The sequence below is a fragment of the Notamacropus eugenii genome, chromosome 2 (assembly GCF_028372415.1).
Source record: "Notamacropus eugenii isolate mMacEug1 chromosome 2, mMacEug1.pri_v2, whole genome shotgun sequence".
Taxonomy (NCBI): Eukaryota; Metazoa; Chordata; class Mammalia; order Diprotodontia; family Macropodidae; genus Notamacropus; species Notamacropus eugenii.
Window position 1 is genome coordinate 234,030,460 of NC_092873.1, and position 141,601 is coordinate 234,172,060.

The 141,601-nt window shown below is 38.3% G+C and overlaps 2 protein-coding genes and 2 long non-coding RNA genes across 4 annotated transcripts; 2 read left to right on the forward strand and 2 right to left on the reverse strand.

Moving 5' to 3' along the window:
- Positions 1–1,534: 1,534 nt before the first annotated feature.
- Positions 1,535–78,912, reverse strand: LOC140526947 (utrophin-like). Its single transcript, XM_072643567.1, has 15 exons — positions 78,777–78,912; positions 69,779–69,973; positions 61,760–61,932; positions 51,768–51,915; positions 50,429–50,607; positions 46,758–46,893; positions 45,757–45,906; positions 44,174–44,249; positions 40,725–40,918; positions 39,292–39,400; positions 37,228–37,427; positions 33,563–33,717; positions 27,816–28,005; positions 17,210–17,376; positions 1,535–3,443 (listed from the first exon to the last, which is right to left on the reverse strand). The coding sequence occupies exons 1-15, from the start codon at positions 78,825–78,827 to the stop codon at positions 3,419–3,421; spliced, it is 2,148 nt and encodes a 715-aa protein (XP_072499668.1). The 5' UTR covers positions 78,828–78,912; the 3' UTR covers positions 1,535–3,418.
- Positions 38,062–39,117, forward strand: LOC140526952 (uncharacterized). Its single transcript, XR_011974618.1, has 2 exons — positions 38,062–38,744; positions 38,829–39,117. It is a non-coding gene; the product is annotated as an uncharacterized lncRNA (long non-coding RNA).
- Positions 64,431–68,471, reverse strand: LOC140526948 (transcription initiation factor TFIID subunit 7-like). The gene has a single exon (XM_072643568.1). It carries the CDS (start codon positions 68,235–68,237, stop codon positions 67,158–67,160), a length of 1,080 nt encoding a protein of 359 aa, XP_072499669.1. The 5' UTR covers positions 68,238–68,471; the 3' UTR covers positions 64,431–67,157.
- A 21-nt stretch (positions 78,913–78,933) lies between the features above and the next one.
- LOC140526951 (uncharacterized) lies at positions 78,934–81,645 on the forward strand. Its single transcript, XR_011974617.1, has 4 exons — positions 78,934–79,239; positions 80,015–80,140; positions 80,616–80,757; positions 81,447–81,645. It is a non-coding gene; the product is annotated as an uncharacterized lncRNA (long non-coding RNA).
- The last annotated feature ends 59,956 nt before the right edge of the window (positions 81,646–141,601 follow it).

A 141,601-nucleotide genomic window follows, 5' to 3' on the forward strand; every position in this document is an offset into this window, starting at 1 on the left:
AGGAAGAGCAATGAAGGAAAATAAAGTTTTACCATGTAGGCAGTGGTCAGGCTAAAGTCACGCAAAATCATAAAGTAGACCTGACTGGGTTCTTCTTGCATCAATCAAAAGAACTTTGACATTATTTTTATCTCAAACATTCTCTTCATTTGCTTTTGGATATTGTAACAGCAAGCATCCTGACACACATCTAGGATGATCTGCTGGCACATGTTCTTAGATCTGCTTTTCTAAGGAAAGCAATTTAAAATTCTACTTTAATGACATTCACCAAAAGAGAAAATACAAGCAGAGAAGCTTCCACCTGTCTGACCATAAGCAATATGTACATCAGAGATCAACAGACAGATCCAAGTGTCTGACCATTAGATACACACATAGTTACTAGAGAGAGAAGTGCCAGCGTCTGGCTTTTCAAAGCTAGGGGGGCTCCTTATCAGTTATCCAGAGTCTCATCTGGCACATGAACATTCTTTCAAATAGTAAGCCCCAAAAGAAAACCTTACCTCAGAGTATGTATACAATTTTCAGAGCCAGAGGGCATCATGACCTTCATGACCCAGTGCCTCATCAGAAATTAACAAAAACTGTGGACCTTCCTACAAAACAAACATCCCCTGATCAAGCTTCCCTGAAAGGGCTCCACATGAAGGCTATTACTGGGCAAGGAAGATCTTTAACTCTCATTAACACATATATAGAACTTTATACCCTTAAATGGACAAAATGCATTTTTCTATTCAGCTATTAAGGTTAAATAGTGTTTGTTCCTAAGAAAAAACAGAGTTCAGATCATCTTGATCAATGATATATCTGAATATATCATTAAGTGCCTTACCTGTCAGCAGTACAGATATATTTCATTATATACTTCTGTGCGTTGTATAGTAACAGGAAAGCTACATTTCACTATTAAATCGTAGCAGTATTTAAACTTTGACAGCAGATGTTAGTAACGATGTATAAAATGTATTGAAAAAAGCAGAATGTGAATTTCCTTGATCTAAAACAAACACTGAGCAAAACACTATTTTACATGTATAAGTATTTATAAGATACTGGAATTATATATGCTTACTTGAAACTTACTTACCTGAAAAACTTCATAGAATTATGTTATGTCATTTTTTCCCTATCTTGACCATTTTGCAAACCATAATTTTTACATATGTTTATAAAATTGTTACTTTTGGAAACATGTATCTAAAACCCCAAATAACAATAATGTGCTTTAGTGACACCATAGAAATTATCCCTGACCAACGCACCCATTTTTCAGTACAGTTCTAGAAATGTTAGCAATAACAGTAAAACAAGAGAAAGAAATTAAATTCATAAAATGAGGCAAAGAAGAGACATGACTATTCTTAGTTGTTAGTGATATGATCATTTATTTATAATATTCCAGGGAATTAGCAAAGAAACTAATTGAAGCACCGAGTACCTTCAATGAATTTCCAGACTTCACTTTAAAACCACAATCAACAGTATTTCTGTACAATTAAAAAAAAAGTCTGAAGGACCAAACAGAAAGTAAATTTCAAAATAACGACAAAATGTATAAAATATTTTGGAGTTATTCTGTCAAAGCACAGCTAATATTTGTACAGCTTGGAATAAAAATGTTTCTTCAAGAAACAAAAGATAATATAATTGGAGCAGTCAGTGCTCATTGTTGGGTCATACTAACATAATAAAGGTGATAATATTACCAGAGTTCATTTGATGATTTGACAATTAAGAATGAGCAATGGCGGACTTTATCAAATCTAATTGAAGTTGTAACAGTTCACTTGGGAGAACAGATGACCAAAGATATCAAGGTAAATAGTGCAAAAAATTGAGTGGGAGAGAATAGCACTTCTTATTATGTTATTCTATTATATATATACATGTATATGTATATATAAAATATATATATTACATTATAAAGCAGCTGTCAGTGAAATCATATTTTACTGTTCAAAAAATAGAAAAAAGGTATCAATGCAGTTGACTTGACAAGGTCTAATCAGAAATACTGGGAGCTCACTTACTTATGTATGGAAAAGGGGAAAGCATAAGGAGAGGAACCTTCATGTGTTATTGGGAAAATTGGAAAGCAGTTTGGTAGAAATTAGGCTTAGACCAATATCTTGTACAATAATGCAGAATAATATCCAAATAGATACATGACCTGAATATGAAAGATAATACCAATGGAATGTTGCAAAATTAGGAGATCTTATATACCTTTCATAGCTACAGTTGGTAGATGAATTCTTAACATAAGGAATAGATGAAACTGACCTGATAAAATGAATAATTTTGATTATGTGAAATAAAAAAGCTTTTGCACAAACAAATTTAATGCATACAGTTTAAGAATTGGAAGCAGTCAACTGGGAACTTTTTTTTCAATCAAATCTCTCTGATAAGGGTAGATATCCAAGACATATCATGAATAGAAATATGTAAGACCAAAAGCCATCTGCTAATAGTGAAAAAAATAATAATTTTTAAGAAAAATTTTAACTATTAATAACTAATATTGTAAACTTTTAAGAACTATATCAAAGAATGTTCCATTATCGAATAATTTAAAAAAATGAAAGTCAAGGTAACTCTGAAATTTCATAGCACACAGTACCTGAAAAAATTGGCCAATGGTAACTCATATTTTTCCTGCCTTTCATTCATAAAAATGACTTCCCAAAGTCATTCTGTTTTCCTTAACAGAGCCAGAATTTGAAGCCAGTTATTTTGTCTCTGTGTTTTGCGATCTTTATTCTTATACTTTGCTGTTATTTAATGTTGTTTATAGAAGAAATCTAATGTTGTGAGGGGTAGTCTTTTATGCTTTGCTAAGAGAAAAGTACAAGTATCTTTTTTTTGTTACAACTCAATAGCATCTTTTCAATGAATGTTCTTGGATGTTAATTACTTCTCTAAATCAAGTCATAGCTCTCTAAGCGGTGATGCTTTGGCATCTCTTTCTTCTTTTTGTGACCTAGAATGTGTGGATGCTCTTGTATTCTGATAGTTATACCTAACTGAGTGTCTGCTGAGTTTCTTAATACTTTTTCTCCTCTATAGGCAGAATTCAGACAAATTTCTTTGGAAAAGCAACTACAGACCATGAGGGAAACTGACCACATGTTGCAGGTCTTGCAGGAAAGCCTAACTGAGCTGGAGAAACAACTCACCACCTACTTGACAGATAGAATAGGTGCCTTCCAGGTTCCACAGGAGGCTCAGGAAATTCCTCAGTTATGTAAAGTTTTCTTAGCTTTCAAATATTGGTACAACGAATGGTTCCTATCAGTTGCTGGAGACAACATGTTTGATGCAGATGCAGCAATTTCATAATGCAGATCTTCTATTTTTATTACACCTTGTCAGGTCCAAGAGGCTTTATACACACCATGTGGGCAGCTCTTTAGAGCTTGCTTGAACTTCTCCTCCTATTAAGAACATATGGGAAATAATAATTGTAATCACTCTTATTTATAGGGCACTTTAAGGTTCACAAAACAAAAATAAGGAACGTGGAGTTTTCAGCTATAAGAGATTTTCCGATCATTTCGTCCATCTTCCTCATTTTAGAGATGAGAATACTGAAGACCAAAGAAAGGTGTAATACTTTCCTTCAGGTAGCATGTGCCAGACTTGAGATTTCAAGTCAAACTGAAATGACTAAAACTATTGAAGGGAGATGAGACTCTCAACTATACAAATTATTGGCTCTCTCCTCCTACACCACCCCTACCACCACAACATCACGCAAATCTTTTCTTAGGATTCTTACAAGACAAAAAACATAAATGAGATTCAGATTCCTATTCTGTGCACAATGTTTGTAGATGTGACCAAGGCCTTTGACACTCACAAATTAGGGAAAATTATGTCAAAATTGGATTGCCCAGAGAAGTTCATCAGTATTGTATGCCAGCGTCACGATGGCAAGTTTGCCCAGGTTGTGGATAGTGGACAATGCTCTTGTGCCTCCCCAGTCACCAATGGAGTGAAACAGGGCTGTGTGCTTGCTCCCATGCTTGTTAGCATGATGTTTTCAGCCATGTTATCAGATACTTTCAGTGAGGATAAACACAGTCTCAAGGTCAACTACCGTACTGATGGTAAGTTCGTCCGTTTGAAAAGGCTACAAAGCTATGACCAAAGTGGAGGGAGTGTTGGTGCACGATTTTCTGTTTGCAGATGATTGTGTACTCAATGCAACCTCTGAAGCTGAAATGTAACAAAGTATGGATCAATTCACTGCTGACTGTGCTAAATGTAGCCTAATAATTAACAGCAAGAAAATACAGGTGCTCCCTCAGCCACCATCCATATGTAGAACTATCGGTTGCAACAAATGGAGAAGTTTTGAACTCTGTGGAAAAGTTCACTTACAATTGGTAGTGTATTTTCCAGGGATGTACACATTGACAATGAGGTCGATGCACGCATTGCCAGAGCTAGCTCAGTGTTTGGGAGGCTCCAAAGAAAAGTTTGGGAGAGAAGAGGTATTAGACGGACTACCAAACTGAAGGTCTACAGATCCATTGTGCTGACCTCATTGTTGTATGCCTGTGAAATATGGACAGTCTACCAGTGCCATGCCAGGAAACTGAATTGCTTCCATTTGAACTGTCTTGGGAGGATTCTGAGGATCACCTGGCAGGATAAGCTACCAGACTCTGAGGTCCTTGCTTGAGCGGAACTGCCAAGCATTCATACTACATTTCAGAGAGCACAATTCCAATGGGCTAAACACATTGTTCAAATGCAAAATGTGTGTGTGTTCATCCTTTGTTGACGAAGAAGACCATGCTATCAGAGAAATAATGACATGACTTGCACTTAACTTAGTTTTGAGGGAGGACTGTGCAGGTCACCAGCCTCACTTCTCCTCCAGAATCATCTGAATCCAGTGAGGAGATATTCATCAGGATGACTGGAGATGACCCAGGATGAGGCAAATGGGGTTAGGTGACTTGTCCAAGGTCACACAGCTGGTGAATGTCAAAAGTTGGAGGTGAGATTTGAACTCAAGTCCTCCTGACTCCTGTTCTGCTGGCTCTATCCACTGCACTGTACGCTTGCCAAAAACTGTTTCATGGAGAAATCACATGGCATAGGCGATCACATGGTGGTCAGAAGCAGCAATGCAAGGAAACTCTCAAGGTCTCTCTCAAGAACTTTGGAATTGGTTGTGTGACATGGGAGACACTGGCACAGGACCGCTCAGCATGGTGTGCCCGCATCAGAAAGGGTGCTATACTCTATGAGCAAAGCAGAATCAAGACAGCACAAAGTAAATGTGGGATGCGCACATTTGGAGTATCCACCCCCAATGTTCATATGACTATCTGTGCTCAATCTGTGGTAGAGCATTCCAAGCTCATATTGGTCTGATCAGCCACAGTCGGACACACAGAAATGTCATTTTATCATGGTAATGTCATTTTGGTCCTCTTCGAGAACGAAGGACAACAACCAGTTTGGTGATAATCAAGTAATTCTTGAAATGTTGGGGACTGGAAACTTAGAAAGAACCCTACAGATGTAAGACAAAGAAACCTTTTGTAGTGTCAATAATTGCCTCCAGATTTGTTTTGGAAACTAGCATCTCTTTAATATGGGAGTTTTATTAGATTGGCTGCTTTCAAGATTATTAACAGGACAGAAAGTAGAAACAAGATAAGGCCTTAAGTATTCAAAAATATTGTTAAAGAATGGCTTTAGGTTTGGTTGAACTTGCCCTGTTTTGGTTTTTTTTCTGTGTCTTCCCCATACATCGTTTGCTTTTGAAGTTGTACCAATTTAACCAAGACGAGCTTACTGTTCCATTTATTCAAGTGGCCACTTCTCTGATCAACTGCTTGAAAAGCTTCAGAGGCAGGGAAGTACACTTTCCTGATTGAACTGGGGGAAGACGTCTCTAATGAAATAGTGAGAAAAGAAAATTAACATATGCCCAATCTATAAGGCCCTGGTCTTTATTGGATTTAGGCAAGTAAAGTAAAAATTCTTCATACACTTGAAGGAATGATTGAGACAACTGAATGAAGGGGAAAAGAGAAAGAGAAAAACACCTCATTTCTCATCCCATCTTCTTAAACAAGATTGGCTTAGATCATAGTGCACTAGCTAATTTTAAGACAACCTTAATCTTCTCTTATTGCATGTGGCACAATCCCAAATTCAATTGGCTCTGCAGAGTGGTACAATACAGTGTAATGTTGTATGGAGAAAGTATATCCATTCTTTGTTGCAGGGTATTTAATCAGGCTGATCTGCGACTATTCAGTAACCCATTTTAAATACAGTTGAGAAGAAAACCGGACTCAAATGATTCATGCTGAGACACTTTATGACATCCTACTATTTTTCTTCTGTGATAAAATCATAGTTCATATTTCCATAGCCCTTTGAAGTTTACAATGTACTTTTATCACCATCAGCCTGCGAGATAAGTCATGTAATTATTACCTATTTCCAGATGAGGAAATTCAAGTCTAAGCCTGAAAGGTCTAAGAGATCTGCATAAAGGAAGGGAAATCCAAGTTTCCTTATTGCACATAAGACATTCTACATTTTGCATGTCTGTAAAGGAGACATTCAACTTTTCTTGGCTTTAATTAATTGCTATTCCTTTATCACCTCTCAAATATGTGCCAGGCACTGGGGATTCAAGGACAAAATTTAAACAGTCTCTGTCCTGGCAGAAATCAGAATTTTTAAGAATGCAAAATATTTCTAAAATATAGACAAGGTAATGGGTTTGGGGAGAAAACATAAATAGCTGGGGCGTGGGATAAGGGCAGAGAATCTAGTAGGACTTCTTGTGGAAAATGGCACTTGAGCTGAGATTTGAAGAAAGCAAGGAATTCTAAGAAGTAGAGATGAGAAAGGAATGCATGCTAAGCATGCTAAGGGATGGAGTCAGGAGATAGAGGGCTAATAAGAGGAAAAGAGAGGAAACTAATTGAGAAAGCTATGTGAGGGCAGACAGGCCCTGGGGCCTGGGGACAGGATTACTGGCCTCAGGCAAGTGGCTTCTGGGCTAGCCCTCAGGTCCTTCTCTCTAGCCAGGCTTGGCAAATCAAGGTGGCCTTGATGATGTTTCCAACACGACTTTTGATGAAAACTTCAAACCTGTGTCTCTGGGAGCCTATCAGGTTTACAGCACCCACTGGTCTGAAGTACCACATGTGAAACCTAGACCAAAGGACTCCTTCCTTTCTCTCTCTCTTCTTCAGACCTCTTGGCTATTTCTGAAAAACGGGCCATTCCAACACTAGAGCACTACTGCCACTTCCGGTGGGGAATGGCAGGAGGAGATAGTCCAATCGGGAAGAAATGATGAAGAAAATTAATGCATAATGAGGTTGGAAAGGAATGTTGGGGGCAGGTTGTGAAGGGTTGGCAAAGTGAAACAAAGGAGATCTGACCCTAGAAAGTCACTGGCCTGTCTGCTAAATAAGGGAGGAAAATTATGAGGGGATAGGATGTGATGAGGAGATACTTGGGGTGGGAAGCTGGTTGAAGAGGCAACAGTCCAGGTAAAAGGAGATGATAGCCAGAAACAGGTCATGTAAGTAAAGAGATGGGGAAAAAATAAAAGATACTGTTAAAACAGATTTGGCAACAAACAATTTATGTGTTGTATGGGGTATAAGAGAAGATAAGGATAGACCGACATTGGGAAGCTGAATTGTCTGGATAAATTATGGTGTTATCAACATGAAAAGGAAAATTCAGAAGATGAGTTGGGGGGTAGGAGGAAAGATAATGAGTTCTGATTAGGAAATGTGGAGATCTGGACAAGGAAGAATTTATGACCAAACAAGAGACAGGGAGCATTATGGGATGCAGAATGGATAATTGTGACTACACTTAATTAAAAAGTTTTTGCACAGACAAATCCAATGCAGTCAAGATTAGAAGGAAAGTAGAAAGCTGAGAAATTTTTTTCTTTTGGAGAAAGTTTCTCTGATAAAGTTCTAATTTCTCAAACATGTAGAGAACTGAGTCAATTTTTTTAAAGGTTACAAGTCATTCCCTAATTGATAAGTGGTCAAAGGATAGGAACAAGCAGTTTTCAGAAAATCAAAGCTATAGCCATACGAAAAAAATGCTCTAAGTCTCTATAGATTAGAGAAATGTGAATTAAAACATCTCTGAGATAATACCTCATATCTACCTATCAGATTGGCTAATATGACAGAAAAGGAAAATGCTAAGTGTTGGAAGGGACATTGAAAGATTAGGACACAACAAATTGTGGTATATGATTGGATGGAATACTAGTATGCTCTAAGAAATGATCAGCAGGATGAATCCAGAAAAATCTGTACAGACTTACATGAACTGATGCAAAGTGAAGTGAGTCTAATATTGGACACGGATCCAACAATACAGTGTGCTGATCAACTGTAAATGACTTAGCTGTTCTCAGCAATGCAATGAGCCAAGACAATTCTGAAGGACTCATGATGAAAAATGCTATGCGTCTTCAGAAAAAGGAACTAAATGCAGATTGAAACATACTATTTTTCACTTATTTTATTGGCACGTGTGTTGCTTTTTGTCTGTATTTTCTTGTACAACATGACAAGTATGGAAATATGCTTTGCATGATTACACATATGTAACATATATCAGACTGCTTACTCTCAGGAAGGGAGAGAAGGAAAGAATTTGGAACTCAAACTTTTGAAAACCGAATGCTAAAGATAAAGAAAATTATCTTTAGATGCAACTGAAGAAAAAATAAAATATTATTAAGACTAGGACTTGAAAAAAAAAGGAAATGAGGGGTTCAAGATGCCTTCAGGACATCTAATTGAAATGTTCAATGGGCAGCTGGCAACACAAGACAGGAAAAAGACATTGTTTCCATCTAGTCTTGTTCCTTAGGTCCTTTCCATGGGAGCCGACCAGGTCATCAAGCTGAGGCAGCATTGAGAGAGAAGGCCCACAATATAGCCAGGGGGTAAAATCACCTTTAGGTACTGCGATATGGAGGATAAACAGCAAAGGGAATTAACTCAGAGGTAGGGGAGGTAGGTAGAAAGTCAGAGAGAAGAAAGTACAAAGAAGGAGAGGTTAGCCAACGGTTTCAAATGTTGAGACAGGTCAAAAAAGTACAAGTTTAAGAAATTTAGCAATAAACAGAGTATTGGTAACTCTGGAGTAAACAGTTCCTGTTGAATTACGAGGCTGAAAGACAAATGGGAAAAAAAGAAAAAGATTAACAAGAGATCCCTGCTTTTGGAGGGGTGGATGTGAGCAGAGATTCCAACGTTTAGGTTCTCTGGTATCTCCTATCCAGGGATGGGGAATCTAACCCTCGAGGCTACATGTGGCCTTCTAGGTCCTTGGTTGCTGCCTTTCTTTTATTAAGGCGATTTGTTCTGTGAAGTTTGGATTCAGTCACAGGGCAACACTTGAGGGCCTAGAGGGCCACATGTGGCCTGGAGACCACAGGTTCCCCACCCTTGGATAGAATACTATTCCAAAACACACTCTGCTAGCTGATATCCAAGGTCCCTCTTGTTCATTGCTTCTACATAGCAATTCAAAACATATGGGCAGAAGGAAACACAATGAAGTTGGTCTCCCCTCTAGATTCCTTAAATCCTATAGTTTATATTCTTCTTTGCTTTGTCTTCCCCCAAAATCCAGTAACACTGATTTCTGTTCTCTTACATTCTAAACAAAGAGGCAAGGCAGGATATACTAGTATGTACACTGGTATGTCATTCTGTACTGAAACACAGGTATATACTATAAGACAGGGTATCTCCACTCAATGTGGTTTTTCCTAGGTTTCTTTGCATCAGAACCACCTAAGAAAAATAAATTGCCTCAGAACACATTACGTTGAAGAAAGATACTATTCATAGCAAAGTATTTTGTTAACTAATTGACCAGAGAAAGACAAAACTCTAAATAAATCAGTAGAATAAGAATAAGGGTATTTTTTATCTTCATTTATTTTTGCCTTTGTATTCTCTAACCTGGTAACTGGTGCACAGTGGGCATTTCATATACATTTATGGAACGAAATGGAAAATTGGCTGCATCTATGAAGCCAAAAGAAAGTAAAACTCAAGTACATGAAAGAAAACTTCTGCAAATATGTAATAATGTTAGAACAAAATAAAATTTAGTTATTTAAAACTGAAATAGTCTCAGAGAAAAATGTGATTCAGAACTGTAGAGAATCTTTGATCAAAGGTGGATAGAAAAGTATAAGCATTTCATTGTTCAAAGAAACTTAGGTCAATCTGAATTCACCCTTACTACTACTTCCTAATATTGAGAAAGAATGGACTTTTCTAATGAGCTAACACTAATATTGCAACACAACACATAATTACCAGAGTTTAGAGCTTCTTTTACCTTTTCAAAAACCTGCATAATAACAGTGTTAGACTTACAGAGGGGATAGGGGAAGGAAACTGAGTATTTTAACTACTGTTAAAATACTGTCCAAAGCAAAATTAAATGTTAAACCATGTATTTGCATGTTCACATAATTATTTCAATTCTTTGATGATCTATGATCTCACTGACTTATATACTTTCTCTAAAAACTGCTAATCACAAGCTGTTCAAAAGCCTTCTTATCCTACATAATTCTTGTCAATGGAGTTCCATATTAACAGGGCCCTGGCCAATAAAGTCCTAATCTCAGAGTATCTATGTTGTCTTCTGCCTGGTGGCAACCCATGTGGAAGACACTTAGGATTCTACTTTGGGAAATCATGATGCTTGAAGTGATTAGAAAAGCCCTGTTCCCTAATGTGGAGCCTGCACATCCTATAACTGGTTTCGATGTGCTAACCAGAGACAGACTACTGATTACCTGATGAGTGAAGAAAGGTACATTGAGAAGATACTAGAGCAGGCCAAAACAAGTCTCTTGCCCTTCCCCTTCTACCATCTGCTGGCTATGTATGGGCACGGAATCATACTGTCTCCCCTCCTGGAGCCAAGAACACCATCCTTTGCTTTTGCCTACTCAGATACCCCAGAAATTCAAACAATTAACATATCATAATTGTCCACAATTATATATTGACAATAGATCATAAGTATGTGGCATCATAATATGTAATATAATGTACATTTTATTATATATTATTGTATTACTTAAAGCAAATCATAATCATCTGCAAAAGTTTTAAAAAAACATCACCTATGTATATTCATTATTCACTTTCCTATTCAAAACATGAAAAGTTACCAGTCAGGGTATACAAGTACCCTCAAGTGAGATCTTTTGTGTTATGATGCATATTGTGTTCAAAGAGAACTGAACTGAAGTTTGAGAATGCCTTGTATCACTTCAAAAATCTTATACCTTAGATGACATCTAGTAAGATTTGGGGTGATGACCACCAAAGAATATCACAAAGGCCAAGGGATGCAACTATGTATAGTTTTGTGGTTGGTTTATAGAGAAAAAAAGATAGTGTTTCTAAACAGGTGTGGTTTGCAAAGTAACATCAGTTCTGCAATCTCAGTAGAGAAAAATATTGACCAGTTTCCAATTTTCCCCAAGTGTTTAAAAATATCTGGGCATGTGTTTGTTTTCATTTGTACTGCTTCATTTGCAGGAGAGTGAAGTGCAATAAAACAAGGCAGGCATGTATAGTTTTTACTGCATAAAAGTGAGCATACACAGATATTTGGGATATTTGGCCCAGTGGAAGTCAAAGCCTCTCCCTTTAGGTAAGAAATCAAACCCCATTGCTCTGAAGTTCCAATAACCACCTAGACAAGTGGGCCCACCATAGAGGATAAGGTTCTTGGTTACTTCTTCCACTAAGACCACTCTGCTCTGAGTTCAGTTGGATACAAAGTGTCAGATGGAGAATCTCTCCATTGGGTGCCTGCAAGTCATAGGGCACCGAAGATATCACAGATGAAGCTCCCACAGTGGAGTGTTCCCTCTCAATTTCAAACCTAAATGCTAGGGTCAAATTGAAGAGATCCCCAGAAGGAGGATTAAAAAGTATACCCAGGGATGCCAAACGAAATGAAGAAAAAGAATAGCTCAATGAAATCAAATACCGCGATCAGGGAAACACTTTGTTAAGGTCACCTTTCTGTGGACACGGGAGGAAGAAAGTAGCATTCAGCTGGGCTGAAGGCTGATCCAGCCCTGCCAAGGCAATGTTTCTGAAAGTGCATACACTTCCGGTTTTTGCAATGCAATCTACAAAGCCAGTATAGACCCACTAATGATACCATTTCTTCTACAACAGGCAACTTTTCATTTCCTCAATAGAATTCCCTTGACTGGAAATGCCCTTCTCCTTAGGTCATCTATCATACCAACGTCATTTATAACAAAGAAAAGGTAATCACAGAAATATTATATCAAGATAATGAAAAGAAGTGCTGGTTTGATGGGGGGGGGGGAGCAAGGGAGGCATTTTCACAGCTTGCTTCTAGACCTCTTTTATAATCACCAATATTTACAATATTTAGGAAATATGTCAGTATGACAATTAGCTTTGATACAGGTTTAGAAAATCATTAACTTGGGAATTACACAACATTCTGAAGGTCACAAAATACATCTGGCTCACTGGGAATACATCAGAAGCATATATACAAATGAGAAGATGTGGTTGTCAATCGAAATTTAGTTATACTAAACTAGAAAAAATTGTGTGGGCCTGGAGTTATCTTTAAACTAAATATAATTGAGAGGACTAAAACAGAGATGAGACAATTACCATTCACTGAACAAAGCTACATATTAAATCTAAGACAAACACAAAATATCATCGGTCATTAGGTCATAATATAATAGTAATTTCAATCCTCTCCACAGGTCTCTGACTCTACCTCCACAAACACTGTTGACCTCATTTAAGGGATGATAGTGAAATGACCTGCCCATTATGAACTGGTATCAAACCAAATTCTATCTAATTTCAAGGTCCACAGTTCCTTTTCCTACTCTGTACTACATTGCCCCAACATCCCCTTTCATTTTCTCTTAGATAATTGACAATTTACCTAAAAATTCCTCGCCTTTAAAAAAAAGCATGAAAGTGAAGAATATGATGAAAATTATATAAAACCTAAAATGAGGCTTGTGACAGTAAAGTTTTTTGGATTCCAAGAACATCAAAAATGGTAGGAGAAATAATAGCCCTTTTTTGCAAGATTTTGATCTATGATTCACTCACAGTCATGCATATCACCTCATAACATTTGTTACCTAAAGAAATGAAAGGCATACATTTAGTCTTTTTCATGAAAATTCTAAAACTTTGTACAAAGAGAGGTGATGGCCATTATCCAGAAACACCAGTCAGGCGAGGGAGCTATAGAGGGAAATTTATAGAAATAACAGGCATTCCTCAACTGTTATATGGTCAAAGGATATTAGCATGCAGTTTTCAGGAAAAGTAATCAGTTCTCTATAGTCATATAAAAAAATGCTCCAAAGCACTAGTGATGAGAGAAATGAAAATTAAAATAACTCTGACCTACTACCTCACACCTGTCAGATTGGCTAATGTGACAGAAAAGGAAAATGACAAATGTCGGAGGGGATGTGAGAAAAGTCAAACTAGTAATGTACAATCAGTGAAGTTGTATATTGATTCAACCATTCTGGAAAATAATTTAGAACTATCCCCAAAGGGCTATAAAACCATGCATACCCTTTGACCAAGCAAAATGCCACTACTAGGTCTATATCCCGAAAAGATTTTTTAAAAAAGGAAAAAGACCTATGCATACAAAAATATAGCAGTTCTTTTAGTGGTGGCAAAAAATTGGAAATTGAAGAGATGGCCATCGATTAGGGAATGACTGAACAAGTTGTTATTGATGAACAGGATGCTCTCAGAAAAGCATGGAAAGATTTACACGAACTGATGCAAAGTGAAAAGAGCAAGACCAGGAGAACATTTTACACAGTAACAGCAATATTTTATGGTGAACTACTATGAATAACTTTAGCTTTCTCAGCAATACAATGATCCAAGACAATTCTGTAAGGCTTATGATGAAAGATGTTGGTCCATCTCCAAAGAACTAGTACAGCCTGAATGCAGATCAAAGATACAACAGATGTATGTTTGACATAGAGTAAAACATACATAGCTTTTTAAATGGTCGCCCAAAAAGGTATCATCGTACCTATCCGTCCATGTGGACATCTGAGGTTAATGATTGAGGGTAAGTGGGGGCTAGGTGGAGAAAAAAGAGTTAAAAACCTTCCCCATCCATTAATAGGCCTCTGACAACACCTTTTTTTAATTTCTAATGAGATACTGGGTCATGACAGTCATGCCCTCAAGCTCTGAAAAGTATATATATACTCTGAGGTGAGGTTTTACTTTGGACTAATTTTTTGGAAGAAGGTTTCTATATGCCAGATGAGACTCTGGGCAGCCATTTTAAGAAGCCCCCCTGCTTTGAAAACCCAGATGTGTTGGGGCTTCTCTCTCTGGTAATGATATATGTCTTCTCTATGTTCAGACAGTTGGAAGCCCTGTCTGTTGGTCTTTCTGGTTGTAATTTGTTTTTATTTTCTCTGAAGTTCAGGGTGCTGACTTTTTCCCCTGAACTAAGTGAATGACATATGTGCTTGATTAAAGTAGATTGCTGACCCCTCAAAAGTTGCTTTTCTTTTAGAAAAGTCGATCAAAGAAGCTGTCTATGCCAGGGTCCTTACTGATACCGAACATGACAAAGCACTCTAGGATTCAAGGGCAATCTAAATGTTACCATCACATAAGATGAGAAACAAAAAGGCATTTGATCACCTAAAGTACTTGGTGTTATAGGAAACACCCTATGTACCTTGTTTGGAAAGAGAAGAATTCATTATCAATGGTGAGATTTTTAAATGATCTTATTGATCAATAGTGAACTAATTGTGTGATACTCTAAAATCCTAATTTCCTTGGTGAAAACAATAGTACCTTGGAAAAAGATTGCTCAACCTATTTGTATTGGAAAAATAAAATAGATGGGGGAAAATAAAACATATTTCCTAAAATATGGCTTACATTTGATCTGGCAGTCCTTTGCCCAGCTATTAATAGACAGACTTATCTTGGATAAGTGATACAGACAGACAAGGACTTATTGAGGAGATGATCATTATGATCCCAAATATTTTACTCTTCTCTAACACATATTTTTCCAACAGACTAGATCATAGCATGGGCAAGTGAAGTAGCTAGCACAAGAAATGACAAGGATAGCTCAAGTAATATCCTGGGGTCTCCTGCTAGATAGTAATGACGACCACAAACATCCTTGAGCACGCTGGGCTAACACCCAACATATGGAAGAATATATGGAGAAAAGTGGATCAGTATTACCATGTACGAAGAACCACAGAAAGGGGATGACCAGAAACAATATAGAAAATTAATGAAATCGTAGATCCACCAAAGTGGCTGCACCAAAGAAATCATGGTTAGGAAACCAGAAGCAAAGGTAACTACAGTATATCACACTGAGCTTGTGTCTACACACAAACTAATTTCACCATGGGGGAGTTTTTCCTTTGTTTTTCCCTTTTGGTAGAGAAAAAGGTAGCTAAATTGGTTGATCATTTTTCAAAGTCACACCAGACTGGGTTTTCTTTCCTCTTGCAGGCTTTCTGAGCAACACATTCTGGGATGAATTTAAAAAAGAGAGGCCTAAATTCCTAACAATTAAACAGAGAGTGACTTGATCACAGAGTTGCCATTCAAGCTGGAAGAGTGGAGATATAGACATTGATTCATTTATACAGGTATGAAAAAGGGAGAAAGGTATTGAAATTGGTGAACAAACATATTAGGACCAATAAAATTCAAATGGAGGATTTTACAGCACAACTTGAAAATGCCAACTTGAAAATGATTTACATAAACTGGCACACATCTATGACATTTTCCATTCTGTAATCACAGCCATCACAACGTATTATGTTCAACCATATTGAAGGAGTCTTTTCGTTACTCCTTACTCCAATAATACTTCTACCTGATCCTGATTATATCTTGTATGTTATCTTTCCCTATTAGAGTATGAATGCCTTGATGCTAGAGTTTGTTTTTGCATTTCTTTTTATCTCCAGTGCTTACCACAGTGCCTGCCACGTAGTACACATTAATAAATGATAGTTGAGTGATGGACTGACTTCAATCACCCATCTGAAATGCATCTGATATCAATCTCTCTACCCCCAGATACTACTGACCATGATGATAATATTCTGCCACAGTCCTGGATGATGTGCTTGTGAACCTGAGGTCTTAAAAGTTGTCAATTAAGAACAAGCTCTGGAAAGTCCAGCCAAAGGAAAAAAAAAAAGATGTGGAACATAGGCTAGAGAATAGACTCTGTCTTATGCCTGACAACCAACTGACTTCAAGTTCAAGGGCTTGTTACCAGAAGGTTAGCCATAAAATGATCAATTTGTCTTGGCCACCATAGTACCTTCTGAAATTCCTTTACCAAACCTAGCAAGACTTCAATCTATGCTGGTAAACAGACTACCAATTTAGATAAAATTACAGATCTTATTAGGGGAGAAAGGCAAGAGGAGAAATGTTAGTAAGAGAAATACTAATAATATTCTCTACACCACCAGATCTCTATAATTTCCCCACTTTAGGAAACTCCTTGGCTTGTAACACCGCCCCCCCGCCTTGATGCACATGTGGATCTATTATCTTCTCAGGTTACGAAGCTCCTTGGTATATGAACTTCCTTCATTAATACAGGTCAACATGACATCTGTAATTTAAAAGTCTTAAGAGAATTGTCCGTGGCAAGAAAAGTGAAGGGACATATACAGAACGACTCAGCACAATAATATGTTTTAGAGGAATCGGATGAATCCAGGCTATCCTGACTCCAAGGCCAGGCTACCTAGCCTACTAATGAGACTACTATCCAGTTCAAAAGATTCCACTGAGATTTGGATGTCAGTACTGGCCTTTGCTTTAAAACTAATATTCACTATTATTAAGCAGTTTCCAACCTTACTTACAATGCAAATTTTAAGAACAGACTAGATTTTGGTAAATCTATTTGCAACTCTAAATTGTGATCCAAGTACACTTGGATTTAAAATGTTAAAATCTTGCTGAGCCATTTTCAGTGCTGCACCTCTTTTCTCACAATACCACATTAACAAAGAAATTTTTCTCAAAATTCCTATTTTCATATATCTTATGCTGACCTGATGCAAGCCAATTTGGCTTTTAAATGACTCCATCTTTCATTCATAACATTGATTTTATGTTGGAGGGTGGCTGCTGCATTGGAATTTCCAAGGGCCTTGATCATATTTTCCTGTTGTTTTTCAACGATATTTTTCCAAATATCGCTGTGTGGGTTGATTTCTGCCTGTATGTCCCATTAAAATAAGAAGAGAAAAATGCAAATGTTAAGTAATAGTAATTTATTATTCTGCTAGATAAAGACAATAGTTTTTACGATCATCAATTACCATGATGTTTGGACTTAACCAGCGACTTTGATCTTCCTCATAACAAAGCCAATCTTCTTCAAACAGTCGAATGTTTTCAAACATAAACAAGGGATTTCTTCAAAGCCTACAACTTCTGAATTCCAGTCCAGTCCAACGCAACAAACGTTTATTAAGTACTCATGATATGCAAGGTACTGAGAGAAACTGTTTGAATCAATCCCAAGAAGTTGGCAATCTACTTTGGGGCTATAACCACACATCTAACAAACCGAGGACGGCACCAGTAACTAGGGTAGTGGGAGGGTACGAGAGAAGCAATGACTGGCCACTGGAATTCAATTCAGTTCAGGTTAACCTAGCATTTAATTTCTCTCTGAAATTGTTTTCATTTGCATAAAAGAAAAATGTCTGAGGGTTCCATCTCTGCTGAAGTATATATATTCTAAATGTATACATAAAAATTGCTGATTTCCCTTCAAATGAAAATATGAGCTACTGCTTCCTTTGGGAACTTAAAAGTGATGTGTACACTAAGAAAGATGTGTGAGCTCAGGTCAGTCACAGCTTTTTTGTCCTTAGTTTGTTCATCCGTAAAATGACCAAGTTGTACTAATGTTCTAATATTCTTGGTGTCCATAAGAACATGAATTCATGATATTTATCCATTTGATACATGAAGACTGATAACAAATGGAATTCAATTAAACTCTATTATAGATGACAAAATACAAAAAAATATTCCTATGCTGTAGAATTGTTTTCTGTCACCACTATCAAACATCTTTCAGAGGAGTAGCGATCACTAAGCAACTATTCAGGCAAGCAACTCTCAGCCATCTAATTGTACCCCACTGACATCATACAGATTTCAGGGTTGTCAATGTCGAAAATAAATTTGCTCAGTTCAACAAAATGAATGTTATGCATCCATCTCCCACTAGGTCGTTTTAATTTACAATATTCATGCCAGTTTCCTTTTTAGTTTCTTGGTTCCTTAAACCAGAGCTTTGATAGCATTGCCTTATGTTGACACCTGCTGGAAAATATTGGGACTGTAAATTTCTTATTCTGTTAGCTGCATCAGCAGTAATTGAGCAGTGGTACAAAAAGTACACGGCAGGATCAATTCCTGCACAAAGTGACATAAATACCATTTTCAGACTGAGATAGCACATGTTGTAAATACAGGAAACTCTCAAGAAATCTGCCCAAAGAGTAACCCTCCCCTAAATGGCTGTTCTGTTCTAACGAAATCCCAGTGACAGGTCAAGGTAAACAAAATTCTATCGTAATTTGGGGTATCCTTTATTTGGGATGTTATTAGCCAAACTGATTAAAGCATTCCTCTTCCTTTACTGATATTGCAGCTGACCATGTTTGGCTGTGCTAACTTTCGTGGCTGTACCTAGTGGAGTCATTTGGCTGTCTGAGAAGGGAGACAAATGATCGACTGTACAGTCTGTACAAATGTATCAGTGAAGTGACCCAGCTCCAAACAAAAAAAGGATGCTTTATGTATTCATGCTTGTAATTTCTTTCACAAAAAAAGCATGAGTGAATGAGCTTTTCTTCTCTATTAACAACACTGTCTTATTTGCGTGAAAAAATGCTTTGAGCAGATCAGATTTATTCTCTGACATGCACTGAAACACACCACACTGAATCAAACATTGGAAATGAAAGATACAGATTATCTCAGCTGACATTGTTATTAAATCCTATCTATGAAGCCTCGCTTAGCTAATCAAGTGAGTAAGAAATATTTCTGAAGGTTCTTGCAAAGAATGCCTCAGTACTTCAGTCAATCATAACCTGCTATACATCTCCCAAGGAAAACTTTCTATATGGAAAAACTGCTTTAGCCAAAGTCCAAAGAAAATAAAGGAATCGAAAGACAATACTTTGGTTGTCCACCTCGCTCTCCAGCACCATACAAACTTGCCATGCAAATAAAGTTCAATATTTTTTATATTCTATATTAGCCACATTAGGAGAAAATGAAAAGCCCCAAGTTTCATTCTGCTCACAGGTGTGTCTGACAAGGGATTGAATCCAAGTTTTTGAGAATATCATGTTTGAAAGGAACTTTTGGAAAACGGGTTTGACACTAATATTAAAATGGAATTCTGCAGCAAGTCATTGGAAAAAGTTATAGGAATAAGACTTATCTCTAAATTATAAATAATAGCTTCTCCACAAATAACACTGACAGTGCTAACTTCAAAAGAGAGGCTGATGTACAAACTCATGGACGATTTAGGGAGTGACAAACTGAAATTCGAAACTTTTAAATCACTTCCCTTTTCCTGCTCAGTTTTTCTTACAAGATAACACTTGTTTTACTCTAAGTTCTTCCCACTCTATGGAAGTGCCCAAACTTGCAGAGAGGACCACCCGTGAAAGCAGAGAGAAAAAGAGAGAGATCGGGGCCAGAGATGGAACTGGAAAACCCTTGAGATCCTCTTCTAACACTTCAATATTATGATATCTAATATAATTACTGACAAAGGAGTCTTCCTAAATAAAAAAAAAAGGAACCATTCTAAAATGGAGGCAACAAGCTCTAAAGAGACCAATTTTCCATGGTTCTCGAAATGCGCTTCTGATTTTAGAAACAGAAAAAATTAATGAGATGACAGAATGAAAGATGTGTTGGGAGGGGGACTGGTTTTATAGAAATAGGGTAAAATAATATTTTATACGATCTACTTTTAATTTTTCTGACACTTACATCAGTAAAATGCTTACACTAGTAAGATGATGCTTTTCAGAAGAATGAAAAAGTATTTTTTAAAATACCGACTAATTACATTCTCTGCAAACACTTCAGTAGAATATCATAAACAAGACAACCTTTCGTCTATTAGAAAAGACAGCATTCATTGAAGCTGTAATACTATTTACAATTCTTAGCCCAAATGTAACTACACAAACAATTCAGCCAAATAAATTGTGTAACGTGGCATTCTGCAAAGTACCTCAACGCCATCACTCTCAGGACAGTTTTTAAAGCTTGAAAAAGAGGTCAGATAATCAATCTCCTGAGACGTTCATTTTCAGGGTACAATTACCTTACAGAGCTTCTGGTACCGAGGAGAAGAAACTGCCATCCTCTGTAAACGATGCAACAAAACCACAACTTTCTGAAGAGATGTTCTCACCACAGCCATCATTGTAAGTTTGCCACACTTCTGAAGACACCTCAGAATTTGCATGATAAATTAAGAGCAATGCTCATTTCCTCCTGGTCACTGGACAAGGATTTGCCAATCTTCTGAGCATGCTCGTTTCCAGGAATACATTGGAGAGGTACAAGCTGTAGCTTCCCAAGGAGAAGGATTATACACCTTCACGTTCTTCTCAATCTAAAAAGCACACGTAGACGCCCAACAGAAAGCCCCTGACAGATGCTCCCCCCCAAGCCAGTGTTTGCTCGGCTCAGCACAGGTGTTGAGCCAAGTGCTGTCTGTTGCCGTAGAGGAGCGCAGTTGGTAGCCAAGAAGGACATTAAGTGAAACATGAATGCTGCTGAGACAAAGCAGAAGCCCCTTGGGAAGACAGCTCCAACAGATAATAATAGTTCATCCCTCGGAGCTGGTTTATATTAGGAGATAGAAAGGCATTCACTCCCTCACTCCGGAGAAGGATGTGTTCACTCCCAGACTAAATGCAGCTCTGGCAGAGCACTGTTGAGTGAGTGAATAATAGGCTCTGTTATAAATCTTCAGAGAAGAACAGAGGGATACCTGGCTCTAATGGTATCAAGCCATACGTTAAGGGCTAATCAATCACACGAGGACAGGACTCAAAACTAGATTATCTAAGAAAAAAAAAAACCTAACCAAATGAACGAAAGAATAACTGCAGAGGTGCAAATGTTTTTGCTTAACACTGAAGCAGATCTGCCCAAAGAGCTATCCCAAACACACATTTCCATACCTGGAAGTAAAGCCATTACTAAACAGAATATGTCAGGGCTTACCTAATTAAGAAGTAACATTAATAAAAGACTATTTTATGGGTCATTCCAGAATATTAGGATTCCCTTTTCAAAAGGTTGCTTTATGTTCTCAAGTTTACTTTAAAAAAGAATAAGATGCGTGGGCACAAAAAGAAGGCAGACTATATGATTAGACCTTGTGGGACCTTCTAAACCATCTTAGGGTCACTGTCACAAGTGAAAACTGAAGCAAGTAAGTTGAGATTTAATTCCCATTTTGAAGAGGAGGAAAATAACAGAGTGATTAAATGCTTTGGTCAAAGATCACAGCCAGAAATAGAAGCCAGATGTTTCTCATTATCACTATCTTGCTCAAACTAATAACCTATGTAATATTACAGTTTCATCATACGGTGCAATTGTCATATTATTCCTTTATAAAGTAAATCAGAAAAGGTATCCTGCAAGAAGGCTTAGTCTTCCTGTGCAGTAAAGGGCACACAAACAACCTCATCTTCATAAATCTTAAAACATTTTTACCTATTTCCTCAGGTCTTTTCTGTATTTACTTCAATATCGCTTCAAATACCTAACAGTGTTTCTCTAATACAGTGTTTTTTTCTGCTCAGTTACCAGCCAGTGGTGTACCCTTCATTTCTTTTCTGCATTCCTCTACTAGAACACATCCTGAGCCTATGGCGCCTCCCTCTGTTTGGAATGAATATGCCAAGGTATTGATTATAGAACTGCCAGGATGGAATGTCAATTACGCAGCTAAATACCAAATGATGGGAGAGTGCACACTGGAGAATCATTAGGTGAAGATACTTTAACAAAGTTACCTACTCTCCTCAAAGTACAGGGCACACAGTAGACACTCAAGAAATGCTTGCTAATGAGTTTAGTAAAATCAAAGCCTCTCCCCCTTAGATTTCAGTCACCAAAAAAAGAAAATCAATTGAACACCAAAACTAAAAATATGCCATCAAGAACCGAGCAGGATTTTATTGGTGGTAATGAAGGATAAAAAATGTCAAAGATAACTTTATCAACAAGATAGTTTGGATATTAATATTAAAAATTAAATAGCAGAAAACTGGTGATTGACATATTTAATGATGGATATTATTATATCAATACATTGCTACGTGTATACAGTATCTATAAAAATTATAATACAGAAAAACTGCAGTTGTTTACCTTGCCTGTGGGGCAGGCTAGATGACATGGTGGAAAGAGCCCTAGGCCTGGAGTCAGGAAAACCTAAGTGCAAATGCAGCCTCAGACACTTGCCAGCTGTGTGACCCTATGCAAGTCATGTTCATCCTGTTTACCTTAGTTTCCTCATCTGTAAAATAAGCTGTGGAAGGAAATGGAAAACCAGCAACAAAATGCCAAATGGGGTCACAAAAAGTCAGACACTAAACAACTGAACAAGGAAAACATCTTGTCTGTGGCATGACCTTACCAATCAGGCAATCAATGTCATGTTTTGGTTCTACAAGCCAAGGTAACATTGACATTCACTGAACAAAACAATTAGTGTCAAAGAAGGACTGAAATAGGCAGAACTTCATGAAACATGCTTTACAAGTGGAATTATCCATGAAATCACAACCAGCATGTTTGCACTATTTCTCACTTTGTTTTTCAGTCAATTTTAGTCGTGTCTGACTTTTTGTGACCTTATGTAGCATTTCCATGGCAAAGAAAATGGAGTGATTTGCTATTTCCTTCTCCAGATCATTGGACAGATGAGGAAACTGAGGCAAACAGGGTTGAGTGACTTGGCCAGATTTGAACTCAGGAAGATGAGTCTTCCAAATGCGAGGCCCAGTGCTCTATCCACTGCACCACCCAACTGCCTTCCTCTTCCCATTTGAACAGCTTGCTTTCTTCACCTACTCAAATCGTATACTATCCTTGAGTCCTACCTCTCATCCCAGCTCCCACAAGAAGCCACAAGTTAGGGAACTAACCACATCAGTCCATGTTCTCTACCTATTTGGCCTTTGGCTGAACTGTGGTCACATGGACTCTTATCGATCGTGTAGATTCTCATTATGGTAAGGTTACATTATTTAACTTTCAGGAATATTTTCTTGTCCAGTATTTTTCAGTTTCTGGTGGGGGAGAAGAAAAAAAGCACTGACCCAGGAATCAGGAGAGTTAGGTTCTAGTCCAGCTCTCCTACTCATTTGCTTTGAATATTGGGCAGAAATGGCTCTCTGGGCTTCAACTTCTTATAACATAATAAATGAAGAGATTGGACTAGATATCTCACTGAGGTTCTCAGATTGAATGACTAATATTTTCTAAACTATTCATACAACTCTGCATCCTTCAATATTTAACATTCTACAAAGAAAGGAAGCAGAAATTGAAGAATTTACCACAGTAATATAAAGGAATAGAATTCAGAAAGACCACAACTCTGACCAAAGCAGGGTACAATCATGGTTTTGGAAGACATGTAGGAAAATGGATGAACATTTTGCACCTCTTTGAAAGAGGCAATGGACCACAGGTGCAGAATGAGACATTCATTTGGGGACATGATTTAGAATCACAATCACAATTCATTTGTATTACTTAACTGTATTTAGTTTTCATAAAGAAGTCTTCTATGAACAAAACGTGAGAGAAACTAGAAAGTTAGAACATTTTAAAATATCTGTCAATAAAATATTTAAAAAGCAAAACATATTATGAGCACAAGGGCTCAACAAATATTCTGTATTAACTGATTAGTTTGAGAAATACTAAGAATTTTTTTAGTGAGGAACATGGCAATGTTTTAAAATATTAGGGGAAATAGCCTACTAAAAAGTTGGTTTCGAATTTGTGTACACTTTATTCAGTTCCTATTTCTTTACCCACCTATTCCTAACTCCTAAATATTAAAGTCAAACATATATTCATTTGAAGAGCACATGCTTCTGCTACCATTCTACCACTAAGAGAATTGATTACTTGAGTTAGAAGCAACTTGACACAGCCCTGGAGTGGGTCAATGAAATAAATGCTGCTCAAGATAATACTTTTCCATTAAAAACATGGGATACAGAAAAATGTAGCATCCTTCCAGAACTCAAACTAACAATAGCACACCTTACCTCCATTTCCTCCAAGATTCATCTGAACACAGGGAAAATGTCTACTTGCTCTTCTCACGGTTCTATCATGGCTACGTATCAGGCCATCCCTAAGACCTGACACATTCTAAGCTGTGTACAAGGAATGTCGTCAGCTTTGGCTCGTTCCCCTTTCACAAAATAACCTGGGTTCCCTTACACCTTCATTTAAACTGTGTACATAGAATCAAACTCCAACAATTGCTTTTATGTTAAGTTTGCTTTCAATTTACTTCCCTTTAAAGCTAAGGTTTTAGTTTGGGGGAGAAGTTTGGTTAATCTAATTTTTCTTTTAAATTAACAAATACTTGAAATTGAGGGTTTGAGAGGCTTCCCTTAAAGGGAAATAAATGGATTATTTGGCTTTTGTAGGTTATTAACACATATGGAAACAAAATATTTCTCAAATTTTATGTGTAATGAGAATTGCTTTGTTTTGCTTGCAGTCTAAAATGTATATTGTAGCTCATTTTCTGAAAAAATCCTCACATTAGCGTGTTAGTCCTCCATTTTTTCTCACTTCTCTTCTCATTTCTCCCTACATAATAAAGACTCTTCTTTAAATATTTTGAATGACTATGTGTCATCGTAAGAAAATGTTCCCTAATGTAATAACATAAGGAGGAATGGTTAAACTCTTTAGATAGGAAACATTAACAGTTCCTTACATTCTTCTTAAAGACTTGTTTGGTTTTATCCATAAATTATTACTATTTCTAATATATTCTTCCAAATCTCTCTTTAGACATGAATACAAGAATATATTTTAAGTACTAATCAATATTATACAGGCTAATCTGCTACAAATTTTAAAGTCTTTCAAATTACATAAATACAAGGATATACTCAGTACAGTAAAAATAATAAGGGCATGCTGCCTGAACATCGATGATAAAGTATAAATTGTGCATCTAAATATTAAAATGACAAACTGTATAAGAGATACTTTGAAACAGTATCAAACAGTCAAATCTCCTCTCCTTTACATTGCACATACATGCAAAAATTAACAACGACATGGTGTGAAACTAATGATCTTCTGGGGAAAAGGGGATAAAGTGGTGGTGTTAACACACACACACACACATAAATGCCTTGAGCAGTCTATACTGGACCTACATGGCCACACATATAACCATTGGTTTATAAATATACCACCAAATTGATTTTAAAAAGAAATGGGGAAAAATTATTTTCATATAAAAGCAATCTGGACAACTACTTGGGGCTGTGTCAAGTTAACTGGACTGTCTTTACACTGTCACAAAGAGCCAACAATGTAACATATCATGGCCTCCGACACGAAGATGGCCTATCTGATAAATAAAAATAGTTAAGAGTCCTTTGAAGATGCTCTAGGAGAGCCACTTCCCAAGAGAGAAGTAGTCAAAGGATACAAAGAGTTTGAAAAGGAAGAAATGAAAACCAAACTATCAACAAATATCAAAAATGTTTTAATTCACTAAGAGAGAGAAATTGTAAAATTAAACAACTTTGAAGTTTCATCTCATATATTTTTTTAAAAAACTGTCGAAGATGATAAAAGATGAAAATACTGAATGCTGGAGAAACTGTGGGAACACAAGTGCATGAATAACACTGTTTACTGTGCTGAATATTGATCCAACTGCCCAAAAAAGCAATAGGAAATTAGCTTACAAAACTAAATTGCCCCTAAGCTTTACACAGGAATATCACATAAATCCCAAGAATGTCACAGACAAAGGGGGAAGTCTTCTATAAGCCAAAATATTCCAATTAGTAATTTGAGGGTAAGCAAATGACCAGAAACAAAAGAGATTTCCATTTATTGGGAAATAGCTGAACAAAAAATGAAATACAAATGGAATGGAATGTTATTGTACCATAAGAAAAAGAGATGAAGGTAAAGGTTTTCAAACCATGATTAAAAAAAAAGGGCCTAGACATCATCTTTCAAGAAATTATCAAGGAAATCTGCCCTGATATTCTAGAACCAGAGAGTAAAACAGAAATGGAAAGAATCCATCAATCACCTCCTGAAAGAGATCCCCAAAAGACAACTCCTAGGAATATTGTAACCAAATTCCAGAGTTCCCACTTCAAAGAGAAAACATTACAAGCAGCCAGAAAGAAATCATTCAAGTATCATGGAAACACAATCAGGATAGCACAGGATTTAGCAGCTTCTAAACTAAGGGATTGAAGGGTTTGGAATATGATATTCTAGAGGTCAAAGAAGCTAGGATTAAAACCAAGAATCACCTACCCAGCAAAACTGAATAGAATATTTCAGTGGAAATAAATGAAACTTCCAAGCATTCTTGTTGAAAAGACCAGAGTTGAATACAAAATCTGACTTTGAAATACAAGAATCAAGAGAAACATGAAAAGGTAAACAGGAAAGAGAAGCCATTAATTCAACTCATTAAAGTTGAACTGTTTACATTCCTACATGGAAAAATGACATTTGTAACTCATGAGATCTTTCTAAGTATTAGGGTAGTTGGAGGAAATACACACACACCCAAATACATTTGTATACACACACATATATGCATGTGTGTAAGTATATGTGTATGTTCTCTGAAGACATTCTGAAGTCTAAATAAATTAAACAGTAGAAGAAAAAACTTTAGGTCAAATGAGGATAACCACAAAAGGGATGCATGTAGCAGTTATGAAACTAGAAAAATACATCCATCTGGAATAAGCATCTTGATTACCACATTAACAAAATCAGGCCTCAATTTTAAGTGCCCCTAGGCTCATAACAAGGACAAGATTCACCCCTTTCCCTACTGGTCCTTCTACCTCCTAACAAGAACAATAACATTGACAAGAACCAGGAGAACACTGTACACAGTCATAGCAACACAGTGCAAAGATCAGCTTTGATAGACTTAGCTCTTCTCAGCAATGCAATGATCCTTAGATCTCCACATGACTCATGATGCAAAATGATATCCACTCCCAGGGAAAGAACTATGAAGTCTGAACACAGATCAAAGCATACCATATTTTTTTTTTCCTTTCTCATGGTTTTCACCTTTTGTACTAATTCTTCTTTCACAACATGACTAACATGGAAATATGTTTAATATGATTGTGCATACAGCCTATCAGATTGCTTGCCAGCTTGGGGAGGGGCAAAGGGAGAGAGGGAAAGGAGGAGAGAAAAATTGGAACTCAAAATCTTCTCAAAGTGAATGTTCAAAACTATCTTTACAAGTAATTGGAAAAAGAAAACACAATGTAAAGTGCAGCTATGAATCAATGTGCTGGCTTCAGAATCACTCACCTCAAACTGCTTGTTCAGCTTCTTGTATGAAACACACTCTTCCAAAGCATCCTCCTGCTCAATCGCATTGGCAAGTACATTAATTGAAGTTTCTGCCTCCGTCAACCAATTCCATAATTTGTCTATAATCTTGAAGGAGGCCTGCACTGACCTGAGGTCCACCTCTAAGCAAATTTGTCTTCCTCGAGCGCTGGAAGCAACAACAGACAAGCAAACCTTAAATAACGTCCAATGTTATGTACATGATGAACATGAAGTTAATAGATAATGTAAAAAGGAATGTTCCTTTTTACCAATTACCAAAAGTACCTGAGAAACCCATCCCTTCATATGTTTGGTGCACTTCAGGATCAAACAAGATACTTCCATACCACTTAGTACAGTGCCTGGCACAAAGTAGGCCCTCTATAAACTTCCTTTCTCCTCCTTCAAACAAGAATAGTAAGAATTTTCTATTTGCATATATGAATATTAATTTGTGAAGGCACAAAAAAATTCAAATTACAAAATCACTCCTGTGAAAAACTGAGTTATTATTCTTATTTGGGGATAACATTTAATGTTTGTGCATACCCCAAAAGGGCACTTATTGTATGGGAAATTGGAAAGAGGGCATTCAATTCAGTCATTTCATAAGCGTTATTTTCTCTCCCCATATTCCCAGCTAAACAAAATGACTTAAAGAGAAACTCAATTGAAACAATTTTGAAAATGAAGAACCATCCTCAAAAACGAGACTTCATTCAATAAGGGATTTCCTATGTAGTTATCCCTTTGACATCATGATTTTCCCATTGCAGTTTTTGATATATTACAGTTGTACATAAGATATTAAGTGAGAATGTTTTGGGAGTTCTGTGGAAATCATAGACAACATGTGAAGACCAGCAAACGATGCAGAAAATGTGAGTTTAGAGACTGAGAAATGCATAAAATATATGAACAGTATTGTACAAGATCAACATATTTTCTCTTTTGATACCATAATATTTCAAACTTCATCTCTGGTAGGGCCAAAGAATTTTATGCGGATTTTTCAGATCACCGGGGCACTGTGCCCCTAAACCCCATGATGTGGAAGGGATCATTGTAGCTCTCTTACTTCTCATGACATATGTATTTATGACTTGGAAATGAGATGAAGTCACTTTAATAAACCAAAAGATCTTTGACAATGAGTGTAGGTATTAGCTGTGCCAAGACAGATGACAAACCTCTGGAACTTGATAAAGACTTTCATTACTCAGTGAGTGAGCCATCTCCATTCAGATTGGCTGGTTCTTGGAAAATCTAAACAGTCTGCTGCCAGAAGTTTCACAACTACAGGGTTGGACGGACAAATCTCAGCTGACATAGACTTTGAGGATTCACTCACTTATATATAGGCCTGGATGAATCATCAGAATGGGGATTTATGGTAAAGATGTGTGTATGGCCCTGAAAACCTGATCTGACATCATTTCTTCTGATTTGAAGAACTAGACAAAGGTTAGCAACAATTCAATGGCATGCAACTGCTTATTAGCTACTGAAGGCAGCTGGGGGCACAGTGGATAAGAGTGCTGGGGCTGAAAATGGGGAAAACCCAAGTTGAAATCCAGCCTTAGACTAGCTACATGTCATTGGAGTCACTTAACCCTCTTTGCCTCAGTTTCCTCTTTACCAAGAAAATCCAAAATTTGAAATCCAAATTTGAACCCAATTTGAATCCAAAGATTCAAATATGACTGAAACCAGTGAACAGCAACTTAGTGACTTCCTTATATACTTCTTGTAACAACTAATATGGCAGAAAACAAATGTGAGCACATGCATTGTGCAACAAATCAACTAAATTGATGACTAACGACCTAAATTCACCATATTCTGGGAATTTTATGATAGTATACAGGTAAAATATTACCGTTGTTGAATCAGTTTTCAATTACGTCCAACTCCTTATGATCCCATTAGGGGTTTTCTTGTCAAAGACACTTGAAGGGGTCTGACATTTCCTTCTCCAACTCATTTTACAGATGAGAAAACTAAGGCAAATGGGGTTAAGTGACTTACCCAGGGTCACATAGATAATTAAGAGTCAGAGACCAGATTTCAAATGAGGTCTTCCTGCCTAGAGGCCTGGCATTCTAGCCACTGCTGTGTGACTTAGTTGTCGATGACTAAACCTACATAGCTCTAAAAAGTTATTTTATCATTTAATTTAGACATTAAGTAGTCAGAATAACTTTACTTTATCCTGAACCTTCTACATCACTCTGTAAAGTTGAAGAAAATAGGAAAGACATAAAGAAAATATTCCAAGTTGCTAAAATGAAAAATTCTGTGAAATGCAACTTCAGTGACACTCTGTCAAAGGTACAAAATACGTGGAAGATATACAAGTAATCGATAGAAGATTTAATTGAGAATTCTTAATCACTTTCATATATCAGGGACCACTATACAATGCTTATGGCTGTTGGTTTCCATGTAACATTTCATCTAATTAGAACCCTATCAACTACATAGAAACTCTACCTATCACCCAGGAGGCCAGGGAAAGGAGGGAGGGTTGAGGAAAGAAGATCTGTTTATACAGTTGGTGGGGTATAACTATCCTGAAGCCAACATTCTGACACTCTTTTACTTAAGGTCATTTCCACTTCTAAGAATCTAAAGATTTCTAATAAATGATGGAAAAGAGTACCCCCCCAGGGAAAAAAGAAGACCCAGGGAGAAACGTAACTACAAAGACACTTTACAAATAAAACTGTGGATCATTCTAATTATCAAATAAATAAACTGTTTAAGAAGACAGGAGGATAATCCAATAAATTTAAGAAAAAAATCCGTGCCAAAGAGTTTTAAATGTTTTAGCAGTTAAATGGGTAAATACTCAACTATCTAGAAATCTCATAAGCAGAAATGATTTCCCAAGCAGCTGGGATAGTTGAGGATTTTATATTACTTTATGTACATTTTTTTTTCAAACTTAGGAAGGGAGGTGAGGGGGGCAAGGAAGAGGTGGGGGAAGGAGAAAGGAGGAAGAAAGGAAAGGAAGGAAGGAAGGAATGGGAGGGATGGGATCGGGAGGGAGGGAAGGAGGGAAGGATGGGAGGAGGAAGGAAGGAACTGGGGAAAGAGGGAGGAAGAGGTGGGGGAAGAAGAAAGGAGGAAGAAAGGAAAGGAAGGAATGGGAGGGATGGGATCGGGAGGGAGGTAGGGAAGGAAGGATGGGAGGAGGAAGGAAGGAATTGGTGAAAGAGGGAAGGAAGGTCATGTCCATTTGAAAGACTTCAACCAACGTGACTATATATATGTCTCCAATAAGCATGATGCTCCAATAAACTACCATATATCCATTTAAAAATAAGTTCAAGTTTTGAAAATCCTGTTGATGAAAGAGTAGTTGTCTTTCGCATTATCACAACTGAATGAAAATGTGAGTGTTGTGTTCCCCTGCTATGAGAGAGGAAGTATTATCTTTGAGTATAATCCATTTTTAATTGCCTACTCTATCTAACCCAGCTATTGCTGTATGCAGTCTTAAAATATTTACAAAGCAAAGGAAAAAAGATTTAGAGGTCCTAAATAAAGCAGGTCTATATTCCTAAGTGGTCGATTTTTCTAGAAAGTTTTATCCTCTGCAAAAGTCTTCACTGGTTAGATTACTCCTCAAATGGTGCTGTTATGTAGGAAACCTATATTTAAGGAGCATCTTTCTTTGCTAACGAGGGCATCCTGCGGTTCTTTTCCTCTCAGACATGGGTTATAGCTCATGCATCCAAACCCACTGTCATATCCAACAGATGTAATATCAAAACAGAACCTTCCTCCAGTGAGCCACAGAGAACTTAATATTACATACTTTTTCTCCTAAAAATCTCTTACAAAACATAGCATTTGCACTAGATTTCTTTCTTCCAAAGTCTAATCTCTTTCAACCATATTTATACCTTTTAATTTGCCTTACAGCACTGTTATAGGAGGTAGCTAGATGGCCCAACAGATAAAGAGCTGGGTCAGGAGTCAGGAAGACCCGAGTTCGAATGTGACATCAGACACTAACTAGTTGTGTGAATCTGGCCAAGGCACTTAACCTCTCTCTGCCACAATCCACTGCAGAAAGAATTGGCAAACCATTCCAATATCTTTGCTAAGAAAACTCCATGGACTTTATGGTCCAAGGGTTCTGTCAGAGACGACTGAACAACAATTCTATCTGCAGAATCGCTACAGAAATTTGTTTTCTAGATTGTTGCAAAAATAAAAGGAAAAACAACTTACTATCATTTCTAAATTGCTGGCTATGCTTTATGAATTGAATATGAATTGCAAAGGAGTCCAACATTATCCACTTTAGTCAAATGCAGAATGCTGAAATCAAAATACCACAAAGTAAATCACATCATGTATCCAAAGGTCTGAGAAGAGGAGAGACTAATTGCACTTAGACCTTTTGAGTCATTCTCAGAATCAAGAAACAAGGAAATATTTTGGAGCACTGACAAGCATAAGAAAGAAATTTTAAGCAGAAGTTAAAGACTGTGGTTCTTGAAACCCAAGTATTCACTGAGGCTGAAGACAACGATTTCCCACACAGATAAGATGCTCTCCAAATTGACCTACCAGGACTGAAAGACAAGAATGACTTAGCTTTATTGAAAAGTGCATTACAGTGTTCGTTTTCATTTTCTTGACATAGGAGTAAATTTAGACTTAGTAAAAAATGATATGCCCACAAACGTACAGAGAGTAACAGAATAGTGACTCAAATCTTCTATCTAGCTTTCTATACTAAGATGTGATTATTGATTTTGGGGGGGCGGGGGGAAGGGTGAGAGGTAGAGACATCGAACTTCATTGTTAAAGGGAACTGCTGGAAAGGAAACTTTCCCAATAAAGATCAGCTATACGCATTTACTCATATATAGCATTCCACAGCATCAAAGCAGTGGGGCAATGTTTGGAACAAAGTATGCAGAGAGAAATAGGAAAACAAAGCAAACAAAAATGGAATGAATAACAAACTCTGATAATTGTTTAGGGAGAAATTCCAAGGCAGATGCTTGTTTGAGAAAGATAAGGCAAGAGTCACTCTAAAAATACGATATAGACCACATAATATTAGTCCAGTTTGCTATCAAAAGGAATCGAAAAAAAAAAAAAAGGCAAACTTAAGGAGGACAGGTATAAAACCTGCTTTTTTAATCTTGCCCAGTAGCTAGAACAATAATGATTGTTATTAATAATGACAAGCACTTGATAGGATGAGCATTCCAAGAGAACAGTAGCTGCTTCCTTTCTGCATTTTTATCACCAGTACTGCCAGCACAGCATTTGGGACATAGTAGGTCTTCAATAGATGCTTACTGATTTGCTTGTTAATGACAAAGACTTAAGAAGTCATAAATAAATGGTGGCATGGAGACAAGCTAGATGGCTTGGTGGGTGCTGGGCTTAGAATAAGGAAAACCTGAGTTCAAATCCAGTCTCACACACTGATCCTGTCAAGTTACTCAACCTCTTGTTCGCCTTAATCTGCTGAAGAAGGAATGGCAAACCACTGCAGTATCTTTGCCAAGAAAACCCAAAATGGGGTCACAGAGAGTCAGACATGATTGAATGACTGAACAACAATAAAATGGTTGTATATACCTCTGAAAACCATAGCTTAAGTCTTTGGATAATGCATTTACTTACGAAATACGACGAAATTCTATTCCACATTGACTGTGTAATATTAACCAATAAAGTCTTTAAATTACCGTTGGTTGAGATTAGCCCAAGCTGCATTGAAGTCATCACCATTTTTCCTTAATGCCCTAGTATCATCAGTTCTATACGTCTTCGCCAATTTCTTCCACAGATTCTCATAAATTTTTATCGTAGATTTGTTTTTATTTAAATCCTGGATTAATGCCTAAAGCATAATTTTGGGGGAAAAAATAACATGAGTGGGGTCACAGATGGAAGGTACATCATAACAAAAGACCATCCAAATTATCTTAACACTAATTTTCTCATACCCTGAATGCACTGTGAGTTCTATCAGTGATTAGCATAGTTTGTATAATACCACGAATATTAGCAAAATAAAAATAATCTAAATAGTTATCTATTAATTTAGTTTCCATAAGCATGCACTTTCTGAATAGATCTAAAATATCTTCTAATATTAAATTGCAGTTTTTTAGCTGAAGAGGCAAATGCATACATCACACATGGATACAGTACATATACACAGAATACTATAAGAAGTAGTACCATAGAGTACTAAAAGGTTTACCAATAATAAAAGAAAGACAGCAATCTTCTTGCTTTCTATCAGAAAAATATTAAAAATAACCATTAATTCAGTATATCTATTCTCAAGTTTTATACAATATGAAACTACTGGGAAAAAGAAAAAACAAAGAAGTAGTAGTAGATATATACCACCTAGATATACATACTCAGAAGCTGGTGTTTAATTTTATGCAATTGAAAAGCATATTACATTCTTTCTGTCATTTGGTCCACCCCACAGTCCTTCAAAGTAGGAAAGGCAGGTCCTACACAGATATAGAAACTGGGACCAAGAAAGAAGAATCTACTTGCTCAAGATCTCATGATGAGTGGCCAATTCAAGACCAGGCATTTTCAGTCTATTTCTCTTTATACTACACCCGTAGTTTGAGGGCTCCTTTACAGCCATCACACACATAGAGCTTTTTTGTTTAAGGGGTTATTGACATACATCAATGTTAACATATTTGAAATTGAAATTTCTTACTATTATGAAAATTGCCTTGACTTCACTGATCCCATCAAAGGGTTTTGTACATCCTTGGTGGAGCCAGACTACACTCTGAAAACTGCCATATTATGTAATAGTACAAGAAAATTTAGACTATGCTAAAGCAGGTGTGCTAGAGGCAGCCTGAACTCATACCAGGGAGGCACAATTGTTAAATTTTCAGTATGAGGATTTATACATTAGAAATCAGCAAATGCTAGAAATCAGGGCATGGTTGACAGTTCTGATACTTGTTTAGAATGAGGAAAGTTAAAGACAAAAATTTAATGCTACAGTATATGGGGCAAACATTCTTTTTCCAAGGAGCCAGTTGTTAAATGTTTACCAGCATATCACTGCTTTAAATATTCAACCAGATTTCTCAACGTTCTTCAATTGCTTCTATAGAAAATTCCCTTTCAAATAAAGCACACAAAAAGTCCATATACAAAGTAGTAACGACAGCAATTTAAAAATTCCCTAAAATATCGTAAAAGTTTGATAATTCAGTTCTATTTTTCTCCAACAGATCATCAAAGAATGGTGGTAGCCAATAGTTCATGCTGGTACAATAAAGTTCAGTTTACATGAGAAAATTAAAGACATAGCAGTTTACCTGCAGTGTCCAGAAAATAATTTTTTAAAACTGTTTTCTTACAAGAGGTACCTGAGATAACATCAGGATTACAAACCCTGGAAAAAATCAACTCTACAAAAAGAAAAATGCTGCTCAAGCAAAAACAATAGGAAAAACATTACAAGGCTATACTCTTTATGCCTTAACAATCACATGAAAGCACAGCAGCGCCAGTTAAAGATGTTTTGTTGGTTTCAATATTTTATCTTGTCCACCTATGACTCCTTTCAGTTCCCAAGTTACAGGTATAAGAAAATAAATATTTTAAGGTACTTTAGCTTACAATGGCCTATGCCTTCTTCAGGGAAAATGGGAATTTTACTATTATTATTATTATTTATCCCAGGTTTTCTGTTCCAAAATCTAAAAAAGAGAAAAAAAATAAACACTTGGGACAATGTACAATTCAACACGAAATCTATTCGGAGCCCACTATAGATTTCCTTCTACCACTAGAGTTAGCAAACAGGTGGCCATCAAATAGGCTTTGAGATTTGGTAAAACACTAATGATAAACTACAGACACTGACTATAAGTGGACTTTTGTTTCCCTACTTTAAAATCAATTAACCAACCAACACTCATGAAGTACCCACTAGGGGTTAGGCAATGGACGAAAGCACTGGGGATACAAAAAGAAGCAAAATCTTTTACCTGTTGCGGGTGGAAGCTCAATTCCATGTGGACAGTCTCGGGCGGGTAAAGGTGGGAACTTCTAAATCTTAGAGTTCTCATGAGGCCCCCCAGAAAACAGCAGGGAATCGAGGAGTGAGACCAAGCTATCTCGTGTATTTCCGCCTCTTCCCGTGAGAAACGTGATGGGAGGAGCATCCCCGCCCTCGAGACTGACCCGGATATGGGCACACCTATTGTTATCTAACAGGCAAGGTATTCAGGTGCAAACTACATGGCCGGAGAGCTTAAGTAGGGTCAGGAAAGCCTGAAAGCTCTTAGCGCTGAGGGGCCCTTACAGGACAGAAGGCCCCTCTTCCTTCTTTCCTCTCTTCGCTCTTCCCTCTCCCCTCTCTCCCCACTTCCACTTCTGCTTTCATTCTCTTGCTGTAAGATCTTTGCCTCCTTGGGAGATTTCTCTCTCTCTCCTAAGGAAGAGTTCCCCCTGCACATGTAACCAAGACCCTGAATAAAGCCTAACCCTTGTTCGACTCTGGAAAGTCTCTTCTCTCATACGTTTATCCGGTTTGGCCAGCCGAAGACCTGCAATAGGGAAGGTAAGACTCGGGTAGCCCTCAGGCCTCTAGGCCTGGCATTTACCAATCACAGATTTCACTCCTTTCAATTTTAATGCATGTATCCAATTGAAGCAATGGAAACAAAACAACTCTACTGATGATTAGACTGCAGTACCCTAAATTGCATTCATTATACTTATTATCTAATGCCTTAATATTTTAATCACATTTCACAAATGAATTATCCAGGGATTGCATTCTTTTGGAGACTTTTCAAGAGAACGGGGAAAGAGAAGGATCACAAAAGTAAAATAATTCAGTATGGAGTCAACATAAGCTAAATGCAAAAAATGTGTATGGAAATCCAACTCTGTCTCTTTTGCCATGAGAGGCAAAAATAAATTAAAAGTCAAAATATGATCAATGTAAAAGATCCCATTACGCTCAAATTTTTTTACACACAAGGTCCATAATTATAGAAAAAACTCATTCAGTGTGAGCAACAGGTATAGAACACAGGTCTCTCTGGTTTTCAAGTCCAGCCCTCTTTTCCACAATGACAAATTGCATGAAATGATGGATTTTTTTATTTAAGCGTTAAACATTTTTTGGCATTAACTCACCAAAGAAGCCCTAAAAAAAGGATTCTCTTTGGATGTGTGTACACAATAAATCTTCACATGTATCTGATGTATAATGAAAATGCAGTACACAATTTAAATATGTATATATCTCACAGAACCCTAAATACAGAAAGACTTCATAGGAAACAAACAAAATGAAACTTCACTGAAGAAAAAGAAATGCAAACAATCTGGTAAATCCTACTTTGTTCTGAGAAATTTGCTTCACAAGCGGTTCCTCTTCTGAGATACTAAGTAGTTTGGCTTTGTATTCGGTTACAAGTTCTTGGACTTGTCTATTTAAATCTCTCCAACGTTGGGAGTCCGTAAGCATGTTTTGCAGCCGCTCTTGCCTTGAGTTCACACCAAATTCAGTGCTGGCCCACTGAATTTTGACTTCATTAACTATGGGAAGCAATGCAAAAAGTTAGACCTCAAAGTTCATATGAACTGAGCATCAGTGATAAACTGATTGATGTTTGAAATCTGGCAAATAAAACAAAAAGATTTCTAGTTCGATCCAAGAGAGGAATCCAACATGCCTATATAGGTAAATTGTAAGAAATGTCCCTAAAGGGAGAGAAGGACAGAACAGCACCATCTTAACTGTTGACATTACAAATTGTTGAAAATACAAATCCAAAATTAGAGGGTAACAGTACACAGCAAGGTAATCACTGAAAAAGCAATAATCAACTCCAAGCTAAACTAAACCAGTCAAGGAATATTAAGAAGTCGATAGATCCCTGTTAAAAAAAAAAATACCCCTACTTGGCTTTACACTTAATGTGGGAAGGCAGGGTCTAGGAATTTTATAAATGAAGTACTGAAATGAAAATAGAAAAGGAGGTCATTCTTGGTCCTTGAAACAAGTGATGACAATGGATGGGATGACACCACTGAGGAGGAGGTTTTAGAGGGATTCACAAGATAGACAAAAGTACAAAGCAGAACAGTAGAGATAGGTCACAAAAAGGCACATCCAAGCAGGGTAAAGAAGGGGGTGGGAGTGGGGGGTGGCCGCAATATTAACGAACAGTCAAAAGTTACGTTGGTCCAGCATTCTATAGCTCAAAGGAATACAAAACAAAAAGAAAATGGGCGGAATCTACCACGTAAGTGATAAAACTAAGTCGAGAGATACAAAGATTCTTTAAGGCTACAAGGATTTATTTGGTAAATTAACTTTGCCAATTAAATGATTGCTACCTTAACCCACAATCTTAACAGACCCTTTAAAACAATTGACTTCAGTCCCATCAGTGACATGAGGCTCGAGTGATACTTAAGTTATAGCAGCACTTTCCTGTGGCCCTGTCTTTATTTTCTTGGTTGCTTAAAAATAAATGGGAATAAAATAAACCTAAAGTGTAAATAATTATAATCTCTCACGATCCAAGGTACTCTTCATGAAGTGAAAATCAACGCCTGCTTTAAATCAGTACATTTTGATATTCAAAGATTGATACTGACACCACTATCGTTTCTGCACTGATCCAGCTCACAACCACTCAATGCAGAGGAGACAAGAGAGTTGCTATAGAAGAAGAATGCATCCTGTTGCAGACAATGTGGTGATGAGTCTCTTCCAATGTAGCTGGGCTATATAAGGCACATGTATTCTATCCACAGGGCCATGCTCCAAGTGCCTCCAGTCAACTACTACCTCCTAACACTGATGATGCAACACGAGCAAAAGAAATCCTTCTGAACATTAAATTTGTAAGTTTGGAAAATAAGGGTTCTTCTGCTTCTGTGTGTCAAAAGAATTCTGGAGACTTTTAAAATTTTTTTCTTTGTTGTCAGGAGATTCCTTTGCTAAACATAGAAAGTTCAACAGAAAAGGACACTGGTTCACCTCCATGACCTGAAGAAGCATCCAAGTGAGCCCTGGGGAGACATACCAGTATACAACTCAAAAGAAAGACATTCAGAATTCACATAAGCAAAAGTGATTTGGTACTTGACACTGAGGGAAATAAATACTCCTAAAAAGACTATTATACAGTCTCAATTTTAAGGACAAAACTAAAATATAAAGAAATGTACTATACATCAAAATGTGTCAACCCAAATAAAAATGTGTTTGTATATATGTATCATGTGTAATGTGTGTATATCTAGAGACAGATGTGTATACACACACACACAAAGATGTACATTATCCATATATGTTACATACACACATATTAGTAGGATTTACTAAGTGAGGAAATTCACAGTTTACAAAGTGAGGACAGACGACGACAGATAGCTGGAAGAGACTTACGTTTTTCGATGATGGCTGTTTTTATATCTGTTTTACTCTTCAAATTTCGGGCTAATGTAAAAATACGATCCAATTGGGAGTGGCGCTGCTCTAAGTCAGCCTTTGTAATCTAATGAAAAAGAAATTATATTACATTTTGTACTGAGAGTCACTAGGGAACAATGGAGAGAGGGCTGACCCCAAAAGTCAGCAAGGCAGAAGTTCCAGCTGCCTCTGACTCCTCCTGGGCTATTGGATCCCAGGGCAGTCAAGCAGTGCTCTGGGCAAGTCTCTAGGGCTACCTGAGAAGGTGCCAATATCCCAGACCGGTGGTTTCCTTGGTACAGCAAACTCCTAGGTCATGAAACTCACTCTAAAACAGTCCCTACGTATTATAATATAGCACAAATGTTAGTTTAATAAAAACAATGCTAAGGAATCTCATGACTTTTTTCCAGAAAGACAGTCTTCAACTTATCTAGATCCACGTATGTGATTAAGATGACTCTCCCAGTACTGCTAAAGAAAGAACAAAAAACAAGATTGACCAAGCATTATTAAGGTGATTAAAGAGTGCAAGTGTATCAATGAGCTTCTGAACTGTAGATTAATTACACATCAATGATGAACTGCTGCTTCAGAAGCTTTTGTACCATTTAACACTGATTAAGTGTCCTGATTTTGTTCTCTATAAAACTGATAAATCCTGAAAGAAAAGAGGATGAAATCAGAGAACAATTCATGTTTCAAGAATAATGATCATAAACACAAAATACGGACTACAGTGTAAGGTTTTTACCAATGGCTGGTAAAAGAACTGAGCTAATGCTGGAGCAGGAAGACGGTACTACAACACAGAATACTAATACACTATTAACTATTTTCCAAAGAAAAAATTTCCATTTTTCAAATATCAGCCTACCCACAAAAGTCTTATGCTTAAGGAAAACAGTCTCTCTGAATGAGGATGTAAAAAGTAATTTAATCTTGAAAATTCAAAGTTTCATGAAATTCTAGAAATACAATGACCTTGAATGTAGTATTCAACACACAGTTACGTTCTATTGTGTACCGCAGGTAGGAAAACACTCCAGACTCAACTAGTGTGTAGTTTGCTAGAAAGTAAACACTAGGTTTTAATACTGAGGGTAGGGAATACGTTCATATCTTCAAGATAGGCAGCACCTTGCAAATAAGTATCTAAGAGATGAATGCTGATTTGAGCCATTCATATATCAGCAGATGAATCCATGGGTGCATCGAAAACCTAATTGGGTTAACACGGATTTTATGAAACTCAATTGCTTTAAGTGGGAAGATTTCTTCTTCCTTGTTGTAAAAGCTTCCTAAATTCTACGTTCCCACAGTTAGCACCACAAACGAAATGGAGACTTTTTAGGTCAGTCTTATCTGCTTTTATAATTCTGGCATTCAACTTTACACCACATACTTACTTTCATACGTTCAATTGTCTCTTTGATCTCTTCCGTATTTCCAACTTTGACAACGCTGGACCTCAGCATTCGTTCGATGCACATAAGCCATTCAGCTAGTTCTGTCGCAGTTTTTTCTAGATCGGGAAGCGAGGAAAGTTCTGGTTCTAGAGATGACTGTGTCTCACCAGTAATTTCGGAGGTGGCAGGATGATCTAAAGAAATACAAATAGATCCAGAAGAGATTTTGCTACTGATTTCTTTTAATCTTTCAAATAAAATGCTGAGCAGTTTAATAAAGAAAATCTCCATTTTACATACTAGTCATCTATTAATTCATATTCACTTTGTAATATGCATTAGAACTGGAGAGATAAGGCTTTTATAGATCTGTGTTCAAGTCCCAACTCTGGTACCTATTACTACTGTGACTTGGGGCAAATCATATTTACTCATCTATAAAATAAGGATATTTGAAGTATGTGGGATGTAGGGTTTTTTTGGAAGGAAAGAATTTAGCAAAAAATATAAATTCTAATAGAAATGTTATACCACTTTTGAGGAACAATGTGATTTTCTGGAATTATCGCTGGTGAGAAATTCAGAAGACCTGAAATTCGGAAATTCAGATTTTCTCAGGTCCAACATTTTTTATTCTACTAATTCATTTTGTTTTAATGTTATAAACATTTTCAAATTGTCCCCACTCTAAAAAAGTTCTCTTACAAAAAAAAATGAAGTAAAACCAATATGATGAAATCATTTGAAAGAGAATGCCAATGCCATTCCACATCTGTAAAAGCACCTCCACCCCAGTTCTCTATTTTTAATTTGTTTACTAGAGGTGTATTTTTTCCCTTCCCACCTTCCATGTCATTAAGAAAAAAAGGAAAGAAAAAAAATTCTTGTAAAATAGGCATAATCAAGCATTGGATATATACAAAAGTATTTATGACTTATTCTTTACCCTAAACCCATTACCTCTCTATCAGAGGATAGTACATCATTGGTAAACTGGAATCATGAATTATATCAACTCTATTGATCATAGCTCCACAGTTTTGCAAATATATATGCCTTTACAGTGTTGCTTTTATTATATCACTTCTCTTGGTTTTCTACTAATTTGAATCTTCCTCAATTTACATTCTTCCGACTCTTCCAGCTCATATAATTGTGGGTTAATAAATATAGATAATGTTTGGGAGCATTAAGTTGTTTCTTCTGCAAAATAGGTTTCATAATAGAAATGCTACATAGCTAGCAGGTAATTTTAAAGAAAGTGTTTTATTACTGTCAAAACACTATGTAAATTTAAGTTAGTTTTCCAATACAATTTTTTTATAACGTACCTCATATATCAATTATTTTAAGGCAGGGCACAGTGTATAAAATGTAACTGGATAGAACCATTGAGCGTGAAAGACCAGAAGAATGTCATTAGAAGTCTGTGTTTTACTATATAAGGGCAAATGTCACTTAATTATTGCCTTTACAAAGATTTCTTTCAACTGCATACCATCTGTGAACCTGGGGAAAAAATTTTTCTCCCTATATTCCATTCACTGGAATATAACAGATTGGGTTATGAAGTAAATGACCTCCTGGGTCCTAGGTTCATGCTGATACAGGTCATTCAGAGATGTGTTCAAATAAAGTCATAGGTATTTCCAAAAAAACTCTAAAGTATAACTGGGTAGACATGAATCCTCCTATATAATCAAGAACCTATATACAATGAGGGCCAATCACCCCTAATTTATCCATGTAAACTCCATATTTGTACATATTAAGGTAATGCTTCAAATGGGATACACATATAATAATGTAGTATTTTCTCATATACAAAAAGCCAACCACACGTACATACAACTACATATATGTGGGCATGCATACATATATCTATAGATATATAGATATCTATAAATGTATAGATATAATTAGTTTATTCTCATGCCAGAATGATAAAGTATTTTGACACTAGGTGAATAACCATAGCATTTGGTGGCTGAGTGGATAGAGCACTGGGCAGGGTACTGGAAATATCTGAGTTCAAATCTAGTCTCATGCACTTAATACTTGTGTGACCTTGAACAAGTCACCAATTCTCTATCTGCCTCAGTTGCCTTAACTATAGAAAACACTGAGGATAATAGACCTACTTCCCAGGGCTGCTGTGACAATCAAATGAGATCAAACTAAAATATCTATGAAGCAATGATCCCAGTGTCTAGCACATAGTAAGTGCTTAATTAAAGTGTAAAATCCCTTTCCCATTGATGAAAAATGTTGTCGGTTAAACCCTTTACCAGATTCTACCTCTGATTTTTTGAAATTAAAATGGAGGTAAAAAAGAACACATTAGCTCTCTAACACTGCATAGTGGATTAAGGGGCCAGGCTTGGATTTAGAACGACCCTGAGTCCAAGTGTTGCCACTGACACTCACTAGTGAAAATGGACAAACTGTTGAACCTCTCAGTGACCAAGACAGCAAAGAGTTTTACCTACAGAGGAGTGGACCATTTGACTCATAGGATCATAGATCTACTTAGAAATAATCTCCCCATTTCACTAATGATGAAAGGAAGATCAAGGATTGTTGAGTGACAGAAAGGTCATCTAGGATAGTCAAGGGTCAGAGAAGGGAACTGAATCCAAGTGTTCTCACTTCAGAGTAAGTCTTCCTTCCACTGTACCATGCTGACTCAAAAATGGTGGAGGAAAACTCTCAAAGTGACAGAATCATAGCAGCAAATCCTAAATATAAGCTACCCTTTGACAACAAGAATATATACATTTTGTGATATAAAAAAAAATAGAAAAGGTATGTCTACTGAAAATATTAATAACTGAAGGAATCTACAAGGCATAATTGACAATTTATATGAAAACTGCCTAATTTCAAGTGATTCATGCTGGAATTGTGTGTCTTCCCCCCCCCCCCCCCGCAAAAAATGTATAAGCTCTTTGGGTGGAATAAATATATCTTTTAATTCTTTTCCACCTCAAAATCATCCTACTAATGAGAAAACAATGTAGTCTGGTGGGGTGGTATGTTGTGGTGCTAAAGTAAAATACTTTTTACCTAGGTTAAATACTGATATATTAACTATGTAATCTTTAGCAAATGACTGAGCTTCCCTGGGAGCCAGTTTACGACATGAAAAGGCAAATATGTAACATGAGAAACTATCATCCCAGTCTCATTTAAATATTCATAAAGCTAGTATTAACTATTCTACTCTAATGCTCTTTATTCACTCAAGCAGTAGGATTTTTTAAAAAAGATATTTATCTGTTAAACCCCAAAAGAAAAGAACACATTTAAATTGTACTTTTTAAAAAATGAAGAGGAAACATTACTTTTAAAACTCTCTTAGAAGAATAGCTTTACAGAGAAATAATAGAAAGATGAAAGTTCCACATAAAATTAAACAAAATTAAGATATCAAGTTTTCCCTTATTTACCAGAGGCTGTTGAAGGATGGGGCTCGGAAACATCCAAGGGTCTCTCCTCCAGGGCGCGAGGGATATCCCTCTCCACCTATAATTTCATACACAGAGAGGGAAAGAAAGGTAAGAGAAAATATCACTTCCCACAGAATGAAGATAATTTTATAGTCCAAATTACATTCAAAATGAATATGTTTCTATTATTCTAACTAGAATATCAAAAAATTATGTTTGCTATTAATAGACAGAACTTAAACCCATCAGTAGACATGGATCTATGGCTTTATTGAAGTGGGCCTTCTTTAATATAAAAAGAACTGATTCATACTTCACTATGTATGACTCTTTTTCATTCTCCATTATGCATTTTAATTCACTTAATTAGCTAAATCAGAGAGGGAAGATCATGCTTTTTAAAAACACCTTACAAATTAAAATAATTCAAAATAACAATAACTCCTATTTCCAAAAAATACATAATTTTCATTTAGTTTTATTATCAAAAACTAAGAAATGTCTGTGCATAACCAAAAGATAAATTATTACACAGGAATGGGAGTGATCAAATATAGTATTCTTCTATACCTAGTCATAGAAAGGAATGAAAGATGGTAAGGGGAAAGGGAAGGCGAGGGATGAAGGGAAGGAATGGGGAAGAGGGGAGGGGAAAAGGAGAAAATGGAAGGGAAAATGAGGGCGAAGAGGGAAGAGAAGGGAAGAAACAAGCATTTATTAAGTGCTTAATATGAGCCACACACTTTGGTAAATTTTTTACAAATAATCTCTCACTTGAGCTTCACAACACCCCTAGTGGTAGGTGTTAGTATGACCTCCATTTGATAGTTGAGAAAAATGATGCAGACAGAGCTGAAGGGACTTGCCCATGGTCAGTTACTAAGTGTCTGAGGCTAGATTTTCACACAGGTCTCACAGACTCACAGACTAGAACTCTGTTACACCAACTAGCTGCCTCTTAATGACCACATGACAGTTATCTTAAGCAGAATTATCACACTTCTGTGTGATAGATTAGATTTGTTTTGCCCTTATTAAGAAGTCAGAACTAGGGTCAATGGTTAGAAGTGCAGAAGGAAAGAGTGACTCAAAAGGAGGAAAATCCTCATCATAATTGCAGTGGCCAAAATCGGAAGGGACTGCCCTGAAGGATGGTGGCACTGGAGTTCTCCTACTAGTAGATGCTAAAAAGACACTTGGGAAACACTTGGTAGAGTTTCTCTTTCTTATGTGATACTCAAGTTTGATGTAGGAAGCTATACTTTTCTGGGTCCAAAATAACAGTTTCAAGCTAGTTCTGTCTGGTTTGTCTCAAGTAACATTAATATTCATTATTTCATCGACTTCACAACATCCAAATCTATTAAGCAAAATGCCCCGAAAACATTGATCCCTATTTTTAAGATAAGCAAATCAATATTTCACTACATTCCATGAACATAAGAGGCACTCACAAAGAAAAATGGGGGAGGGCATCTTTAAAGGTAAAATAGAATATTACAAGGATATCATTCTTATAATAATCAAATCACATCCACAAATATTGATTGGGACATGCAATGTGCAAAGCATTTCAGGCATACCTTATCCCACTTGATATTCAGAGTTCTTAAACTGGCAGAAATGAATTTTCCTTCATTCATACTGAAGTCTTCCAATGCAAGTAGCGAAGGGATATTTGCGTTCAACCACCGAAGATTTTCCCTTTGTACATCCATGTGCTGGGTTAAGTCCTAAAGGGGGCAGAAGAGAGCTTTGGTTAAAAGGGCAACACACAGCCACACCAGCATTAGTAGAATGACATGAAAAACCCTTGTCTTTAAATCATGGATTTGGCATTTAAAATGTTCATGCGTAAACATACTACAATCTAACCGGAAATAATAGGAACAATCCCTGAAAATAATTTCATGTGGAATGAAGTTCTTTACGTGGCAAATAATCTCTAAGAAAACAGCAATACACACTTCAATTTATCTAAAAATACGCTTAACAAAGAGAATACAGAACAAATAATGCCTCTAGTTTTTTCTATACATGTCATGGGACTAATTTGGAACAATGCAAATGAAAATATTTTAAGGAACAGAATTACAAAGCAGTAATTAAGAATCAAAGTGTAATAAAGCCAAGTGTAATGATGCAACACGGCCATGATTTTTAAGGCTAAAAACTGCCAGGAAGTGCTACTCCTACAACACATTTAATAAGCTACGTGAACAATTGAATGAATACGTTGCACTAGGCAGCAGGATCTTAACACAGAAGGACCAAGCCTTTCTATGATATGAAACCATTATATGATGCCAAAATATCAGGATTCTGCTTGAACTATTGAAATGACAGTGTCAAGTAATAATTCTTATGCTAACAGAATCTTCTGAAAGTATGACTTCAAGTATTACTTATTGCCCCTTCTCAGAGCTAACCTTATAAATGCGATGTAATATCCCTTTCAAAACCTATTTTAATGTTTTTTTACCTTCAAAGAGGAGATTTTTTTACTTCCAATTCTCCTGCAACATTATTCCCATTTTTGCATTTAAACCCCAAGGTACAAAAACAAGGATATTCTATAACTTGCCTTTAGTTCTTGGACACTATTTTCCATTTCGGATGAGGACGTCAGTTCCAAGGCATTTTCAATCTCTGATACCCAGCGAAAAGTATCAGTCATCGTTTTTCTGTATTTCACTATCGCCTCATTTTTTGTTTCAAGACTAGAAAAATCATTATTGAAAAATATTGAGCAAACAAACTAGTTTGATATAATAGTGTATGCAGATCAGGTAAAAAATGTCAATCATTCTTATTAACAACAGATAGAACATCTGTTTAAATGGGTTCAAAATTAGTGAATTCGTATTTTAAAATACTGTATCATGCATGATACAATCTTGCCCTTCCCTCATTTTCACCTTCTCTCTCAAAGCTATAGTTATATGAGCCATGCAAAAGAAAATTTCGCTTTTTTGGTACATAGAGGGAAACCAAAGGTATAACTTAGTATTTAATAATTTGATAATATCCTCCAAAATGCATAAATTAATATTAAAGAACAAAGTAATGATATAAATAATAATAAGGAACGGAACTTTTTAAAAATTTTAATTAAAAAGGAAAAAATACTCAAGGCACAAAGAGGAAGAGAGTTGCTTATGACAGATATAGAGTCGGTATATTGCTAGAGGGAGAACTTGAACCAAGGTCTGATTCTAAGAATGGTTTTCTAACCACTGTGTATACATTTGTTTTGTGTGTGCATGTGTATACACACATAGATAGACATAATATACACAACGTGTATGTATATAGAAGTAGATATATTATAGATATCTACATATAGATGTCTATATGTGAAATTTCATCAACAAATAATCCCTTTAGTAGCAAGGAAATAATGAATGTTTATAAAGTTTATATACATAAGTATACACAAAATAGACCTATAAATTCCCAAAGAACATCAAAGAAACACAATATATTTCCTACTGTGAAAGACAGATTTGGCAGGAACTTTTTTTCAGCCATTTTATCCATAATTTTTTAGTGTATTTACATTGCTATGAGACTTCAAATTGCCCTCCTTGAAATTCTTGTTAACAAACTGGAGTTAATATTTCCTGGGTAATGACATTATAAGATAGCCATAAACAGTCATTGGATATCTATTCATAAACAATGCATGCTATCTAATTTTACCTAGATAGCATACAGACTTTGCTTAGATATAGAAATCTAGATGATTGAGAATCCTGTACAAGAAACAAAGTGGTGTTTAACTGTGTAAGCATTTAACTTTCAGTCCTCCATAATAGTTAATTGTTGAATCAAAAAGTTGTTATGGATCAGAAAAGTTCATAGATAACAAACAGTGATAAACAACCTAAGATGGGTTAACATCTTGACATCATGACATAAAAGTAAAAACAAATTGAGTAAATCAAATATTTCATTTGTAAAAATAGAAAAAGGTATATAATTCATTCTCATTTTGACATGCAAAAGAATGAGTAGTGTTACTTCAGTGATATCCACTCTACAAAATTTATCAATTGGAATTCCTAGGAAATTCCTGGACCATCTTCAGTTGTCCTGATTTATTTCTGGACACTGAACTCAGATGACTCCTGGATGTGAAACGGATTGGTGACTTTGCACAATCCACCCTCACTCAAATCCAATTCACTTGCATGTCATGGCATCATCTCCCTGACGTCATGGTCCTCTTAAAGAACAAAGGACACACAGCAAGCAATTTGAAATAAAATTTAGAGTGCATTTCTGCAAATAACGGTTAATGATCCTGCCAACAGGAAAACATTTATTTGTATTGCTGATAGAGTGGTGGAAGGAGGAAGCTGAATATTTCAATGTACTATTCAAGTTGGAAAGACTTCTAGGATGGACTCCACCTGTCTTTTCCAAGACATAACTAGCTAATTCAAAGAAGTTCATTAGAAGCAGGCTAGCCATCAGATGATCTTGATGGGGCAGGAGGAATTAAAATTCATTAAGTCATTTTCTAAAGTACTAAAGGCTTGGGATCTACAACAGTGAAGGAAATAGTCACACTGGATAAATTATGGATTCTTTAAATTCCTTGGATAATTCATGCACCAGGTATGGTCTTTTGTTCATCTTTCTGTTACGATGGGAGAACAGGGTCTAGGATACTTGGGCCCAAAGAGTTTTCAATTACTCATTAAAGAATTATCAAAGAAAAAAGATCCAATCTGGACAGAATGTTAATAGTCAATAAAGTATTGTTCAAGTGCCACCTCCTCCATGAGGCCTTTCCCGTTTATCCTAGCTGTTACTACTTCTCCGACCCCTCCCAAATTTCCTGGTATTTTCTTTGTGTATAACTTGAATTGACTTACGTTTTCATAGGATGTTTTCCCCTGATATTTATCTTTCTAATTCCAGCTTCTGGCAGACTATATGATATATAGTAAATAGGGAACTTAAAAAAATACTTATTTGACTGAAATGGACAACTACTCATTAATTAGTTGATCCTGATGAACTTATTATGAAATATCTCAACACATGAAAGTCAGTTTCATTAATTGATATTTCATCTACACAGTTAAAATGGATAAGCATGCACATCTCTCAGATTTTCAAATTGGGACTCTTGTTTTAAAGCTTCCACTGTCTGAAAGATCGATATTATTATGCTACATGTCTTGGACAAGGAAGAATTTGAACAAAAAAGTCTTTTGCCAGTTAAAATTCTACAGCTTAATTAAAAATTAAACCTTAAAAGAGAATACGTATAAGGATAATTTCCAGTGGACTTGCTCCTATGTACTGTAGGCCAATGAGGAGGGTTTTTCAGCTGGAAAGTTGGCATTGGTTTTCAAGACAACTGCTAGAAATTTAGGCACAGCCCCCTCACCACCATCTATGTCTCCAAAGAATTTGTGATTCCCCCCCATTTTTCTGACTCCAGCAAGATTTGAAAGAGAAAATCTTTCTTAAGAACTTTTGCCATAGAATGAAAGCTGAATTAAGTTATTTTATAAAAGTAAGAGATGTCTGGAGACGACCTAACTCTCCTTATGACACACCTTGCTGCTTGCAAACAATTCTAGACCCTCTAAAGAAAATAACATGCATGTATGCACAAGTGTGTGTGTGTGAGAGAGAGAGAGAGAGAGAGAGAGAGAGAGAGAGAGAGAGACGGGGGGGAGGGAGGGAGGGAGGGAGACAGAGAAAGGGAAAGGGAACCTTGGATTTGAGGAATCTCAGTCTTAGTTTTATCATCTACAAAATGAAGACTCTGAACTAGATGATCTCTTAAGGGTCTGCCCAGTCTGAAGAGATGTTCCTGTAATTCCTAACAAACTTCACAAGAAATTGAACATGGATCTCATGTCTCAATCAATTACCGAATATCACATTTGTAAAATTAGTATTTTCAACTTCACATATTTTGGGGGAAGTGTCACATTTATGGCACTTGCATAATAAAAATTAGACACTGGGAATGGCTAGACTTCCTTAAACAATCTACCTTTAGCAAGTACAGATGAAAGGGAGGATTGATGTTCATTAAGGTAAAAAAAAATTCAAAAGCAAAAATGAACTTATCATGACACTGAGGGAAAATGCAGATACACAGAAAGTAAGTGTCAGAAAATTTTCTACCAGTGGAGGATAAGAAAATCAAACTCCTTCATCTTGTTTTCTAAAGGATTTTCCATAGAATGCAATTTTGAAGAGCCTGCACAGTTATGGCTGAGATACCTAAGTTTTCTATCATACACTTGGCTTGAAACTGCATCCCAGCGATCACAGAGCTCTGCCATCTTTTCATCCAGGAGGCATGCTTCGGTTGGGTTGGAGAGTTTGGGGATGATGTTGCTCCCAGTTTGAATCAGTGGTGAAAACATACACTTGTGGATGTTAACTTCCTCTTCCAGTTTCTGCCACAGATGAAAAAGCCAAGATAAATTCTAATGTTAGATCAAACGGTTTTGAAACTCTCAACACACATAGGTATTATGGCATTAATATTACATGCAGAAACCAATAAATGGGAAGATAAACACAGAAAACATATCCTCATGAGTTAGCTCTTTTAGAGCAAGTCAAGGGAATTTCAAATGAAAGAATAAATATACTTTTAGAGATAATTCAGATTGTTTTCATTTTATTAACTAAAAAGAAAATAAGATTCAAGGAAAACTTTCCATTACAAAAGGAAGCATTTAAAAATGATCACATGGGAGACTCAATCACATTCAGCTTAAAAATAAAAGGCTTCCTTCTATTTCTCCAACCATGTCTGTTTTCCCTGAGACTTTTTTATGAATTGCTTTCTGATCAAACTGATAACATAGTATCAATGAACTATAAATATCACAATGCAAAGACAAAGGAAAGTGCTGGGGGGGTTTTTCATTTAATTCCAGGTTCAAATTTCTTATTCAAACAAAAATTCTTAAGGGAAGAGAGAGAAGTAGGCAGGATGAGGAGGGAACATAAATGTTTATAACTAAACAAAAATGCAGGTGAAGTAATCACTGCCTTTCGAATTAAAAGCATGTGCACAACTTTTAAGAAATTAAGTTTTACTTTTACCAAGAGTCTGAATTACAATTTAATTTGTTACCATTATTATGAAAAATTGCCTCAAGAATGATTTTGCTGGTATTCCTTTTTAAATTAGAGGGCTATAAATCAAGAATACCTTCTTTTATAATATTGAGTGAAAATGTTAATGAATTTACAACTGATGCCCTTAAATGTTTCCATCTATCAAAGAATTTCACAGGGAAAAATTTACCGAAAATTAATTTGGTAAACACAAATATATTAAATAAAAATGACTCTTGTAGCTACCATAAAAGCTCCCACATTTCAGTCTGCGGAGAAAACCTTTATACAAATGCTATTCGTTCCCCCATCACACCTCTCTATAAAAAAGCTTAAACACATTCCAAGTTTAAATTGTCACTGACAAAAAGACAAGAACAACTTCCATGCTTTTAAAACCTCAATCTTAAGGTATTTCATAAAAAGCCACTAAACGCAAGGGAAGTTATCTGAACAGCAAATCCTGTTCTGACAAAACAATCCCTACCTGCTGATATTGCTTCGCTTTCTCTAGATCGAGACCATCTTCAGTATTGGCATGAGTCAGTAACTTTTCAGCTTCCGTCAGCCATTGGTTGAATTCACTGAGGTTACTTTGGAAGTATCTCCAATCTTTCACACTTTTATCAAAAAAACTTTTAGGGAATAAATTTTAAAAACTGGTAAGTGATTTTGGAAATGGGATCGCTTTTTATGAGAACCAATGATTTTATTAACCCTTAAAACTGTGTAATATTAGATTCATTTTGAAAAATCAAATAACTTAGTTACAAAAGTAAACAAGAACAAAGCTTAATCTATGTTAGCAAGCAAAACATCACAGGGAAATACCTCCCATGGACCCTAACACCATGTTCTCTCCCTCATTTTATTTCTTCATTTATTTTTGCAAAAAATTCTACCAGGAGCTAAAATGGTGGGGAAACTGGTTCACGAAACAAAGTGCAAGCATAGGTAATGGCTACCCTGTGGAAACATTTGCCAATATATATGAAAATGTTAATTGGCCCATCTGAAAGCAATAGTAGACATACAGTGATTTCTCTTTCTGAGCCCTTTCCTGGTGAAACCAACATTTATTCACCCTGAAGTTATTAACTGAGTCTTTTAAAACATTTTTCTTACAATTGAACAGTTTTGTTTGGTATCTGGCATGATTACAATTCTCAAATACCCCAATTCTACACTCTATACAAATGTCAATTGTTCCCATACCTAAAACGTTCTAATTATGATCATGAATCTGTTAAGGTTTGTAACATAGCAAGAATAGGAATGTTATTTAGGTCATTACACAGAGAAAGGCATATTTAGCTTTAATTGCCGTGTAATATAAAAGAGAAATGAATAAAAATGCTAGTCCTTTGCATATTCAAAGAGCCCTAGATATAGACACACAATGGCAAAAAGCTTTAATGGACTAGGATTATAAAGTTTTATTGAGGTAGTTAACTAGCACATTATTAACCTATCCTATGACAACATCCCATCACCAACGCCAAAAGATGTGGAAATGATCCTCCTCAATAAAAGGTTTCTAACATATGCAAAATGTCACCAGGTAGCCCAGAGGAGATAAGACTATAATAGCCACTATTAAATGACTACAATATACAGAATTAGTTAAGAACCAATTGGAATTGAGGGCACCTGTACCATCACAGTCATCAAGGAAAACATGTCTAAATTACTGAACTCTGGACAACTGGACTACTGTGAAGAAGTAAGGCACAAGGGGAAGAAAACAATCCTATCTCTGGAATCCCAAGATGTGGGCTGTAATCAAGTAACTGACATTCCTATGTGTGTGACCTTAAACAAGTTACGTTAACTTCATAAGACTCATTTTCCTCAACAATCAAATGGGGGGGTTAAGGAGGGGCTGAGCCTGCAGGACACCTGGATCAGATGGTCTGGAAGATTCCCTCCTAGGTCTACATCTGTGAATCTGGAATCCAGTGTCCATAATTGTGCAAACAAGTTTGCAAATAAAAATATGAAGCTGGGAAACCTACAAATAATTAATAAAGCATTAACAGTCTACTAAAATTCAAATTAAATGGCAAGGAAAAATCGTTAATTGGTGGGATGCATGAAAAAAAGAATACCTAAGACCGTTTTCTGTGATCAATTTTAAAAAGTTTTCCTAGATGAAAGAAGAATTCAGGAATCTTAATTTTAGAAGGGTTTTCTGAAGCAATCTTGTCCAATGTATACCTGAATAATCTCAAATATGTCAAGGCAACCTCTGTCTGAACGATCCCGTTAATAAAATCAAATTTTAGTTTTGGATAGTTCAGTTCTGAGAAAGTATTTCCTTAATGTGTCTCCCTATAACTTCTGCCCACTGGTTCTACTTCTATGTAAAGATACAAAAGCAGAAAAAGAAAATGCATTTCATTTGTTAACTCTGAATTTTCGAATCCAAACATGTACTCCCTAAATTTCTCCTTACTATAGGCTAAACATCATGTGCTTCAACCAATTTCTCATAGGGACTGCTTTCCTCTTTATTCAGTATCCTCTAGAAATGCTACACAGCTGGAGTGAACAGCCAGAAATGAACATAATATAAAGAATGTGGCCTGACCAAGGTAAAAGGAGCAAAGCTTCCCTTCATATGCAATGCTCTGCTTCCAAAAATGTGGTCAAAAATCACCTAAGATTTTTTTTTTTTGCCTGTCTAACCATAATGCTAACTAGAAAGAAGCTCAAAGTCCACTAAAATCCCTATTTTCTGGATTCACATGTACCAGTACTCCCTATCCTGTATACTGAGTTGCTTAATTCATCCTATTAAATTCAACTCCTTATAAAATTTGTAAAATCTGTGAACTGCAAAATCTTTCAATTACTTCGTAAACAAGAAGAAAGTACAAATGAGATTACAGACTGGAGACAAAGATGGCACATTGGAGGTCATTTAGTACAACCCTCAACACATAGGATGACAATGAGACTCAGAGAGTTGATGTCAGTTGTTCAATGATCTCAACGATCACACAGCTGGTAAGTGGCAAAGTCTCTAACGAAGGTGATGATATGATGATTCTATAAGTTTCTTCTATTTTTAAGTAAAAAATTATATTTTTATTGAAAAATTGTATTATTAGTTGGAGGGTGGGGAGAGTGGATTTGTCTGTTTAATTGTTTGGCATAAACTTCTGGTTTCCTTGGTGTAAAGTATTCTCAGTAAAGAAATTCTAACCACAAAGATGACTGTTTTGCAAGATTAGAAAGTGATCTGAAACATTGAGGTGTTCTGTAATTGAAATATTCCATAAGGCTATAACTTGTTTCACAATTGGTATTATGCAGACATGAAGCCCAAGCCTTGTTGCAACCACATTCAAGACAAGGCCTCTATTCCCCACGCAACAGTCTGAAAAGATGATTATACCAAGCAATATAAAATACGAACACCTCCCTCTAAAAAAGATTCTGAGAAAAACCCTTTTTCCCTCTCCCTGAGAGGAGCCAATCTCAAATTTCTGCAGTACTGTGAAACTACTGACCAGGAACTCAAGGTAGCACTTTTAGAGGAAGCAACTGACAATATCTTTGTGTTCTTGCTGTCATGGGAAAGGATTTGGGTTTTCTTCCTTTTCCATCGGAAAGAAAAGAAAATTGCAAACTGCAGTTCCTTCTAATTTAAGTCTCAACAAGCCATGGAGAGGTAAATTTGGGCAAAGACCTTTTGCCTAATTATTTCAGTAAATTAGTACACCTGAATTATGTGCCTACTATGTGCCAGATGCTACATTAAGTGTTTTGGATACAAAAAAGACAAAACACAGTCCTAGAAATCAAGAAATCCTACTGTAACACATGGGAGAAAACATGCAAACAACTCTGTACAAAAAAAAAGACAGGCAAGTTAGTTAAATTGAAGATAATCAAGAGAGTGGAGTCATTAGAATGAAGAGGAATCAGGAAAGGAACCCTGGGGAGGAGAGGGTTTTACCGGGGACCTAACAGAAAGCAGAAGTCAGGAGGCTGAAAGGAAAAAGGAGCAAATTTCAAGCATGGGGAAGAGCCTGTGAAAAGCTCCTAGTTGAACACCAATTTCTTGTTCAAGAGCATCAAAGAGGTCAGTGTCACAGGATCACAGGTACATGGTGGAAGGGGAATATAAAACATAAGAAGACTGGAAAAGTGAGACAGATTATGAAAGGTTTGAATGACTAACAGAGGTTTTTATATTTGACCTCAGAAGTAATAAAGAGCCATTGAATTTGATGAGAAGGGAGGTGGTGACCTGATCAGACCTGTCATTAAGGAAGACTGATTCTATCAAATGAGTGCATGATAGACTGGAGGAGAGGAATATTTGTGGCTGGGAGAACAACTGGAAGGGTATTGCAATGAGGTAAGGGTTTGCAACAGAGCAAGGGAAATGTTAGGAGAGAAGGGGGCATTTACCATAGATATCACATAGGTCAAATCAATAGGCCTTGGCAAGAGACAAATTATGACAGGAGGAGGGAAGGAGAAAGTGAGGGGTTAAGGAGAGATCCTACACTTCAAGCATCAGGGAATGAGTAGATGGTGGTGAGAAAGGTGGGGGAGAAGATAAGGAGTTGAGTTTTACACATGTTGATTATAAGATCTCTATGAAACATTTAGTTCCAGATATTCAATAAGCAGCTGAAGATGAGAGTGGAGAAAAATACGTATAGATATGATCACTGAATATACGGGAGCTGATGAGATCATCAAGTGAAGCAATGCAGAAAGATAATAGAAGGAGGTCCAGGGCAGAGACCTGTGGGACACCTACCACAGCTAAGGGTATCAGCTAAATGAAGATCTCACAAATGAGACTGAATGAGAGTGATAAAAAAGGGAGGAAAACTAGAAAACAACAGCATACAGAGAAGTGGGTATCAAGGACAAGACAGTGAGAGGATCAAAGCCCCAGTGAGGGGGTCAAAAAGGATACAGACTGAGGAAAGGTAATCCAATTTGGCGATAAGAAATAGGAACTCTGGAGGGAGCTAAATGACAAGGTCAGGATTCAGACTGCAAAGAGTTAAGAAGAGAGAGAGAAGAAAGTGGGGGCAGCTAACATGGACAATATATCAAGAAGGATCGACATAAAAGGGAAGAAAGAAATGGGACAATAGCTAAAAGGGATAGATGGATAAAGTAAGGATCTTCAGAGGATGAGGGAAATACATGAATGTTGGTAAGCAGCCAGTACAAGCAAAGGGAGGGCCTTGAAGGAAAAGCAGAGAGTAAAGATGAGAAGGGAGTCAGTGTTGGAGAAGATGGGACACAATGGAATTACTTACGCATTCAGGACAATTTGCCTTGAGAAAGGAACAATCACCTCTTCTTGTTCAATAGAAGGAAGGTAGAAACAGTAGTAGAAGGCTTTGGGGATAAATAAGTTGAAAAGGAAAGCAGAAGAGGAAGCTTTAAGGTAAGAGATATATAGTACACATTTGTAAGTTATCAGTAAGAGCACAGAGGGGCCAAGAAGCTTGAGTCTACACTTCAAGCTTCAAACTGTGGGAAGGTAACTTAAGGGGGAGACAGAATGGAGCTCAAATTTAACATGTAAAGGACTCATCCTGTTCAACTATAGGGCAAAGTATTTTAACCTTTTTTGTATGCTAAAAAGTAAACTATGATATTACCATATTAAAGTTTTTTTTCCCTCAATAATTAGATTTGCCCAGAAAGACGCACAAAGCTCATGTTAAAAATTAAAATTATGTTAAAATGTAATGTTAACATTATGAAAATCAGAATGTCTCTTTTATGGTATTCTTCTTTTCCCCCCTATTTATCTATATAAGATGTATCTTTACTGAGAATAGGAATTAACAAATACACATAGATGATGTCCTTTCATGGAGAATTTTAAAGGCAAGCCAGGAATCTATTTTTCAATGTATCAAAAAGAAGTGAAGATTTCAAAGGAGTGGAAACAATTACCAATAGTACTATTGACAAGAGAGGAAATGACCCAGAAAAATGAGAACAAGTACCAATTCACAGACTGATTTTATCTTCTATAAAAAATTTTTGGACATATCAAGGAAATACTTCATAAAAAGAGGGACAGGCAAGGATCACGTAGATCAGAGGTGCTGCAGGCAACCAACAATACCGCAGAATGCAAACCAAACCAGATTAAAACATAACTTGGAACTATTTTTTCAAATTAATAAAAATCAAACAAGAAACATTACTATAACTTGGAAGGTCAAAATGTGGTCCATAAGTGCCCTTATGTCCACTTTAGTGGTCCCCATTTCTATTTGGGTTTGCCATCAATAATGTAGGCAATTTCTATGACAGCTGAAATCTTCTGTAAGAACTGACTGAAAAATAGAGAAAATACAAGATCCTGACATGCTTTTTTAAAAAAAATTCTAAAACAGCAATTGCCTTGACCATGGAAGAATCTTGACTCCCATGGAAATGTAAAGATGATTCAAAAATCCATGGACAGATTCAACTATAAAGATAATTTGGTTGAAGAATACTTTGAGTATCATATATCAAAAACAAGACATAAAACAGAGACATGCATCAGTGTGAAGCTATTTTCCAACTGTCATGGAAGGGGTACAATGCAAAATCTGAAAAGTTTAAAAAAAACAAAACAAAACCGTTAGGTTCGACCAATACTCTTGCATATTGATGACATGATACAGATAGCACATGGTCCCTGGGATACTACAGAAACCTCCCAAATGGGATCCATTAGCAATCAGAAGAAATCAACATTATCAGTTGACAAAGGGTGAAAAGTACAAGAGGAAGAAAAAGGAAGCCAATTTCCTGGATTTTAACATGCAACTGTATGGGCAAACATCTTGCATAAATTCTTCAGACAGAAATTGTTATTTTGCATGACTTTATGCAATTGTGAGAATTTTTATTTTTTTCTCTTATTTTTCAATTTGCTGGAGAAAAAAATGAATGCTTGTTAATTGAAAAAAAAAAAGGTAATGAGCTTCAAAAACTCAAGAGGCCTGAGACTTTTCAAGCCTTCTCAAAGTCCTTATCAGTGGTATCTGACATTCTAAAGAGATTTCCTATAGACTGAACTTAGGTATAAACAGATGGTTTTGAACTAGCACACAGCTCATACAAAATAATGTGACTATGTTCACAGGAAATTCTAACAAGATCCCTAAATAAGATTTTTGGGGAAATAAGATGCTATTTTTGTTCTTGCTCAGTCCTTTCAATCATGTCTGACTCTTTGTGTCACCAGTTGAGTTTTCTTGAAAAAGGTACTAGAGTGGTTTGCCTTTTTCTTCGACAGCATACTTTATAGATGGGGAAAATGAGGCAAACGGGGTTAAGTCACTTGCTCAGGGTCACAAACTCCTAAGTGTCTGAGACTATGTCTGAATTCAGGTCTTCTATCCACTATGACTCAAAATCTTTAGGAATAATCCTCCCAGTTCAGACTTTACTTCACCTTCTCATAGGCTGTAATCTCACCCAATTTTTTTCATAGATAGGAAAACAGAAACCCAGAGATATAAATGATTTACCCATGGTTACACAGGTAAGTGTTAAGAAGCAGGGTTAAAATCTAGGTCTTCTTACTCTAGAATCTTCCTCTCCTCCTACATAGATATGGATTATTAGTTTTGAAATAGGAAGTGCTTAAGTAATGATTTGTACAATTAAGGCTGACTATAATAATATTATACAATCATCCCATTAGATGATCTAAATCACTGAAAGGGGAAAGATTATAAAAGTCGATACGAGAAACAGGTGATCCCCAAATCTATGTAGCTAATCCTAGCCTCTCTCCAAAGCTACCATCAATCAACAAGCATTCATTAAGTGCCTCCTAGGTGCTAGGCATGACATTAAATTCTGGGGACACAAAAAGAGGCAAAATATAGTCCCTGCCCTCAAGGAGTTTATAAACTAAAGGTGGAAGACAACATGCAAACAACTATACGCAAAGCAAGATATATACAGGATAAGTAGAAAATAATTAACAGAGAGAAGGCATTGGAATTACAAGGGCTTTTTTAGGGAAGACTTCCCATAGAAGTGGGAACTCAGGGAGGTCAGTAATCACAGCGGAAGAAGAAGAGAGTTTGAGGGATGGGAGACAGCCACAGAATGCTAGAGCTGAGAACTGGATTGTCTTGTTTGTGCAACAGCCAGATGGCCAGTGGCACAGTATCAAAGAGTATGTGTCAGGGAGTAAGGTAACCTAAGACTGGAAAGGTAGACATGTGGGTTAGGACATGAAAGACTTTGAATGCCAAACAAAGCATTTTGTATAGGAAGTCGTCAGAATTCATTGAGCAGGGAGATGGATGTAATCAGATCTGAGCTTTAGGAAAATCACTTTAAGTGGCTTAATGGAGGATGGAAAGGACTTGGGGGAGACCTGCACCAAGCCAAAACCTACCAGCAGGCTATTGCAATAATCTAGCATACACCTTTCTTGTAGTTCCTGGAATATGATACTCCATCTCTCACATCCATATCTCTGCAGTGGCTCCCCTTCATGACTGAAATGCTCTGCCACTGTTCCTTCACACCTGAGTTTCCCTGGCTTCCTTCAAGAATTAAATCAAATCCTACATTCTACAGGAAGCCTTTCACAATCCCCTTAGCAGCTAATATCTTACCCTCTTAGAACTGTCACTGCTGCTGAGTCATTTCCGTCATGTCCAACTCTCCATGACCACCCCCGTTAGGGTTTTTCTTGCCAAAGATATTGGAGCAGTTCATCATTTCCTTCTCCAGTTCATTTTACAGACAAGGAAACTGAGGAAAATTGGGGTATGCGACTTGCCCAGTGTCCCACATCTAGTAAGGGTCTGAGATTGGATTTGAAATCAGGTCCTCCTAATTCCAGGCCCACCACTCTATCCACTGTGCCATCTAGCTGCCTACTCTCTTAGATTACCTTCCATTCATTCTGTATTTATCTTATATTCCTTTCCATGCTGCTAACCCCATTAGACTAGGAGCTACTTAAGGGCAAGGACAGCTTTTTTGCCATTTTTTGCTTGTCCAGCCCTTAGCACAGTGGCTGGAACACAGTAAGCACATTAAAAATGCTTCAATGAATGACTGACCAAAAACTAATTATTACTCAGAAAAAAAGACTTTTGTAATCTCATGATGTCTTATGTATAGAAGTGTTGTTTCCAAAGTTGTATTTCTTTCTCCTGTCATGTGTTGATTAGCAAGTATCTGAAATTGTTTGACATATAAATTATTTTGCCTCTTGCTTTCCTTTTCCTGCCATCTGCTGCACATCACTGTACTCTCTCACAATGTAATCATTCCCATTAGAATATGTGATAGTAAAGAAAAATCAAAGCAGCTATCTTTCACACCAGCTTCAGTTTGGTACAGAGAAAGTTAAAAGCATTGGCTTCAAAAAAGTTTTCCAATTACAAAAGAAGTTTGCTGTTCATGGTATGTCATCCTTTTTTTGGGGGGGGGCCAAAGATCAGATTAAAAAAAACACATTAAGAAATATAGCGTTAGGCTGTGATTTTTTTACATTTTTACTCCATTCACAGATAGGGTGTGTGTGTGTGTGTGTGTGTGTGTGTGTGTGTGTAACATCTAATATTCACATAGCTCTTCAAGGTTTGCAAAATGACTTACCAATAGTAATGTATCTCCACAACAAGCCTAGAAGGTTGAGACCATTATTATCCTCACTTTACAAGTGAAGAAACTGAGGTAGACAAAGGTTAAGAGACTTGCCTAGCATTACATACCTACCAAATGTTTGAGAGTAGATTTGAACTCAGGTCTTCCTGACTCAAGGTCCACCATGCTATCCACAGTACCATCTATAAAAACCTCTAGGCATATTATTACTATGAAGTTACTATGAAATGCGATGAGCACCAAGCTGTAATACAGACATCAATGATAGGCAGCCATAGTATAGTGGATATAGAAGAATTTAAAGTCAGAAAGACCCAGGTCCAAGATTCTCTCCTACGTATCAGCAATGTATCCACAGAAAAGTCACTTCAACTCATAGTACCCCAGAAACTTCTCTAAGATTATAAATTATAAAACAGATGCAAAACTCTACTGGAACAGAGAATCTCCATACAAAGGAGTTTCTTACACAGTCAATCCCATTTCCTTCAAAAACATACACAGAAATTTTTAAAACTTAGAAAATAAAATTTAGAAAAAACTATCACTCATCCATTAATTTGATATGAAATATTAATTTGTATTATCCTTAATTTGTTACTATATTGGTTTTATGATGATCTTTCCAAAACTATTGGTCATAAAAATTGAATACATACACAAACACAATGATAATAGCAGTTGTAGATACTCAGATTTTCTATAAGGCAGATTTAGGAATAAGGCAAGAAATTTAATCATTTGACTAATGTGGGAAGGGGTATGTGTTTTTACTCCTTTTCAAGACTGCTGAGCCTCATATTTTTTTTTAAAATCCTTAATAGTAAATATAAGCTAAAACAAACTTACCTTTTATGATCATAGTAGGTTGTTTTCAGACTGTTCCACTTTTCATTCAAGTGGTTCAGTCTTTTCTCAATCAGAATGGCTCCTAGATGGGAAACATCCAGTATAATTCTGGGCTCCTTCCTACGAAGAGCTGTAATCTGCTCCTCGACTTTGTCCAGGAGAGAATTGATTTGCTATAAAAAAAAAATGTCAACAGAGACTTGGGTTTGGATACTATCTCTAACAATGATTATATTAGCTGTATGTCCTTGGGAGAGTCATTTCACCTCTCAAACCTCAGTCTCCTCAACGATGAGACTGGAATCATAGCTGCAGTAGCTACTTCACAGGACTGCTGGAATATCAAAATGCTGTGCATAAAGTGCACAGCAGGTTTGAAAGTACGGTAGCAGCGCTGGCTATTATAGAATATTACAATAGCTCTCCCTTTACACGTAGACATCATATAGACTTTTTATCATGGAGACTTATTAAACTTTAAGTTACAAGGCTGGTATTAATTTGCACTGTGGAGTCAGTTTCCTCACTCAGAGTTATAAAGTCATAATTCTTCCCTTCCCTCCTCCCACTCCCATAAAAATAGTACAGATACTAAAAGAAATAGTAGCAGCTGTGGTCATTAACCTTAGGGCCCCCATTGAAAGTCATTCTGAAAGAAGGTCATAATACATACAAAGCATAAAAAGAATGGACAAAAAGGGGGAGGGGGGCATGAGGAAGGAACCAAATGAGTTACTCAGCATATAGAATTATGCTTTTATATATTCAGCCATATGAAATCATCAATGTTGGTCTTTAAAGCATAGATGACATTACCATTCATGGGAGTAGGAGAGAAGCGTAGCACATACCAATTTAAAACTGAATAAAATAAAAAACATAACAAAATCACAAGGAAAGGAAATAGAGTAAATGGTCAATTCTTGGTAAATAATCAAAGGAATTAAGATATATGTTCATATACGCTAGATATATGCTATATGTACACACATATAAAATTGACTGAGGCAAAAGTTAATATGCTATCTTGCTTCATCAGTGGCATGGTTCATATATGCAATCTCTACTCAGCAACTTGATACAATGAATTTAGAAAATTAGATTAAGGAATTTTTGTAATAGAAAGAAGACTTATAATTGGTGTAAATAGTAATGTAATCATCTCTAGTATGCCACATTTCAGGAAAGACTAGATTCGAAAATGGGAGACATGGATTCCAGATCTGGCTCTGCCTCTGCCTAGTTAAATACACTCTCAAGTTTCCTTCCAAGCCTGTAACTCCATGACTAAAACACCCTGTGATGATCTTGCTTTGAAATTATAGTTCTCCATATGATGTGCTACTGAATGCTAACGCTATAAAATCTAATACGTTTCACTCTAGTTTCTACTTTTATCATAAATACATTCCCCAGTTATTTCTTCACCATGCAGTTTGTACTATGACCACTATTATCGGTAATCCCTCCAAAAGAAACTTGGATTACATCCCCTGAAAAGCCAGCTCTGATGGGCAAAGGTTTGGCTTGAATCTCCCCAGTGCACGGACGCCATACCATTTTGAAGACATCTCAGTTTCGAGACATGTCCCTCACCCAACATACATATAATTTTTTCTCTTACCCTTTCTATGTTGTCTTCTCTTATTAATTATTCTTTAAGCTGCTTGAGGGCATTAACTGCCCCATTTATTTTTATGTCTCCCCAGCCCTTAATGCAGTGCCCAATACATAACAAGTGTTTAATAAATAAATACCTTGCTGTCATTATAGCTATGAATACTCCAGAGTAGCTATCTGACCTTCATCTCTTATAGCTTCCGTTTCCTCAAGTATAAAATGAGGATAGGATACCTCACAATGCTATTGCAGTGACCCAATTAGATGATACATGTAAAATGTTTTACAGATCTTAAGGTGTCCTAAATGCATTTATCAGAGAAATAGTTTTGATGGACTCTAGCCTCTGCTCCCAGCATCAATATCCCAACTTCTTCATATGCCTCACTACCTCACTAGAACAGCAGGTGTGTCCCTTACCTCAACTACATAGCACATCCACCTAATATTAAATAGGACCACAATAGGCAGCCATCAAGAAAGTAGCACCAAGAGGATGCTGAGCAGAATCTTTTAGCACTAAATCATAACCTAAGTGGATACATGCACAGTAACAGCAAAGAACTGGCCTCAGGTGAACTTAGGATGTAGAGAGGGTTATTATAATATCATTAGTGTACATTAATATCCCCTTTACCCCTTTTCTGTATGCATTCTGGATAAACATATTTCCACCAAGGCTAGGAACCCTACCGATATCAATTCAGCCCTCTGATAATTTACTCTTCGTATATTCTGTAAAGATGAGTTGCACCTTTTGCTCCATAAAAATCTCTATCTTGCTTTGTTAACCTGCTGGTTCCTCTATGGAGCCTAGCCTGTTTGTTGAGAGCATAATCCTCAATAAGCCTTTGCTTGGGCTGGAGATGGTCTGAGTCTGTGAAGTCTTTCAAAACAAACTTACAACATGCCTTGTAACACCACAATGTTTTTGACACCCAGCATGGAGAGGAGAGTCTGATTCTGATACTTTTCAATCAAAGGTAAGTCTTTTCCTTTCCTCTCTCTTGGCTGGGGTCCCTCAAATACCTAGGAAGTCTTGACAAGACACTTGGGGCCCCAGTGTCCATGGGCAATTTCCCTGTAGACACAGGAAGCTCTTTGAGGAACTTTACAGTCAGCTCTGAGCTGGCTTTTATCCCTCTCTGAGGGACACCACATGATCAAGTGAATGGTGGCTACAAAAAGGATTTCTTTGCATTCAGTGCCTTCCCCCTACCCAACCCAAACCCATAGGACTCCCCACTAGGCAAGTATCCTGCAAAGTTGGAACAAATTTGGCTTACAGGACATGAAAACAATTCACATGAGTGTAAAGAGGGTAACACAATGCGTGGGAGAGGGAGACACTATAAGTACTAACTAGGATTATGAGCTTCTTCATTGGATGGCACCGCTATACAATGCCAATGGTGATGAGATGCCCAATTTTCCGTGTTAGGTATTTTGGAATTGTATTCAGTAAGCCTGAAGTCACCTAATCAGTAATGGGTTTGTTTCAAGTTTCAAATACATAATATTGTTTCAAATTGGTAAACTATTGTATTAGTTCCAGAAAGTATTGGATTTTCCTCAGTCTAGAGGAAGAATTACCATAGGGTGAACAGGCAGACCCTTCTCTGTGGTTCTTGTCAATTCCTCTTATTCTGTAAATTTTCCTGTGTGGACAAGTTCATCAGCCCAGGAAAAGAGCTTGTTTGGGTTACAGAGTTCCTAAACAATGAGCTTGGTTTGCTGAGAATGTGCAAATTTATGTATTATATACAAATATATTTATCTGTATATTACATGCATGTATACTATTATATAGAAATGATTTCTAATGATTGGTCTTTACACCAGGATAAATGTAAATTCAAGAAGGAAAGAAAAACAGGTGAAAGATGTTCAGGGAAACTTCTTATGCATGAAAGTTATGGTAACATTTTTATTGCTCCATTAAGAGTAAAAATAATTCCATCTAGCCCTAAGCTGAGTTTGATGAAGCTTGCCATTTAAGATAAAAGCTCTTGGGCCTATAACTGATTTTTTTTTTTTTTAGTTTGAATTTAGGTATAGTTGTATGCATTAAATCAGTATTCCACCATCTGAGAAAAATGCCACAGGCTACTCAGAGGCGATGTGATATACTCAACTGCAAACGACAACAGGGGGAGGTTTGCTTCTGGGACGACCTTGGCACAGCCTAGCCTGGGATCCTCCTGGCTCAGTTTCCCCACTGTGTTCCTTTGAAAAGGAATGTTTCCCAACGTGATGATTTCCGAGTCTGGCTATACAGTGGAATTGTTACTGCACGGTTGATAAACTGTGACTCCTACCAAAAGTCAAACAGAGCTAAGGATATTTTATCTTGTGATATGTGCTATGATCAGGTCCCTACTTCTTCCTTTTATAGCAAATTTCTATAAACTAAGCGAGTAGTCAGTAAAGTATATGAGCAAATGTAAGTATGTGAGATCTTGCTATTTTGATCTAAATTTACAGTCATTCCGTGGCCTAAGCAAGAATTGTGAGCTTAAAGTCAGGAACCTCTTTTGTTTCTGTTTCAGGAATGAGATTTCAGTACAGTTCAAAGACAACATAAGGTTGTAAAATGTTTCAAAATGATGTGAGAATAACTGGGTACTGGTCCAGTTGATTGAGGAACCTAGCTGTCATTCTATTAATTACTAAAACTAAATCAGAAACATCTTTAGTTTGGTTTGGAAAAGAGAATTTCAGTGTCACCCATTTTCTTAAAGTGAGGTAACCTATGGAATATTTTGCAATATTTTGTTTTGCATTAATGGAAAACTCAACTTTATGATGAACATGTTTCCTTGTGAAAAAGTTACTGATATGTACTATTTTGTAATCCTCCAAAGTTTTTTTTTTAATTATAATTGAAGTAAAAGTTAGCCTCTTATGAGTATATTCATTTCTTTTCTTTTCTTTTTTTTTTTTAGGGAGTCAAATCACTCTTTAATGTAGTTGGAAAAACTTCACAGCATGAAGAATTAACTTGGAACTCTTATAGTAAGTCCAAGGTGAGTCAGAGTTAAACAAAAATGTAACATGTAACACTAGAAAACAGAATACCATCTTTATCAGCTGTGAAGGGTAGATGCAAAATACAGCCTTAAAAGTTGCCAAACATGGTCTATCACTTTCTTATATCTTATAAGATTCTACAACATATCACAGAAATAACTGTTCATTAATCCACTGAATATCAACATTAATGAAGTAAAAAAAAAAAAATGGAGACATACGCTTGGTAGGAAACAACTTTTGTTACAGACACGAATGGCTGTCACTTGTATTTGCTGTGACAGTTATCTACCACTATATAACATGCTCCTCTACATAAGAGATTTAGAACAGTTGAGAAACTAAAATGTACACAAAACAAGCTTTACAGCATCTGTCCTCTAATCTTTTTATAGTTGAATTGGTTCTTACCACAAAGTAACAGTTAAGTTCTGATTTTGAGAAGGAAAACCTTGAAATAAATGTGGGAATTAGAGGATGAACTATTTGGTCTATTAATCCCAAAACTCTTCTACAACCAGTCTTCTCTCACCTATCGCCTTCTACTTATTAGTGTGTAAGTTTCTAGCAAAATAAACAGTGTTACAGAGAGAGAAATGGGATGAAGTCAAAATAGGAAACAGAAAAACGGTGAAATGAAAATAGTCAAATTTCCACATTAACAATGTATATTGTCCTCAACCCAAAGGATGGAATGTGAGCCATTTACCAATGTGAGGACAACAGTGAATTTGCAGGCAGGGACCTCTTATTTCTCCAGGAGTGATTCTAGCTGTTCCTGCAAGGAACTGAGCTGTTGTTTCTCTCTTTCTTCCTGCTGTTTGAGCTCAACCAGCACAGCCTGTGGATGGGTCTTGAGTGCCAGATTTTCTACTTTGATGATAAGATCTTCCTGTCTTTTTGCTCTTCCTTGAGTTTCTTGGAGTTTACCTTTCATCATATCAGTCTGCTTCTGAATTCCCAGGACCATCTGATTTGTTTCCTCATTTTCTTGGCGCTGTTCATCAGATTCATCAAGCTTGTCTTGTAGTTGCCTCTCTAGGTCTTCCTCAGTGTCAATGATGCTTATATCTTCATCATCATGAGGATCTCTTTCATCTTCCTCTTCACTACTGCTGCTAATATCATTAAATATCTCCCGAAGCTCATCATGTTCTGAGGAGCCATGGCCCTGCTTATGACTCATTCCTGGAGATGAAATTTCTAGGCCTGCTAGGGAAACTGGGTTGTCCACTTCCTTTGTTTCATCTTCTGCAATCACCTCCCATCGGGTACTGACAGCTTCTGCATCTGTACTGAGAAGCCTCTTTACTTCTTTTTCCACATCTGGTGATTCAATGTACTTCTTCTTGGCTGTCTTACGGAACCTCCTCTTTCTGACATTCTTCAGAGGCAGAGTGATACCATGGTTCCAGATGAATTTCCTCTCCCGGTCCTTATCTTTTTTCTTGCTTGCTTTTGGATCAGTGGTGGCAACTGGTTCTTCTGGAGGCGGGTAAAGATCCCCATCCACACTGCACACAAGCATCTGGCAGATATCTGCTGTCTTATAAAAGGTTTTTTTATCTATAGTTTTCAAGGATTCAGTAATGCAGGGCAGGTCAACTACCTTAGCAGCTAATGGGGCATCGTCCACATGGACAATTCCATGATGTCCATCTGCATGTAGTTCAATGGTCAATTTATCTTTCAGGTTGACACTTCCAGACTGTATTGCCCTTCTCACAGTGGAAGCATAATCTGGAGGCAGACGTAATATGAATTGGCTTTCCAACTCATGGGGAGCATCTTCTTTGTTCTTGCTCATTTTCTGTTTTGTAACAGTCATTTCCTTTCGTCTTACTCCACAATAAATGACTATCACTCAAAATCCTATGCTCTGGGTTTAGGTCCCAAAACACTCCTCTGGCATTTTCTTGGGAGACAATGGAGGCTGTTTTGTGGTAGACCCAGGCAAGTCACAACCTGGCTAGGCCTCCCTTAAGTGTCTTCACCTCAAACGAGCAGGAATCACGAAGAACGCAAACACCGCGCTCCCGCCCCTGCACCTGAAGCATATCCATTTCTACAATTACTTAACTCAGGGGTGGAAAGCTTCTACCTGCAAGTGTTGTAACTTGCATTTTTATGTAAAGGGTTGGATAATCAGTAGCATCTGATCCTCTTAAAGAAAACTGGAATCAAAGTGGACATTTTTGAGAAACTAATAAAATCAGATAATCCTGTATATCAAATGCAAATGATTCTAATGGGGGTCTTGGTTTCTCCTTATAATTGGGCCCTACATACTGAAGAGCCAGATTTGTGTTTTCCAGACAACAGGCCATTGCTCACCTACACTTAGGTGAACAGTAGATTCCAGCCCATACCCACCCATGATCCCCAAAATGTGGCCTATGCTCGGTTCTGGGAGAGCTCTGGGAGAGCTTTGAGGCAGGGACAGCTTCTATTCCTCTTTGCATCCAGAAGAAGCTACAGAAAACTGAGACTTTCATCCCTTTTCCCAAATGAATTTGGGATCCAGCTCTTTGAGGAGAGAATGATGGAATGTAGCCACTGTACCCACACCCAATCTCCCAGCTTCCCCATGTGCTTAATTCTCTCACTAGCGCAGCAAGTGTGTCCATTACCTCAGCCACTTAACACATCCATCTAGTCTCAGACAGGCTCCCAATAGTCAGTCATTAAGAAAGCACCACCAAGAAGGTGCTGAGCAGTGGAGGGCTGCGCAGGAATAGCAAAGAGCTGTTCTTAGATGAACTTACGATGTAGAGAGGCTTGTTATAATATCAATATTATCCATTAATACTGTCCAGTGTCCTTTTCTGTATATATTCTGGGTAACCGCATGACTAGTTCCACCAGTTCTAGGAACCCTGTCCATATCAATAACCTCATTCAATATTTTAATATTCATATATTCTGTAATGACAATTGCATCTTTTGCTCTATAAAAAGCCCTGTCTTGCTTTGCGAAGCTGCTGGTTCCTCTAAGGAGCCTAGTCTACTTGTTGAGAGTATAATCCTTAATAAATGCTTTGGCATGGGTTGGAGATTGTCTGAGTCTGTGAATTCTTTTGAGACTGCCGCACAACACACCTTGAAACATTGTAACAGTTTCATAACATGTCCCTAACTTTGCAAAGCTTTGCAAAGTTTTTGTACATAATCAATTTTACCTACAAAACTTTAAGAAGCATAATTATATTTACCCAGAAGAGATAGGAAAGAGACAGGATTGTTATATCACCAATTTTGGGTGCCATTTCACTTGGCTGCAGGTCAAAAAATACATGGTTTACTTTAAACAAATTGCTATCTCAAAATGTCATTTGACTGCTCCTCTTCAAATATAACGTTGACAATTACCTTTACTGACTCTTCCTGCGCAGAGAACTGTTCCGAGAAACCACTGCTGAGATTGGTAAAACTGAGTAACACTTCTAGGTGCGCCATGGAGAGTAAGACTTTGTTAATTTCGAGATAATCTCTAGGGAGGCGAGTTGATCTATTTCCACACAGATGTGGATGATCAACTGTAACACTCTGCTCAATGGGGGTCACCTGTAGAAAAAAAGGAATATGGTTAATACATACTCATCTAAAGGGAACACACTGCAAATTATAGTAAGCTGAAATCAAACGAAAAAAGCACTTCTAAGTTACTACTCTATGGTAGACATTGTGGAAATGTACAGAATTTAAAATAAAATAAAACAAACCATGTTCTCAAGAAGCTTACATTATATCAAACCAAAGTGCTACCGTTCCCAAAGACATTAAGAATTTTTAAAACAATATATTTACCAAACGCAAAATGTTAGAGAAATAGTTCTATTGGTAAAGCAAACCTGCACATATAAATACTCTAATACAGTATTTAAAAATCTGCACTCCTGCAAACTTCTAGCAATCTCATTTCAGTATTGACTTGAAATACACTATAAAACAGAATCTAAACATTATTATAATGACCAATCAACAAAGTACATTTGGAGAGGAAATTTTCTTCCTTATTTCTCATTTATATCACAAGCTATAACATTTTTCAAATCCTCCACTAATACTACACAAAATTATAAAGGGCTTTTGTATGTTTTAACCTGAATTCTTAAATATACTTCCTTAGGAACTACTATAAGAGGGAAATAGAGAATGGTAAAAATTATATTTTGAAGTTTTCTAGTTACAGTTCTACCGTCAAACAACCTCTCCTCCTTTGATGTCAGCATCACACAAATATAATCAGGATGAAGAAACTATTCGGTTGGTGTTTCTTCTAAAAAATATGCTTTTCAGTTAATGGAAAGTTCACCTGTGCAGGAACAGAGCTCAAATTTCACATAAAAGCAGCAAGGCACCAAAAAAAAAAAAAAAAAGCAAAACAGAAAAGGACTTAAGTATAGAAAGTTACTACAGTGACAGGGAAGATCAAAGCACAAACTAGGAGGAAGACAATAGTGTAAAAATGACTCCTTGTAAAACTCAAAGAAGAATGTAATTTGGTCTTAGGTCCAAAAAGAACTCTTAGAAGAGTTAAAAAGGGATTTTAAAAAACAAATTAGAGAAACAGAAAAAAAATTTTATTCTCCTTTCTCTTTCCTTTTTTCCTTTTCCTTTCCCTTTCCCCTTTATTCTTTTCTTTTCCTTTCCCTTTCCTTTTTTTCTCTCCTCCATCCTTTGATCCTCATTTCTGTCTCTTTTCTGTTTGTTCTTTGTTCTTTGCTTTCCTTGCCTTCCCCTCCCTTCCTTCTTCTTCCCTTCCTTTCCTCTCCCTCTGTCCTTAGAGAGTATTATACCGTTACCTTGCAGTAAGATACTCAGAACAAAAGAAAGGAAGCTGGTTTCACAGAAACCTGGAAGTGTTTAACAGATTAGATTTTTTACACTCACAACATTCCATTCTTGATGATGTAACACTGAGCCCCACCCAAGCCCCCACCCCCAGCTAGTCCTCACTTTTGTCCAGAGGACCACTCAGAATGAATGTTAAAAAAAACAACTCTCTGTTTTGGCTAGAAACCCTGAGGTTCCGCCCCCTCCTATTTGATTTTTTGACAATATAACAAGAGACCTTTCTTTACTTCAGAATAGAGGGGTAAAGTGTAAGAAGACATGAACACTAGGAAGGCAGGGTGTGAAGGGCTTTGAATACCAAACAGTATTTGATATTTTATACACTCTACCACACTTGACATTGATCACTTCTATTATGACCTACTGTTTGGATTTTTATCACCCTGTTAGCCGAAATTCCTGTCCTGAGCTACACAAAAGGAAAGATACTATTTCTTTCCCCATTTTTCAGATCTCTTTGGAATAGAGACCTAGTAAGGTATACTGCTGGATCAAAGGGTATGCACATTTTTGTGGCCCTTTGAACATAGTCCTAAACTGTTCTCCAGAATGGTTGGATCAGCTCACAGCTCCACCAACAATGAATTAGTGTGCCCACTGTCCCACATCATCTCCTAGGATAAGTTCATTAAATCACAACTCACCCCCATGTTCCTAATACCTCTAATTAGAGGGTTCAAAGGTGAAGTACCAAAACTCCTACCCATACTCCCAGGGCTCCTGCTCCACCATCCCTCTTTCTGGCCTCCATTTTGTATATTGTCCTGATGTGACAGTCCTCTTCCAGAAAGAAGGACAAACAACAACCTCTCAGTAGTACAAACTGCCCCACTCCTCCTTTCCCTTTTCCTTTCCTTCCCCTCTTCTTCCCATTTATCCTTGCCTTTTCCTTTGCTTCCCCTTGCCCTTTCTTCTCCTCCTTTCCTTCTCCTTTCCCTTTTTCTTTTTTCCTTTTCTTTCCCTTCCCCTCCCTTTTTCTTGCCTTCCTTTCCTCTCCCTCTGGCTATACAGGGTATTATACCCTTACCTTCCAGTAAGATACCAAAACAAGGGCAATGAGGAGAAGGGAAGCTGGTATCCCAGTAACCTGGAAAGTGTTGAACAGATTAGATTTTCTCCACTTATATCACTCTATCCTTGATGATGTAACAATTGGGCCCCACCCAAGCCTCCACCAAGTCCTCCCTTGGATTCAAAAGACCACTTGGAATGAATGCAAAAAACGGCATTTGTTTTGACCAGAAACCCTGAAGTTCTGTCCCTCCTAGACTGTTTTTTTTGACAGTATAAAAAGAGACCTTTCTTTACTTCAAAACAGAGGAATAAAGTGTAAGCAGACATGAAAACTAGGAAGGCAGGCTCTGAAGGGCTTTGAATACCAAACAATATTTGATATTTTATAGACTCTACTACACTGTACATTGATCACTTCTATTGTCACCTACTGTATAAATCTTTATCACCCTCTTAGCCAAGTTCTTGTCCTGAGGTATGTAAAAGGAAAGATACTATTTCTTTCCCCTTTTTGAAGATCTCTTTGGGATAGAGACCTAGTGGGTATATTTCTGGGTCAAAGGGTATGCACGTTTCTGTGGCCCTTTGAACATAGTACCAAATTGTTCCCCAGAATGGTTGGATCAGCTCACAGCTCCACCAACAATGAATTAGTGTGCCCACTGTCCCACATCATCTCCTAGGATAAGTCCATCAAATCACAACTCACCCCCATGTTCCTAATTCCTCTAATTAGAGGGTTCAAAGGTGAAGTACCAAAACTCCTACCCATACTCCCAGGGCTCCTGCTCCACCATCCCTCTTTCTGGCCTCCATTTTGTATATTGTCCTGATGTGACAGTCCTCTTCCAGAAAGAAGGACAAACAACAACCTCTCAGTAGTACAAACTGCCCCCCTCCTCCTTTCCCTTTTCCTTTCCTTCCCCTCTTCTTCCCATTTATCCTTGCCTTTTCCTTTGCTTCCCCTTGCCCTTTCTTCTCCTCCTTTCCTTCTCCTTTCCCTTTTTCTTTTTTCCTTTTCTTTCCTTTCCCCTCCCTTTTTCTTGCCTTCCTTTCCTCTCCCTCTGTCTATACCGGGTATTTTACCCTTACCTTCCAGTAAGATACCAAAACAAGGGCAATGAGGAGAAGGGAAGCTGGTATCCCAGTAACCTGGAAAGTGTTGAACAGATTAGATTTTCTACACTTATATCACTCTATCCTTGATGATGTAACAATTGGGCCCCACCCAAGCCTCCACCAAGTCCTCCCTTGGATTCAAAAGACCACTTGGAATGAATGTAAAAAACGGCATGTGTTTTGACCAGAAACCCTGAAGTTCTGTCCCTCCTAGATTGTTTTTTTGACAGTATGAAAAGAGACCTTTCTTTACTTCAAAACAGAGGAGTAAAGTGTAAGCAGACATGAAAACTAGGAAGGCAGGCTCTGAAGGGCTTTGAATACCAAACAATATTTGATATTTTATACACTCTACTACACTGTACATTGATCACCTCTATTGTCACCTACTGTATAGATCTTTATCACCCTCTTGGCCAAATTCCTGACCTGAGGTAAGTAAAAGGAAAGATACTATTTCTGTCCCCATTTTGAAGATCTCTTTGGGATAGAGACCTAGTGGGTATATTTCTGGGTCAAAGGGTATGCACTTTTCTGTGGCCCTTTGAACATAGTACCAAATTCTTCTCCAGAATGGTTGGATCAGCTCACAGCTCCACCAACAATGAATTAGTGTGTCAACTCTGCCATATCCTCTCCTAGGATAAATCCATCAAATCAAATCTCACCCCCATGTTCCTAATTCCTCTAATTAGAGGGTCCAAAGGTGGAGTACCAAAAACTCCTACGCATACTCCCAGGGCTCCTTGCTTCATCATCCCTCTTTCTTGCCTCCATTTTATATATTGTCCTGATGTGACAGTCCTCTTCCAGAAAAAAGGACAAGCAACAACCTGCCATTAGTACAAACTGCCCCACCTCCTCCTTTCCCTTTTCCTTTCCCTCTCCTTCCCATTTTTCCATGCCTTTTCCTTTCCTTCCCCTTCCCCTTTCTTCTCTTCCATTCCTTCTCCTTTCTCTTTTTCTTTTTTCCTTTTCCTTCCCTTCCACCTCCCTTTTTCTTGCCTTCCTTTCCTCTCCCTTTTTCTACAGAGGGTATTATACCCTTACCTTCCAGTAAGATACCAAAACAAGGGCAATGAGGAGAAGGGAAGCTGGCATCCCAGTAACCTGGAAAGTGTTTAACAGATTACATTTTCTACACTTATATCACTCTGTCCTTGATGATGCAACAATTGGGCCCCACACCCACAAAGTCCTCCCTTGGGTCCCAAATACCACTCAGAATGAATGGAAAAAAATGCATCTGTTTTGGTCAGAAACCCTGAGGTTCCTCCCCCTCCTAGATTGATTTTTTTGACAATATGAAAAGAGACCTTTCTTTACTTCAAAAGAGAGGAGTAAAGCGTAGGAAAACATGAAAACTGGGAAGGCAGGCTGCAAAGGGCTTTGAATACCTAACAATATTTGATATTTTATACACTCTACTACACTGTACATTGATCACCTCTATTGTCACCTACTGTATAGATCTTTATCACCCTCTTAGCCAAGTTCTTGTCCTGAGGTATGTAAAAGGAAAGATACTATTTCTTTCCCCTTTTTGAAGATCTCTTTGGGATAGAGACCTAGTGGGTATATTTCTGGGTCAAACGGTGTGCACATTTTGTGGCCCTTTGAACATAGTACCAAATTGTTGCCCAGAATGGTTGGATCAGCTCACAGCTCCACCAACAATGAATTAGTGTGCCCACTGTCCCACATCATCTCCTAGGATAAGTCCATCAAATCACAACTCACCCCCATGTTCCTAATTCCTCTAATTAGAGGGTTCAAAGATGAAGTACCAAAACTCCTACCCATACTCCCAGGGCTCCTGCTCCACCATCCCTCTTTCTGGCCTCCATTTTGTATATTGTCCTGATGTGACAGTCCTCTTCCAGAAAGAAGGACAAACAACAACCTCTCAGTAGTACAAACTGCCCCCCTCCTCCTTTCCCTTTTCCTTTCCTTCCCCTCTTCTTCCCATTTATCCTTGCCTTTTCCTTTGCTTCCCCTTGCCCTTTCTTCTCCTCCTTTCCTTCTCCTTTCCCTTTTTCTTTTTTCCTTTTCTTTCCTTTCCCCTCCCTTTTTCTTGCCTTCCTTTCCTCTCCCTCTGTCTATACCGGGTATTATACCCTTACCTTCCAGTAAGATACCAAAACAAGGGCAATGAGAAGAAGGGAAGCTGGTATCCCTGTAACCTGGAAAGTGTTGAACAGATTAGATTTTCTACACTTATATCACTCTATCCTTGATGATGTAACAATTGGGCCCCACCCAAGCCTCCACCAAGTCCTCCCTTGGATTCAAAAGACCACTTGGAATGAATGCAAAAAACGGCATTTGTTTTGACCAGAACCCTGAAGTTCTGTCCCTCCTAGATTGTTTTTTTGACAGTATAAAAAGAGACACATCTTTACTTCAAAACACAGGAGTACAGTGTAAGCAGACATGAAAACTAGGAAGGCAGGCTCTGAAGGGCTTTGAATACCAAACAATATTTGATATTTTATAGACTCTACTACACTGTACATTGATCACTTCTATTGTCACCTATTGTATAGATCTTTATCACCCTCTTAGCCAAGTTCCTGACCTGAGGTATGTAAAAGGAACGATACTATTTCTTTCCCCATTTTGAAGATCTCTTTGGGATAGAGACCTAGTGGGTATATTTCTGGGTCAAAGGGTATGAACTTTTCTGTGGCCCGTTGAACATAGTACCAAATTGTTCTCCAGAATGGTTGGATCAGCTCACAGCTCCACCAATAATTAATTAGTGTGTCAACTCTGCCATATCCTCTCCTAGGATAAATCCATCAAATCAAAACTCACCACCATGTTCCTAATTCCTCTAATTAGAGGGTTCAAAGGTGGAGCACCAAAACTCCTACCCATACTCCCAGGGCTCCTGCTCCACCATCCCTCTTCTTGCCTCCATTTTATATATTGTCCTGATGTGACAGTCCTCTTCCAGAAAAAAGGACAAACAACAACCTGTCAGTAGTACAAACTGCCCTCCTCCTCCTTTCCCTTTTCCTTTCCTTCCCTTCTCATTCCCATTTTTCCTTGCCTTTTCCTTTGCTTCCCCCTCCCCTTTCTTCTCTTCCATTCCTTCTCCTTTCTCTTTTTCTTTTTTCCTTTTCCTTCCCTTCCCCTCCCTTGTTCTTGCCTTCCTTTCCTCTCCCTCTTTCTACAGAGGGTATTATACCCTTACCTTCCAGTAAGATACCAAAACAAGGGCAATGAGGAGAAGGGAAGCTGGCATCCCAGTAACCTGGAAAGTGTTTAACAGATTAGATTTTCTACACTTATATCACTCTGTCCTTGATGATGCAAGAATTGTTCCCCACACCCACAAAGTCTTCCCTGGGGTCGGAAAGACCACTCAAAATGAATGTAAAAAAGTGCATCTGTTTTGGCCAGAAACCCTGAGGTTCCTCCCCCTCCCAGATTGATTTTTCTGACAATATATAAAGAGACCTTTCTTTACTTCAAAAGAGAGGAGCAAAGTGTAAGAAGACATGAAAACTTGGAAGGCTGGTTGTAAAGATCTTTAAATACCAAACAGTATGTTATACACTCCACTACACTGTACATTCATCACTTCTCCTACTGCAACCTTTTGTATAGGTCTTTATCACTCTGTTACCCCAAGCTCCTCTCCAGAGCTATGTAAAAGATATAAAAGAGAGTAAAAGATAGTAAAAAGATGTAAAAGATTCCTTTTCCCTTTTTTAAGATCTCTTTGGGATACAGACCCAGCAGGGGTATTGCTGGGTCAAACAAAGGATATGCATATTTTATGGCCCTTTAAACACAATATCAAATTGTTCTCCAGAGTGGTTGGATCAGCTCACAGGTCCACCAACAATGAATTAGTGTTCCCACTGTCCCACATCATCTCTTAGGACAAGTCCTTCAAATCACAACTCACCACCCTCTTCCTAATTCCTCTAATTAGAGGGTTCAAAGGTGGAGCACCAAAACTCCTACCCATACTCCCAGGGCTCCTTGCTCCATCATCCCTCTTCTTGCCTCCATTTTGTATATTGTCCTGATGTGGCAGTCCTCCTCCAGAAAGAAGGACAAACAACAACCTGTAAGTAGTAGAAAGTGCCCCACCTCCTCCTTTCCCTTTTCCTTTCCTTCCCCTCTCCTTCCCATTTGTCCTTGCCTTTTCCTTTCCTCCCCCTTCCCCTTTCTTCTCTTCCTTTCCTTCTCCTTTCTCATTTTCTTTTTTCCTTTTCCTTCCTTTCCCCTCCCTTTTTCTTGCCTTCCTTTCCTCTCCCTCTGTCTATACAGGGTATTATACCCTTATCTTCCAGTAAGATACCAAAACAAGTGCAATGAGGAGAAAGGAAGCTGGCATCCCAGCAACCTCGAAAGTGTTTAAGAGATTAGATTTCCTATACTTATATCACTCTGTCCTTGATGATGCAAGAATTGGGCCCTACACCCACGAAGTCCTCCCTTGGGTCCAAAAGACCACTCAGAATGAATGTAAAAAACTGCATCTGTTTTGGCCAGAAACCCTGAGGCTACTCCCCCTCCTAGATTGATTTTTTGACAATATGAACAGAGACCTTTCTTTACGTCAAAAGAGAGGAGTAAAGTATAGGAAAACATGAAAACTGGGAAGGCAGGCTGCAAAGGGCTTTGAATACCAAACAATATTTGATATTTTATACACTCTACTCCACTGTACATTGATTACCTCTATTGTCACCTACTGTATAGATCTTTATCACCCTCTTAGCCAAGTTCAAGTCCTGAGGTATGTAAAAGGAAAGACACTATTTCTTTCCCCATTTTGAAGATCTCTTTGGGATAGAGACCTAGTGGGTATATTTCTGGGTCAAAGGGTATGCACATTTCTGTGGCCCTTTGAACATAATACCAAATTGTTCTCCAGAATGGTTGGATCAGCTCACAGCTCCACCAACAATGAATTAATGTGTCAACTCTGCCATATCCTCTCCTAGGATAAATCCATCAAATCAAAAGTCACCACCATGTTCTTAATTCCTCTAATTAGAGGGTTCAAAGGTGGAGTACCAAAACTCCTACCCATACTCCCAGGGCTCCTTGCTCCATCATCCCTCTTCTTGCCTCCATTTTATATATTGTCCTGATGTGACAGTCCTCTTCCAGAAAGAAGGACAAACAACAACCTGTCATTAGTACACACTGCCTCACCTCCTCCTTTCCCTTTTCCTTTCCTTCCCCTGTCCTTCCCATTTGTCCTTGACTTTTCCTTTCCTTCCCCTTCCCCTTTCTTCTCTTCCTTTCCTTCTCCTTTCCCTTTTTCTTTTTTCCTTTTTCTTCCTTTCCCCTCCCTTTTTCTTGCCTTCCTTTCCTCTCCCTCTTTCTACGGAGGGTTTTATATCCTTACCTTCCAGTTAGATACCAAAACAAGGACAATGAGGAGAAGGGAAACTGGCATCCCAGTAACCTGGAAAGTGTTGAACAGATTAGATTTTCTCCACTTATATCACTCTGTCCTTGATGATGCAATAATTGGGCCCCACCCAAGCCTCCATCACCACCAACTTGTGTCCAGAGGACCACTCAGAATGAATGTAAGAAACAACTGTATCTGTTTTGGCCAGAAACCCTGAAGTTCTGTCCCTCCTAGATTGTTTTTTTGATAGTATAAAAAGAGACCTTTCTTTACTTCAAAACAGAGGAGTAAAGTGTAAGAAGACATGAAAACTAGGAAGGCAGGCTCTGAAGGGCTTTGAATACCAAACAATATTTGATATTTTATACACTCTACTACACTGTACATTGATCACTTCTCTTGTCACCTGTTGTATAGATCTTTATCACCCTCTTCGCCAAGTTCCTGACCTGAGGTATGTAAAAGGAAAGATACTATTTCTATCCCCAATTTGAAGATGTCTTTGGGATAGAGACCTAGTGGGTATATTTCTGCGTCGAAGGGTATGCACTTTTCTGTGGCCCTTTGAACATAGTACCAAATTGTTCTCCAGAATGGTTGGATCAGCTCACAGCTCCACCAACAATGAATTAGTGTGCCAGCTCTCCCATATCATCTTTAACATTTATCATTTTGCTCTTTTACCACATTAGCCAATCTGATAAGTGTGATGTGGTACCTCAGAGCTCTTTTAATCTACATCTCTAAGAAATAGTGATTTAGAGCATTTTTTCATATGACTATAGGTAGCTCTAATTTCTTCCTCTGAAAACTGCTGGTTTATATTCTTTGACCATTTATTAATTGAGGAAACAACCCCCTCATTTTCCTAAAACAAACATAATGGAACCTCTGTGCTAAATGACTGACTATACCATTCCTTCACCTTTCATAATTCTATCAATAAATAACCTTGAATACTATGTTGCATTACTGAATGACCTAGGAAGAGATAGTAAAAGCCAACAATAAAACAGAGATACAGATGTTAATAATAGCATATGGTGCTTTCAAGTTGACAAAGCACTGAATAGATATTATTTCATTTGATCCCCGTAATTCTATCATGTAGATGTTACCATTACACTCCTTCTACAAATGATGTAACTGAGACTGAATCCAACTGTATAGCCTCAGTCATTCCTGCAAAGGACTTTGCTCCCATAATCTTGAACCTCTGTCCCTTCCAGCTGCACCTTGAATCTGATGCCTTGTCTGCTTCAAACTCTAAAGAACAAGATGGAGTGCCCAGGAGAAGTCCATCACATCTAAACTCACCACCATGTTCCTAATTCCTCTAATTGGCGAGTTCAAAGGTGGAGCAACAAAGCTTCAAAATTCCTTCCTTTAGAGAGGGCAGAAATTGGTCTTTCCTATCACTCCACCTTACATCTGATGCCCTGCCTGGTTCCAGTTCCAAGGAATGCCCTCTACCTATACTCCCTGATGTCCTGCTCCACCCCCCTTTCCTGCCTCCTTTTGTGTATTGTACCCCTCTTTAAATGGGGGCCACCTCCACTCATTCCAATCTCTATCTTGTCCAGAAATTCTGGCCTCTTCCCCTCTCAGATTGTTGGGGTTGTTATGCGTTAATTAGATAAAAGGGGACACTCCTTGGCTCATTTCTCAATTCATCTTAGTCACTCAATGGGCCTTGCCTCAGTCAAGCTGAGACCTAGTAAAGACCTTAGTTTCAAAAAGCTAAGGTCTCCCACTGCATCCAAAGCCATCTCTAGTCATCCTGACTGTCTATCTCTTATCTATGTAGTCATACTAAATGTCTTGACACAGGGCCCAGATGGCTCCTAAGGAGAAAGTAAGGCTGATGACTTTTCACAGCCCTCCCTCACTGAAATCCAATTCACTGGCAACTCATAGCATCATCTTCCTGATGTGACAGTCCTCTTCCAGAAGGAAGGACAAACAACATTCTGTGAGTAATACAAACTGCCCCAGTGGAGACACAACTGGCCACTTCCAATCTGGGGGTGCAGCTTCTTCCTTCTTCTTTCCTTGTCATCTGTCCCCTTTCCGTTCCCCTTTTTCTCTTTCATTTCCATTCCAAAATTCCTTTCCTCTTTTCACTTTTTACTTTCATTCATCCCCTTCCTTTCCTTTCCTCTCATTTTCCTTTCCCCTTTCCTTCTCCTCCTTCCTGTTCCCTTTCTCTCCCTCTGTCCCTTACCTTTGGCTACAATGCACAAAGCAAAGGAAATTGGGAGAACGGAAACTGGTATCCTTGACAGCTGAAAGGTCTTCACAGGCTAGATCTGTTTTTGAAGACCAGGCTTTATACCCACTGTCATTTCCTAGCGCTTCTCTTTCCTGGGGATTGGTTGAACCTTGACAACAACTTAGGGTGAATGTGAATAGCAAATCAAGTACTATCCCCCATGAAGCAATTTCTGGTAATGAAAATACTCTCTGCTTCCTCAAGTTGTCTGAGATCACATCAGAGGTTTCCTTTTTCTGCATCCAAGCGCTGTAAGTAGGAGACACGTGTTCCAGTGATTATGCCTTGACATTGTTATGTCTCGTCCTTAGAAGTACTAACTATAAGCGTATCTCTTCTCTCCTGTTTTCCTCCATCGGGTGCTGTAACATCTCTTCTCCTCTCTGCAGAGCTTCCTCAATCTGGGCCTTCTCCTCATCCAACTGAGAATGGAAAGAGAAAAACAAGTCAATATTTCACTTGGATATCTCTCGAGCAATGTATATTTCTTTACTAGAAAGAACATATCCATCATGATGAATTTCTGTAAACGAATATCCCATTAAAAATTTAAAATAAGTACATTAAAATTATAGCATTTACATTTAATAGATTTGGACATGTATAGTCTGTCAGATTGCTTGCTGTCTTCGGGAGGAGGGAAAAATTGGAATTAAAAATCATAAAAAAATGAATGTTGCAAACTGCCTTTACATATAATTGGAAAAAATAAAATACTATTAGGTGGAAAAAAATTCTAACAATTATATTGTTTCCAAAAATGTTTTGAATCCTCTTGGATCTTTTAAAAAAGCTCCTGCAATTTCAACAGGGACTCTCCAACGAGTAAACTACCTCTACCAATGTAGGTTATCACCTACTTTCCAAAAGCTATGTGAAACAAGGAAAGTAACTTGCCTAGGATAAAAGATCTAAGTATATGTTAGAGGCAGGACTAGAACCTAGGTCTTCCTAGTTTAGCTGCATCAGCAGTATATCACACTGTCTCTCTAAATTATATGTTAAAATAGCTTACAATTTAAGCCATGCTGATCCTTAGTTAATTCTCCTTGAAATTTTAACTCTCTTAGAAGCATTATATAAATCATTTGGCAATTGCTACATTGAAACCCAACGTCAAAAGCTCTCACCTTAAAATTCTCCACCACAAATGACATGGTATGGGGGGAAGGGGAGAACACGCACAAGGTTATTGGGGTTAAGTGATTTGCTCAGGGTCACAAAGCTAGCAAGTGTCAAGTGTGTGAGGACAGATTTGAACTCAGATACTCCTGACTCCAGGGCCAGTGCTCTATTCACGTGCTCCACAGCATGATATTTAAGGCATTTATTCACAGAAAAATGAAGTGGATTATACCTTTTCATCTTCATCACTGGGCTTTTCTACAGCCTTCACCAAAGTTTTTAAATCATGCTCTAGTTTGTCTAGGTCCACTGAATGCATACCAGCCTCAACAGGTTTTGATTTCACAGAAATTGTCTTTGAGAAAAGCTCTTGGTCGATCAACATCTACAGAAGAGAGCAAAAAAGAAAGCATAGCTAAGGACAGGTGAACCAAAAACAGAACATGACTTCAAGTAAGTCCAATGACTACAGTAGAGGAAAGAAGCAAATGAGGTAAAACCAGATTTCAATAAGCAAGACAACTGTAAAATAGGCAGAAATGAAAAGGAAAAAAAATTAATTTGCCAATCAGGTCAAGCAGAGATTCCTCATCATTTCTTTGTACTTTCGCATATTGGGAGATCTTTTCAAAGCTATAGTGACTTCAACTCCATTCAGGTTTCATGAGATTACACATCAAGAGGTGACACAAAGCCATATATTGGGTGACAAGACAGCAAAGACAATAACTCCTTGGCATGAAGTCGTGTCAGATACTAAAAACGAAATCTCTCTAACACTGTGTTTTAATGCTTGGTACAAGATCTTTAATAGTTACAAAAATTCCTTTTAGCCTTCTTAAAAATAGAACTGACTGGAATTATTTCCCCAAAACACTAGCTTGAGACTTTCCTGATTATGTAAATGAAGCTATAGGATTTTTGAAAGAGAAGACTTTGCCTGAAAATGCCATTTACCTAAAATCTCTCTGAAGGTTTTGCTTCACTTGAAGTTTTTGTGTGTCAGAATATTGTTAAAATTATATATATATATATATACATATATAAAGATAGATATATGTCTAATTGATGGCTGAAGTATCGTATAAGAAGTGAGCACTGAGTATTTCTTCAGAGAAGAATTATATGAGAGGTAACATACTTTTTCAATATATTTCTCTAAATGAAACCTTTTCTTCTACTAGTAAGGAAAGAATAAATGAAATAATGTATCTGTGGGCATATCTCACATTTTTTCCCTACTCCCTTCTAGCAGTCTCTTTGCCTTTTGGGTCCTGTTCCTTTACCTAGTAAAAGGATTCCACTGACTCTATTGTTAAACAGAAAATAAAAACAAAAGGTAAATTTCTGTGTTAGGCCTGCCTACACTATTTATATAAATTAAATCAAGTTCTTTATTTCAGTAAGGTAAATTCAATAAAGTTCTTCACTTCAGCAGAAGCAGGAAGAGTGAATGTGTCCCTATACACACAGAGTTTTTGAAGTCACCATCACAAGATTAGTTCTTTCCTTGTGGCTTCCTCATGGGAACCAGTATCTTACAGTGTTTCAAGAACTGGAAGAAGGTATTCCCAGAATAGTTAAAAGCATAAACAAACACAATGAGGAAGAAAGAGCAGGGGTTCCTAACAATTTTTATGCAACGGACCCCTTTTCTAATTCAGGTCTTCATCATAAAATAAAATACAGATAAATCCATTTTATTGGCTAAGTTATCAAGATACTAACAAAACAAGTTTGTGAACCCCAGGCTAAGAACTCTAGATTTAAAGGAAAAATACCAAGCATTTTAGCCTGGACTGGGTATGAAGTAATGGAAAGCAAACAGAATGAAATATAAAGTTAGACAGGTAAATTTTAATCCAGTGGTGAAGAGCCTTAAACAACAGGCTTTGAATTTATTCAGGAGGCAAAAAGGAATCAGTTAGTATTTTTGAAGCTATGGAGTTACATGATCAGATGGGTGCACTAGTAAGGTTCATCTAATATAGACGTTTTAGTTAACCAAGAGAGAATAGATACTAGGAAGAACAGACTGAATCAGAGGATAATGCAAGAATCAATTGAGGCTAAAAGGTGACAGTGGTAAAAACTCAGGTGGTGAAGGCAGCAGAAATGGTAAATAAAGAACTGAGTGAAAAGATACTATATTTGGAGAATGCAATATGATGTGACTTGTTACATAAGACAATTGATATGACTTGATGGTTTATGAACTATAAGGAGATATGGGATAGAGTTTCAACAAATATGAATAAATAATCATGAGGGAGGTTATTTGTAAGAATAGGGATGGCATAGCCAGAAATGAGGAAATCAAGAAGGGGAGCTGGTCAAAATGAAAGATAATACATTCAGTTCTAGAAACAATGATCTTGAGGTATCTGTGATACATTCAGTTAGAGCTTATCCAAGTACAGGGCTAAAAAAGTGAGTAATAGCAGAAGAGCACGAAAAGAATTCTTAAGTGCTACCCAATTTGAAAGCTATCCATATAGACATCATACTTGAAGTTACAAAAACTGATGAGATCAAAAAGAGCTGAAACAGATAAAGAAAATATGGCCAAACACACCTAGGGACATGGACAGCTCTAATTAAGAAGCATGGCAAGAAGAGGAAAACAAAGAGAAAAGAAGGGTTAAGGAGGTAGTATATCTCTGTTTTACATGAAGTACTCACGTTAGCACTTTTGATGTGTTGTGACACTTTTTCAAAGTTCCTATTTAATTCAGCTAACTTAGGCTCCACCAGCGCACTGCTTGCCAAGCCCCGGGCCCTCATTAGTATGATGGCTTGCTCAGAACATTTTCGACTTGTAGGTTAACATCATCCAGTTCAGATGTTAATCGCTAAACACATAAAAACACAAAATTATCATTAAGTACAAGAAACAATGAAGCATAACCCAATTAAAATATGGATTTGACGCTATTCAAAAGGGAAGATATCACAAATATGTTAAATGTCTATCTAAATAAAACACTGGCAGTATATTTAATTGAATTAACGAATCTAAATAGAGGTAGTAGAGGTAGAAGGGGAGGAGAAAATTGGGTTATGGGGTTGGGGCTTTTCAAATCCTTCCCAGATGACTTGTATCACCTCTGCATCTCTCACTAAAATTAAAATTCAAAAACAAAAAATAGAATAATACAGTGTTTATATGAAAAGCAAGATTCTGAGCCCTAAGAAATACAGTATATATTACAAATGCCATCTTAGGCATACTTACTTTCACAGTTTCTTCACTTTTATTTACAGGCTTCTTTTCAATCTCATCCAACAGAGCTTCAGCTTGGTAAAGCCAAGTACTTACATGAGCAACATTTCCATCAAATATCTCCAGCTGGTTCTGATGGTTCTGAAAATATATACGTATGTACATACTTTTTAAACAATCACATTAAGTATTCTATGAGATTGACATTTAGAAAGATTTGAATGATCATGACTAGACAGAATTGGACCCTGTGAGTATTAGTTAGGAGAATTGAAGGCTCTAGGTAAGAAGAATGTCTCTAAAACTTAGAATTATTTCAAAGAGTAGTATTTTTCCCTCTTCTAGATGCTGATAAAGGAATTCCTCTATAATCATTTCTGGGGAATGCTATAGAAAAGAAGTATCTACATATGTGTATGTGTGTATGTGTGTGTTGAAATAAATGACCTCTAAAGTTCACTCAAGCTCTAATACCAAATTATCAGAGAAAGGAGTTTTTAAAGAAAAAAAGCAAAGTAATAGAATTGAAAAAAAAATTATGTTGACATGATGTAAAATAAAGATGATAATAACAAAACCTGCTTGTGCACAAACACGGACAGATGTATGTAGACATAATCAAAGTTGATGAGAATAGGTCCAGTCCCTCATTGTAATATTCATTCTCCCATTACCTGTTCAACAATCAGAGTTGAACTCTGGAACACCCCCTTTTCCAGGGCTATATAAACCTTGAGCCCAATGAGCCCTTGAAGGTCTTCGGCATTTGAGAGTGCCACTGACCTCTTCTATTAAAATACTAGCATTGTTAGTAATATGATTAATTACTCAGAAATTATATTTCTCAAACTTTTTAAACTCTGCACTAGTGATAAGAAGTGAAAGAATTCCAGTTATGGGGGAAAGTCAATAAAAATGCCCTGAGAGCTCGGGACATAGAGTCTTGTGCAAGGTTAAGAGGTGCCAGTATCACTGGATCTGAGTATGAGAGCTGATGACAGTGTATTTGTTATTAATAACCTTTCAGAGTGCATACATGTTCAGACCATAACCTAGACACTATACTTTTAAATTTAGAGAGATAAATTGATAAGAAAATGTACCCAAACGCTTTCAAAGTGAGAACTAGTGCCACGTTTTTGCTTAAGGGCTCAGGCTTACACTTGCTGCTGCTGTCCTCATCTGGCATTACATGATACCTCTTGTTAGAGGACCTTCAGGCTACTGGGGGCTGCTGCTAGCCTTGCTGAATATTAAGGTGTATATCTGGCATAGGGCATGCATGCTCGTGCATACACACACTCACGCACACACACACACTATAGGGTTCTTGGTTTCCACCAAATTCAAAGCACCCTCTACTCACATATAACAATCAGGGTTTAAGTATACAACTTCCTGAACTTTGGAAAGAATTTCCATTTGTTTGTAATATAACAACATGGGGACTAAAACATAGGATCGTAGATTTAGAACTAGAAGGGGCTTTAAATTTCATCTCTTTCAATCTCCTCATTTTACAGATAAAGAAACTGAGGTCCAAAGATGTTAAAGGACTTGACCAAAGTCCTACAAGCAATAAGTGACTCAAAGGTGATACTGGAAAATAGTCCAGAAATCTCTCAGAAGTGCTGGTGGCACCAGTATAGCACCACCAAATACCTCATGCCCCCATAACTAAAACTAGCACTCTCTTTCCAACCCTGGCAGAAAAATTCACAGTAAACATACTTGCAAGGAAGATAAGTATTAATTTTAAATGATTTTTTTTGAAAAACTGAGTTGGCTGGATGCTGGAGGCTACCATAAGGTGGCAGCCTAACCTCTTTAAGGATTGTGGTCACTCTTGGACAAAATGTTTAGAAATAAAAGATGACATACAGCATGAAATAAGACATTGCTTAGGTCAATAGGACTTTTAGTTTGTATAATTTTCCCTTCTGCTGAAGTCAATGAACTGCAGGAAGTGCCAGGTACTAATTGCTTGACCCAGGATACTGTAGATTTTCCTGAAGACAGTCATCAGGGAGAAAGAGGAAGAGTTCACAATTCATCTGAGGAACTTTGGCTCATCTTTCTTGGCTAATTCCTCTTTGCTCCATTAGTGTAGATGAATGCTGATGAGATGAAACTTGGGCCATCCCTAAGCAGTTAGCCCTTCATATCTTTCTAGGGACCTAGAAACAATTTGCTGTGGTTAAGGGGTGAGATTGAGGTAAATTCTCTAGCCATATTTGGGTCTTTCAAAGAAGGCATCTGGTCTAATACATATCTTAAATCAGATCAAGAAAAAAAGTTGGCATTTCCAAGTATTTAAGAATTAGTTACCTAGAAGAAACAAACTGAGCTGTCAAGTTCAGTGTTGTTTTAGTTTGTGTAATTGTGAGTATTGTATAATTTATTTTGTATAATTATGAGTGTTGCTCATACAAGAATTTTTACCTCTCCTCTATTGCCTTGATGGCATTCTGATATACCACCACTGGTAAAAGACTGAATGTAAAAGGTACAAATCATGTAAATTAAAGCATTGCATTTTTGATATATTGGATAGAGAGCCAATAAGATCTGGGTTCACATCCTACCTCTGACTCTTACTATGTGGTTCTAGAAAAATCATTTAAACTCTCAGTTTTCCCAATTTTTTAAACCTAAGTCTTTTATTAGACTGTAAGTTGCCCATAAAATGCCAACTTGCATTGATAATTATCAGCATGTATGCCAGAAGACCACACCAAGAATTTCTTATATCCATTATATTATACACACGCACATGCACACAGACACACACACACACACACACCCTAAATCTCCAAAAATCACTTGCAGCATGGTATAATGGATAAAATATTGGGCTTGAAATTAGGAAGGTCTGAATTCACATCCTTCTTCTGGCACTACAAGTTCTGTAATCCTGGGCAAATCGCTTCGTTTTTATGTACCTCAGGAAATTCTCTTGCAATCTGTCTTAATGGAGGGAATTCCCATGCTAGGAACTTCTCACAATGGCTAGATTTGTCCCTCATTTGTTCCCCTGACATCTTCATAAACTATTTTCCTTTAAGCAATTGACACAGAAGAGAAACAAATGAGGCTGTCAATGAACCCCAAATGGAATCTCAGTTATTAACATTTTCTACAACTGGATGCACAGTGATGTGATTTCCCAATTCATTTTGAAAGCTAGTAGAGCCACAAAGGCCTACACTAATAAAGATAGATAAAAACATTGATTAAGCACTTCTTATGTACCACATACTAGACTAAATACTGGTATACAAATAGACACAAACAAGACAGGCCTCTACTCAAGGAACTTACATTCTAATTCAGGAAGAAAAGCTGTAAAGGGAAGTTGAATGGCAAGTTGGTGGAGCCATCTAAGGAGTGGTATGGTGGTCTGACGCCCTGTAAGATTAAATAAAAGTGCCCCTATCAGAACCCAGTATTCCAGGGTGGAATCTAAAGGTGGACAGGGGAGAGACAGTGATGACAACCACAGTTCAGGTAGCAGGCTATGAAGATGGCTGAGAAGTAACAAGAAAGAACACATTATACTATTAAGACGAATGACTCTTTAAGGAACTAGTGAATGGAGCCCAGTATTTTTCATACCTCACATTTCACACCAAATGCCCCATTTTCTTGGAATTGCTTCCAAATGCAGAAAGTGGATATGCTAATCAATCAACAAACCATTATTAAATGCCTATTATGAACAAACTGCTGGCAATGCAAAGACAGCAAAAAACACTAACTACTTTTAAGGAGTTTACATCCTATCTATAATGTTGGGAATTATTTATAGATGCAACAAGATGCACAATAAAGAGAGCTGGCTTTGTAATTAGAGGACCTAGCTATATTCAAATCCCAGCTCTACCACTTGCTTCCCTTGTGGGACCGTAGCAAACCACTTGATTTGCTGTAATTCATTTTCTTCATTTGTAAAAAAGAGGTTGACGATGACTTCCAACCCTAAATTTATGATCCTATGTTCAAAATTTTATTTTCACTTCATAGTAGTATAAAGGTAAGCTTGAAGACTTTTGGGCCTTTGCTGCTATATATCCATAGAAAAGTCTACGTAGAACAGGTAAAGGAAAAGAGGACTTTACCCTGCACCCTCCATTGCCAACATTATCTCTGTCCATCCATTCCTCTCCCCACCCCCAGTCTTTTTCAGCTCATCTACATGGAAGAGCAGAAGATGATTTTGAGATGGGAAACAAGAGAACCTTGGAATCTCAGAGACTCTAAGAATTATTGGGGAGCATCTCCAAGTGAATGACTAGGTACAATCTAACCTTCAAAAAATAAAATCAAAAGGCATACGGAATGCTTTTTGTAAAGTAAACTAGACAGTCCAACATAGAGATCCATGTCCCTGGACAAAGAACTGAGTTGAAGAGAGAGATTTGAGTCTATCTGGCTAAGAGTTCTTTTGTTTTTGCTCTAGGGAGCTTGGCGCCTTGAGCAAAAAAAAAATTCTTAGTGGAAATGACAAAAGCAAGAGTCAAGAACAGGAAGAGAAGAAGACATGAAAAAGCAGGAAAGTTTCTTCTAGAGAAGACTTTTACTAGTCATGTGGCTGAGTCAAGGTCTTCTGCTTTTTTTCCTTAAAAAGCACTATTATTAACATGTTATTCTGTATAATCTTTATTTCCAAATATATTCCTCACACTGGACTGCCTAGGAAGCTCGTTGTAGCTATAAAGAATGAAAAAGAAAAACAAATTCTGACAAGCCACCAACCAACATCAGTTGTGTCTGACAATCTCCACCTGCATAGTACCAGTGCCTACACCTCAGCAAAGAGAGGTAGGTCCATTTTCCCAACCGCATTTAGTTTCCTGTGATTGTTCTTCAGATTTACGTTGTTTTCATCATTGTAAATGCTGGCACTTTGGAAGTAGGGTTTTGTTCATTTAGTGCATTTATAGCCTACCACCTAGTACAGAACCTAGAACATACCAGGCTCTTAATTCATGATTCTTGATTCCTTAATTATATTGGTTCCTTATTTCTGCACCATTTCATGATGCAGTTTATTATGGGAATTTTGGATTGTCTTTTATTATTCAGGACTTGGGGCCCTTCCTCCTGCCAATTTTGATTCACTTACAAGAGTGTTAATGTTAACCTCACCTAACCAAAATCTGACTCATGGAACAATAACATGAAGGGAAGGCCAAGGACATTTCACCTAACTGAGAGGTTGCTAAGTTGACCAAAACCTGTCCCATGGGATGCAAAAATTTACTTAAAGACTTGGACATTCCAATGTACAACACTCAACTGTCGCTGACTCCTTGACGACATGTAAATCTTCCCCTTCAATCAGTCTGTTTGTATATCCTCTAAATGTAGTTTAATCTGTAATCTGACTTAGTTTACCTACTGAGTTTGTTTGATGAGGCTTATTCAGAGGATGTATGAGATTATGACTTTACTCGACTACATTTGTTCAACTTTTATGACACTGAAGTAAATATGGGTTTATAGATTTATCTCCTCTTTAACTTTAATGGCTTAAGAGGCATGTACAAAACTGTAATACATAAAAGAATTATTTCTTTGCCAGTCTGACAAAATTTGTCTAGAAGAGGGCTTGGGAAAGTATTAAAAGGAGCTCAGATTTTCTGTGGGGTCTGAACTTATGCTTAATAATAAAACCTAGGCATCCCTCAACACCAAAAGAATTCGAGCAACCCATGTGCACTTTTATCTAGCTTCCTTATTCAAAGGCAGCCTGGATTCTGCATACCCTACATTGGTATATTGCTCTCTTTGCCCATTTGACTATAAAACATGGTAAGTAATCGAGTGCAGAGCTGTTTTCTTCTCCTTAAGAACCTGAGTTGAACTAGTTTAGACTGTTTGCATCCAACTTAAAGTCAGGCAAACTGGGCTTACTGACCTGCCATATGACCTTGGACAGCACTTTGTACCTCTTTAAAGCTCATTTTCCTTACTTGTCAAATGAAAATTATAATACTTTCACGGATCATCCACAAAACTTATACAACTCCCAAAGTTACATCTGAACCCTCTCCTTTCTTTTCTCTCTCTCTTCTCCTCTTTCTATATTGCCTTCATGATATGAACCCCAAATCTATACATCTAACACTAATGTCCTCCTTACACTCCACTCTCACATCATCAACTACCTACTATGTATCTCCTTGTGGAGAATGTTCTATAGATATCTCAAATTCTTCATGTCCAAAATGGAACTGATATTTTCATTGTAGCTTATGTCTACTCCAGATTTCCCTATTTCTGTCACCATCCTTCTAGTCACTCCAAAGATTACAACCTCACAGTCATCTTTAATTCCACCTTCTTCCTCACCTCCATACCTGAGTAGTTGCCAAATTTCATCAATTTTGCCTCTACAGAATCTATCAGACTCATCCCCTTTTCCCTACTCACATAGCTACCGCCCAAGGTCAAAACACCAAAAACTCTTGCCTAAACTACTATGATAGATTAGTATTTGCTCTCTCTATTTCAAGTCTCTCCCATCTCCATTCCAATTTCCATAAGAATACCAAAAATCTATCCCTGAATTACAGGATGCACCATGTTTCTTTCTTATTATATAAACTCCACAAAGTCCTTCGTCATATAAAGCCTTGTATAGTTTAATCTACTTTTTCCACCTTATTATGCATTACTCTCCTCTATAGGGTCTAAACTTGCTACTGTTCCCATATCCAGGCCTTTGCAAAGATTGTCTCTCAGTGCACTCGCTCCTCACATTTGTTTCTTAGAACCCCTAGTTTCCTTTGAAGCTCAACTCAGATATCCATGCAGTTTTTCCTGATCCCCTCAGCTACTACTACTTCTGTCTAAAATTTACCTTGTATTTGTTACACACACACTTACATGTGTGTTTGCTGCCTCCCACTATAGAAGAGAATCTCCTTAAGGTTAAGGACCATTTCATTTTTGTCTTTGTATTCTCAGCACCCACAAGAGTACTTGGCACATAGTAGGTACAATAAATGCTTGTTGATTTATTGAGTGAACATCTCTTGCATTCACTTCCTTCTTTCTATCTACAAGGCTACCATCTAGTTCTCATTACCTTTCTCCCAGATTACTTTCAGTACTCTATTCATTCCTTCTAATTCTCATATAAAATTCATCCTACACACACACATATCTGTCCATCACACCGTAATTCAAGACTCTTCAGTGCTTCCCTATAGCTTTCAGGATGCTAGAAGTTCCACTGTTTCACTCCTAAAACCCTTCACCATCTGATGAAATCTTTCCTGGCTTAGTTCACATTATTTCTCCTCCAATATTCCATGATACACTTAAACTGGACTACTTGCTGCTCTTTGCACATGATATCCTCCTCTCTTACCCTGTTGTCTTTGCTCAGACTGTCTCCTGTTTTCTTTCTTCACTTCCATCCCTTGCGATCCCTCTTCAGGACTTAGCTCAAACAATGCCTCCTGCATAAAGCCTTTCCTGATGCCCCCAATATTAGTCTTTCCTAATCACAATTTTTAAATATATTTTATATTGACTTATCCATATATATATTGTATGGTTTTTATCTTTGCAATTATACTTTAGCCAAAGTCTGCATCAGTTTTTGTGAGGGATAATCCCATGACATCCATATTCTGATAGGACTCCTGATTGCTTATGAGAATGATGCCTAGATATGTGATTTCGTTAGGTAATTAGAGGACGTGAAGAGAGATGGTCACGGAGGTTAGATATGAACTTTTTAATGGCTGTTTTTAAGAGCTATACAAACTTCATGGAAAGCAGGTCCCCTAATATATACGTTTATTTCCAGTGCTTTTAAACCTGGAAATAGCTGAGAACTAGCTGCCCTTCAGGGACTCCACTGTCTTTTTGGATTTAACTGAGATTTCTCCTCAGTCAAAGAGTCCATTACTCTTGTTTATTATTGGGCCTATTGTAATTTAGATAAGACCCCCAATTTCTGTTTACTGGTTGCTTGATTTTATGGGTTTACTTGCTGTTCGCAACACATTAGGGTCTTTTCATTAAGCCACTTTTGGTGAAAGGAAGCTGAATCTGGTCATAGTCAGCCAAATATTATGACCCTGTCAGAGAGCAACCAGGGAAACTGGTGTTGATCCTAGCCCTGTCAAAATGGTGTACCACTAGATTGCCCAAATTTGAAATGTGATAGATAGAATTAATTCTAGCCTATACCTGTCTGGGGAGATAGGTGAGAGAAGGCTCAGCTAGAGCCCTCCTTCTCCTCCCCACTAAGATGGAAATTATAGTCTCTTTTGAAGAACAGTGCATCAGATTCCAGGTCAGATAGTCATTCATGCTGCATATGCGCCAGGTGTTCATGTATTATACCAAGGAGAGAGAGAGAGAGAGAGAGAGAGAGAGAGAGAGAGAGAGAGAGAGAGAGAGAGAGAGAGAAGTTGAGGGAGGGAGGGAGGAACAGACAGAAAGTTTTCATCTTTGTAAGTCCCTAAGAGCCATATTACATAGGTACCTAATCAATGCTTTTTGACTTAATGAAGGTATGAATACTTGGAATACCTGAGTTACATTGAGATTGTTGTTGTTGAAGAGGATTCTGGGAAGATGGTGAAGTAGATCAGAAAATTTCAAGCTCTCAAGATTTTCCTCTACAAAAGAGGTAAAATTGCACCTCTGAGTGAACATAGAGCCTTGAAAACAAATGAGAGTAGGGGCAGAAATGATTATCCTGGGCGAATCCAAGATCTGAAGAAAAATACTGGAGAAGAATAAATGCCTCTGGGCTAGGGTCAGTTTTAACCAGCCTCAAGCTGCTTAAACAATAAACCCCAAGCCCTGGGGTCAACTGAGTTGGGAGGCTGTTTCACCCAGCTACAGGAACTTTTAACTCTGGAAGAGTAAGGGGAGTTGGGCATCTGACCTGGGGAAGATCTAGGAAACTTCTGCTGATAAGGAATGCCAGCCCCAGCTGTCCTTCAGGGTGCAGAAGGGTCTAGAAGGAAGCAGCACACACTGGGTGAGGGCGGAAGCAGTGAGGCAGGGACTCTGTTGGCTGTGGGCACTTACAGAGGCTAGAGGTCTTAGTCTGAGTTCAAGGTGAGAGTGATAAGGTTCAGACTCTGGGAGCGTCCTTGAACTCCCCTTGAATCTTCCCACTTAATCTGGCCTTTCTTCCTCAAATCTAATCTTCCCATTTGTTCTGGCAGTCTCAGGAAGCCCATGGGTTTTTCATTATCATTTCAGGTCTCTGTTGAACTCCCCTCCCTTGATCCCATCAAAACCCCATTCCCATACTGCCCCTATCAAGATCTCTGGATTGCCCCACCTGCTTCCCACCCAAACCCTCCACTGTCTGATATCTCCTGATAGCCTCCAGCTGTTTCCAGAGGGTCAAAGGTCAAAGGTCTTCTCATGACCCTTCCTAAACCCCTCCCCCCATCACCCTTTACTACCAGACCACCCCCCCCCAGATCCCTCCTATACTCTTTTCCGTATTTAAGTCCCACCTCGACTCCATGAAGGGGCTCAGATTCAATCCAGCTCAGATTCTGTCTAGCTGAGATTCTATCTGGCCCGCTTGTGAATACAAGCGTTACAAAAGCTTGGGCTCCTCAAGAGGCAACCCAATTTGGCGAATCCTTAACAAACTTTATTTTCTTTGGCTTTAAGAAGGCTTGAGTCGAATTCATTCAAGCATGACCCGGACCGTCACTATTTTGGGGTCCCCCATCACCCCTCAACCTCTTCATTTATGGTTCCCTGATCCGGATAAGCTGCTAATCTCAAATTCTTCTGCTCAAACTGGAAGGTACGTAAGGCTCCCCCTCTCTCTATCCCCTACTTGCTCTCCAAGCACCTTGGAAGTGGATTTTCGGACCTGGCTTCAGGTCCCAGTATCAGCAAAGTCTCTGAACTTTCTGGGCGCTAGAGAGTTAGAGACTCAAGTTGTCGGTCCATTGGTTAGGCAGCGGACCTGGGAATTCTCTGGATTTCCTGGGCACAAGGAAATCGGGGAAAGCCCGGTTATTTTTTGTCCTCTTGTTTTTTTCCCAAGGCTTACTTCCATGCCCCCCTTTAAGGGGACTTCCAGTTACAGAAAAAAAAAATGGGTCAAAATCCATCAGTTCCAAGGAATTCGCCTTTGGACTGTCTTGTACAAAACTGGAACAAATTTAACTGCTCTAAAGACCTTAAAAAGAAAAAGTTGGTATTCTTTTGCAACAGACTTTGGCCTCAGTATCACCTGAAGGACAATGAAGTGTGGCCCATGTTTGGGACCTTGCAATGTAATATCCTTTTAAAATTACAATTATATTGCCTCCAAAAGGGAAAATGGATAGAAATACCTTACGTAAGGGCCTTTGTCGAAATCTCTCAGGACCCCATTCTTAGCACAGATTGTAAGATGCTTGTAGCTAGAGCCGCCCCACAAAAGGGAAATGGGGGTGAATTGGACATTTTGGATGACCCCCTGTTTATGGCTCCTAGGGTCTCGGCCTCACTTCCTCCCCTAGCTCCGTTCCCAACCCCAGCTCAGTTCCCAGCCAGGGGGCTTGCTGAGGTGCCTCCCTCTGCAGCCCCTCTGGCTGGGGCAATATTCACTCAGGCCTCAGGCCCGGCTCCCGAGGCATTCTCTGGGGCATCTCCCCCTTTGATCCCTACTCTTCCTCAGGCATCAGCAGATCTTTCCCCTTGCCAGCCAGATCCCCTGGCTCTGCAGCCTAATCCAGTTCAGCAGGCATTCCCCAGCCCCTCCCTCACAAGAAGTGGGACTTCCTATCTTCCTCCACAAGCCCCTGTCCCCACTGCGCCGTCAGGGCTGTTTCCCTTGAGAGAAGAACCTCCCCCACCCAGTGGGACAACCAGGATGCGTGTTCCGTTCTCTCTTTCGGATCTCCCCCAGATTAAAGAGAAACTGGGGAGATACTCGGAAGACCCCCCCTAGGTTCACTGAGGGTTTTAGGGACATGTCCCTACAGTTTGAACTTTCTTGGGAGGATCTGCATATTCTTTTCTCTGTCTGTTGTACCGTTGAGGAGAAGTGGAGAATTTGGGAACATGCCCAAAAGTTTGGGGATCATATGGCTAGCAATAATCCCATAAAATACCCCCCAGGAACAGCTGCTGTTCCCGCGAGTGAGCCCAGATGGGACTACCAAAAGAGTGAGGACAGGGAAAAGAGAGACTTTATGGTAATTTGCCTGTTAGAAGGCCTAAAAACTGCATTTCAAAAACAAGAAAAATTTTCAAAAAATTAGGGGAATTACTCAGGGATAAAAGGAAAACCCTGCCCTTTTTGAAAACCGGCTAGTAGAAGCTATTAAAAAGCATACAAATTTGGATCCTGACTCAATAAAAGGGGCAGCAATCCTTAGCATGTATTTTATTAATCAGTCTGCCCTAGATATTCGGAGGAAACTACAGAAATTGGCAATGGGACCCCAAACACCTCAGGCCCAGTTACTGGAGATGGCCTTTGGAGTCTTTAACAACAGAGACCTCATTGCAGCACAGGAAAGAGAACGAAGGAGAAGAGCCAGGGCCAGGGAGAAGGCTCAATTCTTGGCTGCTGCCTTGGCCAGGAAAAGACCCAGGGAGCACCCCTGCAGGGCACCCCCTTGGAGGAAGGCTGGCTGCTTGGGCAGTGGGGAAACCTGCTTTCATTGCCACAAGGAGGGTCACTGGTCCAAGAAGTGCCCCTCCAGGGCGCCCCCCCAGAGGTAGCCCCAGGAACCAATGCCTGTGGAACCGTGCACATGTGACCAGAAGGGACATTGGAGGAAGGATTGTCCCCAAGGTTGGAAAAGTGGTGGAGCTACCCCCCCAGTACCCTGTCCTCCAGTCTTCTCAAGACTTGGAACGACAGGAAAACCTGGGTGCTGGTAGTGCTCCCACTTTCTCTACCTCTCTCATCAAGCCCTGGGCAAAAACGAAGGCTGAAAGTAAGGTTACCCACTTTGCCATGGCTAAATTCTCTGCTTTAACCAGTCATTCTGGCTCTACCCGTCCCTTGACCCCTCGGGTCATAGGCATTGAAAGGGAAACTAAGGAATGTCTCCAGACATACCCCCCTCCCCAGCCTGCTTGAGGATCTGTTGTTTAAACACTCCTTCCCTATGCCCTCCTCTGACCCTGCCCCCTTGATGGGAAGGGACCTGATGGTGAAATTGGGGAGCCAATTTTCTCTAGTTAAACCTCCCATCTCCCTTTTGCCGCTGTTCACTATATCTTCCTGGGTTTGCTTGAGAGTGTGGGAGACAGTTAGGCCAAATATTTGGGACCCTGGAATTCCAGAGAGAGCTACTTCTGCCACCCCAGCCACTGTTAGTCTTTAGTAAACGCTAAAGTGCTCCCCCATCTCAGCCAGTAAGTATCTGATTAAGCCTGAGACCTGGGAAGGACCACAACCTTTAATTGAAAAATTCCTTAAGTATAGAATCTTTCTCCCTTGCCCATCTCCATGCAGCACTGCAACCCTTCCCACAAAAAGGCCTAGTGGAGAATACTCACAATTTATTTTTGCTTTTGAATGTACTTGTCCTGGGGAATCAAGTCCATATCAACTAATGTGGACAGTCTTGCCCCAAGAGATTCGAGATAACCCTCATTTATTTGGCCAGGCTTTGGGAAGGGATTGAAGGCACCTGACATTAGCAGGCAGTAGCTTAATTCAGTATGTGCATGATATTCTTATTTGTAGCCCCAACCAGGAGGCTTCTTTGGCTGCTGCCACAGAAGCCCTTAATTTCTTAGGCATTCGAGGCTATAGGGTCTCTTGGAACAAAGTCCAGATAGCATGCCAGTCCATAAGGTATCTGGGCAATGAACTCACACCCACCTCTCTCTCCTTAACCTCTGAGAGAAAAAGGACAATCCTGTCTATCCCTGTTCCAGCTACTAAGAAACAAGTTCCAGTGTTTTAGATTTTGTAGACTCTGGATTCCTAATTTTGATTTTATTGCTAAACCCCTTTATGACCCTACTCAGGGCATTGACTCAGAGCAGGCTAAAGTTTTTGAGACTCTGAAAACTAATTTGACCACCACCCCATCACTAGACCTACCCAGTCTGGGAAAACCTTTCACTCTGTACATTGATGAAAGGAGAGGACAGGCTTTGGGAGTCTTAACCCATTCCTTAGGACCTGACCCCAGGCCAGTGGATGTTTTTATTTACTCAAAATATGCTTTCCTTGTTCTACATACCTATGGAGCAGTCTGGAAAAGGGGATCTCTGACAGCAAAAAAACTCCCCTCTCAAACATGCCCTTCTATGTTTTGGCCTTGCCACAGTCATCTTTAATTCTCTCCAGAGAAATTATCTTTTATGCCAGGGAAATTGTCTTTTCTTTATACTCCTTTTGTACCTGTTTGGTGTGTGTGTGCCTAACCTCTTGGCCAGGTTTGTCTTTTCCAGGGTGCAAGCCATCAACTTCTAGATGACAGCCCAGGCTATATACCAACCTCTGTCTGAATCCTAGGTCTCCAGCCCACTGGACCTGGCACCACCCAGGTTCTGAAGTCGGACCCCTTGAACAGGACCCATCGAGGCAGGGACAGCTCTATGCCCCTTGCCAGCAGGAAGAAGTTTCTTTCTTTCTTTCTTTTTTTAAAATTTATTTATTTATTTAACTTTTAGCATTCATTTTAACAAAATTTTGGGTTCCAAATTTTATCCCCTTTTGTCCCCTCCCCCCCCCAAATACCAAGCATTCTAATTGCCCCATCACCAATCTGCTCTCTCTTCTATCATCTGTCTATGCTCTTGTCTCCATCTTCTCTTTTATCCTGTAGGGCCAGATAACTTTCTATACCCCTTTACCTGTATTTCTTATTTCCTAGTGGCAAGAACATCACTCGACAGTTGTTCCTAACACTTTGAGTTCCAACTTCCTTACCTCCCTCCCTCCCCACCCCTTCCCTTTGGAAGGCAAGCAATTCAATATAGGCCAAATCTGTGTAGTTTTGCAAATGACTTCCATAATAGTTGTGTTGTATAAGACTAATTATATTTCCCTCCATCCTATCCTGTCCCCCATTACTTCTATTCTCTTTTGATCCTGTCCCTCCCCATGAGTGTCGACCTCAAATTGCTCCCTCCTCCCCATGCCCTCCCTTCCATCATCCCCCCAACCCTGCTTATCCCCTTATCCCCCACTTTGCTGTATTGTAAGATAGGTTTTCATACCAAAATGCGTGTGCATTTGATTCCTTCCTTTAGTGGAATGTGATGAGAGTAAACTTCATGTTTTTCTCTCACCTCCCCTCTTTATCCCTCCACTAATAAGTCTTTTGCTTGCCTCTTTTACGAGAGTTAATTTGCCCCATTCCATTTTTCCCTTTCTCCTCCCAATATATTTCTCTCTCACTGCTTGATTTCATTTTTTTAAGATATGATCCCATCCTCTTCAGTTCACTCTGTGCACTCTGTCTGTATCTGTGTGTGTGTGTGTGTGCATGTGTGCATGTGTGCGTGTGTAATCCCACCCAGTACCCAGGTACTGAAAAGTTTCAAGAGTTACAAATATTGTCTTTCCATGTAGGAATGTAAACAGTTCAACTTTAGTAAGTCTCTTATGACTTGTCTTTGCTGTTCACCTTTTCATGCTTCTCTTGATTCTTGTGTTTGAAAGTCAAATTTTCTTTTCAGCTCTGGTCTTTTCATCAAGAATGCTTGAAAGTTCTCTATTTCATTGAAAGACCAATTTTTCCCCTGAAGTATTATACTCAGTTTTTCTGGGTAGGTAATTCTTGGTTTTAGTCCTAGTTCCTTTGAGTTCTGGAATATCCTATTCCACGCCCTTCGATCCCTTAATGTGGAAGCTGCTAGATCTTGTGTTATCCTGATTGTATTTCGACAATACTTGAATTGTTTCTTTCTAGCTGCTTGCAATATTTTCTCCTTGACCTGGGAACTGTGGAATTTGGCCACAATGTTCCTAGGAGTTTCTTTTTTTGGATTTCTTTCAGGTGGTGTTCTGTGGATTCCTTGAAGACTGATTTTGCCCTCTAGTTCTAGAATCTCAGGGCAGTTTTCCTTGATAGTTTCATGAAAAATGGTGTCTCGGCTCTTTTTTTGATCATGGCTTTCAAGTAGGCCCATAATTTTAAAATTGTCTCTCCTGGATCTATTTTTCAGGTCAGTTGTTTTTCCAATGAGATATTTCACATTATCTTCCATTTTTTCATTCTTTTAGTTTTGTTTTGTGATTTCTTGGTTTCTCATAAAGTCATTAGCCTGCATCTGTTCCATTCTAATTTTGAAAGAACTATTTTCTTCAGTGAGCTTTTGAAGCTCCTTTTCCATTTGGCTAAATTCTGCTTTTGAAAGCATTCTCCTCATTGTCTTTTTGAACCTCTTTTGCCAATTGAGTTGGCTGATTTTTCAAGGTGTTATTTTCTTCAGCATTTTTTTGGGTCTGCTTTAGCAGGGTGCTGACCTGCTGTTCATGCTTTGATTGCATGTCTCTCATTGCTCTTTCCAGCTTTTCCTCCACCTCTCTAACTTGATTTTCAAAATTCTTTTTGAGCTCTTCCATGGCCTGAGCCCCTTGAGTGAGCTGGAATACAGAAGCCTTGACTTCTGTGTCTTTCCCTGATGGTAAGCATTGTTCTTCCTCATCAGAAAAGAAGGGAGGAAATGCCTGTTCACCAAGAAAGTAACCTTCTATAGTCTTATTTCTTTTCCCTTTTCTGGGCATTTTCCCAGCCAGTGACTTGACTTCTGAATATTCTCTTCACACCCACTTGGCCTCCAGATCCTCTCAGCCAGCCCTTGGGTTCTGAGATTGAAATGCTGCTTCACAGCCTCAGGGCTTTGGGGAGGGCAGGGCTGCTATTCAGTGTGAGATTAAGTTCAGGTGCTCAGGTGGGGGCAGAGCTGCCTCACTGGCTCAGTTCCCTGGGTGGGGAGGTTATGCAGAGACCTTCAACAATGGATCCAGGCTCCTGCCTGCTTGGGAGCCCTGGTCTGCTCCCGCCTCCGCTGCTGCCTCCCAAGGGGGCCTGAGTTATGGGGGCACCCCACTCTCCTCTCGACCCACCAAAGAGACCCTCTCACCAATCCCTGTCACCTGTGGGTGGAGGGACCCGGGTGGCCACTGGAGCCCGCTCGGATCTGTTCCTCTCGGTGCCACGGCAGGGATGTGCTCAGCTCCCAGTACGTGGTGCCCAGTCTGTGGCATGAAGGACCTTTTGCGAGAGATTTGCAGGTCCCTCTAGAACAGAAATCTCCTTCACTCCACTGTTCTGTGGCCTCTGCTGCTCCAGAATTCACCGTGAGTTCCTTTTTACAGATGTTTTATGGGTTGTGGGTTTGGAGCTATTTGTATGTGTGTCTTTCTGCTCTGCCCCCCAGGAAGAAGTTTCAGAAACTGAGACCTTCGTCCTTTTCCCCAAAAGAATTTGGGTCCAATCTGTTTGAGGGGGGAATGATGGGGTTCAGACTCTGGGAACTTCCTTGAACTCCCCTGGAATTTCCTCACTTTACCTGGATTTTCATACTCAAATTGAGCTCTCTTGGCTTCCCCTCACAGAACCTGACTTTTCATACTCAAATTGAGCTCTCTGTTTCTCCTCCCAGAATCTGACATTTCATACTCAAATTGATCTCTTCCTGTATCTCCTTATAGAATCTGGCCTTTCATACACAAATCTGTGATCATTGTCTGTTATCCCTTGATTGCCCTACCTGCTTCCCACCTAGGTGCCCCCCAGTCTGATGTTTGTTGACTCCCCTCAAGACCCTTCCTAAACCCCTCCTCCCATCACCCTGGACTACCAGACCCCCCCACACCCCCCCCCCAGATCCCTCCTATAATCTTTTCTGTATTTAGGTCCCACCTTGCCTCCATAGAGGTGCTCAGATTGAATCCAGCTCAGATTCTGTCTAGCTGAGATTCTCTCTGGCCTATTTGTGATCACAAGCGTTACCAATGCTTAGGCTCCTTAAGAGGCAACCCAATTAGGTGAATCCTTAATAAACTTTGTTTTCTTTGTCTTTAAGAAGGCTTGAGACGAATTCATTCGAGCATGACCCGGACCGTCGTTATTTTGGGGTCCCCCATCACCCCTCAACTTCGTCATTAGCATGAATTTCTATGACCAGTATAGAATACTGGCCAATAATGTAGCAAGAGAAGAGCAAAAAAAAGGGGATAATGGGTGGGGACCACTCAAGTGTTGACTACCAGCATTCATGAAATACTAAAAGATCTAGAGGAAGATGTGCAGTACTTTGGTGTACTGCAGTACAAATTAGGAATTCAAAGAAGATTGACACAACCTTCAAATTCAGGGGTTCTTAACCAGAGGTTGACAAATTGATTTTTCAGTTATATTTTGATAACTATTTTAATATAACTCATTTCCATTGTAGTCACAGACAATTTATTTCGAACGTTTTAAAACACGATTTTCAGAATAGATGCTGAGATTTCATTGACTAGACTGCCAAAGGTTTCCACATCACCAAAAAAAAGTTAAAAAAATCCCTAACTAGAGTTTTTATTAGTAGTAAGTAATATTCAATTGGAGAATGTATTCACAAGCTAAAAAGGATGTTGCTGATAAGAAGCACTTTAAAAAGCCATGTACTTTACTGCCTTACTTAACATTTAGTCTTGTTCCAGACCTACAAAGCAAAAAGCGGTACATTTAGCCACAGTGCAGGAAAACCAGTATTGTCCAGAGCTGCAGATTGATTAGACTCTAGTTAGGGCCAGCACTCTTTTATAGGCAGGAGCACAGAATAACTTACATGGTTTTCAAATGTACTAACTTAGAGGACACAGGCCCCAGGGACTTTTCAATGCAGCAATCATGAGTAGGCTAGATAAAGCTACATACAGGACTTGGTAGGATTTCTTTGGGAGCAGCGGCTGAACTCATGAACTCTCTACATGTCAGTCTTCTTCAGGGAGGAAAGGGCCTACTCTAACCCAACTGCATGAATTGAGTAGATAGTCTATAGAAGATTTACAGAATCTTGGACTAAAGTAGCCCAAAGTGAGAAGGCGTGGATGGTTTTTGATCTGCATGGTTGAAAGAGTATTCACACAGATGGGATCAAGGTTTCCTAGAGATATTAAAGCAGAGATACAAGGTAATATAGGGTGTCCCAAAAGTCTTGTTTAGTCTTTTGTGTTCCAGTCATGTCTGACTCTGTGACTCCATTTGAAGCATGGCAGAGATATTGGAATAATTTGCCATAGCCTGCTCCAGCTCATTTTACAGATGAGGAAACTGAGGCCAACAGGTTTAATGACTTGCCCAAGGTCACACAGGGAGTCTCTGAGACCACATTGGAACTGTGGAAGATGAATCTTCCTGATTCCAAGTCCAGTTCTCTATCCACTGAGAGAACTGCCAAAAGTTTTAGTATGGTCTTAAACTGTAGTAGTTTACAAATTTTTTCCAAATATATATACACCCTGTATCTGGTGTATCAAATGGCATAGGAGTTCATAAGAGAGAAGTCATTCTAACCTAGGATAGTCAAGGGAAGATAGGGAAGGTATCATGGAGGAGGAGCTAGAACTTAAACTAGGTCTTCAAGAACTGATACAACTTTCTCCAGAATTTATAGGTTTGAGTTTGCCAGGCTAACACACTGAGCCACCATTGGGTGGCAGAGTGAAGAGAATGATATGCTTGGAGTCAGGAAGCCCTGAGTTCGAATCCTACCCTAGACCCTTATTAGCTATGTTACCATGGACAATGTAAGAAGGTAGCATTTGAGCTGAGTCCTGAAGGAAGCCAGTAGGTCCAAATGCAAAAGTTGCAGGGAGGTGGAGAATATTAATTTAGCATGTGGATTATAAATTGAGAAGAGTTTGCAGAGCTCATCATTTTACAAATGAGGAAACTGAGAGGTCAAACACAAGGCTGAGTCAATCTGAACCCAGATCTTGTGATTCTATTGCCAGCACTTGCTGTACTCCACTGACTAGTTAGAAGAGAGAAACTTTAGTTTCTTTAGATTCATAATTCATACATCTAGAACTATAAGTTATTTACAGAGTAAGACAGCTCCATTTTAACAGGAGAAGTTTTCTGATCCCTTCCTTTAGGGAATCTATATTTTCTGATGATGCCATTAAATTAAGATAAAAGATGCTTATCCCATTTGCAGAAGAGGGAGAAGGGGTGGAATGAGGAAAGACCTAGAGATAACTGATTCTCCCCTAGATCAGTGCTTCTTAAACTTTTTCCACTTGTACCCCCTTTTCACACAAGAAATTTTCATGTGACTCCAAGTATATAAAATAGACAATCAAACATTTACCAATAATAAATCATAAATTTATTTTAAAACAAGTCTTTGGTGTACATATATATGCACATGTGTGTATATATATAGTTTTTACCATTTATTAAAGATGAAAGCAAATTTGCATACTAGTGAGATGAATGTGTGTTTTTTTTTTTTTACGTGAAGACTTAAATCTTGGTGGCATATTTGATACTGCAGGACGTAGAGCATCTTCATCATTTTTTCAGAATTGAGCGTTATTTTGATTTTATAATCGTCAGTGGTGACTGAGAACACCACTTCACATAAATGCATAGTACAAAACAGCAGAGATATGTTTAGGGCCTTTTCAGAAACTGTTAGAAATTCTGTCCTAATCCCAAGCCACAATTCATTTAATGATTTTTGTTAGGAAACTCAAGTTTTAAAACTTATTATTTTTTTATCTCTTGATAACTGCAAATGCTTCTTGAATTTTAGTAGTAGATGACTGACCCTTTTGATTTCATTTGACTGTGGTTCATGAATCTAATTTATAAGAAATGAGACAAAAGAATGGCCTCTTTTACCTATTAAAAAAAATCAGTCTGGGAGGGGGAAAACCTGCAGGGTTTCTGGTCAAAACAGAAACAATTGCTATTTTACCCTGAGTCAATAAGGACCCAAAGGATGACCACATTAACTGGCCAGTGGTAGGTCCTTGAGAGTAGGAATGTCTCAGTTTGGTATTAGTGTCCAGGTTCTGAATATAGAGTCTGAAGCCTAGTAGTGCTTAACAAATGCTCTTTTTTTTTTTTAATGCTTTTTCATTCATTCAGCTTTATTAGTGAAAGGGAAAAGAGAGAAAGGTTAATAATGGATTATAAATTCCTCATTGCATTGTAAATTGCCTGAGGCAGAGACTGTCTTTCACTTTTGTATCCCCAGGGTATAGCAGAGTGCCTAGTACAGAAGGTGCTTAGTTATTGTTTATTAATTAATAGGGCTGAGGAAAGTTGTTTTTTTTTTTTTTTCCAGGAAAGATTTTATTTTAGGGTTAGGGAGACTGTGTAGACACGAGCTAGAAGAAGTCATTAGGAAAATGTAACAACCATTTTAAAAATACCTACTATGGACCAAGTACTTTGCTAGGAACTGGACATACCAAAGACAGAAAGGAAACCTTTCCTGCCCATAAGTACCTTAAATTCTATTGAGGGAAGGGGAAAAGATAAAGAAAAATTGAGGAGGCAAGAAAAAGGTATAATCAGCATTACGGATATGGGAAGGAGTGAGACCATGAGACCCTGCACACCTGCAGAAGAGCAAGCTTTGACCTTAAGGAGAGCCACCTTTGTAATTCCAGTCAGGGAGCAGAGGAAAGATTTTAAGGTACAGAGGAAGAGAGGCAAGGGAACTTTCCAGTAAAGGCAGTATGCTGCAAGTGGATCCTACCTATTCTTGACTGCCACCTCAAACACTTTGCCCTCTTGGCCTCACTTCCCTCATCTGCAAAATGGGGAGTAATAGTAGCCCCCACCTCACAGAGCTGTTGCTGAAAGGATCAAAATGATGCATGCACGGAGCTTTGAAAAGACATAAAGCCTATAGAAATGCTAAACCTGTGATTTAAGAAGGTATAGTCTTGTAATGATCCCCGTGGAGGGGGAGGGTTTAGTTCAGAGCTTAAGGAGAAGGTTTGGAGTAGACCATCATATGTGATATATAATCATATGTGATGTAGAAAAGGAATTCTGAGGAGAAGCAAGGACCCAGTAGCATAAATCTGAAATAAATGAATTTTGTGTGGTCCTAGGGACTGTCTCCAGACTTTTTTGTTCATATGTTTAGCTTATAATAATACTAAATAGTAGATAGTTAAATCAGAAGGAGAGAATTTGGAAAACAATATAGCACTTCCAGTCAATAGTAAGAGGGTGTGATGGTCATTTAATTGGAAAAATCTTTCCTATTCATTAGTAGACCCATTAAGTCACATGGAGCCTGTATTGGGAGGAGTTTGCTGAAAGGGTGGAGGAGAACTGGGAGGAAGGAAGTGTGTGAGTCCTGTTGGGTCAGAGGGAAGAGGATGCAGGCAGACCCCCTCATGGCAGGGCTCAAGCTCGTGAGGGTTTGCTTATGAGAAGGCCCTGGCTGAGGAAGGGGAGGCTTGGAATGGCTTTGCTCCCTGGGTGATCATGTTTGTTAATTTCTTGGTCACCATGACAGATTTTACTTTCTGGTTCTGGGATCTGGCTTTCTGGTGTCTAAATAAATGTTTTTCTTCTGCCTTCTATATAGAAAGTCTTTTATATTTTGTGATTGAGAACTACACTGGCATATTCATAGTCACCACCAGTGCTGTGAATATTGCCTTGGTGATAAAGAAGGGTAGATTACAGTGGATGAAGAATGCCTGCTGACATAGTAAGGGCTTAATAAATGCTTGCTTGATTGGAGGGGAGATAGGACCATGTCTGAGACAGACCCAGAAATTGGATATTGCAGGAAGGATTAATGTGATCTATCCTCCAATTGACTGGACCCATGCCCCTGTGGATCATCTTGAATACCACCTAGGGTACTGAGAGCCTTCCAGAGAGTTGTGTCTAAGAAAGACAAACAAAATTAGGCTGTATGTGCATATCATATGAATGAATGGGAGCTCAATTAAAATGAGCTGAAAGAAAGATTAGTTGAAAGAGATCATATATCCACAGAATAAGGAAGGGTTCCCTCTTCCCCGCAGACTCAGGATGCCTTTGTCAGACAAAATTATAGTTTCCATAGAACAAGAAAGTGCCCCCAGGATGTTTGGTTTCTCTTAGCCATAACAAGTAAATGGCATAAAACAATAAGATAACAAGAGAAATGTGTCTGTTCAAGACTCCTGGTCTTTATCAGTCATAAACAGGGAATGCTCCAGTCAGATTCATCCAGTCTTGCTTGGAGTAGCTGGACACAGCAGGAGAACCTGGTATCCACAGGGGTTATGGGGAATGTTAACTCAGAGCCAAAAAGTCTTTTTCTGATTGGCCGGTCCAGTTTTTGTCCTCCTTTGAGTGATGGAACACTCAAGTGAGTCTGGGCACACCCATCCCACTTAGATCAGTGATGAAGTCGAGTTAGAGAACAGGAATAGAAAATGAAGTGGACAAGCTGGTTGCCTAGAGCTGAGAATTCAATACTTCAAGGTTTCATTGGTACAGGTACTATCTCTCACCACCTTTCCTCATCTAAGTAAATGGTCTTTGTAAATTGTGGTAGAAAAGCTCATCACTCTGACCAACTTGATGAAGGGCTAGGGATTAAAAGGGTAGAGGAAGTAAGTTCAGTGTAAACTCATACCTAGGACAGGGTTCCTGGGGCTGTGTCCCAGAGCACTGAAATTTCGAGGGTGGTGATAGCATTTGTACTCTCAGCAGATACATGCAACTGAGTTTAGTATTCCCTGTTAGCAAGAGTAGTTAAAATAGGAAGAGTTCCCAAGACATTATGGTTCTTCTCTCCACTACAGCACCACAGGTGATGGCCTCTTCAACCGAGCCACCCTGCCACCCTGATGGTCTCTCCCCACCAGTAGGATAGTACCCCAAGTTTGTTCCCTACATAGGGCCTTGTGTCTTAAATTCGTTCTTACTTCTTCATACTCATAATTAAATTGATTACAAAAATTTGATCTGAGAGCAGCTTTTGTTATGTTTGTCCAGAGCACCAGAGTTGCTAATTAAATATGACTCGAGTCAAAGGAGTAGTACACTATAGAGCTGTGGGGAGCATAATCATTGAAATATTTGTCTGTGTGGCCATACTAGGGAGAGAGGAAGGAGAAGCCAGAGGAGACTAATCAAGAGCTGGCTACTTCATTTTGGGGTTCCTGCTAGCCTTAGGATCAAAGCTACCCCCTGAATGATTCATTCTGCCTGTGAACACAGCAAGCGAAGGGTCAGTCACTTTTTTTTTTTAGTTAGCTGCCTGCACTTTCAGGTATGTAAAGGGCTACAACGGTAGATGGACCATTTGTGTCAGTAGAGCTAATATGTTGTTTTCCCAGAAGTGCCAATCTTCCTTCCTTTACTAGCTGGTGATTTTTTTCCCTGGGAATTAAACTCCTATTCTTTCTTTAGCAATGGGGCATGAACAGTGATAGGCATCACCTTGGGCTTTGAAGAAATGGAATCCAGAAGGGTAGGGTGGGTAGAGAGGCAAGATTGTGATTGCTGTTGACGAGGCCAACTTCTCACTGTTTGTTTGTTGTTTCTCCTGGGAGGGGAACTAGAGGTTCTAAAGTCTAGCCCTAGTTCTCTGGTATCTTCAACGATGGTATGTTGATATGTGAGGCTCATCAACTTTGAATGGATAGAATGAGAGAAAACTCAGCAAGAAGTATCTCGGTCCAAGTGTTTATCCCTTGACATGAATCCCTGTACCCTTCTCTATAATTGAATGCATGGTTCTGTTCTACTTCCTTTCAATAGGCTATAATTATAGTTCCAATCAGTTTTCCATAAAATAGACAGATGTGAGGGAGAAAAAGGAGAGAGGAAACTTCACCGAGGAAGACAGGAGGTTGAATAAAAATGTCACTTCCTCCTCTTGTTTCCCATTCTCCTAACTATAATGAACACAATTCCCTCAGAGGCAAAGAGCCCAAGCCTAGTTGTGAGAGAAATGGATATCAAGCAATACAAGTGCATTTCCCTATGAAGTATGATGATTCAGTTTTAGTGGACAAGAGGCATCCAGGGAGCTCTCTGGTTTTGCTGTCAATTCTCACCTCCACACTTCACTAAATTCACTTGATTGAAAATTAGAATTTGCGTATTGGGTATGAGGAGGGCCTTTCCCCTCCTCCTCTGGAGAGAATTCCATCATTCCTTTAGTGACTGAGGCAGTTTTGGATAACATTCCTGTTTGCTGTACCTTTCAGCTTTCTGTGAGGAAGTATAAATAGGGAAGCACTTTAACCATTCTGCCTGGAATCCTCCAAATGGTGGAGGAAGTACTTTCACTTCCAGTAAATCCCTGGTGGTATTTCTACCCTGATATAGCAACCATTCAGCACATCTATCTCTCCATCTCTCATCTCTCTCTTTCTTTCTCCCTCTCCCTGTCTCTCTCTCTCCCTCTCACTCTCTTCCTCTCTCTCTCTCTCTCTCTCTGTCTCTGTCTCTCTCTCTCCCTTCCTCCCTCCCTCCCTCTGTGCCTTCTGTGTCTATCTAGGCCACCATAGATGGATAAATAGATATATTTCATATCTGTATATCACTATGTACCTCCCCCTATATTTAGGGATGTTTTGTTTTGGGAATCATAGGGTGGTTGGTTTACAAAGGGTAGTACTGATTTGATTAGTGTCCCTGGAGCTCTAGATACAAAAGGTTTTGGGGGGAGAAGGGGAAAACGGGTACCTGTATGGTGCCATAATAGGAAGATAGTCAAGAAGCAGCATGGTGGGTGTGTTTGGAGTTACAAATGGTGAATTCATGAATCTGGAAGAAATGTGGGGTGTTTACGGGATATAAAGACAAAGATTTAAATGGCAGAGGGATGTCCTGACAACATACCACTTATCACTTGGATAAATGTGTAGGGAAATAGCACTGAAGAGTCCTTAACATCAAAGTGTGGATGACACTCAAGGGGAATGAGCATCCAACAAAAGCGCTCTACTGGTGCTGCTCACTTGGAAGGTTTTGCCTGGCACTGATTGTGTTGGTGACCCAGGTGGATACTTTGCAAGGAAAAAAGTCAGCATGGCTTTCACTGGTTGGGGACTGAGGGGAGGAGAAGATGTTTGCAAATGTGCTAAATCATTTAAGCCTGTCTCTAAAATTAGTAGGTGCATGTGTCACTCTGCTTTAAGAACATGAGTTTGCAATAACCAAAGTGGACTGGGCACCGAGGCATCCTAAGCTGCCACCTGACAGAAGAAGGGTGCATCATGTCTAATGAAGCATATTGGAATCATAACATCCTGCAAAGGGCTTCTGTTTAAAGGTTTGCATAGTGAATGTCAACTGGACATGCTCCAAAGCACCACAAAAGAAATACAGATGGAATGTCAGAAGCAACCCAAGAGACAGAATTGTGAATGGCTGGAGAGTATGGGGAAAGAAAAAAAAAAGGACAGGGCCTTTTAAGCATGGAAAGTTAGAGCTCTCCCTGATAGAAGGGAGCTGAGGGGAGCCCTAGGCCTGTGTGTGGACTGCTGTAGAGGGATGTGGAGAGGTGTCTTGCTGACTTCCTTGGGAAGCATACCATCTACAGAGAGGAGTTCCCTAACTACAGCGGATGAGGATTCTGGGTACTGGACTGGAGCCAAAGAGGGCTGGCTCTCTTTTCTTCCTCATTCCCCTGAAACCACACTTTTAGGTTGGCCCTGGAACCAAGATCTTGTAGGCCCACCTCAGAAGTCAGGGGATGGAACTAGGAATTTCCTGAACTGGGATAATGGGTAAGATCTAACTATAGGCCGACATTTGTAACATCGGGCCACAAAAGGTTTATCTATGGAATCATCGGAAAGAGGCTGTGCGCGCACACACACACACACACACACACACACACACACACACACACACACACACACACACACAGCCAGTCACCAGCAGATGTCTTTCCCCTAGAAGTAGATCCCTGGCATCTCCTACCTGTGTGCCACCATCTTAGGTGGAATGGGCATGTGCCAAAAGCCCCTTACACTCTGATAAAAAATACAAACTCTATTTGGCATTTAGATCCCTAAACAACCTGATTCCAGCCTACCTTTCTAGGCTTATGGCACATTATTTCCCTTCATGAATTTGTTTCTGCTAAACTGATCTGCTTGCCACTCCTCTTATAAAACATTCCACCTTCCATCTTGGCATCTTTGTACCTCCCCAGTCTGGGATGGTCTAGAATTTTTAAGCATATATTTATTATTATTTTCCCTGTGTCTTATCCCAAAGCATACTTACTTGTATGCTTATCTCCATTTCCTTAGATCCTAAGCTCCTTGAGGGCAAGGACTGTTTTGTCTTTGTGTCTCCAAGAACCAATAAAGTATCTGGACATGGTAGATGCTTAATAAAAGCCTGTAAGAATGAATGACAGGAAAAAAATCCAGAGGTTCTTTAGTGGAGAAAAATGGGGAAAGCCTAATAATCTTATTGAAAGTTTATTCACCTTATCAAAGAAAACTGGAAAACCTATTAGGAACTAGTGTTCATTTGACAAAAAAAAAATCAGTCTTAAATTCATTAGGGGAGCTTGCAATTTCCACTCAATTAGCATTTGCTATGTGCCTCCTATGTGTACAGAACTGTGCTGCTTACAAAGATAGACAATATAGCCCTCAAAAATTTTAAAATTCAAGTGAAAGGGAATAAGATATATATATATATATGTATATACATACACACACAAATAAATTTGATCCATAGTAGTACAAAGTAAGGGAGCAGCTAGGTGCCTCAGTGGATGAGCCTGGAATCAGAAAAAACCAAGTTCAAATCCATTCTTAGACACTTCATAGCTGTGTGACCCTGGGCAAGTCACTTTACTCTGTTTGTCTCAGTTTCCTCATCTGTAAAATGAACTAGAGAAGGAGACGGCAAACCATTCCAGTGTCTTTACCAAGAAAACCCCAAACAAAGTCATGAAGAGTCTGATACAACTGGAACGAGGGAACAAACAATAAGTACAAACTAAGGAAGGTAATTAGAAGTGCCTGCCTGCCTATCCTTTGCTCCAGCTCAGACTGAGTAGTACTCAAGTTTTCTGATGAATCAATAATGTTCTCTAGGCCTAGGCACCCCTTCATCTTCTCTAGATCCAAACCTCCCACTCATACTGCCTTGTGTCACCAGTCTAAAATGGCAGAAATGGGATTGATCCACCTGGGCTTTCTAGAATGAACCTTTTCATTCTGAGAGCTAACTCAATAAATAAAGGATCTCCCAAAGCAAGCTGAGTTCCAGGTGCTCCATCAGATGTCTACCATCTCATCACCCCCACAGTTCAGAATAAAAGAAACTCTCTGAGCAAAAGAAGGGATCATCCTAGATTTTCAGTTAGAAGAACCCTCGCAGGCCAACTAGTGCAGCCTAGACTGGGAATTGGAAGCCAAGAAGTTCTAAGTGACTTGCTCAAGGTCACACAGGTAGTAAATATTCGAGCTGGAATTTGAAATTTTGAATTGATAGACAAGTTAATTAATAGACAAAGGGAGAGGTATACAGAAATGAGGTAGGGATTGGAGAGTAGACAAGGAGGGAGGCAAGGAAAGAGATAAGGGCAGTGTAAAATTTTACATGTGTATAGCAAATCTATATAAACAGAAAGGGAGAAGTTGAGAGAATAAATGGAGCAGTGTTAGTTAAAATTCCAAAATGAATAGGGACAACAATTGATGACAATTATAAAGGTTTTTGAGGGCTATCAATAGGCCCTGGAAGTCAGCAGCTTTCTCTCCCTCTAAGAATAGGAGGCACGGGGAGTCATCCTCAAAGACCATCCCTTTTCAGTACAACTTGCTTTAAAAAAAAATACTTTCTCCTGGAAGCAATTAGAAAATTACCCAGCATTGTTGGTAATATTGTGCATTTTTTTCATGGCCCTTTGGGAAAACCTACAATTTTACTTCTGAGTCTGACTCATTTTCCATCTGTAGCTCCTGTCAAAGATGCACATGCTGATGGACTAGCTCATTGAACTGCCTATACAACTGCGTATAATAATCTAGGAGATATGTATTGTTGACCTGAAAAACTTGGTTAAGGAAAAGGCAATAGGCTAAATGCATACATTTTATGATTTAATTAATTAATTAATCAATTCCCTATTAAAGACAACGGTAACATAATGCATTATGGAGCCAGAAATGTTCTGGCTACCCAGTGCAGAAATCTTCTGGCTTATATACATTTTGCTGTGAGAAAGGAACTCTCCTAGTTCAACAAATCATAAATTTAGTAAGACAAGACAATTAACAAAGCAATGTCAGTCAGGCCTTGGGATTCCAGGCTGGGTAAACATATGTCTTGGTGATAAGGAAGAAAATCCCACCAGTAGTGAGTGGCAGGCTTCCTTCCCTAAACAGATAACTGACATAGGAAAGAGTAAACAATGTTCAATAGAAATTACGACCTAAGATGTCTATATTTTCTTTACCATTAATATGCCATAACATAGTATATGTAAAGGAAAGTCCCATTATTCAAGATAGTGTCTTAGGTTAAAGGTCTCCTAAGGAATATAGAGTCAGCTTTGGCTGGCTTCATTAACATAGGAAGAGGCACCCTCTGAGTTTGCTTCAGAGAGAACAAAGAGATTATTCCAAAATTTTATATTCAACATTATCAGTGTCCTTTATTCAAATGGTATATTTCTCTGTTGAAAAGGTACCAGACTGATCTCTTGTAAGCAGCTTTACTTTTCATCACAGAGGCCCTGTAGCATTTTAGAGCCCAAGGTAGTCAATACAATGTCATCTATAGAAAAGAAGCATTTACAGAATCTCACCATCTTGAGGAAGTTTTATTCTATTTGAAATTGGAAAGATATCCTTTATGCGTGTGTTGCTTTGGGACACATAGCATAGTGGACAGGGCCTTGGACTTGGAATCAGGGAGACCTGGGTTCAAATTCTGCCTCAGGCACTTATTAGCTGTGTGACCCTGGGCAAGCCATTTAACCTCTACTTACTTCATTTTCCTCAACTGCAAATTGTAGCACCCACTTCATAGGGTTGTTATGAGAATCAAACAAGATAATATTTGTAAAGCATTTATAACAGTGTCTGGCATATAGCAGGTGCTTAATAAAAGCCCATTTCTCTTCTTTCTCTCCCCCTACCCCTGCCCAGGGTTCTAGGAGTCTAGTGAAGATTTGGTTTGTTTTTTCTCTAATGCTGTCAGCTTATGGCCCTATTTCTATGTGTTCTGACTGTCATCACCCAGTAATTAATGTTCCAGTTACACTTAATGAATTAAAATAAGCTTTTACAAAGGAATATTTAAAGATATAGCAAGAAAGAAGTATAAAACTTCCTCCCAAGAGTTGGGGGACAAACTCTCTCCTCTACTACCTTGATCCTTGAGGAGAGCTGGCTAACGTGCTTTCTACCTGGTATTGGTGCCACCAAGCTATGAGTCCTCATTAGAACTACCACTGAGCTGGGTCCCTTGGGTCACTGAACAGGGTTTTTAACACTGGATTGGTTGGTTGCAAAACCCAATATGGACTCAACTCTGTCTTCCTGTTGGATTGCTCTCCTGCCCAGAGTTCCAAATTCCTTTATCTAAAAGCATGAAAGAATAGAGGTAATGGAGAAGGAAGCAAAGGCAAGACCATGAACACTTGAGCCACATTATAGTGGTCCTGTGGGAGATAAAGAAAAGCCTGAGGCCTCTCTCCCTACTGAGGGCTTAATTCTTTTCTCTTCTGGCTAAAGTGTCTTTTAAATGTATTCGAATGGGTTGTATTATAAGCATTCTTTATTTAAAAAAAGAAACTTTATTGACTCCTATTGTTTTTCTATCAGTTATCTCATTTCTGGATCTAAAATGTTCCCTGTCCTCTTCACTACATTGTACCCTTTTACCCCCTTTTTTCCCTCCCCACCTGCCCCACTCATTCCAGCTTTTCATTATAACAAAGAAAAACCATTGAGCAAAGCCAGCTACGGTATATGTAAGATTTCACATAAGGCAGCTAGGTACCTCAGGGGATAGATTGCCACACCTGTAGTCAGGAAGACTCATCTTCCTGAGTTTAAATCTGGCTTCAGACACTTGTTAGCTGTGTGACCCTGGGCAAGTCACTTAACCCTGTTTGCCTCAGTTTCTTCATTTGTAAAATGAAAGAAATGGCAAATCACTCTAGTATCTTTGTCAAGAAAAGCCCAAATGGGAGTCAGATACAAGCAAAAAATGACTGAATGGCAACAGCCTTCCATGTTTCTACCAACAGCTATACATCTCAGTCATCTTCATGCCATCTACGCTGTTACTCTACTTTCTGGACCATCAGACTATCAGAAACCATTCTCTGGTGGACTTCATACCCTCTGCTTTAGAGCTTCCACCCCAGAGTTTTAGTGGATAGGGTTCTGGGCTTTGGCCCAGAAAACCTGGATTTGGATTCTGCCTCACACCTATGAATGGTGTGATCTTGGGCAAGTCGCTTAACTGCACTGGGCCTCAATTTCCTCATCTGTAAAATGATGGTGAGAAACTCAGTGGCCTCTGAGGAGACTCTCATTTCTAACTGTTTGATCCAATGAGCTTGTGATCCTGTCTTGAATGATAAATAGGTGAACAAAAGCTTGTGTAACTTACTACATTTATTCAGCCCAAGGCCAATCAGCCTATCATCTCGTGCAGCTGTCTTTCGAGGCCATCTTTATTTTCAAAAGCTGAAAATGACTACATCTTAGCAAACAGGAATGGACCACTTAACCCGTCTTGGCCTCAGTTTCCTCATCTGTGAAATGAAGGGGTTGGACTCAACGATCTCTAGAGTTGCTTTCTGTTCTAGCTTGTCAACTTAGTACCAGATGTGTGAGTCATTTCAGAACCAACTGTATGCAGTTAGGCTGTGGAGACACTGGTTACAGCAAAGGTAAAAACGCTATCCAATCAAAACAAAGGGTAAAGACAGCAGCACATCTACAATTACAATGACTCTAATTTACTTTTAAAAGTTCACTGAAAAATTGATGCACATAAACATTTTGACTGATTATTAGCTTTTCTTATAGAAGTTTGTTATATAACAGTCACCCAAAGAAGGCAAAAAAGGCACAAAAACTGCCTGAGCTAGAAAGGATGGTCTTCTTGTTGATAAAAGAGACATGGCAATAAAGTACAGCATTGGTTTGAGTAAAAGCTCAGCTGAAAAAGAGACTTCAAGAACAGGATGCTGGAACAATTACAAGCAGTTTTGTCTCCATATAAGTCAGATCATTCTAAGAACATTTATAGGTGACTCTGGAAGGAGAAAAACAAATAGATTTGCAATGGAACAGATTGGGTGAAATTTCTATAGTGACCGTATCAAGGACTTCTGCTTTGGAAATGTGCTATATGAAGAAAGTAGAATTAACTTTAAAACAAAACAAATTAACCCCCACAAAACAAAACAAAACAACAACAAACAAATAAACAAAAAAGTTGAGGGAAATGTCTCTGTCTTACCTGGGAAAACAGCTTCAAAGTCCAATCACAAACTTTTTGAAGACAAGAGAATTATGACTATAGAGGTTTTTTTTGAGAAAGAACAGGTCTTGTCCAAGTAATCTATTTTTGCTTCCTGAATAACCAGTCTGCTAGATTAGAGAATTTCAGTAGACTCAATTTCGTTTGATTTTTCACAAGGCTTTAGATTCGGTCCTGCTTGGCATATTTATCAGTAAACTAAGACAATGAACATATGGTCTGGCTCATACAGCTGTCAGGTGGGTGGACAATGGGCTGGAGGTTTATATCAGAAAACGTTTATTGATCAATCTGCACTAATCTGGGGCCTGGGGGAAGAACCAATGTTCTAGAGGGATTAATATTTCCATCTCTGACATGAATGATGAAAAAGCATAATCTTCAAATATTGAGAGGCAAAAGGGCAGGTGTGGTGGGCAGCACTATGAAAGATAGGATCAGACTTTCCTCTGGTATACCGGAAAAGTGACTGACACACAATCAGAGTGAAAGGAAACAGACAAGTTCAGAGAAGGACAACCAGGAGAGAAAAGCAAGCAGCATGAACAGATTATGGAGAAAGACTAGCTAGGGATGAGTATAGCTAAGGTGTTCTTTGTTTGTTGGGGGGGGGGGGGGGGAGAACGGAATGAATGAAATCTCTGAACAGTAATTAGCAGTGATTAGCATTTCCTGAAGAAATGAATTTGGAAATGAGATCCATATAAGGAATCAAAGAGCATGTAGGAAGCATGGAAAGTCTGAGCTTCGAGGTACAGTTTCATGGAGGAAGTGATACCTTAGCTGGACCTGGAAGAAGGAAGGAACGGCTTTAACAGACAGACATAGAGGAGGGAGAAAAGTTTGGTGCAGGGAAAAGGAACAGTGCAATCAAAATCCCAGAGATGGGAAAGGGTAGGATGAGACCAAAGGAAGAATAGTCCAGTTCGGCTGAAATGAATGAAAGAAAGTAGTATGAAATAAGGCTAGAGAAGTAGGTTGACTTGCAGGGGACCTTGAATGCCAAGTTCAGGAGTTTATTTGAAAGGTCTGAAAGTGTTATAATATTAATCAGCCCAGAGGAGATAAGGCTGACAGATCGAAATTTCATAATGGTCTCAAAATGTGATTTTGTTTTAAAGAAGACTGATTACACTGAGGAAAGAAAAAAACAGTGGGTTTAGCAGGAGTAGCAGATTTAGCATCAAAAGCCCAGGATTTAAATCCTGGTTCTACTATTTATTGTTTACATAATTTTGGGCAAGCCATCTAAACTTTATGCACGTCAATTTCCTTGTCAATAAAATAATGATAACATTCACACTATATACTTTATGTGGTTGTTGGGAAGATCAACTGAGATACTCTGAGGAAAGTACTTGGAACCTTTTTTTAAAAAAATATTTTTGTTTTGTTTTGGTCCAGATCTATGCTTTCTTTAGTATTAAGGAGCTCCCAATGAGGAAGCTCCCTCTACCAATACAGATCATCAGGTCCTCTACATTTTATAAAGTTAGATATCTGCCTTGGTCACTGAAGGATTAAATGACCTGGCCTATGGTGACGCAGTTGGTATGTGTCAGAAGTAAGATTTGACCTCAGATCTTTGTGCCTCCAAAGCCAGCCCGCTATCTATAATTTAAATTCTATACAAACACAAACTGAGAAGAGTGCAGGAATCATTTATCTAATCATGGTGATTCTTCAGGGTTGCTAAGAATTGGAAGGATGCTTGGAAATCAGATTACCATTTTCTTTTTATAAAGGATATAGAAGACAGAAAGAAAATAATTTACCTAAGGTTAAACAACTTATTGGTGACAGGGCAACCACTAGAATCGCATCTCCTAACTCCATTTGCCAAAGAAAATTGTACATTTCCATCTATGAAGGCTGCTCTGTGTGAGCTGGCTTATGCTTTCTCATATTGAAGGTGGCAATATGCGGTGAATGACCTCTCCAAGGTCATGGAAGAGTCTACAGATGTATGTACATATCCCTATGGCTAGACAGGAAGATATTACAATCTTTTCACATTGCTATGTTGTCTACCTGCTGGGCTGTGCTTGTATCCATAAGCATGTCATCTGTAATCTTCTGTCATCTGCACTGCCATGAAAGAACATCCCTCAGGCACATAGAAATGAGTTATCCTGTAGGATGGATGCATGATGGATAGGTGACTTTTTCACTGGCACCAGTTCAGTTTGAAAATGCCAGTTTTTACTACTGTTCTCTCACTATTGTTGATACACATGATTAGTGCTCTTAGGGCACATAAAAACAGCACCAGGAGTGGATAATCTACACCCCATAGGAGCTCTCTCAACAAGCTTGAGACCTCATTCCCTTTTGGGACAGGACTGGGTCACCATTTCCCACCTTCCCTCTACCTCCAACATAAAATTCAACAGCATTACAATATTGGATTAGAGAAACTGCCCTAATTCCAAACACGTTGTTTTTAGTAGCTCAGTAAGCCGTTTCTCTTCTTCTTTGTTAGGATTTGTTCTTCCTGTTGCCTTCTGAAAGCTTTGATATTGAGAGAAGGAACGATTCATTCTAGAATGTTCCTGAGAGCATAGATCTGGAGCTGAAAAGGACCTTGGAGAGCATCAAGTCCTGCCTCCTCCTTTGGCAGATGAGGAAACTGAGGCACAGAAATGTTAAATGACCGGCCCAGAGTCACAAAGGTATTAAATGTCTCAAGGAGGATTTAAACCTAGGTCCTCCAGTTTTAATCCTATTAGGATTAAATTTTTAAACTTAATCCTCCAGGTCCATCCTGTTCTCATCTGTAAAATGGGGAGAATCGTCCTTGTACAATGTACTAACATCATGATGAGAAAAATACCTTGTAACACTTGATGTGCTAGAGAAATGACAGCTGTTATTTTTTCCATTCAATTTTATTTTCTGTTTCTGATTATCTCTCTTCCCTTCCTCCACTGAGAAGGCAAGAAATACAAAACTCATTACAAATTTGAAGTCATGGAAAAGAAATTTTCACATGAGTCATGTTCAGGGAGGTGGGGGTGGGGTGAGGATAAGGGATGAGAAAAAAGGAAGAAAGAGGGGAAAATATGCTTCCATCTGCAGTCTGAGTCCATCAGTTCTCTCTTTGGAAGTGAAGAGCATATTTCATCACGAGTCCTTGGGAGCTATGGTGGGTCATTGTATTGGTCAGTTACTAAGTCTTCATAGCTGCTTATCTTTAGACTATTGGGATTAGAGGATAAATTGTTTCCCTGGTTGTGCTCACTTTATTTGCAGGTGTTATTTTAAAATCATTTACATAGGATATAGTAGGGCATTTTCTCCCTGTGTCCCCACTCATAGGGTTCCTCTCTTTCTTTAAGATACAGTTTGGGCATCATCTTCAACCTGAAGCCTTTCTTGATCTCCTATTATCCTCTCTGTCCAACAGTATGGTATTTAACCACTTTGTGTGTGTGTGTGTTTGTGTGTGTGTGTGTGTGTGTGTGTGTGTTGGGTGTTGTCCTTCGTTCTTGAAGAGGACTGAAATGACATCATTATGCTAGAATTTGTCCAACTGTGGCTGATCAGACCAATAGGAGCTCAGAATTCTCTGCTGCAAGTCTGACACAAATAGTCCACATGAAGACTTGGGGTGGATACTCTAAATTTGTGCAGGATGTGTTTCCTTTGAGCTGTTTCAATTCTACTTTGCTCATAGAGCACAGCACCTTCTCTGATGTGGGTATGTCATACTGAGAAGTCCTGTGCCAGTGTCTCCCATGTCACGCATTGCCAAAGTTCTTACGAAAGACTTTGAGAATGTCCTTACATAGCTTCTTCTGACCACCATGTGAACGCTTGCCCTGTGTGAGTTTTCCATAAAAGTCTTTTTTGGCAAGTGTATGTTTTGCATTCAGACAACATAACCAGCCCATCAGAGTTGCACTCTCTGAAGCAGAGTATGAATACTTGGCAGTTTAGTTTCAGTAAGGACCTTAGTGTCTGGTGCCTTGTACTACCAGGTGATTTTCAGAATCTTCCTAAGACAATTCGAATGGAAACAATTTGGTTTCCTGGCATGGCACTGGTATACTGCCCAAGTTTCACAGGTATACAACAATGAGGTCAACACAACTGCTCTGCAGTTTGGAAGTCAGTCTAATATCTCTTCTCTACATTCCAATGGCCATGAAGACAGTGGAAACAGGCACTGTGGAGTGCTTAGAGCATGGTTAAGATATCAAAGACACCAAGGTTATCCACTACATCTTGGGCCATCAGCAGCAGTCTTGATTCTGTCTTGCCACTGGACTGTGATGTCCCATGGATCTCTAGAGGAGTGAGTCCGATGACTTTGTGCCAACTCTGCCCCACTTAAATCCAATTTATACATGAATCAAAAAGTGTGTATGTATGTAGGAATGAAAGGAAGTGTATGGGCATATGTGTATATACATATGTAAACACATACACTTACATATGTATGTGTGTTTTTATTTGTACTTACTGACTCTCTCATTAGAACGTAAACTTATTGGGACTAAGCAGTATTCCATTCTTTGTACTCATATCCCTGGGATTTGACACAGTGCCTGGCATATAAGAGTCACTTAATAACTATCTGTTGATTGATTGGTAGAATTGCCATGTGTTTAGTTTGCAGAGAGTTTTCCAAGAATGAGTTTTTTCAGCTTATGGAAATGTCAGTCCAGGTTCTATTATTTTGGTTGAGTCAAAGAAAATGAAGCAGTTTATTGAGAAGGCATACAAAACAAGAATATGTGTAACATTAGCCAAGATGTCACCCTTGGGCCCCTGCATACCCAAACTCTGAGTTGTATAGCCGTATGCATGTCATTGGAGCAGTCACCATTCATAACTGACTGCTCTATCTGCAGTGACCCACGGAGTTAGGGTTAGGGTTAGAATCACATTTAGGGGTAGGGTTAGAATTGGAGCACATTAGGGTTATGGGGGACCTGTTATATAACAATCAACATAAATCATACCTGCCTCCCATCCAAATACTATGCCCAAATGTTCTTGGCACTACATAATGATCTAATGAGTCGATCAAGCATTATACTATGACAGCACTGAGGAAGCATTAAGAATTGACTAACTACAACAGTAGAGTTAGACATCATCTACTAGGAGTTAAATGAGAAGGAACATTTGAGTTGTACAAACACAGAAAGAAACTAGAGAGTGATACAAGGAATGACAAGGCATAGGGGCAGTTCTGAGTCACCAATCAGCACCAGTCTATCAAAGGCAATTCCCATAGGTATCAACTAGGTCTTCTAGCCACAGGCATCAAACTCACTCCCAAGAATACTCTGAACCAGATTTAAATATAACTGATTACCCAGCAATACCATGTCTATGGCAGTATCCCAATGAGATCATAAAAATGGGAAAAGAACCCACATGTACAAAAATATTTGTAACAGCTCTTTTTGTGTTAGTCAAGAAACTGGAACCAAAGTGATCTGACCAGACTAGCAGCAGCCATTTCTGGAAAGGAACCAGCTCTGTAGCCAAGCAACTTTCTTGACTTTGCCAAGCAGAAGATTCACCTGTCCAGCTGAGACAATGTGACCTTCCAGGAGCAGAGTAATTCATCCATCACTAATACTGCAGGCCACAATGAACTATACATGTACCCTTAAGAGGGAAACCTAAAGAAAAAGAAAATAAATTCTAAGGTGTATGACATTTCTGATACTGACCTGGTGGGTTATTCTTGAAACCTGTCTATATTATATTTTGCTTACAAACATGAGACACTATAGAAACCTGAGAAGTTGGCTGGTTATGTATTCCCAGTGGAAGCCATGATCTCTAATGCAAAGAAAAACTTTGAAACCTATGTGTTCAGTCTCAGATTGGGGGGTGGACTGGAGGGGAGAAACAAAATGAGTCCAACAGATGGAAAGTTCTGTTTTTATGTTTTATTGATTGATGCCTTTTGTTTATACCACAATCATTTCCCAGTATGTTATTTCCATTGAACTTCCCCTTGTAATAAAACAATCAATCAAAATTGACCCACAAAGTGACCATGTTTGACAGAATATAATAATAACTAACAGTTATGTATAACTTTAAGGCATGGGGATAGGGAGTTCTTATCAGAGACTGGAAAACCTGGGATAAATCTTGTCTCTGACATATACTGGTTAGGTGACTCTGAGGAAGACACTTAACCTCTGAGAATTCTAGGCAAGATTATAAGTTTCAGAGAAGGTACCAAACTGCAATTGTAGAGGGAATACCATCACTTGGGAGTTCCTTATGCCGCTGGAATCATAAGTCTAGTCTCTAGCTATGGTTTTCAAATCATTTTTTAAAATTCAGTTTTATTTTGTGGTCTACATTCTCCTTCCTTCCTCCCATGTTTCATCATAAATTATGTAATGATCATGTCATTGTGGTTAGTTACTGTGTTGATAGAAATTCCTGTGTCTGTCAAAATCATCTATCTTTATAAAATTGCTGTTATTGTTTAAATTGTTCTGCTGATTTCACTTTGCATCAGTTCATACAAGTGTTCCCAGGTTTCTCTGAAACTCTCCCCTTTCCCATTTCTTCAGCTGGATAGTATTTCATCTCGTAATATACCAAACCTTCTTCAGTCATTCCCCAATTGATGGCACCTTCCTCAGTTTCCAGTACTTTGCCACCAAGAAAAGCTGGTATAAATATTTCCGTACATTGCATGTGCACCCTTTTCCTCTTGTGATTTCTTTGAGGTATGGATCTAGTAGCAGTTTGCACGAGGCAAAGGATATACACAATTTAATAGATTTGAAGGTATAGCCAAGTGGAACCCCAGAGTGGCTCTAACTTCTATTTCTCTAAATGTGAGTAATTTGAAGCATTTTTTTCATACGGCTATTGATAGCTTGGTTTTCTTCCTCTGAAAATTTCCTATTCATATTCTTTATTAATTGGGAAGTGCCTCTTATTCTTAAAATTTGAATTTGTTTCCTCTATATCTTAGAAATTAGAACTTTCTTCAGAGAAACTTGCTTCAAAATCCCCCCCAAGTTTTTGCTTCTCTTCTAATTTTAGCTGAATTGTTTTTACTCATACACAAACTTTTGAATTTTATGCAATTAAAATAGTCCATTTTATTTGCTGTGAACCTTTCTGTCTCTTGTATAATCATGAACTCTTTCCCTATCCATAGATCTGACAGTTAATTTCTTTCATGCTTTTCTAATTTGTTTTATTTTATATCTAAATCATATACCCATCTGCAACCTGTCATGGTATATGATGTGAGTACTGGTCTATACCTACCATCTGCCAGACTAATTTCCAGTTTTCCCAATAGGTTTTTCCCCCTCTTATTACTGTGACTGTGAGCAAATCACTTAACCCTGTTTGCCTCTCATTCCTCATCGATAAAAAATGTTGGCTTTCTATTTTAGTTGCATGCCTTTCTTCTTTTTTATTGTTGAAAAGTTTTATAGATATAATTTTCCCCTGAGTACTGCTATGAATACATCCTATACATCTGCTACATTATCTCATTGTTGTCATTATCTTTAATGAAATTATTGTTTTTATGATTTGTTCTTTGAATTACTCATTCTTCAGGATTAAGTTAGCATTTTCAAGTACTTTTAATGTTCATTTCAGAGGGCTTATGTTAATTACAATTTTTATTATAGTCCATATAATGTATATGTAATATATAGTCCATTTAATATAGTCCATATTTATAGCCCACAAAAGATGTGTTCAGTATTTCTCCTTTTATGCCTTTATGATATTTTTGTGCCATAATGCATGTTCTATTTTGTGACTGTGCCATGCACAGCTGAGAAATAGATATACTCATTTCTATTCCCATTCACTATCATCCTGAGGTCTACCTTGTATTCCTTTTCTAAAATTGTACTTAGGTTCTCCATTTCTTTTTTTTTTTTGTATTTTGGTAAAATTTATCTTTGTCTGGGAGTGGTAAATTGAGGTACTCCTTTATATTGGTTATATTGTGTATTTCTCCCTGTAAGTCATTTAAATTTTCTTTTAAGCATTTTGATGCTATGCATTTGATGTATTCATGGTTGAGATTGATATTAATTCTTTGCCAGTGATACCTTCCAGAAAATGTAATTTTCACATTTCTCTCTTTTAATTAGGTCCATCAGGTCTATTTAATTTAGGTCTCAATACAAGATTGAGAGAGTCAGGAAAGACTTCATGTGAAAGTTGTGCTTGAAGTACGTCTTCAAGGAAGAGAAGGATTCTTGGAGGAAAAGGTGAGCAGAAAAGCCATGTCAGCCATGGGAGATCACCATATGTAAAAGAACAGGAAGAAAGTCAGTGCTTTATTTTTGCTTTTATTTTTCTGGACAGTAAAGCACAGGAGAGGAAGTAATGTATCGAGAGTGGAAGGATTGATTTGACCAGATTGTGAAGTGCTTTAAAAGGCAAGAAGATGAGTTTCTCTTTGATCTAAGTGGGAAGAGGCAACCATTGGAGTTTGTTTGGAGTCAGGACAGATTTGAGCCAGAGAGGCCAGGAGAGAAGCTCTTAAAGCAATGCAGGTGAGCAGTGATGAGAGCCTAAGTGTCAGTACAGAGAAGGGGATACATATAAAAGATACTGTAAAGGCAGAAAAAGACAAGATTTCACAACAGATGGTATATTTAGGTGAGGGAGAGTTAGCCATCAAGGATAATGCTGAAATAAGGACCTGGGAGTAAGTAAGGATCAGCAATGCTGGATACTTGGTGCTGCTGAATTGACTTAGCTACTAGTTAGTTCACATGTGGGGCAAGTTTTTACTGGAAATATAGCAAGAGTTGGGAAGGTTCACCTCTCACTTTCACCTTCCTCCCCTCCATTGTCCAAGCTCTTTCTTGCCTCTTTTATGTGAGATGAGTTACTACATACTACTTTTCCCTTTTCTCTTTCTCCTAGTACATTCCTCTCAACATTTAATTTTCTTTTTTAGATGTCCTAGGACTTTTCCTTTTGGGAGCTCTTTCAGGAGGTGATTGGTAGATTCTTTCCATTTCTATTTTACCCTCTGGTTCTAGAATATCAGGTCAGTTTTGCTTGCTAATTTCCTTAAAGATGATGTCTGGGCTCTTTCTTGATCATGGCTTTCAGGTAGTCCAATAATTTTTAAATTTTCTTTCCTGGATCCATTTTCCAAGTCAGTTGTTTTTCCAATGAGATACTTCACATTTTCTTCTATTTTTTCATTCTTTTGGTTTTGTTGTATAATTTCTTGATTTCTCATAAAGTCATTAGCTTCTATTTCTTCCATTCTAATTTTTAAGGAATTATTTTCTTCAGTGAGCTTTTCATCTCTTTTTCCATTTTGTTCTTCTCCTAATTGGCTTTATGGAGCTCTTTGGCCATTTGGGTTAGTCTAATTTGAAAGCTGTTATTTTCTTCAGCATTGTTTTGGGATTCCTTTAGCAAGTTGCTGACTCGTCTTTCATGATTTTCTTGCATCACTCTCATTTCTCTTCCCAATTTTTCCTCTACTTCCCTTACTTGATTTTCAAAATCCTTCTTGAGTTCTTCAATGGCCTGAGACAAATTCATACTTGTCTTGGAAGTTTTGGATGAAGGAGCTTTGGCTTTTTCTGTCTTCTTCTGGTTGCTTGTTTTGATCTTCCGCATCCCTAATGACATAAGAAAATTACCTCTTCATTGAGAAAGTAAAAATCTATAGTCTGTTTCTTTTCCCCTCATTTGTTCATTTTCCCAGCCCATTACTTGATCTTTGAGCTCTTTGTTAAGTGGAGTGCTCCAAAAACAGCTGCACCTTCAGCAGTGGCTGCCATCACCTTGGAGCTGGAGCTGGAAGTGGGGCTAGGGTTGAGGCCAGGGTCAGGGCTGAGATTGGGGCTGGATCATGCTCCCCTCTCAGCCAGGTGAGAGACTCTTCCTAGTGATCTTTGAAGCTGTCTTTGGAGTTTGTGGATTGAGAAGTTTGGAAACCATAGCAGCCACCAGTGATTCAGTCCCCTAAGGCCCCTGCCTGATGTGATAAACACTTCCGTTGACCTTCTAGATTGTCTTGGACTAAAAATTTGCTTCAGTCTGTCATTTTGTGACTTCTGCTGCTCTGGAATTTGTTTAGAGTCATTTTTTAAAGGATTTGTTGTGGGGTTTGGGGAGAGCTCTAGCAGGTCCCTGCTTCTACTCCACCATCTTGGCTCCACCCCCAACTGGTTTATCTTTCATCCAAAACTATGGTTCTGTAGAATCAGCAATCTTTACAACAATCAGGGAAGACATATGTTGCTGACAATGTTAAGGCCCCACGTCATCTGTAAATTATAGTGTTCCCCTATTACCTTCAGGATAAAATATACAGTCCTCTATGTGGCATTTAAAGCTGACCCCTTCCTATCTTTCCAGTAATCTTTCATTTTACCCACCTTCAGACATTTTATAGTACAGCTACACAGAAATGTTACCCTTTCTCACAAACAAGAATTCATCTCCCATCTACACTGGTTGGCCCACCTGCTTGAAGCATCCTCCCTCCTTACCTCTCCCTATTGGTCCCTGTTCCTTCAAGACTCCACTAAAACCCACCTTCAGCAGGAGGCCATTCCTGATCCCCCAAATGCTAATGCCTTCTTCTCTGAGATTACTTTGGCCTCCTTGGCATCTATACCTGGTAATAGGATGGCTACATCAAAGGGAATGAACAGCTCATTGTCCTTGGAAAGGGTTCTTAGTGTCATTAAGCTTGCAGTCAGTAGATCAATTTTTTAAAAACGCATTTATTTAGTACATATTAATGTACCAGGCACCAGAAATACAAATACAAAAAGTGAAACTATTCCTGCTGTCAAGCTTGTATTCTACTGAGGAAGGCATCTTCTACTCTGTTTCATCTACTGTGTCTGCATGTATACATTTATACATATGCCATCTCATTTATACATATGCTGTCTCTCGCATTGGTATGTAAATTCCTTGAAGGCAGAGATGAATTTTTACCTTTTTCAGTATTCCCAGTGTTTAGCAGAGTGCCTGGAACATAGTAAGCACATAGCAAATGCTTCTTGACTGACTAATGGAAAGATTCCACTTCAGATTTTTTGCAAAGTGATATTTTTCATTGCTTTTTTGTATATTTTCTCTGCCTCAATCATAAATTGTTTCATGCTTAGAATACTGGGTATCACATTAGAAATCTTGGAGATTTCTTTTATCTTCCTCTCAAAAATGCCAGAGAAGCACGGCCTTTTCTATTTTCCTCTAGATAACATAGATTCCATTGGTTAAATGATAGGACTTATTCCCTGTACTGATAAGCTGTTATAAGATCTCAGCTTGGTAAAGGTGAAAACCCTTTATTCAGACGCAGACACAGCATAACTCATTTCCACAGGTTATTTGTAGCTTTTTCTCCTTCAGCTGCCTGAGCCTTACCACTTTGATGTCCAATGTTAAGATACCCCTGAGTGTACTGTACTGCCTCAAATGATGACCTCACTGACCCTGGTCCTGTGCAGTCTTCCTATAAGACTGAGGTTGAGTTTTCTGATGTTCTCTCCCAGGCTGAATTACAAATTGTGGTAGGCTTTCACTTTGATCTTTACACCTAGTAGGATTCCCTGAGAGGTGATTTTGTCAATGAGGACAGAGTCACAGAGGCCCAAATGATGTAAACTATCAGTGATAGGAAGACCTCTCCCTCCATTTCTCATTATAATTATAAGGCAAAATAGATACTGGACTTTGTAAATCCTCAAAGGCACTTTGACACAGGACAAAGCAGATACTTCCTTCTGGTTTTCCCCATCATCAGTAACCATTATGCTAGGGAGTGCCAACACGTACTACTATTTCTTGCTATGGTTACAGCATAGCTTACCGAGAGGAGCAAGTCTTATGCCTGGCCAGCAGGCTGCTCGTCCTCCTGTGGAGCTCGCTAGTAAAAGAATAGGACAGGAGAGTGGGTCAATGAAGCAACTCCGATTTATTCAAGCAAGCACTCTGATTATATATTCTCTGCCAGCTAGCCCAGTGAACCATGGTAACACACCTAAACAAACCTGAAACTATAGAAATGAACACAAGCTGGAACTATAGTGACAACAACAAACCAGGGGTGGGGCCGTCCCTTCCAGAGCCATCTTGTTCACCCTTCCCTGCTCCAGACTCAGTTTACCTGATGTCCGTCAGTGTGGCGTCCCAGATGGTGTGAGGGTCGGCGTCCCAGATGGTGTGACGGTCAGCGCCCCTTACATTTCTAACCTACCATTGTTCTTTAATCATTTTATAATCCTTTCACCTGAGGTCTTCAGGGGTCAGTCTTGAACTTCTGTTCAGTCTCAAAGACTTACTTCATGGAAAACCAAGATAGTTGCTGCCCTCACCAAAATTCTTGGCACTTTCAGGAGGGAAGAAAGTGTAGTGACTGACTCCTTCTAATTAGTTACTTTCACTCTCCAGCTTCTATGGTTCTCTCCTTTCACTTTCTTTTTCCCTTCCCTACTCTTATTCCATCTTTCACCCCCCACCCTCCCAACAATGCCTTCACCTGCCTCAATGTTAGACTGGCAGTGATCATAAGACTTCAGGGAAATTCTAAAAACCATTCCATCAGACAAAGGTTAAGGATCCCATACATTAGTCTATAAACCACTTAGATCAGGATCCTTAACTTTTTTTTGTATCATGGTCCAGTTTGGCAGTCTGGTGAAACCTATGAACCCTTTTCTGAATAATGTTTATAAACTCAGAAAATAGAATGCATAGGATTACAAAAGAAACTTAAAGTTAGTGAAAATAAAGATGTACTTTTTCCTTCCTCCAACTTCATGGACACGTTATAATCTATGTACAGATCCCTTGGGATCTATGGACCCCAGGTGGGGAACTCATGACTTTGATACCCTCATGATGGTCATTTTCTTTGCAGCTTCTTCATGTCCTGTCCCTGTATCACCAAGGAAATATTCACAGCACTGGTGGTGACTATGAATATGCAGGGGTAGTTCTCAATCACCAAATATAAAAATTCTCTATATAGAAGGCAGAAGGAAAACATTTATTTAGACACCAGAAAGCCAAATCTGTCATGGTGACCAAGAAGTTAATAAACATGATCAATGCAGGGAGCAAAGCCATTCCAAGCCTGCCTCCACCTTGCTCAGGGCCTTCTCACAAGCAAAGGCTCAGGAGACTGAGCCTTACTGTGCACCTGCCTGTATCCTCTCCTCTCTGCCCTGACTGTGCTCACTCACTTCCTCCTAGTTCTGCTCTGCCCTTCCTGTTCTGCCTGTTCAGCAAGCTCCTCCAACCACATTACTTAGGGTTCCGGGTGATTTAATAGATCTATTAATAAGTAGGAAAGATTTTCCAATTCAAATTACCATTACGGTCCCCCTTTACAAATCTTGTTTATATGTTTCTGAAAACCCTCCATAGAGGATGGACTCCACATGCTAGAGGCCTTCCTTGGGTGCTTTGATATTTTAATATATTGAGGAAGCCTACACTGCAATCAAGTTGTCCCCCAAGTATCCCTTTTTTTCCCTTCATGCCCTGACTACCTTTTATAGATAATTACTTTACCTAATGATGTCACTTTTGCCGTTTTATATGTAAATCATAAGTTATAAAACACAGGATCATGGATTTAGAGCTTGAAGAGATCTCTGATCATTTAATTCAACATTTTGCTGATGAGTAAACTGAAGCCTGAAATTTAAGGGATACAGATGAGATTTAACCCAGTTTTCCATTTCTATGTCTGGTGATCTTTAAAAACAAAACTACATCATACCATTTCTCAATACAATGTTTATTTATATGTATGAATATAATATATAATATGTGCATATTTATGTATGAGTATATGTAATTTTAATAACATGGCTAACATTCCTGCGCTAATAATTTAATATTGGACTTCGAGGAGTTATACAATTTGAAAGTTAGCTTTGCTTTTATAATTCGGTGAGTTTTGTAAACAAAAATTTTTTTTAAATTGATGTCTAGGAAATATTCCAAGGGTTTACCAAAATCTTATCATATCTTCTTGTCTTTTCTGGTAATTTGATGAAGAATGATAAGGTGTTTGTTGCAAAGTATTTTGATAGTCTGGGATTGACGGGAAATCATTTTAGGTATTGAACCAAACTGAGAACCATTACAAGTTGCTCCAATATGTGATCTGGAAAACCTCAATTTACAGACACATTTCTCTTTCTATCTCTCTCACTGACAATCGCATCAGTCACTTTTTTTTTTTTGACCCATAGTCTAGAAATGTTGAGCTTTTTTAGAAACAGTTCAGAGAGAAAAGGAATATTATTTTCCTTTCTTTTCTATGAATGAGGAAATTGAGGGATGTAGGGGTCTAAAATAGGATCATAGGCTTTTAATCTGGAAAAGTGTCATTAATTGTATAGATAGAAGAAATGAGGCCCTGAGAGATGTGACTTGTTCAAGGTCACCTAGGCAGTAGTTATCCCTCCACATTGCAACTTTCCCCATCACAGTTTTGATATATGGTAGTTCAGCATAAGAAATTAAAGGGGAATTTTTAGGGGAAGTTTTGCAAAAGCTGCTGACAAGAAAGCCAACAGATAAGCCAGAAAAAGTTTAGAAACTCAGAATTGCTTAAAATTTATGCATAGTATTATATAATACCAACTGCAATTTTATAATAAGGTATTGTCAACTCCCCATAAAAGAAATCAGATTTCTTTTTAGTACAAAGGGAGCACCAAAAAGTTTTACACAGATTTTCCAGATCCTGGTTGTGTCATACCAGTAACCCCCTACATTGTGGACAGAATAACTGTAGTTCAGTAAGGATTCAAACCCAGGTCTTTTGACTCTAAACCCAGTGTGCTTTCATTATTATAATTTTTTGAGACTAACGAGTAGCATTTAAGGTAGTGCATTCAAATCAATGAGATTTCTTTAATTTTTCCAGGATATTTCCAATATTGCTAATAAATTATTTCTAGGAACTCTGTAGATATACATACATACAATAATCCAAGGTTCCTTATAATTTCTTTTGGACATCTAGCTTGGAGATTCTCAACTATCCTAAGAAATTAAAATTTCATGGCTCTTCTGAAGTGCTATTTGTGTGCTTACTTTATTCCCCATCTCCTAAATCAGGGTCTGTAAGTACTCATCTTTTATAATGTTAATGACATTTCTGTTAATGAAGATCTTCCCACCCGTTAATAGGTCTCAGGTGGAACCCAGTGGGGGAAGATTGATTAGGGGAGGCTTGTTTGTGTAGCAACCGTTTTGTTAAGTGTTAATTGTTACTGAGGTACTGGGTCCCTTAGAGCTCTGAAAAAAATATATATGCTCTAAAGTGAGGTTTTGCTTTGAGGGCTTAGAAGAAGGTTCATGTGCCAGATGAGACTCTGGGTAACCACCCCTCCCCTTTTGAAAACCCAGATGGTGGTGCTTCATATACATAAATAGTCTGATAGTTGCATCTTGCGGTTGATCTATAATGTATGCATGGCTTATGATCAGACAGTTAGAAGCCCAGTCTGTTGGTTTTTTATTTCTCTGCTTATATTTTCCCTTCTGGTGACTATAATTAAGTAGCTTGGTGAACCCTCAAAAGTTGCTTTCCTTTTAGAAAAGCAGATCGAAGAACCTGTGCAGCAGGCCAGGGCATGCCAGGGTGTCTGCTGTTACATTTTTGTAGCTCCCTCACTACCTAGTTTAATGTTTTGCCATGGCAGGGACTCATAGATATTTGTGGAACGCATATCACAGATCAGTTAAAGAACCTTGAGATGTTTAGCCTAGAGAAGAAAAGACTTGTGAGTGATATGATAATTCTCTCTGAACATCTGAAGGTCTGTCATGAGTCAGAGAGACTAGAATTGTGTTGCTCAACCCCAGAAGACACAGCTAGAAGTAATTGGTTAAGTTACAAAGAGGCAAATTTAGACTGTATGTTGAGACATGATCGCAAAGCACTTGCACTAGTTAAAGGTGTTTATATAGACTTCCCATTAACTTCTTCAAGGGAAGGATCTATCTTTCACCTTTCTTTACATCCTTAGGGCTTAAAACAAGTGCATGGCACATAGTAGGTGCTTAATAAATACTTATTGACTGAACAATTTACTGACTACTGCCTCACCTGAAGCATTTAAACAAAGGTTACAAGACTACTTGTCAGGTATGTCACGGAGGTCATTTTTTTTCAGGTAAGTGTTGGACTAGAAGGCCTCTGAGGTCCCTTTAAAGTGGGATTCTGTGATCTAGTTCCTTTCTAGATCTATGTCCTATAAAGAGCTTATAATATTCTAGAGGTTGACAAACCATGCTTGGAATATTCTCCCTTGTCTTCCCTAACTTCCTTCAAGTCACAGATAAAATTCCACCTCTGTAAACATCTGTACTAATGTCTTCTCTTAATTCTAGAGCCTTCCATTTGTTGATTATCTCCAATTGATCCTATATATAGTTGTTAGTGTATTTGTTTCCATGGTTTCTCCCCCACTAGACTGAGAGTTCCTTGAGAAGAGGGGACTGTCTTTTGCCTTTCTTTGTATCCACAGTGCTCAGCATGGTGCCTGATACATAGCAGGTTCTTAAAAAAAGTTTATTGATTATTGACCACTAGAAATTGAGGATAGATAGAAACAAGATGGAGTTTATTGTCCGGTGACAAGGGGAGGAATAAGGGTTAGTGAACTGAAAAATCTGTGCTTTTGTTAAGAGTTGGTTTCTTTTGAAGGACTGACAGGATGATTCCATTTGGCAGCAGGGCAGTGGCTGGTTCAACCTTAAAGGGTTTTCTGACTTGGGAGATAATAGTTTAGCAGGAGCAATCAGAGGAAACCAGGAATTATTTGAAGGATTACGCTCAGCTCACCACCACCCACTTCATGAGATTATAGGACATGTTACGATGGAGCAACTTTCACGGAGTGAGACACTTATACTTGGTGTTTCTAACATCGTGTGGTCATCTCTTAATCACAGTATGAACTTCTCAATAGATCTGTTATATGACGTAGGATGTGTAAGATTCACATAGACTCTAGAAGATATTGACATCAAACTGATGTCTTGAATGGAATTTTTTTTTTAGGTTAAGATAGAAAGTTGATTGAGAGTTCTCGCTGTCAAGGTGTTAGAATATTTCTTTTGAAACTTTAACTTGACTATGCAATAGGCAGTGATGTTCTTCTTCTGTGCCTAAGCACTAAGATAGAATAAGGACACTGTGGCCTTCATGAAAATTAGAGTTTACTCAAGGGTTAAGAAGAGCTGTAACTGTTTGGCTGCTTGTCCACATTTTGCTGCTATGTGACATGACTTTCCTTTCTACCTGCCACACATGGATCCATAAGTCATTGTGAAGGCAAAACACAGAGGTGATGAAAAGGATTTTTCAACTTGAGCTAAAGCCAGGTTCCTCATTTTGGAAGTCAGAAACAACATCTTAAAAGTATATCCCAAGAGATCACAGTTGGACTCTTCTACCTAACAGGGGATATAAGGCTTGGAGGATAATTATTTCATTAGTCTCTTTGTGGCAGCTTGTGTGGGATGGTCAGGCAGGGGGCTAGGTAGTTATGGGGCAGCTGTCAAGTTCTGATATAAGAAAGATATCCAGGAGTCAAGAGATCAAGATACTGCAGGGGTCAGGGAATCACTGGTTCACTGGTACCATAGAATAGCCTTCCAGGGGTGGAACCAGGAAGTCAGAAACTTGCCTTGGCCCAGAGCAAACCAAAGGCTGAAAGTCAAGAAGCTACCAAAAAAAAAAAAAAAAAGGAGGAACTAGGTCTCAGGGAGTAAGTCAAATACTGGGTGTTTAAAAAGTTACATGATTCAAAGGTTTTATTTAGAATGCTTAAAGAAGTCTAATATTACATGTCCTCTGCTCTTTCCTACCTGCTTTATAAGTAGTAAGAGATCTTAATCAATAAACAAGTATTGTTAGGTTTCTATGATGTGCCAGGCACTGTGGTACCTGCTGTGGATGCAAATACAAAAAAATGAAAGTCCCTGCTCACAATGAGACTTCTGACTTAAAGGGGGGGGAAGGGGATGATAAGAAGTATATACAAAATAAACAGCATAGGTGTCAGTAAATCCAAATACACATGTACATTAATAGTAACAAATATGTTGATCTGAAAACTTGGTTAGAGAGAAAAGGCAAGAGGCTAAACACATACATTTTAGGATTTAATTAATTAATCAATTCCCCATAAAGCTAACAGTTACATAGCGCTGTGGAGCCAGGATCAGAACTGGCTGACTCAGTACAGAAACTGACTGTCTTAAGTACATTTTACCATGAGGAAGGAGTTCTCTTAGATAAACACATTGGAAACAAAGTGGCCTCAGTTGGGTTTTATGATCCCAAGCCATGGGCATCTTCTTTCCATAGCATGTCTCTGTGATTTAAGATAAGGAAAAAGTCCCATCACCCAGGTAACAGACATCCTGTCCTAAACAGGCCTTTAAAGTTGTTTAACTTAACAGAGTTTGACAAAGCTGAAGTCACACCCCAAGGTATTTTCTCTTAACACTAGGATGCTAGAAGAAGGGTCTGATAAGGAAGTCCCATTTGCTCACCAAAAGGCATCCTCTCAACAAAGGAGACTATTAGGTCCAGGCTCTTCTTAATTTAAAGTTTGGCCCTTATTAAACTCTAAAATTTATATTAAATATTATCAATTAAAAGGCTTTATATATGCCTATATGTATGTATAATGTAAAGTAGTTTAAGAGAGAGAATACTAACAACTGGGAGAATCAGAAAAGGCTTTATATAGAATGGGAGAAATCATATAACAAACCTAACCGTAATATACAAGAAAATGATCTGCTACATTCTGCGACTGAATTCCATAGTTCTTTCTCTGGATGAGGAAGACATTTTGCCTTAAAAGACCATTGAGAATTTTTTTAAGTGCTTGCATTGCAATGAAGCCAGGAAGACTATCTTCTTGAGTTCAAATTTGGCCTCACTTACTAGCTATGTGACCCTGGGCAAGTCATTTAATCCTGTTTGCCTCAATTTCCTCATCTGTAAAATGAGTTGGAGAAGGAAATAGCAAACCATTCCAGTATCTTTGCCAAGGACACCCCAAATGGGGTCATGGAGAGTCAGACACAAGTGAACAACAACGAAACAATAAAGGGCAAGTGTCAGGACAATTTTACAGATGAAGAAAGTGAGACCTGGAAATAACTTGCCCATGCTCACAGGGCAGGGAAGTATGAAAGTAAAGGTTTTATACTGGAGTCAGATTGTATTAAATTTTCAGTGTAAGTATTTATACCTCAGGAATTGGCAAAAGCTCCAGATCAGGGCTTGATTTGTTTTGTTTATTATCTAGACTTAATAAAGTAATGGAGAAAATGTTCATAATGAAGATTAAACTGTGCAACCTACTTACATACGCTTTACCAGAGAGCTGGTTGTTAAACATGCAACAGCAAATTCCAGCTTCTGTGACAGGTTCAATGTCCAGAGGAGAATTATACTACCTACTGTACTTCCTCTCACTTTCTGAGTGACTCCTTTGTTTTCTCACAGTTCTTCTGGGAGAGTCTCAGACATTTTCCCAAAGTTATGCACTTTTTTTTGACAGAGGTCAAGATTTTTTTCTCTCCTGGGAATTCCCAGGAGCCAGGAAACCAACATGAAAAAACCAGAACTGTCTTAACACGCCTAGGGACATCTAGTCCCCTTAAAATAATCCATGGCGATAGACCTTCCAGGGAGGAAGACAATTACATATGGACAGGAATAAAAATAAGTATTCAGTACCCTGAAATGGCCTGCATGCCACTGCTATCCAACTGCTATCCAGCAGTGAAGGACAGAGTACAGGATTGTGTGAGTGGGGTGGGTCTGGAAATCCCTCAATACTATAGAAAAAGGAAAATGCTAAATACCACAGATGAGAATCATGCGACCCGCTTTCCTTTTCCACCAGAACCATGTCATTTGTTTTCTCATCTTTCTTGGCAAGTTGTTTTTTTATTCTCCTTCCTTCCTTCCTTCCTTCCTTCCTTCCTTCCTTCCTTCCTTCCTTCCTTCCTTCCTTCCTTCCTTCCTTCCTTCCTTCCTTCCTTCCTCCCTTCTCCCTCCCACCCTCCTTCCTCCTCCTCCTCCTCCTCCTCCTCCTCCTCCTCCTCCTTCTTCTTCTTCTTCTTCTGCTTCTTCTTCTTCTTCTTCTTCTTCTTCTTCTTCTTCTTCTTCTTCTTCTCTCTGCCCACCTTTCTCTCTCTCTCTCTCTCTCTCTCTCTCTCTCTCTCTCTCTCTCTCTCTCTCCTTCTCTCCACCACTCCCTTCTTCTCCCTTTTTCCCTCGCTTACAATACTTAGTAATTGTGCTCTGGTCAATTAAAGATCCTTTAGGGAATAAAACCTAGAAGCCAAGGGAAACATTTAAATATGAAAAACAAACAGGTATGTGAGAGAAGCACATGAACTTGTCAGTCAACAAGTCAACAAAGATTTGTTAAGCACTTGTACTGTACTCAGTGCTGGGAATACAAATAGAAGGAAAAAGGAAAGGTAACTCTTGCCTTCTAGGAGTTTCTATTCTAATGAAAATAGAGAATACTGGATGCTGAAAAGTTGAAGGAGTAAAGGAGAAAGTATTTTGACCAATCACAAGAAGGGGCTACAGGAATAAAATTTCCTCTTGTCTTACCACTCTCAGATTCATCCTGGGCTAAATTAAAGAAGACATTTTCTTATAGGGTAATTTTGTTTCTTGGAAAGTTGAAATTCTCATAATTGGCTTTTACTATTGCTGAAGGATGTAGGAGTTTCTACTTGTGTGCGAAAAGAGCTCTTGGCCTGCTAATCATCTCAGGATCCCTGTGTGAGAGGCAGGTAGCAATTCATACAATCTCATTTGAGATGTTGTGAATCAAAGGCCAAGAAAGAACTTGTCAGAAACTACCAAGCAAATGAAAATAGTCTAGGATAAAACTGAGTTGTCTGAATGACTTTTACTTTCCATTCTACAATTTTTATTATTACTAATAGAACTATGAGAGACAGTGTAGCTAGTGGTTAGACATCTGGCCACATAGGCATAAAGACCCGGTTTTAAGTCTTGCATAGAATACATCCTGACTGTGTGGTCCTAAGCAAGTCATTGAATTTCTGAACTGCCCCCTTCAACTCTTAAACTAGGAATGGCAGAAAAGGTGTGATATATGTTGCTGTGGGAGGATTTTCATTAGGAGTTCTCTGTACTGATGAAATTGGGTCTGGTGAAAAAACCAAGCATACAAAACTAATACAACTATTGTTCCTTAGAATAGTTATTATACTGGAACAAACATCCATTTGATTTGTCTTTTGGAATTGCTATAGTGTAGTTCAAACCTCCTAGATGAGTAGAGTTACTTGGCAATTGTACCAGAATGACTTTATCATAATGTAGTTTATCTCTAACATGACCTGATTTGGGGGAAAATGTATTATAACACTGCAGCCAATCAATCAATTTATTTTATTCTTTGAGTATTTGAGGATGGGGTGGCCAATGCTGTTGGCAGAGAAGACAATTGTAATGCAGGCAGTTGATGAAAACGATTTAGATTAGATTAGTGGTGTAGGACGATGAGGAAGTCAGAGATGAGTTGAAGATAACTTTCCCAAACTGGTAGTAGTTTGTAAGACAGATTGCCTATTAATAGTAAATTGAAATGTGACAAAATGCAATACAAGAAATGGAATGTGTTTTAAAGCCTTGAAATGAAGTCACTCCTTTGTTTTGTTTTGTTTTATTCCTATTTAGTCTTTGGAATCAGTTTGACGCCATCCAGCAGATAATCGCACTCAGATCCGTGAACTTGGTCAGACTCTAATTGATGGTGGGATTCTTGATGACATAATCAGTGAGAAGTTAGAGAACTTCAATAGCCGATATGAAGAATTGAGTCACTTGGTAAGAATACATAGTACTTGTAAATGATGATGATGATGAATTTTTGTTTCAGCTTAAAGGAAGAGCAATGAAGGAAAATAAAGTTTTACCATGTAGGCAGTTGTCACGCTACAGTCAGGCAAAATCATAAAGTAGACCTGACTGGGTTCTTCTCGCATCAATCAAAAGAACTTTGACATTATTTTTATCTCAAACATTCTCTTCATTTGCTTTTGGATATTGTAACAGCAAGCATCCTGACACAGATCTAGGATGATCTGCTGGCACATGTTCTTAGATCTGCTTTTCTAAGGAAAGCAATTTAAAATTCTACTTTAATGACATTCACCAAAAGAGAAAATACAAGCAGAGAAGCTTCCACCTGTCTGACCATAAGCAATATATACATCAGAGATCAACAGGCAGATCCAACTGTCTGACCATTACATACACACATAGTTACTAGAGAGAGAAGTGCCAGCGTCTGGCTTTTCAAAGCTAGGGGGGCTCCTTAACAGTTATCCAGAGTCTCATCTGGCACATGAACCTTCTTTCAAATAGTAAGCCCCAAAAGAAAACCTTACCTCAGAGTATATATACAGTTTTCAGAGCCAGAGGGCATCATGACCTTCATGACCCAGTGCCTCATCAGAAATTAACAAAAACTGTGGACCTTCCTACAAAACAAACATCCCCTGATCAAGCTTCCCTGAAAGGGCTCCACATGAAGGGTATTACTGGGCAAGGAAGATCTTTAACTCTCATTAACACATATATAGAACTTTATACCCTAAACTGGACAAAACGCATTTTTCTATTCAGCTATTAAGGTTAAATAGTGTTTGTTCCTATGAAAAACAAAGAGTTCAAATCATCTTGATCAATGATATATCTGAATATATCATTAAGTGCCTTACCTGTCAGCAGTACAGATATATTTCATTATATACTTCTGTGCGTTGTATGGTAACGGGAAAGATACATTTCACTATTAAGTGGTAGAAGTATTTAAACTTTTACAGCAGATCTTAGTAACGATGTATAAAATGTATTGAAAAAAGCAGAATGTGAATTTCCTTGATCTAAAACAAACACTGAGCAAAACACTATTTTACATGTATAAGCATTTATAAGATACTGGAATTATATATGCTTACTTGAAACTTAGTTACCTGAAAAACTTCATAGAAATATCCTGTGTCATTTTTTCCCTATCTTGACCATTTTGCAAACCATAATTTTTACATATGTTTATAAAATTGTTACTTTTGGAAACATGTATCTAAAACCCCAAATAACAATAATGTGCATTAGTGACACCATAGAAATTATCCCTGACCAACGCACCCATTATTCAGTACAGTTCTAGAAATGTTAACAATAACAGTAAGACGAGAGAAAGAAATTAAATTCATAAAATGAGGCAAAGAAGAGACATGACTATTCTTAGTTGTCAGTGATATGATCATTTATTTATAATATTCCAGGGAATTAGCAAAGAAACTAAATGAAGTACTGAGTACCTTCAATGAATTTCTAGACTTCACTATAAATCCACAATCAACAGTATTTCTGTACAATTAAAAAAAAAAGTCTGAAGGACCAAACAGAAAGTAAATTTCAAAATAACGACAAAATGTATAAAATATTTTGGAGTTATTCTGTCAAAGCACAGCTAATATTTGTATAGCTTGGAATAAAAATGTTTCTTCAAGAAACAAAAGATGATATAATTGGAGCAGTCAGTGCTCATTGTTGGGTCATGCTAACATAATAAAGGTGATAATATTACCAGAGTTCATTTGATGATTTGATCATTAAGAATGAGCAATGGCGGACTTTATCAAATCTAATTGAAGTTGTAACAGTTCACTTGGGAGAACAGATGACCAAAGATATCAAGGTAAATAGTGCAAAAAATTGAGGGGGAGCGAATAGCACTTCTTATTATGTTATTCTATTATATATACATGTATACGTATATATAAAATATATATATTACATTATAAAGCAGCTGTCAGTGAAATCATATTTTACTGTTCAAAAAATAGAAAAAAAAGGTATCAATGCAGTTGACTTGACAAGGTCTAATCAGAAATACTGGGAGCTCACTTACTGATGTATGGAAAAGGGGAAAGCATAAGGAGAGGAACCTTCATGTGTTACTGGGAAAATTGGAAAGCAGTTTGGTAGAAATTAGGCTTAGACAATATCTTGTACAATAATGCAGAATAATATCCAAATAGATACATGACCTGAATATGCAAGATAATACCAATGGAATGTTGCACAATTAGGAGATCCTATATACCTTTCATAGCTACAGTTGGTAGATGAATTCTTAACATAAGGAATAGATGAAACTGACCTGATAAAATGAATAATTTTGATTATGTGAAATAAAAAAGCTTTTGCACAAACAAACTTAATGCATACAGTTTAAGAATTGGAAGCAGTCAACTGGGATCTGTGTTTTTCAATCAAATCTCTCTGATAAGGGTAGATATCCAAGACATATCATGAATAGAAATATGTAGGACCAAAAGCCATCTGCTAATAGTTAAAAAAATAATAATTTTTAAGAAAAATTTTAACTATTAATAACTAATATTGTAAACTTTTACGAACTGTATCAAAGAGTGTTCCATTATCGAATAATTTAAAAAAATGAAAGTCAAGATAACTCTCAAATTTCATATCACACAGTACCTGAAAAAATTGGCCAATGGTAAGTCATATTTTTCCTGCCTTTCATTCATAAAAATGACTTCCCAAAGTCATTCTGTTTTCCTTAACAGAGCCAGAATTTGAAGCCAGTTGTTTTGTCTCTATGTTTTGTGATCTTTATTCTCATACTTTGTTGTTATTTAATGTTGTTTATAGAAGAAATCTAATGTTGTG

Excerpts from the sequence above, each read along its gene's own strand:
- LOC140526948 (XM_072643568.1), bottom strand. The coding sequence starts at position 68,237 with ATGACTGTTACAAAACAGAAAATGAGCAAGAACAAAGAAGATGCTCCC.
- LOC140526947 (XM_072643567.1), bottom strand. The coding sequence starts at position 78,827 with ATGCCAGTTTCCCTTCTCCTCATTGTCCTTGTTTTGGTATCTAACTGG. Across the intron at positions 44,250-45,756 it reads TGAATATCAAGTGGGATAAG|GTGGAGAGGGATATCCCTCG; the intron begins GTATGCCTGAAA and ends ATGAAATTATAG. Across the intron at positions 17,377-27,815 it reads AGCTGAACAAGCAGTTTGAG|GCAGAAATCAACCCACACAG; the intron begins GTGAGTGATTCT and ends TGGGACATACAG.